General features: G+C 46.9%; 10 protein-coding genes and 1 long non-coding RNA gene across 18 annotated transcripts; 6 read left to right on the top strand and 5 right to left on the bottom strand.

Moving 5' to 3' along the window:
- Nucleotides 1–19,715: 19,715 nt before the first annotated feature.
- Nucleotides 19,716–27,019, top strand: LOC120703305 (acetyl-coenzyme A synthetase, chloroplastic/glyoxysomal-like). Its single transcript, XM_039987324.1, has 18 exons — nt 19,716–20,170; nt 20,528–20,674; nt 20,776–20,931; nt 21,073–21,195; nt 21,283–21,451; nt 22,976–23,058; nt 23,323–23,424; nt 23,494–23,582; nt 23,701–23,791; nt 24,103–24,216; nt 24,759–24,835; nt 24,918–24,996; nt 25,118–25,186; nt 25,277–25,452; nt 25,549–25,605; nt 25,709–25,799; nt 25,897–25,995; nt 26,624–27,019. The coding sequence occupies exons 1-18, from the start codon at nt 19,958–19,960 to the stop codon at nt 26,807–26,809; spliced, it is 2,121 nt and encodes a 706-aa protein (XP_039843258.1). The 5' UTR covers nt 19,716–19,957; the 3' UTR covers nt 26,810–27,019.
- Nucleotides 27,020–29,415: 2,396 nt separating this feature from the next.
- LOC120703323 (peptidyl-prolyl cis-trans isomerase-like) lies at nt 29,416–30,486 on the top strand. The gene has a single exon (XM_039987359.1). It carries the CDS (start codon nt 29,615–29,617, stop codon nt 30,131–30,133), a length of 519 nt encoding a protein of 172 aa, XP_039843293.1. The 5' UTR covers nt 29,416–29,614; the 3' UTR covers nt 30,134–30,486.
- Nucleotides 30,487–31,747: 1,261 nt separating this feature from the next.
- Nucleotides 31,748–40,108, bottom strand: LOC120703314 (heparan-alpha-glucosaminide N-acetyltransferase-like). 3 transcript variants are annotated; one of them, XM_039987352.1, is made up of 14 exons: nt 39,703–40,108; nt 39,296–39,558; nt 34,313–34,450; nt 34,132–34,213; nt 33,975–34,051; nt 33,760–33,866; nt 33,452–33,563; nt 33,241–33,357; nt 33,066–33,157; nt 32,897–32,963; nt 32,724–32,802; nt 32,536–32,627; nt 32,300–32,443; nt 31,748–32,142 (listed from the first exon to the last, which is right to left on the bottom strand). In XM_039987352.1, the coding sequence occupies exons 2-14, from the start codon at nt 39,461–39,463 to the stop codon at nt 32,116–32,118; spliced, it is 1,302 nt and encodes a 433-aa protein (XP_039843286.1). In that variant the 5' UTR covers nt 39,464–39,558; nt 39,703–40,108; the 3' UTR covers nt 31,748–32,115. The 3 variants fall into 3 exon arrangements, with proteins under 3 accessions (XP_039843286.1, XP_039843275.1, XP_039843266.1); XM_039987341.1 differs by having other exon boundaries at nt 39,296–39,561; XM_039987332.1 differs by lacking the exons at nt 39,296–39,558; nt 39,703–40,108 and adding an exon at nt 35,930–35,992.
- Nucleotides 40,109–48,746: 8,638 nt separating this feature from the next.
- Nucleotides 48,747–53,927, top strand: LOC120703332 (chaperone protein ClpD1, chloroplastic). Of its 2 annotated transcripts, none has more exons than XM_039987374.1 (12): nt 48,747–49,695; nt 50,230–50,399; nt 50,511–50,740; nt 50,831–50,939; nt 51,042–51,169; nt 51,277–51,378; nt 51,460–51,741; nt 51,832–51,923; nt 52,040–52,334; nt 52,436–52,669; nt 53,008–53,238; nt 53,399–53,927. In XM_039987374.1, exons 1-12 carry the CDS (start codon nt 49,088–49,090, stop codon nt 53,708–53,710), a joined length of 2,793 nt encoding a protein of 930 aa, XP_039843308.1. In that variant the 5' UTR covers nt 48,747–49,087; the 3' UTR covers nt 53,711–53,927. The 2 variants fall into 2 exon arrangements, with proteins under 2 accessions (XP_039843308.1, XP_039843302.1); XM_039987368.1 differs by having other exon boundaries at nt 49,088–49,695; nt 51,832–51,956.
- A 517-nt stretch (nt 53,928–54,444) lies between these two features.
- Nucleotides 54,445–57,694, bottom strand: LOC120703351 (chloroplastic import inner membrane translocase subunit HP30-2-like). Its single transcript, XM_039987396.1, has 6 exons — nt 57,284–57,694; nt 56,518–56,633; nt 56,077–56,203; nt 54,958–55,106; nt 54,804–54,866; nt 54,445–54,719 (listed from the first exon to the last, which is right to left on the bottom strand). The coding sequence occupies exons 1-6, from the start codon at nt 57,614–57,616 to the stop codon at nt 54,692–54,694; spliced, it is 816 nt and encodes a 271-aa protein (XP_039843330.1). The 5' UTR covers nt 57,617–57,694; the 3' UTR covers nt 54,445–54,691.
- Nucleotides 57,695–57,715: 21 nt separating this feature from the next.
- On the top strand, nt 57,716–59,355 carry LOC120703342 (protein WHAT'S THIS FACTOR 9, mitochondrial-like). Its single transcript, XM_039987386.1, has one exon. The coding sequence runs from the start codon at nt 57,832–57,834 to the stop codon at nt 59,023–59,025; it is 1,194 nt and encodes a 397-aa protein (XP_039843320.1). The 5' UTR covers nt 57,716–57,831; the 3' UTR covers nt 59,026–59,355.
- Nucleotides 59,356–63,484: 4,129 nt separating this feature from the next.
- Nucleotides 63,485–68,339, top strand: LOC120703358. The gene is made up of 5 exons (XR_005686914.1): nt 63,485–65,643; nt 65,879–66,100; nt 66,211–67,528; nt 67,639–67,806; nt 67,904–68,339. It is a non-coding gene; the product is annotated as an uncharacterized LOC120703358 (long non-coding RNA).
- A 4,901-nt stretch (nt 68,340–73,240) lies between these two features.
- On the bottom strand, nt 73,241–75,275 carry LOC120703366 (nucleoprotein TPR-like). The gene has a single exon (XM_039987413.1). It carries the CDS (start codon nt 74,890–74,892, stop codon nt 73,540–73,542), a length of 1,353 nt encoding a protein of 450 aa, XP_039843347.1. The 5' UTR covers nt 74,893–75,275; the 3' UTR covers nt 73,241–73,539.
- Nucleotides 75,276–86,110: 10,835 nt separating this feature from the next.
- On the top strand, nt 86,111–94,763 carry LOC120703375 (DNA repair protein RAD5A-like). 5 transcript variants are annotated; one of them, XM_039987431.1, is made up of 22 exons: nt 86,113–86,829; nt 86,916–87,049; nt 87,151–87,286; nt 87,685–87,738; nt 87,812–87,958; nt 88,045–88,196; nt 88,294–88,378; nt 88,483–88,740; nt 89,016–89,162; nt 89,631–89,786; nt 89,941–90,008; nt 91,551–91,673; nt 91,832–91,931; nt 92,027–92,139; nt 92,311–92,372; nt 92,416–92,629; nt 92,727–92,927; nt 93,156–93,249; nt 93,360–93,431; nt 94,057–94,155; nt 94,261–94,428; nt 94,508–94,763. In XM_039987431.1, the coding sequence occupies exons 1-21, from the start codon at nt 86,284–86,286 to the stop codon at nt 94,381–94,383; spliced, it is 3,084 nt and encodes a 1,027-aa protein (XP_039843365.1). In that variant the 5' UTR covers nt 86,113–86,283; the 3' UTR covers nt 94,384–94,428; nt 94,508–94,763. The 5 variants fall into 5 exon arrangements, with proteins under 5 accessions (XP_039843384.1, XP_039843374.1, XP_039843365.1 ...); XM_039987434.1 differs by having other exon boundaries at nt 94,261–94,423; XM_039987425.1 differs by having other exon boundaries at nt 94,261–94,747.
- On the bottom strand, nt 94,684–96,177 carry LOC120703395. Its single transcript, XM_039987461.1, has 3 exons — nt 95,343–96,177; nt 95,045–95,264; nt 94,684–94,935 (listed from the first exon to the last, which is right to left on the bottom strand). The coding sequence occupies exons 1-2, from the start codon at nt 95,845–95,847 to the stop codon at nt 95,071–95,073; spliced, it is 699 nt and encodes a 232-aa protein (XP_039843395.1). The 5' UTR covers nt 95,848–96,177; the 3' UTR covers nt 94,684–94,935; nt 95,045–95,070.
- A 26,631-nt stretch (nt 96,178–122,808) lies between these two features.
- On the bottom strand, nt 122,809–126,423 carry LOC120703403 (heat stress transcription factor A-3-like). The gene is made up of 2 exons (XM_039987474.1): nt 125,636–126,423; nt 122,809–124,274 (listed from the first exon to the last, which is right to left on the bottom strand). Exons 1-2 carry the CDS (start codon nt 126,197–126,199, stop codon nt 123,150–123,152), a joined length of 1,689 nt encoding a protein of 562 aa, XP_039843408.1. The 5' UTR covers nt 126,200–126,423; the 3' UTR covers nt 122,809–123,149.
- Nucleotides 126,424–129,578: the final 3,155 nt, after the last annotated feature.

The raw sequence follows: 129,578 nt of genomic DNA on the forward strand, positions 1-129,578 counted from the left end.
CGCATACCTCAACCACCGGTGTTAATAATTAATTTACAAACGGCGTAACCACTGAGGAATGTTGAGTACTCTATCCTGCTTGTGATGAGTGAAATGTCAACCGTGCGGTGTGATCGTGCGCTTGGTCTTTAGATTGCAGGTACAAGGGTGTCAAGCGTCGACGGAGAGCTGCCGAGGAGGTGCTGTGGCTGATGGACCGTGCGGTGGACGGCGGTGAAGGGCAACCGGGACCGGAGCTCGTGCCGGGCGGCAGCTGTGGCGTCCACTCCTGGATCGAGGGCGCAAGCGGCGACGGAAGGCGGGTTTCTTGGTTTGCGCCACAAAACCAAGGAGGAGGACGGCGGTTGAAGACGCCAAGTCGTGCAGGCACGGGCGTCGGTCTTGGGACTGACGGAGGCGACGGGCGTCGACGGCGTCTAGGGCCTCGCTGCCGGCGAGGAGGTGACGGGCGTCGGGCGGCGTCTAGGGCCGTCAGAAGGCCGAGGCAGAAACGGCGTCTAGGGCCACGGCGTGGAGGCCGGAATCTTCCCGCGCGTGGAGTTTTGGCGGTTTTCTCAAAACTGGCCACCTACCCGGGTTTCGCGGACCCCCCCAAAACCGCAAACCGGATCTTCATCGACATGATGGCATCGCGGAGAAGGTTTCGAGTCAAAGAAAGAAACTCCGCCGTCGGATGAGATCGTGTACATATTTCCGGTTTTGCCCCTACGGGCGTTTTAGTGTCTAGTTTGAGTCGAGGGTATTTTGGACCCCTGCGTGGGCACCTTAAATACCCCTCACCCTCTCTTCTCTTTCCTCGTGCCAGCCAAGACCAGCACGCAGCCCTCATCTCACCTGCCTGGCGCCTCCCTCTCTCTGGGTGTTCTCCTCTCCTCTCCTCTCTTCTTCTCTAGGATTAGAGGTATGGATAGTTGAGATTCTTGTACTGAGACTGATCGGGAAAGGATGTCCAATCCTCCTTGTGCCCTCCGGGGTTTTGGATTCATTTCAATCTCATACGTTTTGTTCTTTGGTTTGATTGAAATTTGATTTTCCTTTATCAATTCTCGAACTCAAGATGACGGGTTGTTTCTTGATGATTTTGTGACTCTTTGAGGTGTTCCTAATCCATCTTGACTAGCCCTAAAACCCTCGGATTCACGAGCTCCTTCGAATTGAAGTTTTAGCGTTCTTGAGAAAACCCCAATCTTGCTTAGAATTTCGTCGATTTCTCCCAAACCATAGAGTAATTCGTTGATTCCTTCCGTGGACGTGTTCACAAGTCCCTTGTGATCATGCCTGCAAAATTTGGTGAGATTTGGACTTGATTTGGCCACTCGATCATCGAGTTCTTGGAAGAACGCGGACTGAAAAACATTTCTGGACAGAGTTCTTCTGAGCACCGGTTAAACCGACGCTTGTGCTCATTGGCGTCGGTTCAACCGGTGAGTAGGTGTTTCTCACATTAGGGTTTTCTGCTTGTCGTCTGGTTGCACCGGTGTTTTTTCTCCCAAGTGCATCGGTTCAACCGGCGAGTGTCTTTTTCCTGCTGTTCTGCCCATTTGACCGACGTATAGGCTTTGGTGGACGTCGGTTCAACCGGTGGGTGTTCGGTTCAGTTTTGTTGCCTCTCTGGACAACTGCACTGGCGTTTAAATTTGATTTTGCCGGATCATCCGGTGTGTAACGTCGGTTGAACCGACGCAGTTCAAACCATTGCGTCGGATCAACCGGTGTTTGCTTCTCTCTGCTGCCGGCTCTGCTCATCGGTTGAACCGATGCTGTTCAAATCAGTGCGTCGGATCAACCGGTGAGTTATACCGTGCTGTTTTTTTTTCATCCTGGTGTTCGTGTTTGCTTCCACGATTGATCTCGTTTGTTCCTAGGGTTGTTTTGTGTTAGTGTAGTTCCTTCCTAGCTACTCTGCACTTCACCTAGGACTCTAGGGTTGGGTGTACTTGGGATCTTAAGCCGAGCTTCCATTTGCGAGAATTTTTTATCGGCTCCCATTCACCCCCCCTCTGGTCGCCAGTTTCGGTCCCTCAATTGGTATCAGAGCTTGGTTAAGGTTTTCAGTACCTTGACCGGTTCGAAAACCATTTGGCGACCATGGTGAGTCTTGGTAAGATCCCTGTGTTTGACGGCGAGGACTATGCTTATTGGAAGGTGCGTATGCGAGCCTTCTTGCAAAGCATAGGAGCCAAGGTTTGGGAGATCACCAAGAACCAGGCTTACGACGTGCTTGCCGTTCGGACCTCACTGTGGCAGCCCCGCCCAAATTAATCCGGCTTAAGCGCTCTAACCGTCATCAAAACGACAATCAGGGTTAACACGCACTTAAAACGGAGCCATCCGGCAGTGCTGTCGGGTAAAATCCCGATAAAACCACTTGAACCTGGATCGAACAAAGCAGCATAACTCACACGAAGGCGAGTCCAGAGATTACCACACCTCACAAAATATTACACCACAGAGTTTAACATAAAAACAGAATTACAAACCAAGTTCCAAATTTAACAAAGTACTTTTCAAACCCACGTAACAGAAGTTCATCAGAGTCCTTTATTTTAGCGGAAAGTAAACACGAGAACTAACGACGATACGGATGTCTCGAGAAAGCCCGATACAAGACATCACTCGTTCTTGTCATCATTGGCCGGGGACGCATCCCACTCCACGGACCAACCAGGCGGAAGAGTGCAAGGCCAGGTCAAACTGGCAAACATATCCTCAAAGGTTTCACCTGAAACAAAACATAGCCACAAGCAAGGCTGAGTATTCTAATACTCAGCAAGGCTTACCCGACTGAGGGTATACTTACCCCTTTACCTAGACATGCAAGGCTTTTGGCTTGAGGGGTTTGTTTTGCCGAAAAGCAATAAAAATGGATCCTTAATTGGGGGTTTTAACTTTCAGGTTCTAGTTCAATTAACCATTCTAGGTGAGCATCTATCCAATAGCATGCATAGTGATAACATTTATCTTTTATTATCCAATCAACCATATTCATCATTCTCATCTTTCACTTCTTACTCTATGTGGCAAAAGAGTTAAGCAGTCCCATTATCCGTGAGAGGCGGACGATTCGAATCGAATTTGTTAACCTTGCAAGGCAGACCTAAACACACGTCACGTGGTTACTCCCAGAGTCACACGTGCAACATTTCCCCTTTCTTTCCGGGTTGTGGATCAGGGTCACCGTCCTCGACTACAGAGTACGACGACTCTGCACCCGCATGTGCGCGCATGAGAAACGACGTTCAAAGAAGGTGAGGGAGAAGTCCACTCGCCGGGCCAATCAAGTACTTAAGCTTATCGATTACCATATTCTCGGCATGTGTTTAGTACGTTCAAACGCTTAACTACCACTACCACACACTGCGGCCTTATCACTTTTCACTAAACAGACGGGGCATCCAGAGTATCACAACCCCGCCCGTAGACCTTATAGTGGTAGCAAGTAGTAAACAACCAATTCCTATAATTTCTCGCGAGTGACCGGAAATCACTCGACTTCTACCGAAACATTAGCATAGCCAACTAGCGACCTATACATACTAGTGTTCAAACAGAGGTACCTAGGATCATGCAACTAAGGTTCCAATCAACTCCTGTAACTTAAATGCACAAGTATATAGGAACAATAATAAGTTGCATAAATTTAGAATAGTAGGACATGCTCCGGGGCTTGCCTTCCTGGGCGTAGCTGGATCGGGGCTCCTCCGAAATCGAGTTCGGATCTTGCGCAGCTTCAGTTAGATTAACTTGAGCTTCGCGCTGCTCACTCTCGGACTCGGGCACCAGCTCGTAAGTTCCGTCAGCGAGAGTAGAAGTATCTATATGAGATGCAATGCACATGGGTAAGTGGTTGTGATGGTAAGAATTTATGAATTATTTCACAAAAACGGTGTAACGCAAACAAAACCCGAAGTTAAAGAGTGAAACACTTTCATTCATATTTTACTGGGCAATCGTTTATAGAGTAGTAACTCAATATATCTAACTACACAAGACATCAAGATCAACAGCACAACAAAGCTGTACTAACTTCCTAAACAAGTGGGATTAGTTTCATCGAGCAATTAAATCATGGTTAGTCAATAAATCAGTAACTCAGCACACATACAGTAGTAAAATCCACAAAAATTACATCTAACAGAAGTTAAACAGAACTAGTTATCCTGCAAAATTCATCCTAAATCTTGTAGTCAAAAAAAAAACAAAGCAAATCATGTAATCAGACAACTTCTAGAACAAGATTGAATTATACATATTAGACTAAAGTATAAAACAATTTCAAACTTTAACAGCAGGTCTAAAAAGGGATTAATTAGCTACTGTGAATTTTTCAGGATTTATTATGTACATAAATAAATAGGAGAAAATAAACAAAACATACATCAGCTTAACAAGATTAATTTTTAGATCCTGTTCTAATTATGAACTGGGGCTCAAACTCCATGGACAAGCTATACTATGACAAAAAGAACACTCAGAAATATTTTCTTGATTTACTATCAACATAAACTATTTATCATAATTAAAGTCTACTAAACAAGCATTAAAACAAAGAAATAGCTACACAAGTCTATAATTAATGAAATTTGGACAGTAGTGTTTATCTAGTATTTTAAATACAAAGAAAAATTTTCATACATATATCTAAGTCAGAACATCCAGAAATAAAAAGCAAAGTGTTTTACTAGATCTAGCCAAGACTAGGGTTCCATCTAGTTACAAAGGTCAACTGGTGCTCAAACTTTTACACAACACTAAGCATGGTATGTAATACCTACCAGCCAAAAATAAACTATAGACTCTAAGTAGAACTCCTATAACAATTATAACCCCTTTAATCTAATCATTTTCTTAGATTAAAATACAGACAGAAAATAAACATATGCATGTAATGAAAGTTGTAGATCTTGTTGCAAGGATTCCAAAACATTTGGATTTGCATTTTTCTGATTTTTCTACGAATTTCTAGGAATTTTCAAAGTTTGCTGTTTTGGGAAACAAAAGAAAAAGAAAGAACTTTTTGCGCAGAGGCCCCTGGAAGACTTTTTCTTCTCGCGGATAGGCCCCTGGCCGGACTTCAGAGCAGGGGAGGCGACGGGCGGCGGGATTCCGGCGTGGGGGCTCACCGGGGGCGTGGTAAAATGGGGGAAAAGGTTCACGGCGCCGAGAGGAACCCAAGGGTGGGCTCGGTTGGGCGCGGGATGGCCGGGAGGGGCTCCTCCGCGGAGAGCAGCGGCCGGCGGCGGCGTTTGGCGGCGGCGGCGGCGGTCCGGTGGCCCGGGGCGGCGTCGAGCAGGTCGGGAAGTACCAGTGGAGGGCGAGGAAGGTGGCTGTGGGGGTTGTTGGGCACGAGGAAGGGCGGAGGAGGGGGCTCGGCGGCGAGCTAGGGGGCGGCGGCACTGATGGCGGCGGCGGCGGCCGTTCCAGGCGGGAAAAGGGCGCACGGAGCTGGCTCTCGTGCTCAGGTAGGAAGGAGAGAGGGGTGAGGGCGTTGTGGAGCTCGCGGGATGGTTCTAGGCGAGTCAAGGCGCGAGAATGGGCGTGGCGCGGTCGGCCGGGCCTTCACGGCGTCGCCGTGGCGCCTCGGCGGCAGACCTCGGCGTGCGCGCACGGGGTGGCGCCGCGTGGCGAGGCCGAGCGGGTTGCGGTGGCCGGTTTGGGCGAACCAGGTGGCGGGGAGGCTGCCTGGCCGGGCGGGCGACGCGCGGCGTGAGGCCGGCGGCCTCTGGTCGGCCGGGCACGAGACAGGGGAGGGGAGAGAGAGAGCAGAGAGGGTAGAGAGAAAGAGAGAAATTAAGTTTGATTCAAAATTTGAATTTTTCTCAAGAATTCCTTTTGAAACATGAAAAACTCTAAATACAAAAGTTGTAAAGAAATTTAAAACCTACAACTTTTACTTCAGGAGAAAGTTCAACCGAACAATGGTTTGAAATTTATTTTAAATTTTCCAAAACTACCTAACAAAACACTTATCATTTCATGTAATTTTTGTCACTTTTACCCCTAAGATTCAACTAGACATTGATTCATCTTTTCATGGTGAACATGTCTATTCATTATCATAAGCCTATTTGCATTGGTTTGAAAGTTATTTGAGGTTCCTGACCTAGGCACACATACACATATACACATGCAATTGTTTCGATGTTTCTTGGTTAAGGTACAAGATTTGGTACTAATGACTCTGGTTTAGCTAATGAAACACCCGGGGTGTTACAGCCTACCCCCCTTAAAAAGAATCTCGACCCGAGATTCGAGTAATTAGGCTAAGTGTGGAAGGTGTGTGTACCTTGGAGGGAAGCTAGAAAACCACGGTAATGTTCATTCAGATAGGTTTCGGTCTCCCAAGTGGCTTCTTCTTCAGTATGATGACTCCACTGGATTTTGTACATTTTAACTACTTTTCTTCTTGTTACCCTTTCTTTCTGATCCAGAACTTTGATAGGATATTCCACATAGGAAAGGTCCGGTTCAACCCGTATATCCTCTTGTTCGACAATCTCCGTGGGAACTCGGACACATTTCTTAAGCTGAGAAACATGGAAGATGTCGTGTATGGTGGATAGTTGTGGAGGAAGTTTCACTCTATAGGCCACGGGTCCACAAATTTCGATGATTTCATAGGGACCAACGTATCTGGGAGCCAGTTTTCCTTTCACTCCAAATCTTTGTACACCCCTGGTTGGAGAAACCCGAAGGTATACATGATTTCCAACTTCGAATTGCAAGGGATCTCTTCTTTTGTCAAAATAGCTCTTTTGCCTAGATTGTGCCGCTTTAATATTTGCTTGGATTACCTTCACTTTTTCTTCTGTCTCGGTTACAAGATCAGGTCCGAATACCACTCGTTCTCCAACTTGCGACCAGTTTAAAGGAGTACGACACCTTCGACCATACAAGGCCTCAAAAGGTGCCATTTTCAAACTTTCTTGATAGCTATTGTTGTATGAAAATTCTGCTAGAGATAAACACTTATCCCAACTCTTGTCAAAGTGAATGACACAAGCCCTCAACATGTCTTCTAGGATTTGGTTTACTCTTTCTGTTTGTCCATCGGTTTGAGGATGATAAGCTGAGCTTCGAATCAGTTTGGTACCAAGTGAAGCTTGCAATTGTTCCCAAAAGCGTGCTGTGAATTGAGTACCACGATCAGAAATGATCGTTTTGGGTACGCCATATAGGCAAACAATGCGATCGAGATAAATCTCGGCATATTTCTTGGCAGTATAGGTAGTGTGCACTGGAATAAAATGCGCCGTCTTCGTGAGCCTATCCACGATAACCCAAATAGAGTCATGCTTCTGGGATGTGTTTGGCAATCCTACAATGAAATCCATACTTATGTCTTCCCATTTCCATGATGGGATAGACAAAGGTTGAAGAGGGCCGGCTACTTTCAAGTGGCTGGCTTTCACTCGCCGACAGGTATCACATTCCGAAACATACTTAGCAATTTCCCTTTTCATCCTAGTCCACCAGAAGTTTTGTTTAAGATCTTGATACATCTTGTTACTGCCTGGATGAATGGAAAACTTGGAAAGGTGTGCCTCATCGAGGATTTGCTTTCGGAGCTCATGATTCTTTGGAACGACTATGCGGCTTTCGAACCATAGAATTCCATTGTGGTCTTGGCGGAAACATTTATATTTTTCTTCCTCTTGGGAGAGTTTCTGCTTGATGATGTTAATGCCTTCGTCATGTAGTTGCGCCATGATAATTTGATCGTGGAGGGTTGGTTCAATGGAAATGTGGTTTAAAGTGCCTTGGGGAATCATTTCCAAATTAAGTCTTCTCATTTCCGAGCATAGTGTCTGGTCATAAGATTCCATAGCTAGGCAATTACAATGAGTTTTGCGGCTTAGTGCATCCGCGACAACATTGGCCTTGCCCGGATGGTAGTGCACCTCGAGATCGTAGTCTTTGATTAATTCCAACCATCTTCTTTGTCTCATATTTAGATCGGCTTGGGTGAAGATATATTTGAGACTCTTATGGTCTGTGTAGATATTGCAATGAGTGCCCATAAGATAATGTCTCCAAATTTTCAGAGCATGGATGACGGCTGCTAACTCGAGGTCATGAGTGGGATAGTTCTGCTCATGAGGCCGAAGAGATCGTGAAGCATAGGCAATGACTCTATTGTCTTGCATGAGCACACAACCAAGACCCGTACCAGACGCGTCACAATACACGTCAAAGGGCTTGGCATTATCAGGTTGAGCTAAGACGGGGGCCTTAGTCAGCAACTCCCTTAAAGTGTGGAAAGCTTTCTCACATCTTTCATTCCAGACAAATTTGATTCCTTTCTTCAACAGTTCGGTCATAGGCTTAGCAATTTTTGAGAAGTCCGGAATGAATCGACGATAATATCCAGCTAGACCAAGAAAACTGCGAATCTGATGAACGGAAGCAGGAGATTTCCAGTCCATCACTTCTTGCACCTTACTAGGATCAACGGCTATGCCTTCACTGGATATAGTATGACCCAAAAATTTCACCCTGTCTAACCAAAATTCACATTTGGAAAACTTAGCATATAACTGATGATCTCTAAGACGTTGAAGAACGATGCGCAAATGTTTGGCATGGTCCTCCTCATTCTTGGAATAAACAAGGATGTCATCAATGAAGACCACGACAAACTTGTCAAGATCAGGCATGAACACCGAATTCATAAGGTACATGAAATAGGCAGGTGCATTTGTGAGGCCAAAGGACATGACTAAATATTCATATAGTCCATATCTTGTAGAGAAGGCTGTTTTAGGAATATCACAGGGTCGGATTTTAATCTGATGATATCCAGAACGAAGATCCAACTTTGAAAACACCCTAGCTCCAGCCAACTGATCAAATAAAACATCAATGCGGGGAAGGGGATATTTATTTTTGATTGTCACCGCATTGAGGGGCCAGTAGTCCACACACAATCTCAAACTATCATCCTTTTTCTTCACAAATAAGGCCGGACAACCCCAAGGTGATGCACTAGGGCGAATGAAACCTTTGTCAAGAAGTTCTTGCAGTTGAATTTTTAATTCGGCCAATTCCTTAGGTGGCATTCTATAGGACCTTTTGGAGATAGGTGCAGTGCCTGGCTGCAACTCAATGATAAACTCGATGCCCCTATCCGGTGGCATCCCTGGCAAATCATCCGGAAAAACATCGACAAACTCGCATACTACTGGGATTTCTTCTATTCTGGATTCGCTCGTGGCATATGCGCAAGAATTGGTGCACTCTTGGGAGGGCAAATAAAGAGTAGTGGCTCCATGGGTAGAGGAATTGATTTCCATAACTCGGGAAGGAATATCTAAGACTACTCCATGTCGCGTCATCCAATCCATCCCCAAAATAATATCTATGCCTTCAAGTGCCAAAAGGATCAGTTCAGTTCTGATAATTTTACTACCCAGCTTAAGGGGTACGTTTCTTATAATCTGATTGGAAGCAATTTTTCCACCCGGTGTTGATATCATATAAGACCCTTTTGTGTGACAGAAATCCAAACCCACTTTTGCACCAAATTTTGCATTAATGAAACTATGGGATGCACCGGAATCAAATAGTATAACTGCAGGCTTGTTGTGGATAGAAAAGGTACCCGTCATCACTAGTGCACCCTCAGGAAGTTCTGCAAGAGTGGCGAAGTTGACTCGCCCTTGCCTAACCTGAACAGTCTGCCTTCTTCCCTTGTTCTGGTTGTTCTGAGTAGAACCTTGACCCTGATTTTGTTTCTTAGGCTGAGGACACTCTCGAGCAAAATGAGATGAACTCCCACAGTTGAAGCAACGATTTTTATCGCCTGGACGGGCTGGTGTTGGGGTAAAAGGTCTGGGACCAGTTAACTGAGGAACAGGGGGTCGCATTCCACCCTGCTGCTGTGGCGGCCTAATCACCCAACGCCCTGGCTGAGGGGCCTTCTGAGGAATTGTAGGAGAAACATTCTGCACGAAACCCCGACTACTACCACCACCGCCACCGCGACGAGGGAGGCTCCAACAAGGAGCGTCGGCGCAACAAGTACCGCAGTCGTGACCGGAGAGGACACTTCGACAAGGAGTCGCTCAAGAAGCGCTTCCAGTACAAGGCCAAGAAGCGGGAGAAGGCCTTCCTGGCGCAGCTCAGTGACCACGACAAGAGCTCCGACACCGACCGCTCTTCTTCACCGACATCTGACGAAGACGACAAGAAGAAGAAGAAGCGGGACAAGGATGCCACCGGCTTCATCGGCCTTTGCTTGGTGGCCGGTCGGCGCAAGGGCTTCTGCACCATGGCGGGTGAAGCAACTGGTGCTCGTGCGTCTTCGGGTGAACATGCTACACCGACGCACGTCGACTCTTCTCCTGGATCCAAGAGTGATTCAGAGGTAAACTCTACCATCGACCTTCTTGATACTGAGGTTAGGGAGTTGTACGCCGCTCTCGACAACCAGAAGAGGTTGCTTAAGGAAGCAGCTAGAGAGCGTAGAAAGCTTAGTGCTGAGCTAGCTTGTGCTAGGGAGAAATCTAGTGAGGATGAGTGCGCTGGCTGCATATCTCACATGAATGATCTTGTTGCTCTCCGTGCCAAGCATGATGAGAATGTCGCGAACTTGGATGTTGCCAAGAACTCGCTTTCTGACGTGTCTCACGAGCTAGCCAAGGCCAAGCATGAGCTTGAACTGGTTAAGGACGCTCCCATTGTTAGTGATGTGCTTGAATGCGATGAGTGTCCTATCTTTAAGTCCGATCTAGCTTCTTTGCAGTCTAAGTTTGCCACTATTGTTTGTGAACTAGAGGAGCTTAGATCTAGGCCTGTTCTACTTGGTGCATGTAAGCTTTGTCCCACGCTTAGGTCGGAGCTAGATGAGAAGAACGCCTTGATTAAGTCTTTGGGGAAGACTAAGGTCGGGGAGTCTAGCCCACCTATTGATTGTCATGTTTGCCCTGGTTTGATCTCTGATTTGGATAATCTTGCGGTAGAGAAAGCCAACTTGGAGAATGAGAATACCTATCTTAGGGCGATTCTTAGTTGGGTTTCTGCTAGTGAGCCGCAGTTGGGCATGATGATCAAGCAGTTCAAGCGTGGTGATGGGTTTGGGGTCGGTTACACATACACGAAGTCAGACTTTGACAAGTTGTATGATAAGATCGGCAAGGCTGCTAGAGCTCCAAGTGCTCTGAACACTGCTAGCACGAGCACACAACCTTCACTTGTTGACCCAGTGGATAGTGTGCTTAAGGAACCATCAAAAGCACCTCCACAGAAGCAAGTTTGGGTTCCAAAGCCCAATGAGCTGAGGAATCCCCTCGATACGCTCCCTGCTGCCACAGCCCAGGTTACCCAAAAGAAGGGGGCTGTTCCTCCCCATCCGCAGGCTAGGCCTCCACCTCCCAAGAGAGAGGTGAGGTACCACTACGAGTACTGTGACAGAGAGGGTCACCTAGAGGAGTTTTGCTTCAGGAGGAAGCGAGCTGTGAGGTGTGAGTAGGAGAGACGCAACTTGGACATGTACTCTGCTCGGGTACATGGTCCTCCTCGGCGTGGTGGTAGGCAAGATGCTAGGGTACGCCATGTAGGTGGAGGACAGGGAGACGGTGGTGGTTACCGTGCTCCAGCGGGTGGTCACTTTGCCGGTCGTGCTCCTAGTCGTCCTCAGTATGGCTATGGACCACGGGACCGAGGCTTTGGAGGAGGTTACGATGTACCACGCTTTCCTCGCAGTGGTGGTCGTCAGCCTCGCGGTAGACGGGACGAGGGATACGCTTTTTCTGATTTCGCTAACCCTTCTGTAGAGCAAATGGCTCGACACTGGTTTGCTTCACACTTTGCTAACCCCAGTGTTGAGACATTTGCTCACCCTTTGTCTAACTACTGATGTGCAGGTTGGAGGCTTGGAGAACAGGTGGATCATGGACTCCGGTTGTTCGCGCCATATGACCGGGAATGACAAATGGTTCTCCAGCCTCACCCCAACGCGCCACAAAGAATACATCATATTTGGGGATAATGGTAAGGGCAAGGTATGTGGTGTTGGCGCTGTTAGAGTTTCTGATCGCTTCACCCTGAAAGAGGTTGCTTTGGTCTCGAATCTTGGCTTTAATTTGCTCTCTGTTTCGCAACTTCTTGATGAGGGGTTTGAAGTTCACTTCAAGGAGGGTTGTTCTCAAGTTTTGGATTCCAAAGGAGACCTGGTTTGCCGGATCGTTCCTCGTGGCCGAGTTTTCTTGGTTGATTTCTCTGGAACTCCTTTTGGCCCTTCTTGCTGCTTGTTGGCTGGTCCTTCTTCTGATCTGTGGAAGTGGCATAGGAGACTTGGACATTTGAGCTTTGACTTGTTGTCGAGACTTAGCTCACTTGGCCTAATCCGAGGACTGCCCAAATTGAAGTTTGAAAAGGACCTTGTTTGCCATCCGTGTCGCCACGGGAAGATGATTGCCGCTTCTCATCCGCTTGTTAATCAGGCGATGACCGCTCACCCTGGAGAGTTGTTACACATGGACACAGTAGGTCCTTCTCGGGTGATGTCAATTGGAGGAAAGTTGTACGTTCTTGTGATCGTGGACGACTTTTCTCGCTATTCTTGGGTCTTTTTCATGAGAACCAAGGATGAGGCTTTCGAGTTTGTTCGAGACTTGATCTTGAGGTTGAAAAACGAGCTACCCCAGGCCATGCGAGAGATTCGCAGTGATAATGGCACAGAATTAAAAAACGCTCATTTTAACACCTTTTGCAGTGATCAAGGACTTGAACACCAGTATTCTTCTCCCTACACTCCACAGCAGAATGAAGTTGTAGAATGGAAGAATTGGACGCTGGTTGAGATGGCGAGGACGATGCTCAACGAGCATAGGACTCCTCGAAATTACTAGGCTGAGGTGGTCAATACCGCTTGTTATGTGTCCAACCGCTTTTTCTTACGTGCTTTCATGCACAAGACTTCTTATGAGTTGCGATTTGGACGCTAGCCCCGTGTTGACCATCTCAGAGTTTTCGGTTGCCGGTGTTTTGTGCTGAAAGAAGGAAATCTTAATAAGTTTGAGTCTCGCTCGACTGACGGCATTTTTCTCGGTTATGCATCTCATTCCAGAGCATACCATGTGTTGCTTATTGATTCTAACATCGTCAAAGAGACTTGTGAAGTCACTTTCGACGAGACTGCACCGTGCAATACTTCTGTCTTTGAAGTTGCAGGAGATGATGAGCTCGGCATCTCTATCTTTGAAGATGAGGAGGAAGAAGTTGCGGAGGGTGATGCTGAGGCTACCACGCGTGCTGTGGACCAAGCAGCCTCCGCCACGAGCTCGGACGATGACGACGGCCCCGATCCGACTTCATCTACTTCACGGGGGCCGATCGAGCAGGTGACTTAGCCTTTTCCAGCTACACCTGTGGAGGCACCAGCTTTGGTTGAGGAGGAGGCGACTTCGACAAGGGAAGCACCGCGACACATTCAGCGTCGTCATCCACCTCAACAGATGCTAGGTGACCTCAACGAGCGAGTCACACGGTCCAAGGTAACAAATATCGCTGGCTTTGCTCATTCAGCGTTTGTTGCCTCTTTCGAGCCCAAAGATGTTGGACACGCACTTTCTGACTCCAATTGGGTCAATGCCATGCATGAGGAACTTGAAAATTTTGAAAGAAACCAAGTTTGGGTTCTAGTCGAGCCTCCACCTGCTTGTAATCCCATCGGAACGAAGTGGGTTTTCAAAAACAAGCAGGGTGAGGATGGGTTGGTTATTCGGAACAAAGCTCGTCTTGTTGCCCAGGGGTTTTGCCAAAAAGAAGGTATTGATTATGAGGAAACTTTTGCTCCAGTTGCTCGTTTGGAAGCTATTCGGATCTTTCTTGCATTTGCTGCTTCCAAGGGTTTTAAAGTTTTCAAATGGATGTGAAATCTGCCTTCTTAAATGGTTTTATTGAAGAAGAGGTTTATGTGAAGCAACCCCCTGTCTTTGAAAATCCCAAGTTTCCAAACCGTGTTTACAAACTTCAGAAAACTCTTTATGGTTTGAAACAGGCGACTAGAGCTTGGCACGATAAGCTTAAAACCTTCTTGCTTACTCAAGGTTTTAAAATGGGATGTGTTGACAAAACCTTGTTCCTCATGCGCTCTGGCTCTGACTTTCTATTGGTTCAGATTTACGTGGATGATATCATCTTTGGTGGCCTCGTCTCACGCTCTTGTCTCCAAGTTTTCTGAGCAGATGTCCAGGGAGTTCGAGATGAGCATGATGGGTGAGCTGCAGTTCTTCCTCGGGCTGCAGATCAAGCAAACTCCTCAGGGCACGTTCGTCCATCAAGCGAAGTACACCAAGGACTTGCTGCGGAAGTTCGACATGAGTGACTTATCTCCTCAGCCGACTCTGATCAGCACTTCAACGACGCTTGATGAGGACTTGGACGGCAAGACGGTGGACCAGACGGAGTACAGGAGCATGATCGGCTCCCTCCTGTACCTGACAGCGATGCGGCCAGACATTCAGTTCGGCGTCGGCCTCTGTGCGCAGTACCAGGCTTCGCCGCGCACCTCCCACAGGCAGGTGGTGAAACGCATCTTCAGCTATCTGAAATTCACCCCTGAATTTGGTATTTGGTACTCTGCGGATTCTTCTCTGGTTTAATGGGCTTTTCTGATGCCGACTTTGGTGGGTGTCGGTTGGATCGCAAGTCGACATCCGGCACTTGTCAATTTCTCGGTACATCTTTGGTGTCTTGGTCCTCTCGCAAGCAGGCTATCATAGCGCTTTCTTCCACAGAAGCTGAGTATGTTGCCGCCGCTAGCTGCTGCTCCCAGATCATTTGGATGAAACAAACCTTGCAGGATTATGGACTGAGTTACGACAGGGTTCCCATCTTTGTAGACAACATGTCCGCCATTAGCATTGCAAAGAACCCTGTCCTACACTCCAGAACCAAACATATAGATATTCGGTTCCACTTCCTGCGAGACAACCATGAGAGAGGCCAGATAGATTTGATCCATGTCCCTTCAGAGAGGCAAACCGCAGATATCCTCACCAAACCACTTGAGCAGGACACCTTTACTCGCTTGCGAGGGGAGCTTGGGGTTTGTTACCCCTTTTGATCGCTAACTTTTCATTGGTTAGCTTGGTAAGTCTTGTTTGTTTTTCTCTTTGTTTTCTAGGATTGATAGTTGCATTGTGCATATGCATTATATATTTATGCATTTTGATTGCCTCACTTGCACTAGCATTCCTGTATACATTGCTATGATCTCCTAGTGCTTGCTAGCGTGAGTTTATAAATGTGATCATGTATAGCTTGCTCCACTGTGTATATGACATCATCTGAGTTAAGCTATTTTGCTTTGAAAATTTGAAAACATGGTCACCCTGTCTTGGCTACTAGCATGTTAGGGCGTGATTGATATGCTTTGCTATCTCATTCATGCTAGTGTAGCCTTTCGTTTAGCAATTCATACTTGACATGATCTAAAATTGATAAAATTGCTTGAATTGTACTTGGAATGGAATGGAAAGATCCAGGTGGGATTGCTTGTCGCACTGATCGAGCTTTCGGGACGGCTCACTTTGCACTTGTGAGAACCCGGGCAAGGCTGTGCATGACTGAAACGAGTGCCTTAAGCTTATGATTGCCTTTGGCATAGGCTTGGTCTCGTTGCTAAGTAAAGCATGACAAACTTTCAACCCCTGGCATTAAATTGCTTGATATAATGAGATTGCAAAATCAATATTTACAACATGCTTTGGATGTTTTTGGCTCACCTGTATGAGTTTGATTAGCACTGTCTTTCATTCCCTACTTGCTAGTGCTAGATCAAGGGTGATGCTTTTATTTCTCCTAAACTGGAACTTACCTAGCTCTAGACTGATCTGATATACCATGTTGAGCTAGATGCAGGTCTTGTTTATGGATGCACACGTGCTTGTGACTAATTGTTGCTCATATCATTATATCCCTGAATGCTTTCACTTACACCTCCTGCATTGCATTCATTGCATAGCATATGTTCAGGGGGAGTCTCAGTTTCAGGGGGAGCTTTAGGTCTGTTTAGCCTTGATGTGTGCATGTGCTAACAAGGGGGAGAAGTTTAGTGATCGAACAAGGGGGAAAATTGTTTGATTTTTGAGAGAACCAAAAACTTGTTGAGCACAGGGTCTTTAGGGTGCATACATTTGGTGAGAGTTGCACTGGAAAGGGGGAAATGCATGGAGTTTCTGCGTTGTTTAGCTCCTGGTTTTCCTCTCGCTTCTAGCATGATTGTGTGGAGCCTTGCCTCTGTCTTTGAGGAGTCATGCTGGTGTTTGATCAATTGCGTCGAGCCGTTGCCCTTGTCTGGGGTTATCGATCTTTGCTTGGTCAAGTGATTTGTTCTTGCTTCTTTCGAGCTTTTGTCACTTGTTCAAGTTCTCTCTTGCTTCTTTGTTCTTCACTGTTTTTGTTTCAATCTTGGTTCGTTTGTGGTGTGTTGACAATGCACTCATCAAGGGGGAGATTGAGGAATGTTGAGTACTCTATCCTGCTTGTGATGAGTGAATTGTCAACCATGCGGTGTGATCATGCGCTTGGTCTTTGGATTGCAGGTACACGGGCGTCAAGCGTCGACGGAGAGCTACCGAGGAGGTGCTGTGGCTGATGGACCGTGCGGTGGACGCGGTGAAGGGCAGTCGGGACCGGAGCTCGTGCCGGGCGGCAGCTGTGGCGTCCACTCCTGGATCGAGGGCACAAGCGGCGACGAAAGGCGGGTTTCTTGGTTTACGCCACAAAACCAAGGAGGAGGACGGCGGTTGAAGACGCCAAGTTGTGGAGGCACGGGCGTCGGTCTTGGGACTGACGGAGGCGATGGGCGTCGACGGCGTCTAGGGCCTCGCTGCCGGCGAGGAGGTGACGGGCGTCGGGCGGTGTCTAGGGCCGTCAGAAGGCCGAGGCGGAAACGGCGTCTAGGGCCACGGCGTGGAGGCGGGAATCTTCCCGCGCGTGGAGTTTTGGCGGTTTTCTCAAAACCGGCCACCTACCCGGGTTTCGCGGACCCCCTAAAATCGTGAACCGGATCTTCATCGACATGGCGGCATCGCGGAGAAGGCTTCGAGTCGAAGAAAGAAACTCCGCCGTCGGATGAGATCGTGTATATTTTCCGGTTTTGCCCCTACGGGCGTTTTAGTGTCTAGTTTGAGTCGAGAGTATTTTGGACCCCTGCGTGGGCACCTTAAATACCCCTCACCCTCTCTTCTCTTCCCTCGCGCCAGCCAAGACCAGCACGCAGCCCTCATCTCACCTGCCTGGCGCCTCCCTCTCTCTGGGTGTTCTCCTCTCCTCTCCTCTTCTCTAGGATTAGAGGTATGGATAGTTGAGATTCTTGTATTGAGATTGATCGGGAAAGGAGGCCCAATCCTCCTTGTGCCCTCCGGGGTTTTGGATTCATTTCAATCTCATACGTTTTGTGCTTTTGTTTGATTGAAATTTGATTTTCCTTTGTCAATTCTCGAACTCAAGATGACGGGTTGTTTCTTGACGATTTTGTGACTCCTTGAGGTGTTCCTAATCCATCTTGCCTAGCCCTAAAACCCTCGGATTCACGAGCTCCTTCGAATTGAACTTTTGGCATTCTTGAGAAAACCCCAATCTTGCTTAGAATTTCGTCGATTTCTCCCAAACCATGGAGTAATTCGTCGATTCCTTCCGTGGACGTGTTCACAAGTCCCTTGTGATCATGCCTGCAAAATTTGGTGAGATTTGGACTTGATTTTGCCACTCGATCATCGAGTTCTTGGAAGAACGCGGACTGAAAAACATTTCTGGACAGAGTTCTTCTGAGCACCGGTTAAACCGACGCTTGTGCTCATTGGCGTCGGTTCAACCGGTGAGTAGGTGTTTCTCACATTAGGGTTTTCTGCTTGTCGTCTGGTTGCACCGGTGTTTTTTCTCCCAAGTGCATCGGTTCAACCGGCGAGTGTTTTTTTCCTGCTGTTCTGCCCGTTTGACCGACGTATAGGCTTTGGTGGACGTCGGTTCAACCGGTGGGTGTTCGGTTTAGTTTTGTTGCCTCTCTGGACAACTGCACTGGCATTTAAATTTGATTTTACCGGATCATCCGGTGTGTAACGTCGGTTGAACCGACGCAGTTCAAACAATTGCGTCGGATCAACCGGTGTTTGCTTCTCTCTGCTGCCGGCTCCGCTCATCGGTTGAACCGACGCTGTTCAAATCAGTGCGTCGGATCAACCGGTGAGTTATACCGTGCTGTTTTTTTTTCGTCCTGGTGTTCGTGTTTGCTTCCACGATTGATCTCGTTTGTTCCTAGGGTTGTTTTGTGTTAGTGTAGTTCCTTCCTAGTTACTCTGCACTTCACCTAGGACTTTAGGGTTGGATGTACTTGGGATCTTAACCCGAGCTTCCGTTTGCGAAAATTTTTGATCGGCTCTCATTCACCTTTTCTCCAGTCAGCCAGTTTCGGTCCATCAACTACTCCGTATACGTGGCTGGTAGATCTCGACCACGGTGGCTGAAAACCTACGTACTCCTATACTACTCACCTGAGCGAGTCACCGTCCTCGAAACGGACCCTCCTAACCCAAATAGGAGTAGGACATGTGTTGTTGCCGGGTCACGGTCGCACGGCGCTGCAACTGCAACAACCAACGCTGCAACCTTAGCTACGACCAAATTTAAATAGTCACCTGCAGGGCCCCACCGCGCGGCCGCCGCTTAGCCGGCGGCCAGCTGGGCGACTCCGCGAGGCCCGGCACGAGCGGCCAGCGATGACGCATCATGCTTCCGGCGGGCCGCTGCACCTACTCGTCATGTGGATGCTTTCACGCTGATCGGCTGATGGTGCCGGGGGCATCGAATTAAGGATAAAGAATCGTCGGGGGGGGGGGCGGGGGGGGGGGGGGGGGGCATCGCACATCTCGCCTCGCGATGCTCGTGCACGACCAGCAGGGGATGGAATAACGTAAGTAGATGTGGTGGCAATCTGATGAGCTTTTCGTTCCTTGGTTCCCACCAGACACCGTCAAGTTATGTGGATGATCAAGGCTGGAATTTCCCATAATCCAAATTATAAAAACACGGGCAGGCGGGAAGATAGATCCACCGGGAACGGAGTGACGCGGCGGGGTTTTTTGTTTGCCTGCAGGCCAATGGGAACCGGACAGTGCATCTCCGCTGGGGTCAACGGGTTTTTGCAGGGGACGGAGGATGGACTACGTGTAAACATGAGGTGAGGTGAGTTTTACAAGCTGTTTTATTTGATTCGTTCCGACGTTATCTTCGTGGAAACAAGTAAATCTGTGTAGGTTGGTAGCACCCGATGCCATTTCTATGAATTTTGCCAGACGTGAATACATTTGTATTTCTTTGCATGTATTTATTAATAAATTATTATGCATACACGATAGTTGACACTATTACAAAGCCATCAAAATCATGTCATGTTGGTTCGTAAATTATGTAGGATGTAACATTATTTATTATACGTAGCTGTTACATATCGTAACGAGATCGCAAAAATAAGATCGGCTCAATAAGCTCGAGCTGTAAATATTCTTACCAAATACATTCTAAACCGAGCGAAGGCGTTGAAAAAAAATAGAATAAATCTGGACATTTCCCTTAGCTCAGTTGGTCTTTGCCAATAAGGCAATAAGGCGAATTTCTATTCCTCTAGATCCTGTACACTCCAAATCAAAGAAATACCACTCAAATCTACTCACATTATTCAATTCGATTTCGCACCTTTCACCAGGAATTGAGAAAAATATCATCACGGAAAAACATAAGAAGCAAAGTCAACACGAGGACTCTCGGCCGGTAGCACTGGCAGTAAGTGGGAGATCGATCGATCGGTCACCACCGGCTATAAAGAGAGAGACTCCACCGGTAGCCATCGCTGACGCCGCCCGCCCCCGCCCGGATCTCGCTGCTGCCTCCCTCTCGCCCCAGCTCGCCGTCGCCGTCGCCGTCACCAGCCGCAACCGCCACCGCCACCGCCATGGGCACGGCCAACGGCGAGCAGCCGGCGGCGGGCGCGTCCTCCGACAAGCTCCGCCACGTGGAGTCCATGTCGCAGCTGCCCTCCGGCGCCGGCAAGATCTCCGGGATCAACGCCGTTGTGCTTGGCGAGTCGCTCGCCGCCGAGGAGAACGACCTCATCTTCCCCAGCCCCGAGTTCTCCGCCAACGCACTCGTCTCCTCCCCGAAACAGGTTGGTAGGGACCGAGACTCGGTGCTCGTCAGCTGCGCGCGTGCGCTTCTTGATTCTTGTTGCTGAAGCCAAAAATCAAGTCCTTTATCCAATCAATGGCTTGCTCTAGACTGAGGCGTTTGCTTTAGCACTTAGGTGCTTTTCGTTTTGGGCGTCGTACAACCTTGAAAGCACGAGTGATTAGTCATGATCAGGCTTGTGGGTAAAGTCCGACAGGGACATAAATAGTACATCCAAATTGGGAACTACTATGATTTTTATCTTTGCCTGTGCTTATTTTTCATTTCGTTTTTGATAATTGTGGTGTGGTGTGTGGTGAAGTTTTGATCTTGTTGTGATTTCCATGATCGGCATCAGTACCAGGAGATGTATGAGAGGTCCATCAAGGACCCGTCCGGGTTCTGGTCCGAGATCGCCGAGACCTTTTACTGGAAGGAGAAGTGGAACCCCAGTGAGGTGTGCTCGGAGAACCTTGATGTCACCAAGGGACCTGTCCAGATCAGCGTAAGTGCTATTTGATGGGTGTTATAGGTAAATTTAGCATCCTTTATAGTGGAATGGGCACAGTGGTTCTGAATCATCTTATGATTCTTGGTCCTGTGCAGTGGTTCAAGGGAGGGAAAACCAATATATGTTACAATGCTGTTGACCGCAACATCGAGTCTGGTAATGGGGACAAGATTGCAATGTACTGGGAGGGTAATGAGCCCGGTCAGGATGCGAAGCTCACATATTCTGAGCTCCTGGAGAAGGTTTGCCAGGTAAATGCATGCTCATGTCTGAAAAAATTGCCAGAAGAAAAACTGTGAATGACAAATGCAGTAGCACACATGTCAACACGTGTGCTTAGAGGTTGAAGGAAGATAACCAAACCTGAGGCATCTTTTGTTGTACTTTGGTAGCTTTCAAATTACTTGAAGAGCGTTGGCGTTGGCAAGGGTGATGCTGTGATTATCTACTTACCAATGTTGCTGGAGCTGCCCATTGCCATGCTTGCTTGTGCCCGCATTGGTGCTGTTCACTCGGTAAAGGCTAGAACTACAAGCTGTAAAGACTATCTTGCCAATCCTAGTTTTTTATTTTCTATGTTGTGATGCATCATGCTTGTTCAGGTTGTTTTTGCTGGCTTCTCAGCGGATTCACTAGCCCAAAGGATTGTTGATTGCAAGCCTAAGCTTGTCATCACTTGCAATGCTGTGAAGCGTGGTGCCAAGCCCATCCTTCTCAAAGATATAGTGGATGCAGCTTTGGTTGAAAGTGAGAAGAATGGAGTCTCTGTAGGTATGCACTGGGATCTGGTCTTAGTACACGTGTTGATAATTTTGAACTGTTATCAGGTGGCACTATTTTGTACTCGCTATTTTCTTTCCCATGGGTCATTAATGTTTTCTTGCGACATCATGCCAAAAACAAACCTCATACGAAGATAGATACATAGGGCTAAGGGTTAATTTTCATTAGGGTTCTCAATATATAAAAAAGCTTTTTCATAGTTCATTTATGGGAAGTCAAGCAAACGAAGACCGAAAGTGTAATGAACAACCACCACAGATGGTAATAATAACTGATTAAGCCTTGTTTCGGAAGTCATTCTAATTAAACATTGATGAGGCAATCAATGGTGACTAATTTTTGTGAAGATGCAAATTGGGTCTTGTATATCACAGATCACAAACATACTGGATTTAACACAACAAAGGAAAGCAGTATGACCCTGTTTGGAACGTCTGATCTTGTTTGTCCAAATGAAAAAAAAAAACACCGAGGGACATGCATTTTGGATATAGAAAGCAAGGGATGCCCTAGCCAAAGTCACCTCAAAATAAGGTAGTTTTCAGTTGGCCGATGCTGACTGTCAGATGATACTCGGACGATTCAAACATTGTCTTCCAGCTTCCGTGCCTCTTCCTGTCTCACGATCTTCTCTTTATTTATCCCTGCATGCAGCGTCGGACCATCAACAAGCTCCCCCCATGCTCATCTTCTTCATCTTCAGTAGCTATCCCTCTGCCTGATCTTGGGGTGGTTGCCATGACTCCACTCCCCTGCACCACCCAACTGGTGGTTCTCCGCCACACATGGAAAGCAACGTCCCCGCCATCTCAACCACTGTGCCATCCATCTGCCAAGGGAAACTCTAACACCAAGAACACACCCGAAGCCAAAAACTCTCTTCCAAATCCCGAATCTCGCCAGAATTACTTAATGGATATCGTCGCTGATTTCAGGTGAAATTTCAGTCACCTGCAATATAGTAGGTGCCAGAAAACAACCCAGTACTCTTAGGGTTACTGTAGGATATAGATGCTTCCAGACTAAAATCTTATTTGATTAGTATATAGTAAAATAAGGATAAATGAAATTCAAAGTACTCGTTCTAATCACATCTGATTTCCACAAAACTCAAAATAATAAGAGTAACATCAGATAAATGAAGGTTAACTTTAGGCAATACCCTACCCTAACCAAATGTAAATGAAAAAGACATTTATACTAAAACCAGCGCAAACATTTTATTTTGACAGAACTGAGATTCAAACAAGCACTCACCTTTTGAACTAGTATAAACTGTCGCACTTGAATGATATTTATCCATTAATGCAATGATCTGCTTTGACTGGAGTGTACTATGTTGCTGCATTTGGCTCATAGTGTATTCAACCTCAAGTATATTCTTCAAATCTTGATAGCCAAAGCAACTTGTCCTTTTGGAATTTGGTTTATTCAATGAATACATGTGAGAACCAATGAATACAGCCTGATTTGTAGTGTACTGATGTGGGCTTTCATTGTGCTGACTACTAGGTCTCTGTTTGACATATGAAAATCAGTCGGCCATGAAGAGGGAAGACACAAAATGGCAAGCAGAAAGGGATGTTTGGTGGCAGGTGTGTGTTTCTCTCCTAAATGGAAACTTATTATATACTTTACTCATCCTATATTTCAAGGCATGTGCATAGCTCCTTTTCTGTTTCTCTAGGGTGGGTTGCAGACCCTTCATATCTGTAACACTCTGGGGATCTTTTCCCATTTTTCTTCTTAATATATTGATGTGCAGTTCTCCTGCGTGTTTGAGAAAAAAAAAGACATGTGCATAGCTACTGAGGATAACATTGCTTTTTTTATATAAATTTTTGCGCAATATCTTTCAGGATGTTGTGACAAAATTTTCAACCAAGTGTGATGTGGAATGGGTGGATGCAGAGGATCCGTTGTTCCTTTTGTACACAAGTGGCAGCACAGGGAAGCCAAAGGTACTTCTAACTGAGCTGGATTTAGCTGTTATTGCATTAGCCAAAATATTAATCTCTTAGCTTATGTAGGGTGTGTTGCATACTTCTGGGGGCTACATGCTGTACACTGCAACAACCTTTAAGTATGCATTTGATTATAAGCCGACAGACATATACTGGTAAGTGGTGGCACATAAACTTTTATGTTTTTTTAGTTGTCTACCGTCATTTCTGTGTTGGCAATTATTCATAGAAGCTGCTATTTCCTTATAAATCCCACTATTTTGTTTGAACCAGGTGCACTGCAGATTGTGGCTGGATTACTGGACATAGTTATGTAACATATGGTCCTCTCCTGAATGGCGCTACAGTTCTCATATTTGAAGGGGTATGTTTCTACTTTTTTGTCAGTATGTAAATTAAATTGTGGTATTTGATGACAACAACAAATTCCCTAGTTTGATGGTTTTCTTCTGATTTCCTTTGTTAAACTTGTCTCCTTGTCTGAGAAATTATAGAAGTTCAATCTTCACTGCACCAAAAATCTAGTCTTACTATTTGAACAATGTTTGGCTACTGCGTTATGTTTGATGTATTCATTGGATGCTTTCTACTTCTTAAATTTCAATATGCTAGTAAGTTGGGTTTTTGTTTTTAATTTCCTTATTCCTGAAGTATTCTTTTGAATCATTCATGTAGACTCCAAACTACCCCGATTCCGGTCGATGCTGGGACATTGTGGACAAGTACAATGTGTCAATATTTTATACTGCCCCAACTCTTGTTCGTTCACTCATGCGTGATGGCACTGAGGTATGCATAGCTCCTTTTCCTAATTCATAATTTAGTTTCGTAACATTACACGGTTATCTGAACGAGGCATCATGTGATGATGGGTATCAAATTATCCCCCAGTACTTATCAACCTGATTGTCTTAAAATGATTGCCAGGCAGCAATTGCTGTTTAATTTGTTCTGTTCTGTTTGCTACGTGTCATTCTTTCCATACTAGCTAGTAACACTGAATACAGATAAAACTGTTTTTGGAAGTGCATGATGGAGCTTGTATGCATTGTTACTGCTACATGTCTATTCCACAGCTCATCGGACCTAATGTAACTCTCCAAATGATCTATCAGTACCTACTTTATTTGCTGAGAAGCTCTTATGACTAATCCACTGGGAGGGGATATCTGACTGTTGCTACTTTTCAAATGCTAATAAACAAACTTTTCTAATGCAAGGCAGAAAATTCTTATGAGATGACATTGTAATACTTTTAGATAATGTAATACTCTGTATTTGTATGCTGGCTTTGAGTACGCCTTCTCTAATTTTCTGCTATGCTTTTGAAGTATGTTACATGTTACTCTCGAAAATCTCTCCGAGTCCTGGGAAGTGTTGGTGAGCCAATCAATCCTAGTGCATGGAGGTGTGTGGACCTTTTCTGAACTGTTAACAATTTGAGCTGAAAAAAACTATAAAAGGTCATATCTCTGTTTACTTCATTTCAGATGGTTCTACAACATTGTGGGGGACTCTCGGTGCCCCATATCAGACACTTGGTGGCAAACTGAAACTGGTGGTTTCATGGTAAGATCTTTCCAGTTTACACCTCTTGTGAAATTTGAAATTTGGAATTCTCTTTGTGCGTGCACAAAATGATTGTGGTTGTCATTGCTTTAATTTGGACTGCTGGGCGTGTTTTCTTTAGATCACCCCTTTGCCTGGCGCGTGGCCTCAGAAACCGGGTTCTGCAACCTTTCCTTTCTTTGGTGTTCAGGTAAACCCAATTTATCTGTGAGATGTAAAGGTATATGATCCCTTTTATTTTTCTTTTATAATTCTAAACTGTTCCTTGTTTAATTTACAGCCGGTCATTGTTGATGAGAAAGGGCAAGAGATTGAAGGGGAATGCAGTGGATATCTTTGCATAAAGAAATCATGGCCCGGGGCTTTCCGGACTCTCTATGGAGATCATGAGAGATATGAGACCACATACTTCAAACCTTTCGCTGGGTACTATTTCACTGGTGATGGTTGCAGCAGGTAAGTTACCTCTCCCCTAATATTATACGGGATCAAAGTTTATTGAAAGCATTTTTACTTTTCCAAATAGTTTAGCTAATAGTCTTTTATTTCCAGGGACAAAGACGGCTACCACTGGCTGACCGGTAGAGTAGATGATGTTATCAATGTCAGGTAGGCTTGTTTGGTTCTTGTCATTACTCATTAGAATTTAGTACATGTATGGCATCGCCGACTTTCAAGTGATAACTATCTTACCCTTCGTGTGAATATGTAGTGGACACCGAATTGGCACAGCTGAGGTTGAGTCGGCTTTGGTGTCACATCCACAATGTGCAGAGGCTGCTGTTGTTGGTGTTGAGCATGAGGTATAGGCTGCAACTATATTTCTCTACTTTTGCATCCTCTCATTGTCTCTGGTATCCTGCTGTATGAGACTCTTAATTAATAAATTACCTTCTTCAGGTCAAAGGTCAAGGAATTTATGCATTTGTAACTTTGGTGGATGGTGTTCCGTATAGTGCGGAACTACGAAAAAGCCTCATAATGACCGTGCGCAACCAGGTATTTGATTTATTTTTGGATGTTATGACTGAAGAGGTCCACATTTTGTGTAGACAAATGGGCTGTACCTAATAGCAGATTATTCTTTTCTTGGTAGTTGGTTGGAATATGATGATGCTCTTAGATTTTGCATAATTGTTGCATCCTAAAGCAGAGTTAAAACTATGAATTTTCTGGCAGTGCCTGGAAATTTGTCAGGTCGAAGTCGAGACTAAAATGTTGTCACAATGCTTGCATGAACCATGGAGGTAGCCACATATAAGGCCAGTCCTATAAAGTAGTCAAGAATATTTAATGGAAACGCTTTGCATGGTTCAGGCAAATATTGTGAACTCTGTGTTAACTATATAAATGAAAGACAGCAAAGAAAACATGTTCAGACAAAAGATGTAGGAATCAGTTAATCTTGGACCTGTTTGGGCATACCATACCATTTCTCATATTGGCTCCTGCAATTAGGGATTCCAGCGGATCAGTCAATGCCTAGTTGGGTTAACCATTCTAGTTCATTTGGTCTCTGAATCCAAGGAAAAGTATTGACCTAGCAATTAGGTTTGAAGTCAGATTTGAGTGTTAATCAGTAAGCTTAATCTTCACATGGATTGGCATGCCTTCTGTTTTGTGGTAGATTGGGGCATTCGCAGCCCCTGACAAGATTCATTGGGCGCCCGGACTCCCTAAAACTCGGAGTGGCAAGATCATGCGAAGGATTTTGAGAAAAATTGCTGCACGGCAGCTGGACGAACTTGGGGACACAAGCACCCTAGCTGATCCTGGTGTCGTTGAGCAGCTAATTGCGCTCAGTGATTGCTAGGTTGTAGTGAATTGGGTGGTGGATGCATCCTTTGTATACATGTTCCATTTCTCTTTCTGTATGATTGTGCATTTCAGTGTTGAGAACTAAAGTGTGATGTGATCATATGTTGTTCTGATGTTGTATCGCATATCGAGATAGGTCCATCAAAATGTATCATTGATTAACATAATAAAATATGAATAAATCGTTAAATTTTAGTTTGGCTTCTTTAGTAAAAATTGTATCCTTGTTTTGGGGATTTGATTTGATTCAAAAAAATTTCTCAAACACGCAGTGGAGCTGCGTATCATTATATCAAGAAATCAAGAAGAAGAAAAAGGGGTAAGAACCCTTAAAGCACCCACACACACCCCACTAAGTCAACAAACTTTGATAAAGTACTTACTTCTTTGACTTCCTTTTGCATTATTAGCGATGTTCAGGTTTTATGATTTCTGAAAAAAAAAGGGGAACACTTGAATCTTTGGTGAAAGTTTTAACCACGTTTTGGAGTTCAGGGAGAGATTTTGTTCCAGCACAAGCTTATTTTAGGAACTTATAACTTCATTAAACCTTCTATGCCTGTCTCAAATTTGAGACAATCAATTTTTTTTCTGATACTTTCTGAAACAGAATTGGTTTCATACAAGACAAAGGCATGCTTCTAGAATGAAGCACAACTACTTTAATAAATGAACTTGGATTAATTTGTACAGTAACAATAACAGTTGAGGTTTCCCTTGAGAACTTGTGCCATATTTCATCCAGAGGTTTCCCTTGAGAACTTGTCGGTATCTGTGCCATATTTCATCGAGATCCCAGGGGGTGTTTAGAAACAGGGACTTCAAAAAAGTCCTAGGGACTTTTTAGTATTTAGAAGTATTAAATAAATATTAATTATAAAACTAACTGCAGAACCCTGGGGCTAAACTGCGAGACGAATCTAATGAGGTATCTTAATCTATGATTAGCGAATGGTTACTGTAGCATCGCTGTAGCAAATTATGAATTAATTAGGCTCATTAGATTCGTCTCGCGAAAAAGCACTCAGCTGTCAAAAAACATTTATAAACAGATTTTATTTAATACTATAAAATAATAAGATTCCTTTTGATGTGATAGGGACTTCTGAAAAAAGTTCTGGAGCCAAACAAGGCCCCAGTCTGTAGTCAATTTCATAATCAAATTATCAAAGTGCTCAGGAGTGCTGATGGACTAGGCAGAGTCATGAGCTAAACGGCATCATTTTCTGACCGCACGCCAGACCTCCGCCTGGCCACCTACTTCTGCATCCGCGGTCGAATTGAGGAGATAAGGAAGTCTATGTTTTTCAAGAAAGGAAAAAAAATCTAAATTACTCTCCTAAATTATAGCCAAAATCTACATGACCTCTGAACTATAACTTGATTTAATCTGCCCCCTAAATTATAATCAAGTTCCGGTGGCTGCCTGCTTCTGTTACTGCTACATACAATAGAGACAGTGTGAGAACAACAACGTTCTCTGTTCACCGTTTTCTCCTCAAGTCTAGCCTAGTTCAGAAAAGGCTATCCTCCGGTTCGTGTTCACGCGTATCATGCTCATGCGGCATCGCTGCTCTTGGTTTCGTCAAGGGAGAAAGAGAAAGGCATTCAATTCAGCGCGTCTAGGGGTGGTAATGGGTCATGGCCCTAGTGGTCTCTTCACAGCCCAATAAAATTATTAAATTATTTAGTTCAAAATTGTATAAGATTAAAACCCGACCCTTAGATTTTTCTAGTTTAAAATCTTGAACCCTTTACCACCCCAGAGCGCGTCTATCCATCACTTTCAGCGATTTTCGCCATCCTCATTGCAGAAGCATGTCTCCCCACTTTCCCTCGCCTTCCCGGCTCCGACGCCTCCGCTGCCGCCCTCCACCGCCACCAACGCTAACCATGCACGCCGTCGCGCTACCCGTCCACGACCGCCATCTTCTCCCTCGCCCTCGCCCCCACTGCCGCCTATAGCCCACAGGATGTCGGGCCGCGCCGCCTCGCCCTCCGCCGACCATGGAAGCCCCGGCAATCTCGGAACCGTTAAGGCGCCACCTACCCCCCTCCCCAGCTCACCGAATGCCCCCCATCGACTCGAGGTAGAAGATGAACAGAAGCTGTTGCGACGTGCGTGCGATAGATAAATTTGACGGTCAGTTTGTCTAATAGGAGGCCCAAAGAGGGCTATTCCTATGTGCAACTGGGATTAGCTCCAGAAGCGGCTTCCTCTACCTCCATCTTCTTTCTTCTCTCTCCCACCCCGCCTTCATGTCAGTTGACTCGTTAGACTACCAAACTGAGTAGGTATAGAGTCGAGCGAGCTAACCAGCTACCAACTTTATAGACAACGGTGTAGGGATTGGCAAACCAAATCCTCCATCTCGTTCGAGAATCAAGACGACTAGACGAGGATCAGATCGGAGGGACCAAGGGCACTGGTGGTTACGCCGTGATGCTGCTGGCCCACCGGTCAGCCTCAGTGCCCAAGTGCCTCACGGCCTCGACGTTAGGGACTCGACGTGGACGGGATCCGCACCCACCGGACGGCGTGGTCAGACTTTTCTTCCGCCTCTAGTAGTTGGCTTTGTCGTGTAGCCTTTGAACGAACGGCCAGGGCTTGGGCCTGGGCCGGCCCACCCCCGCCTCCGGTCCGGCCCCCCACCACGCCGAGCCGGCCGGCCGGCTATTTAAACCGCACCGGGTCAGGTCTCCCCTTCCCAGATCCACCCATCCTTCCGGAGGCGAGCAGAAAAATCTCCCCAACCAAAAAAATCCCCAAAACCCTAGGCCTCGGATCTCCCGATCTGCGATGGCGAACCCCCGCGTGTTCTTCGACATGACCGTCGGCGGCGCCCCGGCCGGCCGCATCGTCATGGAGCTCTACGCCAACGAGGTCCCCCGCACCGCCGAGAACTTCCGCGCCCTCTGCACGGGCGAGAAGGGCGTGGGCAAGAGGGGCAAGCCGCTCCACTACAAGGGCTCCACCTTCCACCGCGTCATCCCCGACTTCATGTGCCAGGGCGGCGACTTCACCAACGGCAACGGCACCGGCGGCGAGTCCATCTACGGCGAGAAGTTCGCCGACGAGAAGTTCGTCCGCAAGCACACGGGCCCTGGGGTGCTCTCCATGGCGAACGCCGGGCCCAACACCAACGGCTCCCAGTTCTTCATCTGCACCGTGCCCACCCCGTGGCTCGACGGCAAGCACGTCGTCTTCGGCCAGGTCGTCGAGGGCCTGGACGTCGTCAAGGCCATCGAGAAGGTGGGCTCCCGCAGCGGCGCCACCGCCAAGGTGGTCCAGATCGCAGACTGCGGGCAGCTCGCCTAGATCCCCGGTCGGATCTGTCTGCCCGGCCTGCCGCCCTCCGTCGTCGTCGGTTCCGCCTTCGTCCGTCCCTTCCATTCGCTCTATTACCTCTGAATAAGACGATGGTGATCTGAGAGGTGGTCTGAGTTGAGTCGCGTCGTGTCGTGTCGTGTCGAATCGTTTATCGTGGTTTAATTAGGGGTTTGGGTGCTGGATCTGCGAATCAGCATGTGGTGGATGGTGTCTCTGCCTAATCCGTGTTTCTGCTGTTATGGTATGGTCTCCGAGGATGAGAACTGGAACTTCCCTTTAGTGTTTCGGAATTGTTCTACTTGTGTGATGCGCCTTTGTGAAATTTTAATTTATTTTGATCACCCCTTTGCCTGGCGATGGCCTCCGAAATCAGGTTCTGCAACCTTCCCCCACTTTGGGTGTTCACTTTAATCGAACTTATGTGTGAAATGTGAAGATATATGATGTTCAGTTTAATCTAACTTGTTTTGAGGGATATATGAATGAATCGTAGAAGGAGCCAGATGGTCTGCTGTTCCTGTGAAGTAGTCCCCAATCTTTAGATGGCACACTTCAGTTTTGAGGGATCAAGCAAATGGTGGGAACTTTCAGTGTTGACTAAACCTGAAAGACAGCGAAGAAAACACGGGCTGACAAAAATTGTAGGAATCAATTATTCTTGAAACCATTTCTCATATCGGCTCTTGCGAGGTGAAAGGTGGTCTCAACCAAGTAAAAGGATGAACTAGCAATTTGGCGAAGGTGGGTTTTAGCCTTTTAGGTTGACCCAAATTAAAATGAAACTTGCTTCTATAATGCTGATTGTACCACTAGCTCCATGTGCTTTTGCATCTTTTATTATGCCTTTTTTTAAATCAGATTGGGCTATTTGCAGCTCCAGACAAATCGCACCTGGACTTCCTAAAATCCTCAGCGGCAAACGGCAAAGATCATGCAAAGAATTTTGTGTATAATTGCAGCACAGCAGCTGGATGAATTTGGGGGCATAAGCAGTTAAGCACCCATGCTGATCCTGGCGTAATTGGCCAGCTAGTTGCGCTCAGTGATTGCTATGTTTAATAGAATTGGATGGTAGATGCATTGTCACCTTTATATGCATGTTCCGTTATCTTTCTATATGATCAGTAGAATGTACATTCAGTGTCGAGAACCATAAGTGAGATGTTATGATGTGTTGTTTTTTGGCCTTTGGGGTTCTTCTTTTGTGGACTTTTGTATCACACATCAGGATAGGTAAGGAGAACTTATTGATTGACAGTTGAGACAACAGCATTATCAATAATTTGTTTAATATTCATCGGTTTCATTTGGAAGAACTGGATTTTGGGATTAGATTTGGTATAACAGCATTATCAATAATTTGTTTAATATTGCATCGTTAGTGATATTCAGGCGTTACGGCTTTCGGCCAAGAAATGGAAATTTTGATGTGAATTTTGACCATTTTCAAAGTTACGTGTAGAAGTATTTTATTCCAGAATTAAGCTTATTTTAGAATCTTATAAGTTCGTTAAACCTGCTATTCCTACTGCAAAGTCAAGGGAATGGCTTTCTTCTGACAGTTATTTACTGTAGTTGGTTTCAGACGAAAGCAAGCACATCTGCACGTGCTTCCAAGATGAAGCACAACAAACAACATCGAAACTGAATCTTAGACTACAGCTTCCAACAACAAAGGTCCAAGTTTTCCTTCAGAACTCGTCGGCATCTAAAGTATACTTCATCTGAATCCCAGTGTAGGTTATCAGTTATCATATACAAGAACTGCTCCGCCATATACAAAGAGCTCAGGGATATGGGGGCAACAGCCAGCCTGGCAGTGCTGATGGAATAGGCACTAGGCAGCTCATGACTGATGAGCTGATGACCATCGTGTTACATCTGTATTCTCTCACTGTCATTTAGGCCTAATATCTACATACCAATGTATGTGGCCCTAGCACGTTTGAGACCAACGTGTAAGGTGTACTTCACGCCCCAACACCGATGAACTTCAGCTATTTTTCCAAGAGAGAGAAAAAAAGGTTCAGTACTGGATGCAACAAAGCACATTAACTTCACAAGGAAAAATAAGTTCAGTTCTAGATGCAACGAAGCACACAAATCTGTAGCTAAGACTAAGAGAAAATGCAATGCTAATAATGTGAGACTTACAAGGCTGTTGTTGGGGTCCCTCCAGTAGAATCCACGGATGAACATGGGCAGGATGTTGCATGCCACCAACACATATATCATCAGGGCATGCTTCCCCATCCACTCCATCGCAATGGTTGGTTTTCTAAACCCGTACACGTCCACCTGAAAGATTCAAGATAGTTACCATGAGATTCAGAGATGGTGGATGGTGCTTTCATATATATTGTTTGTGTTCTTGGGTTCAAGGGACTGACAAGAGTGTAAATTCCAGCAAAAAGGAGCCCCGCAGCACCAGCAGTAGCCAAAGTATAGCTTATTGTGTATAGCGGTTTATTCATTCGCATTCCTGGAAGAAATCATGAAAGTTGTTTTGGGTTCATCTCAACTATGAAGTTCTCACTTCTCAGGAATAAGAATTGATCAGTGTTTAGTGAACACTTACCAACAAAATCCATTAAGAAGGCTACCGCTAACATGCTGAAGGAAGGGATCAGCCAATTGGTGATTCTTCCCCAGTGTTTCTGCAGGTCAATTTATCCCAGAGGAAAAGAATGAGAATACTTCTCACAGCACCAGAATAAACTATTAATATGATATCATAGCCAAAATTAATACCTCAAAATGGATAATTATATGCCCAAATTGCAGACCAATCAAGCAAGTGACAATTGCCATGACAGAGCTGAATGGCAAAGAAAGAACAGTTAGAACTAATAGGCAATTGGAGGATCACTCATTGCATGACAAGCTTATGGGCAATGATGAGACTTAGTGAGACACTGACCTGAGGAGGCCTTCAGGATCAAATGGCGCCTGGCACCATGATGGAGCATCAGGTGGAAGCGGTCCATTCTCTGGATAATTTATACTGCATTCCTGCACGGAAGTCAAAAACGTTGACTGAACTTTGTGACAAGGGAGCAGAGAGAATTACTCAGATATTGCAGTGCATATCAAACCTTTGTACGCGCATAAACAGGCCGTCTGTAGAGATGATCGATCCCTAAAATTGTACGGTCAACCATTCCAACTGCATTGCAAGGTGGTCCAGTATCTCCTCTGACTCCACATTTCACCTGACGAATTAAAATGCAGCCTGGATATCAGCACTTAAGTGTTGTATGCTGAACCTATAGCATTACACAGATGATGTAGCAACACTGCACTCACAGAGAATAACTTCTCTCTGGAACCAGGACCTGAAATCTGATATTCCCAGTCTGGAACATATATTCCGTATAAAAGAACAGTATACGTGAAAGAGAGGACCAATCCTACAAATCTAGCAGCACAAAAACAAAACATATGTTAGGAATATGAGAAATTTAAACCTGCCATTTATCCTGAACAGAATATGCAGAAGAAAGGGAGGAATTTGGAAATGGTTTGCAAATGTTACTCAGAATTCAGCGTGGCTACTCATCATTTGTGAAGGTAAACAAATCCTATGAATGAGGATACTTTTGGTCTGAACTCACAATTGGTAGCGGTATCTTCTGAGCAAATCAAGTCCAGAATCTACATCATCATCCCTCTTGAGCCAGATCTCACATATTGCAGCCAGAAGGTAGGCTATCGCAATCCTCTGCAACAATAAATCCGTCATATAACGTTCAAATTGACTAGTCACCTTTTGCAATAGCCAACGCGTCAATATATTCTGAATGACATGTTTTGACAAAATGGTTGGTACCTGAAGTATGCCCATCAATCGTATTTTTGCCAGATCAACACCGAAAGTGAGACTGTGAACACCATGAAAAAATCCACCTGCAGAAAAGAAACAGCATTTGGAACAAATTTTGTTTTAATCCATGTTTTTTAACACTAGTTGTGAATAACCAAAATACCTTGGAGAAAAAGACCAAGGCAGAATAACTTGAGGGCTCTAAGTACCGCCTTCTTAGTTGCCTCCAATTTGTCTGGCACACGCTGCATGCACATAGTGGCATGATAAATCATTCAGCATTCTGATGAGTTAGCATTTACTCTGAAAGGAAAGCTAGTGCTTGCGATCTCAGTGTCCAATACCTTGTACGCTAGTGTTAGTGAGACTCCAACTATGAAAAGAAAGAAAGGCATGACGAAATCAGCTATTGTTACACCATCCCAAGGAGAGTGATTCAGTGCTGGAATGAAGCCTCCCGCATCATCAACAATGATCATAAGCTGCAAAAAAAAAGCAAAGCATTTACAAAATGTGTTTTTGGTAGCTAGAAAATATAGTACGGTTTAAATATATGACATTTAGAACAAGCTAATTAATTCATTCGAACATCATTATTTGAAAACAGGAGTAGCTTTTCTCAACATTTCATGGCGTTTTCCTGCCCTTATTTCCCTTACACAGCAACAAGATTCTAGTCTTTTCCCAAAAAAAAAGAGAATAGTACAGAATGTTGCATCTGTTCTTCCTTAAGAGAAATGATGAGAGCATGAGCACCATAACTCAGCAAGTCAATGGTTTCGTGTTTCTAGTGCTTAAAGGAATCCGAATGCTCATAATGGATTGGAAATATATGATAATAATCCCGCACTTCTCATAGCTAGGCCGTAGATTCATGCAGGCTAACAACAGATGGAGGACGTGTAAGTTACTTAACACCAACAGCAGCAGATCCGATGCCAAGCCTTGATTAGTGATCTATCTGTATTATATTAGTGCATTATCAGATCTCGTAAGCTGTAACCTGAGCAGCACTACTAACCATCATACTGACCCAACGCCATTCCAGTGGCAGCAGCCACACATCCAGTTGTGTTAGGAAGGCATTGGATTCTGAAGCCAACTAAGCCCCAGTTTCACTGCCTTTACCTCTACAAAATGGATGGACTAGTCCGCGCCAACATTAGCCGTTCCTGGATTCCCGTTCTGGAGCAAAGCCAATGGAACTAAAACCGATCCTGTTTAGTTCGTGAAAATATTTGGATTTTAACACTGTAGCATTTTCGTTGTTATTTGACAAATAATGTCCAATCATGAATTAATTGGGCTTAAAAGATTCATCTCATGCTAATCAGTTAGACTGTATAATTATTTATTTTTTTCAACTGTATTTAATGCTCCATGCATGTGTCTGAATATTCGATGTGATGGATACTATAGAAAAGTTTTTGGGAACTAAACAGGGCCAAAGAATTCTGAGGGTGTGTTTAGATCCCACCCCGTAAACGCAAAAAAGCCGTAAACGCATTAAAGTGAAAAGGAATCTTGCTAATTTGAAATACTAAATGAAGTCTATTTACAAAACTTTTTGCATGGTTGGGCTGTAAATCGCGAGACGCAATCTAATGAGCCTACTTAATCCATGATTTGCAACATTGATGCTACAGTAATCATCCGCTAATTATTGATTAATCATGAATTAATTAGCATCATTAGATTCGTCTCGCGATTTACAACCCATCTGTATAAAAAGTTTTGTAAATAGACTTCATTTAGTACTTCAAATTGGGAAGATTCCCACGCAAATTTTTTTTGCGTTTACACGCCACCTGATCTAAACACGGCCTGAGATCAAGATGCAACCGGCAGAAAAAATCAGTATGGTGGGCGGTGGCATTCGCATAAGAATTCCTTTGCTTTGGGCAAATAAGTCGCTAGTGTTTGTTTCGCTGGACGGATATTTGTGAGTGAACTTCTGTCACCTCGGCCAGCACAGATGGGTAGCAGCTGCGATGCTCCTCCATCACCATCAGTGCACCACGGCACGGCCAATCTGATCTTGACCTTTGGTCCTGCAGCAGCGAAGTTTTAGCGCGTGAAATTAATCTCGGTCCAGCGACGCCAGAGATGGACGGACGCATCGGATCAGCCGAGCCCAGCTGCCACATGGATGGGAAGGACATGTGTAAATGGAGCACAGGCCTGTGCTCTGTCCTTGGAACGGCCATCAATTTCCCTGCTCTGCTGCAGGGTCTCGATGCCTCCCCCACACGGCATGATCTGCCGCTCGCGATCATGTCCACGTCTTCTCTGCCCCTCCGTTTGCAGCACCAAGTTTTTACTGCGTGAGATCCGGGGTGCTACCGTGCTAGGGCGTTCTCTACTCTCATTTCTGATCATGAGATCTACACATACGAACAATGCGTCTTCTCCAAATGGACGCCGTATAATAGTCATCTCTCTTTTTTTTCTAAGAGGTGTACCTTGACACAAATTTAACTTAAATTCGGTGGATCTTGACTCCACTCGGGTGGGTGGGTACTGTCAATGCGGTGAGTCGTCAGGGGAGAAGATCACCTTGAGGTGGGGAGCGAGATGGCAGACGAGACGTGGATTGTGGGGTGGCTCTAGCTTTCGATCGTGTCAAGCTGCAGTTAGTGAGGTACGAGACCTAGGCTCCCTGGTGCTTGACACGGCGAAAAATAAAAGGATTAAAGGACACTAGTGCTCGAAAAGAAGCAGGCGGCCACCATAGCCAAAGGCGAAGGGGGTGGGTGATCTGATCTCGACGGCGTCACCTCTCTCAATAAGGTGGCAGTCTTTCTGTTAAAGCCTGCCGTGGTAAAGTCTTTGGCTACGCGTCGCTCGTGCGCGCGTACGCATGCACTTTGGCTTGGAGCCACAGGCTCGCAAAAGCTACGAGCGGTCGCTTTATCCACAGAAAAGTCTGCAACCAAACGAGAAGTATAGTAGATCTGCACAAGAAAGAAAGGGTATGTCTATCTTCCAAAAATGAAAGGATTCCGATTCACTAAAGCTAGCGAATTTTTACTAAAGTCTCGGATAGGACCGGAGAAAAAAAAATGACCGGAAGTAAAAACATGGTCATCCATGTCCGAGATTTTACTTACTAGCATTTTAATGCAAGTATTTTAGGAATATAGACGACGTTACTCTTTACGTCACGTATATGGTGACTTCGCCGAGCCAAGATTTGTATACTCCGTCTCTGTTAGATACTCATACTACATATATAAGTTTCAAGGAATGTTTAGTTCATGTGACTCCAAACTCCCTCTAGAATCAACCGGCAAGCTCGCGTGCATATCTTCTTGTAGCACCACGCGAGAACTCGCTGTCAGCCAGCCGCCTCACTCCTCTCGACATTTTAAGTGCACTTTCAATCTTCTTTTGTTCATATATTTGTACTACTTCTTCAAAATAAGATTCTATTTTAAAAAAATATAGTACAAATATTTAAACTAAAAAAATTGGAGATGCACGCTCACCAATTTGCACCCCTACAGACATACACCAATCTCATGAAGCGCTGCTTCCTTTCTTCTCCCTATCTAGGTTTTCATGATCTTCCAGCCCATATCTTTTTCCCTCGATCAGAATGCATCGCCAGAATAATTTGGTTGGCACGTCGTGACGCTCCAACAATGCGAAAGGGGCCAACGCGGGCTCGTGGAGTAACTAAAAAGACACGACGACGTACACCAACTAGACTAGTAGAGAGCCGGCCTTCCCCAGGTCGCAAACGATACTCCATATAGTGTATTGTACCGTGTGGTGCTTGCATTTGCATATGATCCCAAGTTCCCAACTCGAATCCACTTGTACGTGCACGCAACGCTCAACGCTGTGCGTCATACGGTGCATCTAGGAGTAGCTAGCTAGCACCCTGTCTGACACGACGAGGTCGGTGGATCGGTGCGTATGCATAGGCCAGCGCACACAAGTCCAAACAAAATAATTAAAGAAAGGCTTATCCGTGGAATCATCGATGTATTTAGTACATTTCCCTAGCTAAAAAAGCCTCTAATAAATAAAAGAAATAAGGTTACCCGTGGACTCATCGACGTGTTTAGTATAGGAGCACTTCCCTAAAGAATCATTTATTTTTAGGATACAAATATAGTACTCCTTCCGTTCCAAAATGTAAGTCGTTTCGATATTTTCAGATTTATATATTTTACTATGTATCTAAATATATGTTATATCTAGATGCTTAGCAAATACTATGAATCCAGAAAAATCAAAACGACCTACATTTTGGAACGGAAGGAAGGAGTATACAGTTAACGCAATTGGGCTAATAATAGCAGCCCTTTCCATGCTGGTACAGGGAAACAAAACACGTACTGTGTTGCTATGTGCTGTGCAGTGCAAGCCTTGCACTGGCTGCTCGACTAAAGTGGCAACACCTACAGGAGCAGATATTTTTTTCCCTCTGTTTTCTTTCTTCTTTCCTCTTCTTTTTCTGAATTCTTGTGTCCCCGGATGAAGTGAGCCCACTCATGGCCCGACCGCCTGGTGGTGGTTGCTCCGGGACAACCAGCGTGGAAGCATGATGCCATGATCTCTCGGTGGATACTACTAGTAGTAGTACATGTGCCGGCCGGGACACTTCTGATGCATTTACCTTGATGAATGTAGTAAGTTTTTTTTAAGTAAAACTTTTGATGATTGTGCTGGAATCTGCATATCTGATCGCCATGTGACACGTAGTACTGTGTTATTCAAAGTGAAGTGTTCGTCGCCACAGCCAGAAAACAGGCGTCCGTACGGGTGCCTGGAGCTGGCGAATAGCCAGCCATTGATACGGTTCCTGTGGCCATGATGATGGCTTGGTTCAAGCAGCAGCTCTGTTTCTGTGTGTTTGGCCCAATTGACCCTGATTCTCTCTCTCTCTGCTGGTTTCTTAATGGCGTGTATCTACAGACACATGACTAGACTAGGTGATGATCATTGATCAAGGCGCCCATAACTAATGAGTGAAACAAAAGGATTTTTCTTTCTTTCGCAAAAGTTCATGCACACTTGTACGCGAAAGCAAGCGAAAGATGGGGGGGAAGCAGACAAGGGAGAAAGCCAAGCACATCAACGCCGGGTGGGATCATGGGGCACGCGACAGGTGGTGGTTCTCCATCGCTGCTTGGTGTGGCTCTCCATCGCGACTAGGCACGATGGATGGGCTCGGTTCGGTTGGCGGATGCGAGCGAAAAGGAGGGCGCAGCGGCCGAAGGCTACGTTTGAAGTTCGAACCGAGAAGAAGGGAGAATCATCGATCCGTTGGAGGAATTCAGCACTCAGCAGGGGGTTCAGCCAGGATGTGTGCGTACCAGGACGGTGATCCCGCGGAAGACGTCGAGGGAGACAAGCCGCGGCGGCCGCGCGGCGGGCGACGGGGGCGCGGCCTTGCTGTTGGCGGCGCCGGCGCCGGACTCGAGATCGGGGCCCGGGGCAGCGCCCGCCGCGTCGTCGCTCCTGACGAGCTCGTACCCGCCCATGGCCGCCGCCGCCCTCCTCTGCCGGCAGCACAGCGCCGACGGTGCGCCGCCGCCGCGCAATGCCCCTCCTGCTCCTCCTCCTCCTCCTCCTGCTGCTGCTGCATTCCCATCCGCCGCCATCGCCGCCACCAGGACACACAAACTCAGATGCGCAGCGCAGAGAGATAGATAGAGATAGAGATACTAGAGAAGAGAACCGCCAAACCGATCGATAAAAGCGCCCCCCGCCTCCGCCTTACCTGGGCAGCAGTTGCGTCGCCCGCCCGCTCGCTCGCCGCCGCCCTCGGCGTTCTGGCCCGGGACTCTCTCCCGACCCGATCCGGGCCGCCTCCCTGCTGCTTTTCTTCTCTCTTCTTTTCAAGCGCAACAAACTTGCGTGGTCTCGTCTCCGCCCCTCCGCCGCGCCGCGCAGCGCCTGAAAAAACTCCTCACCAAGTCGGCTCCGCTCCCCGACGCCTTTCGCCTCCTCCCCAACCTGCCACCCCCTGATCGAGCTGGTGGCGGCGGTGCGAGTGGTGGATCGGCCACTGGCGTCGTGTGTGTGTGTGTGTGGTGGGGGTGGGGGGCATGCACCGGCCTCTCTTTGTTTTTTGCTGCCTGCTCGCTCCTCTCGGGGCCTGGCACTTGGGTGACACGGGTGATGGGTGGATGGCCTCTGGGATTATTTATAGCGGCGGGGCACACAGCTCGCGCGCGCGCGACGTGCCCCGGCCGCCATCACTCGCCGCCGTTCGCCAATCGGGGCGGCCACGTTCGCCGTCCGGCCGGCCGGCCTTTTCCCGTTCCGTGATGCTCCTCCTCGTCGGGATCGCCGCGCTGGTCCTCTGGACGGGGTTGCGCTGGACTAGCCGTGCGCCGCGCTGTGGCGCCGACGGTTTGACGGGTGTTGGTGCGTCACCAAGAGTTGGGACGGGCGGACGGCACGAGAGCCGGTGGCGGCCGGGAGTCGGACACTTGTGCGCCGCTGCCGATAAGCGATGTGGGGCGAATGAATCCGATGCGCCTTCCTTTTTTCCTCTGCGCTAAAGGGGGGGGGGGGGGGGGGGGGGGGGAGCGCGGCGCACCTTATCGTCGTCGGCGCCGTCGGCGGCGGCGTGGCCGCGGGAGGAGGGGCCAGAGCCCGGAGAGGGTGTGGCTCGCGTGCGTGCGCGACAGTTGGTGCGGGGTGTTGGTGACTTGGTCCCTCACGGAAAGAGCGTCGGCGACGGCGTCCAAGATCGATGTGCGAGGAGCCAGGATCTATCTCTCTCCCGCTCCGATATTCGTTGGTTGATGCTCGCAGGGAGGATGCATGGTATGGTATCGTTCCAAGTATTCCCGGAGCTGAACGCCGCCGTTACGCCGCAGGCCGCCCACGTCGACGCTTTGCTTGGGGTGGGTGGCTGCTGGTTGTTGCTGTTGCTCTCTAAACTGCCCACTCGCTCCTACTCCTGTTAATGGGGCGGGGTTTGATGGGTTTTTTGGGTGGGTTTTAATACGGGTACTATTGGATGGGTGGAAACGGATGACACTATGAAATGGGTTGGGGCGGGTTGGGTTGACGACATAGACGGGTTGGGACGGGTTGGGGCGCTATGGTAGTAGATCGGCACGTAATTCGCATATCATCTTCCATCGTGACTTCGGGTTGGGGCGGGTTGGGGCATTGGGCCGACGGGGTGGGTCGGGGCGGGTGGTAGTTAGGGCTCTTGAAATATGGGTAGGGGCGGATTTGGGATGGGTTCAACTCCATTAGCAGGCATACTCGCTCCCTAGATTGCTTACTGTCAACTCCTTATTTCAGTCGGTTTTTCACCAAACCCCATGGTGCCACGTGTGCAAAGCAGAGCAGCAGCACTGTTAAAAAAAGACTGGTAAAGCTACGAGAAGTCATCAATCGTAAAAAGGTAAAAGAAGAATCAGAGTACCATTACTTCAAAAAAAAAAGAAGTCTGATTGCAGTAGTCAGACAGGTTTTCGCTTGATTTACTCGATCCGGTTTTTTTTTTTGATCATTTACTCGATCCGTTCTTCCGCCAGGTTTGTGCAAACAATGCCGGGGTTCGAAATATCCACGGAAGAGAGGTCGATGTCGGGGCATGCAGCGGCGACGTGATCGGCGAGGGCGATGATGAGGCAGGCCAGTAGGCCACGGCCCACGGGAGGATTTCGGAGACTAGCGAGCGCGCTTGCCTAAATAAATGACGCGTCGGCTAATTTTGAGATGGGCCTGATGGAAGTTGACGGGGGTATCGCTAATTTACTTGACTGTAAGTGAGGGGCTCCTTACGGTCGATCTCCTGACCGTTTGTTTTTTTTTTCATTTTTAGTAATTTTTTTGTCGTTTTACGATTTTGGAAAAAAATTCGTAAGAGAAATTTTGGAGAGAGAAATTTTTTTGACGAAAAATTTTGGAGACCAAAAAAATTCAAGAAAAAAAATTGGAGAGCAGAAAAAATTCAAGAATTTTTTTTTGTATCATTAAAAAAATATTCATCCGAAAAAATCAAAGGAATTCAAAAAAAATTGTTGAAAAATTTTTGCAAAAAAAAAACTGAATCTGGCGCGGCGGCGGGCGGCGGCGCCTCCTCCCCACCCCGCCGCCTCCCCTCCACGCCGCTGGCCCGGCGCCACGCCTCCCGTCCCTGCCGCCGCCACGCCACGCCACGCCACCCCTCACCTCCTTGCCGCCGGACCGCCGCGCCTCCCCTCCCCGCCGCCGGCCATGGAGCAGAGGGGCCCCGCCCGCCTCTCCTCCCCCGCTGCCGGCCATGGAGCAGAGAAAAAAGGGAGGGGGAGGAGGACGGCTGGCCATGGAGCAGAGGAAGGGAGGGAGAGAGAGGAAGGGGGAGGCAGAGGGAAGGGATGGGGAGGAGGACTGCCGGCCATGGAAGAGAGGAAAGGGATGGGGAGGAGGACGGACAGCCAGCGCGGGGCGGCTCGCCTGGATCCAGATCCAGAATGAGAAAGAGAAAAAATGGATAGAGGAAGGGAGCAGGTGGGGAGAGGGAATCACGTGGTGGGCCATGTCGACCGTAACTTTCCTTGCGCGCGGTCATCCGGAAACTCAGCATTGCGGTTGACGGGGGCGCTTTTTTCATTTTTATATTTAAAAAAAATAAATTTTCAAAGGGAAATTTTCAAAAATGGGTGTCTGTCGCCCCTTTAATGGGCGACAGGGTGCCTGTCGCCCATCCAGTGGGCGACAGGACCTAAATATAAAAAAATTTACATTTAGGTTCTGGCGCCCAGGGCGCATTAAACAGTAAACTTGTAAAATCGATATAAAATCGTAGAAAAATGAAAAAAATACAAACTCAACTGTTATGGATTCTATAAAACAAGATCTACAACTTTTGTTACATAAAATTTTTCATTTGATAAATGTATCTTGCTCTATTTTAAATACCAATTTAATGCACTTTTATTTAAATCTCAAGATCCATCCTTTGGATGCATATCATCTTTGGCCAGAGTGTTGCATATGGTGAGCATAGGCTTGTACAAAATTGGTAGGCCCAGAAAACATTTCTAGAATAAGTTTTTAAATTAGATCTTGCAATATGTCTAGTTTAAATGGGTTATTTATCCATGCTGCTATACTGAGTATTAGAAGCCATAACTTTTAAAGTACCATTATTTTATTTCCTAAGAGCTATAAAAAAAGTTTGGTAAATTTTAGATAAGCACAACTAGACCAAATGAATTATTTCAGATTTTTCTAGGTACAAAAACTATTTTTCTTGATTTAGATATATTGATCAAATGAAAAACTTTATGTAACAAAAGTTGTAGATATTATTTCATAGAATCCAGAACAGTTAAGTTTGTATTTTTCTTATTTTCTACGATTTTATATCGATTTTACAAGTTCACTATTTAATGCGCCCTGAGCGCGAGGACCTAAATGTAATTTTTTTTACATTTAGATCCTGTCGCCCACTGGATGGGCGACAGGCACCCTGTCGCCCATTAGGGAGGCGACAGGCACCCATCTTTAAAAATTTCTCTATTCGACATATATTTTTGAAATTTTATTTTTTTTAAATATAAAAATGAAAAAGATCCTTGACGGGTGTAACCATGTGAGCCCATCATATATGGGCCAAGAATTGGGACCACGTAGCAAGGCCAAATTTATGTTGTGCAAAAGCCCCGACGGATACATATCACAGTTTCCTTTGTTTTTTTTTTGGCATATATATGTTTTTTTCGTTGAAAAGAGTTAAATGTACCATCACTACACAAACTTAGCAGAATAGCAGATGGATGTGCTTTAGATGCATCACCACTCCAATTGCTTATCTAGGTGCAGCAAGTTGACGATGCTCATAAACATGGCAACTTTTACATGGTGGCCACCGAGATCTATAGTGCGGCGCGCTAGGGTACGGAGAAAATGTTGCAGGTAGCCCCTTTGATTTCCTTGTTATTCGGCGTGCTGATCTGAGACGATCCATCAAACCCAAAGTGGGTGAAAGAAAGAATGCCTCTCCCGCTAGCCACTGCCGTTTTGAATGTGGATGAAGGGGGTAACTGAAATTTTCTTTGTTCTGTTGGCTGTGGTTGATGGCTGGTGCTGATTTAATGTGAGAAAAAATACCGCTGGCTAGCTGGTGGCTGGTGCTGATTTGGTATGAGAAAAAAATAGTGTAGCTATTTGTCAGCAGAACAGAATGATTAAAGCTCGCTGAATTGGTTTTGTATCGAATATTTCGACAACTGCAAAAGGGTACAAATAAAAAGGTTAGTATGTACCAGGTAGATCCAGCGCGCTGCCAGGAAGCTTCGCGAAATGGCCGTTCGAAAAATATCTTTGGGAAAAGTATCGTCAACTGCCGCCAGTAGGAAGCAATGAACAGACCATCACTGAAACGGAACTTTGTTCTCAGCCTGCCTGGGGGAGGGAACTGATGTGCTTTTGGTCTACTGCTGCTGGAGTGGGATGAAAAGCATCGAGCCGTGTGGGGAAAGGCTTCCCCTTCTCTTTCGCCCTCCTCCGCACGCAAGTGCACGCCCCGTGTTGCGTTCCGTGCGCAAACGCCCCTGCCGTCGCGGTCTGGTCGACGACGGACGATTGGACGAAAGATCCACTCCGGTCAGTCGACTGGCCAGCGAAATTAAGCTCGGGCATCGCAGTGGATTAGGAGCACTAACCATGCATGGCAAGAGTTAATTAATTAGTCTTCTCCTCCGCGGCGAAGTCGTCCTCTACTAATCATTGCATCATTTGATTAAAAGTAGTAGAATGATAAAGACAAGCAAGTTCACTAATTCTTCATGACTAGTTTATTGTAGATTTCCATTGGCAACCACATGCTTTATTAAGAGTAGTAGAATGACTTCATGCATGCTTCCGTAAGCCTGAAAGGCCAAAGGCACCCCGTTATCGGCGGGCACACGTGTCCGTTCCTATCTTTGTTCGTGCTCACGGACTGGTCGTGCACGCACAGGCGCACAGCGCTGGTGCTTGTCTTTTTGCAACTTTGACAATTAATTAGAAATATTAAATAAAGTCTAATTACAAAAACGCCTCCACAGCCATGGGCACTATAGCAATACTGTAGCGAATGAGATCTTTGACCGCATGATTGAAGGATGAGTAGGAAATGGTACCGTAGCATTACTGTAGCAAATCATTGATTAATTAGGCTTATTAGATTCGTCACGCAAAGTTGTATCTACCAGTGAAAAGATTTTACAAATAGACTTCACTTAGTGCTATAGTGCTCTGTGCATGTATGGTGAATTTTTTTGCAAAATAAACCAAACACGATAAAAGTTTCTCCCCTTCCAAGCAAAAACGATCTAGCCCAAAAGGGCTAGAGGCCAGCAGGTGGAGGACTAGAAGATGCAGAGCAATGTGTCGCCAGTTGTGACCTTGCGGCTCAGATCAGTCTCAGATCAAGGGAGAGCCACAGCACAGCACGTACCCTACGGGACCTCCCGGCTTGTTCTGCTCTGCACGAAAGGGATGCCGGAATCGTGCACCCTGTCCTCCAAGGAATCGGGGGGATCGCGCGCACGACGTTCTCGAAACAAAGGCGCGCCGCGCGCCTGCCAAGCGGCGCCAGGAAATGAGGTGGTTGCTGTAACTCGCAAGCACCACCACACGCGGGGCGCATGGCCACCAGCCCATCAGCAGGCCGCTGACGAGTCCGAACGGGGAACGAAACCAGCGCTGTTCCGGCACGTGCACGTAGGGCGCGGAGCTAGGTGTCACTGTTGATGCCAGCTCGACGACTTGTGGCAAAAGTAATAGCAAATTACTATTTCATACTGTTCATCTAAGCAGCTGACACCAGTACATAGTAAAGCTGACACCGATGGCCGTGGCGGCTGGCTTCGCCCTCGGTGCACGTCCCCGCCCGGCCACTGCCAATCTACCGGTGCGGTGCGGTGCGGTGCGGCCCCGTTCCGTTCCGCTCGTTGGCACGGCACGGGCAATCTCCCCCGCTGTCAATAGTCCTTTAGTCTTTTTTTTTGTTACTTGCTTGCCTTGCATTAATCAGCTGGCCGAAGCCTCGGAAACAATCAGGTGTCATACACGCACGCATGCCACGTCTCCGAACCATGCGAGGCCGAAACCTACACTTACCTAGAAAATTAGCTACCTTATTACAATTTCTGCAAACAGAAGAGAATGAAAATTCCTGAAAGGCAAAGCTCTGAGAGATCACGGATCTCTCGAAGAACGGGGTCGATGGTCGAGTGCTGGGTCTCCAACTTATTCCAGAGTTGCGAGCTGCACCACGTGTAGGCAATCGGTCTCAACCACCACTCGCTGGAAACCCAGTCGCAGGGCGAGTTTGAGACTCTCTGCACGTCGTAGCCTCCATAAAGCATTAAGCATGCATCAAAGCACTTGTCGTATAAGATGGCCTATGCTGCCTGAAAAACACCTTCACGGTCCCTGATAACACTAGAGGTGGCCCCTCGCTTGCTGTCATCAGAAAATACTGTCTCCATTCAGTTTTGATAGATATATTCAAAAACTCAAATGTTCAAAATTGATAGCTATATTTGTTATTAGCATGAGCTGTGACAATAAATAGCACTATTAACGAGAAATTCTTAGTTAAAACATTGGAGGACCAACAAAAAATCTATATTGCATTATTGATTAGATTGGTAGACACACTTTATGCCCTGGTCATTGTGTCATATGAAAATATATCTATCAAAACTGGATGGATGGAGGATTGCATCTATTTTCACCTTGAAATACCCCCGCATCGGTTTCTTCCAACTCAGATGGTCTAGCACGTGCTGATCGAGTTGATGTTCCGGTTGACACAAATCATGAGCCGTGTTTCTAGCCATACCTATAGATGACACGACACGACTAGCAACCTCACACTACTCAACCAATTCTCTCTTTGGCCGTGTTTGGTTGTGGCGTGAAAACTTTTTGATGAGAGAGAAACGATACTTTGACCACTAATTAAGGGTATAAAATAAAGTCTAATTACAAAATTACCTCCACAACTATGGTACTGTAGCAATTATTTTAGCTAATGAGGTCTTTGACCGCACGATTGAAGGATGATTGGGTGCGGTTACTGTAGCATCAGTGTAGCCAATCATGATGAAACTTGGCTCATTAGATTCGTCTCGAAAATTTACACCCATTTCTAAAAAGGTTTTGCAAATAAACTTCATTTAGTACTGCATGCGGGCATTCGTCTTTTTGTGAAATTTTGATTTGACCCCTAGCCAAACATGGCCTTTGTTGGCCTCCTCTCTCCTAGTCTCCTCCCCCTCCCTTATATGCTCTCCCCGCTGCGGCCCCTTCCCTTACCCCGCGGATGGAGAACGGCACGGTAGGGGGTTGGCGTGCGTGGGGCAAGCACCGGCAGCTAGCTCGCGAGGCGACGATGATGGCCAGATGGATGACGGTGGCCGGGACGCGCGGTAGAGGCCGCCGGTCGGCGCAGGAGCATGCGGGGATAAAATGGTGTTGGCGCGACAAAGATCGATGACCGTCATGCGAGCAGGCGGGTACGGCTGGCTGACATGCGCTCCTCCTCCCGCACCTCTCGCCGCCGCTGCCCCCAAGCTCCGAGCTCGAGTCGGCACGAGCACGCCAGGCCAACTGTGCCTATCGTGCCGTGCCGTGCCGTGCCGTGCGGCCCATTTAGCTATCTCATACCACATCTTGTCGAATCGTCATTGTTAATTCGCCATGTCGGCTTTTATTCCGTCGCATCCACAAAGCCCACATGATAATTGCTTGATCATGGCAAGGGCATAAATCCGACATCAGATCAGACCTTGTTTGGTTATGTAGTACAAGTAGTACTATAAAAAAGAATCTTTCATGCATGGAGGTCTAAATAAAGTTTGTTTGTAAAATCTTTTCACAGATAGGTGTAATTTTACGCGACGAATCTAATGATGATAATTAATCCGTGATTGGCTACAATAATGCTATAGTAACCATCCTCTAATCGTACGGTCAAAAGCCTCATTAGATTCGTCTCGCGGAGTAGCGCAGGACTGTGAAGTTAGTTTTGCAAACTGTCTTCATTTAATACCAGTAATTAATGATCAAAGTTCCCTAGTACAACTAGTACCGGAGAACCAAGGGCCTTAGTTGGCAGTTGCCCAAGTCGGCCTCATTCAGCGGTGCGCCCCGTTCCGTTCCGTTCGCTGGCACGGCACGGGCAAATGAGCAATCTCCCAACGCTGTCAATAGTCACACGGTGAAATCTTCACACACGTGTACAGAAAAAAGCAGAAGCTTCCGGCCTGTTCACACGCGAGCGACCCGCTTGGCCCGAGCCCAGGCGGCCACGTCGCCGGCTGAGGCGGATGACATGTGTGCCGACGCGTACGACCCCCCCTGGCCCTGGCCTTCCTTTCCGACGCGACGCGTCGCGCCGGCCGGGTTCGCTGCACCGGCCCCAGCGACCGGCCGCTGACCTCCGGGCCCGTGTGCGCGGCGGGTGTGGTGGGCTACGTCCCCGCCGTACTGGGTGGCCGCGCGCACCACGGCACCCGGAACAGCCCGCCGGGAAACGGCCGAAACAGTGGCCAAATGCCCAGGATCAAATCGACCCGACTCGACGGCCGCGATCCATGTCGCCGGGCGCCGCCGCCCGTCGGACGGTCGGCAGCCTTGCCGCCGCGCCCCTCGTTTGACTGCGCGGGCGCCGGGGTGGGTGGTGGCGTGCGGGCGCGGAAGCCGCCGCCCCGGGCGGGCCGGCCGGCGCGCGGTAGAAACGCAGGCCCCCCTCCCCTCCGCCCCGGCGGCAGTTGAAAGCAAAACCACCACCGTTCGCTATCGCCCCACGCGCCGAACTGCCTGCCATTCCCGACTCCCTCGCGCTCCTCCCTCCTTCCTTGCGTGCTTCCTTCCCCCTCCTCCTCCCGCCCCCGCCTGCGCCGCGCGGGTATTTTTATACCACCCCGCCTCCGCCTCCTCGCCTACTCAACACCATTCGCTCGCCGGGCCACGCCTCCTCCGAGCGCGAGTAGAGATACAGGGACCTCGCGGCGAGCCAAGTAGGAGGAGCGCGCGCCCGCGCGACACGTAGCGGAAGCATTTCGTTCGTTGGCGGAGCGAGCAGGAGGAGGGTCAACGGCCGAGGTATTAAGCGGCTAAACATAGTTGCTCGGATTCTTATCCGCGGGTAGCCAGCGATGGAGGTGTGCTGCTGCTCCACCTCGTCGTCGGTGCTCGCGGCGGGGGCGGCCCGCGGGGGCGCCCGGAGGCTCGCCGCCGCGCCGGCGCGGTGGGGCGCGGCGGGGTTCGGGACGAGGGCGGTGGTACTGGTGCACCCGCTCCCGCGCCCCGCGGCGGCGGCGGGGCCGGCGCCGCGGCGGGCGCGGAGGGGCGGCGTCGTCAGGGCGGTGTTCGAGCGGTTCACGGAGCGGGCCGTCAAGGCGGTCGTGCTGTCGCAGCGGGAGGCCCGGGGGCTCGGGGAGCCCGCGGTGGCGCCGCGCCACCTGTTCCTCGGCCTCGTCGCCGAGGACCGCTCCCCCGGCGGCTACCTTTCGTCGGGGATCAACATCGAGCGCGCCAGGGAGGAGTGCCGCGGCATCGGGTCCAGGGACGCCGGCGCGCCGGCGGCGCCAAAGGCCGGATCGGGGCTCGACACCGACGTGCCCTTCTCCGCGACCGCCAAGCAGGTCTTTGAGGTCGCCGTCGTGCTCTCCAAGAACATGGGATCCAGCTTCATCTCGCCGGAGCACCTCGCCATCGCGCTCTTCACCCTCGACGATCCAACCACCAACAACCTCCTCAGGAGGTAGGTACCTATTGTATCCTCCTCATCCATTCTGTCCGTCAGAAGCGTGTTATTTGTTTCTCAGTTACAATTCACCGCCAGATCCACTGTGATGGATGCCATCTACTTACTCATCAAATAATGACCTATAGCATAGCAGAGCCATATGCTTAGCATCTTAGACCATGTCGTCTGGTGCTTGTCCTCTTTTACAAGCATAACGATCACTCATTTTCTGTCTGACTGTAGCTCAGAGGAAGACTAATAAACCATCATTTGACATCTAGTACACTAGCCTTGCAGTTTTACATAGCCATTTGCTCCCCCAGAAAATGACATTGTCTAATTCATGAGGGTTGTTCCATTTCTACCCTACGAGGTTATCTTGTCCAGAAACTATTAACCATGGTACAAACTGAACATACCAATGGATGATACCATGACAAGATGTTGACAAGAAATTGGTCCTCACTGAAAACGGACAGAACAAAATAAGCTATCTTCTAGCCCTTTCATCATTTGTGCCGTCATTGATAAATATGTTGGTTGCTGTAGTTTGGGAGCTGATCCAAGTCAGCTAGCATCAGTTGCGGTTGACCGTCTTCAAGCAGAGCTTGCGAAAGATGGAAGAGACCCTGCCGGAGCACCATCTTTCAAAGTCCCAGAGAAGGCTCCTGCTGCAGCTGGAAGATCTGCTTTCTCCCAATCCTTGACTAAAAAGAAAGGTCCGGAGCCAGCAGTTTCATCAGAGCTTACACTCATGTTTGTTTGTTCTACTCTAGGCTTAGTTAGTAATAGTAATCTCATCACACACTTGCATTGCTTATCTTTTTCAGAGAAGGGTGCACTAGACCAGTTTTGTTTGGATTTGACCACACAAGCTAGTGGAGGTTTCATCGATCCTATTATTGGTCGTGAAGAGGAGATTGAGAGAGTGGTTCAGATAATATGCCGACGGACGAAGAACAATCCTATTCTTTTGGGTGAGGCAGGAGTTGGGAAAACTGCAATTGCTGAGGGACTTGCTCTTCGAATTGCAAATGGTGATGTCCCCATTTATCTTGTGGTAAGCTTGACTTGCCATTGATCTGTATAAAGTTATGCATTTGCAAACCATCTTTCAGCTAAGTAATATTCATCTTTAAATTGTTTGCAGGCAAAACGTATATTGTCACTGGATGTTGGTCTACTTATTGCTGGCGCTAAAGAGAGAGGTGAATTGGAGTCTAGGGTTACTAGTATAATTCGGGAAGTCCGGGAAGCAGGTTAGTTAGTAATGCAATTTGAAAGGTTATCGGATAATGTTTCTAGATGTTAAGCTTCTGCATGTGGTCATGAAATTAAAAATCATAAAAAAAATTATGCAGGCGATGTTATTCTTTTTATTGATGAGGTTCACAATCTTATTGGAACTGGAACTGTTGGAAAGGGTAAGGGTTCTGGCCTTGACATTGGCAACTTGCTGAAGCCCGCGCTTGCTAGAGGTGAACTGCAGGTATTAGATTCATCTGATTTCTTACTTAGTTGCTACTATTATATATGTAGAAAAGATGGTACTTATTACATTTCCTATCTCATGCACGATATTGTTTGTATTTCTAGTGCATTGCAGCAACAACTCTAGATGAACACCGGATGCATTTTGAGAAGGATAAGGCTTTGGCCCGCCGCTTCCAGCCAGTATTAGTAGCTGAGCCTAGTCAGGTATCATGGTTATTTCTTATGAAAGTCAGGTAGTTTTATAGGTAAACTTGTCTCTTAACCATCTTTCTAAACATATCGCAGGAAGTTGCTGTGAAGATATTGCTTGGTCTTCGTGAGAAATACGAAACTTACCATAAATGCAAATTCACATTAGAAGCCATCAATGCAGCAGTTTATCTGTCAGCAAGATATATCCCTGACAGACAGCTTCCTGATAAGGCTATTGATCTAATTGATGAGGCTGGAAGTAGAGCTCGGATGGAGTCATTTAACAGGAAGAAGGAAGGGCAGTCTTCAATTCTCTTGAAGTCACCAGATGAATACTGGCAAGAGATAAGATCTGCACAGGCCATGCATGAAGTGGTAACGAAACATTTTACTGCTTATGTGATATAACTTTTTGGTCCATCTAGCGAGAAAAATACTAATATTTTATTGCCCTTCATTACTCAGGTGTTATCTAACAAGGCAAAATATTCTCCAAATGTGAATAAGCAAGAGAGTGGAAGTTCTGACGTTGAAGTACCATATGAAGACAATAGCAGGTCAACATCGACCTCATCACTCTCAGCTGATGAGTAAGTTTTGTCCGTCAACATGTCATAAAGGGTATTCTCTGTTTCCTACATATCTGCTAACTGAGGAACATTTGGAAATGCAGACCAATTGTAGTTGGGACAGAGGAAATTGCAAGAGTTGCCTCATTATGGTCAGGGATACCAGTGCAGCAGTTGACGGCCGATGATAAAAAGCTTCTAGTAGGACTAGACGATGAGCTCAGGAAACGGGTCATTGGCCAAGATGATGCAGTTGTGGCCATATCTCGTGCAGTGAAGAGATCGCGTGTTGGCCTTAATGACCCTGATAGACCTATCGCTACACTGCTTTTCTGTGGTCCAACAGGAGTCGGTAAAACAGAGCTTACCAAGGCTCTAGCAGCAAGTTATTTTGGATCGGTAAGTCAATCATATTCTGATCATCATGTTATTATTTCCACAATGTTTTGTCTGATTGATAGAATGTGGCCTGACAGGATGTTTGCTTTGTTTTTCAATAGGAATCTGCTATGCTTAGATTAGACATGAGCGAGTATATGGAGAGGCACACTGTGAGCAAGCTCATAGGCTCTCCTCCAGGGTACATTGGCTATGGTGAAACTGGTACTTTGACAGAAGCAGTCAGGAGGAAACCCTTTACTGTGGTATTGCTGGATGAGATAGAGAAAGCTCACCCTGATATTTTCAACATCCTTCTCCAAATCTTTGAGGATGGACATTTGACAGACTCACAGGTAATACATCAGCGGATCCTGTTACATGCAACAATTGATTCTGAACAGTACAATTACTGAACCAAATGAGATTAAGCCTGTTCCCTTAACCTGATAATAAAATGGCCAGAATTTTGTACTTCTGTCACAGTTTATTTAAATTAGAAGCCCTTCAAGGTCTCATTTGAAATATGCTTGTTGAAATTGAATATCAAAGCAATTTATAAACCAAGGTGCTAGACTCGCTGTCACATGTGTTTAGGAAGGAACTTAAATAGTCCTACGCCTCTCCATGTAATAAGATATCAAGACAGCACACTAATCTAGATGCTAAATTACATTGATTGTGTGGACTGCAGGGCCGCAGGGTTTCCTTCAAGAATACATTGATTGTGATGACTTCAAATGTTGGTTCTACATCAATTTCAAAGGGAAGGCGGAGCATAGGTTTCTTGAAGGAAGATACCGAGTCAAGCTCGTATGTTGCAATGAAATCCCTAGTAATGGAAGAGCTGAAGGCATTTTTCCGACCAGAGTTGCTCAACAGAATTGATGAGATGGTTGTGTTCCGTCCTCTGGAGAAGACTCAGGTCTGTTTCTTTTACGTTTTGCTCTGAGGAAGTTTGAATTTGTAAACCTTCTTTCCTTGATACCAGCCACTTATAGATTAGATTAATTTCGTAGTTGATGCTTGTAACATACAACACATGAGAAGCTAGTGGTAATCCTCTCCTTGACATATATTTGCAGATGCTGGCCATTCTTGATATCATCCTGAAGGAAGTGAAGGGCAGGCTTTTGTCCCTTGGGATAGGCTTGGAGGTGTCTGATGCAATGAAGGATCTGATTTGCCAAGAAGGGTACGACAAGAGCTACGGGGCACGGCCGCTGCGGAGGGCTGTCACTCACATGATTGAGGATGTCATCAGCGAAGCGATTCTGTTCGGCGAGTTCAAGCCTGGCGACACGATTCTGATGGACATCGATGCCGAGGGGAAGCCATGCATGAGCCATCTGGACCAACAGATCGTCCAGGTCACTGACCCAACACGGGCACTGTGAAGCTCCGCGCCGGAGGTCCTGAAGTTATGTCCCAGATTTCCAGTATAGTAGGGTAGAGGTCTAATTTTTTATTCTTTCAAGCGTCAAGAGATTGATAATTCTTTGATACGTAAATAGAGTATTCCAAGATGTATCAACAAGATAGGGCAGCTATTAATGTTCCAAGATTTTATCCAACTGTATATTGCTGAAAGAGTCCCGTTCAATTTATCAAATATATATCATTCTGAAATTATCTATGTTGCCCCCAAGTTTGTTCATGACTGTTATTTCCGCTCCTGGCTACTGAGCTTTGACATCGGAATTGCAAGGTGACTCTAGCTCCCCAAACTAGCAAATATTGCGGTAGCTCAACTCCGAACAGCACAGTTGGCATCGACCTCACCTCTGACAGGAATACCAGTACTTCTACCTCGGTTTCCTCCCCCAAAACCGCACTACAAAGTCACCAACGATTCTTGTTCAACTCCAATATTGTGATGTTCACTGTGTCCACCTCTCTTGTTGACACATTGACACATGTACAGCACTCAGCTGCTGTTCATCTGATCTACCGCCTCGCTGTTCATTTCACAAGCACGCCCCATAGACAGCGTCTCAGCCTCTAAAAAGGCAATATTGATTTCCTCTTCGCTTCCCTCCAACATACACAAACATAGACAGCAACAACAATAAAATTAACCGAACTGATGCGCAACCCCGAGTTGCAGGTTTCATCGAGCACACGGCACACCTTGTTTTCCCCAAGGTTTGATCACTGTACGCAACACCAGTTTAAATTTCAATAGGATGCCATGTAAATATATGTTATTAAAATTCAATAGGATTGGCGTAAACCGATTGGCAAAACAAATAACTACAAAAACATAGCTAAATTCTTGCTTACTAAATACGCACGCCTAGACAGCTTATTATGAAAACAGAGATGGCATCACTTTCAAACCCTATGCAACTCAGAACCAGTAGTTGACAATTGCAACTTCACTTCGCACGTACCAGCTCAGGGTCCCTAACAAATTCACACATAAAAGAGATCAGGTCAAAGAAAAATAAGAGATGGAAACCGTGAAGTGCTAGTGCAGTAATCACAAACCTTTTAATTTGATCGATAATGAGTAATCTGGGGCCAGGGGGAATCTTCACATCTCGTAGAGCACTAAAGCAACACAGGAGAGTATCAATATGTAAACTACAAATGTTTCAAATCCTTAATGTTCCACAAGACTACAATCAGAAGAACTATGTACCTGTCAGTGAGGAGAGGTAATGTTTGATCAGTGAGGAGTCCCTTCTTGAAATTCTTCTCATACTTTTCAAGGCCCAGTTGTTGCAGCATGCTTCTTGTCCGAGAGTAGTATGTATCTTCACTCGGTGGCTTGGAGAATTTCTGCCCAATCTATATCCAATGCAGCCAAATGGAGAATTACTATATAACATAACAATATGAATTAACGAATGGTTGGTGCCCTTTGCAACATCATTAGACTAGTAATTTCACCAAAATCAAAATATAACACTATCAAAAACATATATTAGGTTTTAAAATTTTGTTCACATAAATTATGCAAGAAAAGAAAACTCAGCAGAAAAGACCACTAGTATTCAACTAAATCATAACCGATTCATCATTTGCCGAGTGAAGACACAAGAGACGAGCAAATGATCAATCATTTCCTCAGCTTGGTCACAGCAACCTACAGAAGGTCAGCCTGCAGGACTTTCTCCACATCCTGAGGACAATTCCTTTGATGATTGGTGGGTGGGAGCATCAGATAGAGTGGATGGTCAGGTACAATAAGGTCTCAACTCTATTATCATTTTGGGTGCTTGGTCAGTTTTGAATCATTGTAGTCGTGCGTTTGATGGGATTCTGCCTAAAATGAGCAGAGTTCTGTTATTCATAGGAGAGGAATTGTTTCCAATTTGTTTTCTAGGAATTCAAGGGCTAGTTTGCACATGTGACTAGTCGCCTCGTATGTTCCATGTAGTAGACATATTTCATGGCAAAGATTGAAGAAGCAACACGAGACAGTAATGTGCAAGCCCCTTGTTACCAGATAAGCTTCGCACTTTCATGCAAGACATACTAACAAAACATATTAGAACACAAAGTAAAATTCATTGAGGTAAATTTTCTAATTAACTAGAAAGTACTGTAAGCAAGGAAAAACTTGAATTGGCTGATGTCCTCAGTATAAAAAAAAACATATTTACAAGCTCAATATCCACAGACCACAGTAGTCCTGTCTCAACCTTAGTCTCTTAAAGCAGACTTGGCAAGAAAATTGGCAACACATTATACATAAAATCTAGTGAGGCCAAGGGTTGCAAGTAAAGCAGCTCCCAATCATATTAATTGTACTTACCATGAAAAAGCCACCTTGAAATACTGCAAAAGCAGCTCCAGTTGTAATTGCATTTGCAACTGGATTAGGAGTTCCCATTCCGCTCACTATGGAGAAAAGAGCGCCCGAACCAAAAGCAGCTGCCATGCTATACAAACAAGATATTGTCAAATACAAAGGAGCGAGAATTTAATTCTTAACTAGATTTTTTTTCCACCAAAGCAACTTATTAACTAGGTTTGCAACGAGATATCAATTTTGCACCCAACGACAATAGGCGAAAGAAATGTCAAAATTACCAGCTTTCATTCAAATATGAAGGTGTTAAACTGCAAACCACATTTGTGGCCAAAATGATTGTTTTCGCATCTTAAAATCAGTGAGATTAAATCAAACATTTCATTGAATACTAAAATTAACATTTCTTGAAGTGTATAGAAAATAAAATGAAATTATGATCACCTTCCCTGGATGTCCTCTTGCCCTCGTATCCTTCTCATCACACAAGATATGCCTGCATTTGCGCCAGTCATGACTGCAAAATTTCGGGCTTGCACCAAAGGTCCACCAGCTAAAGCCTATAAATCAGTACCATGTTAATCTTGATGCAAATAATTTGATGAAAATTATCAGAAGAAATAAACATGGGCTTCATTCGCAGCCAACAGTTATTCCCATGTAATGAGCTAGAAAACACTTGAGTAAACTCGCTTGATGATCATATAAGGCATAAAAGTGAGCATTTCCTCTATTTTGATTTGGTAGAAGTTAACCACTCTGTTCGCTGTGCTGTGGCTGGTGGCTGGTGCTGATTTATTGTTGAACACAGACAATGGATGACTCATAAAGTATCAGGAACTTCCCTGCAGCTCGTATTCAATTGTATTTTTTTCATAACTATTTCACTCCATTCAAATACAACTAATAAGCCTCCCAGAGACCCAGACTCACCAATCATTACCCACTACCCCTAACCATATATTTGAAACATAGTAAATTGCAGATATAGACTCAAACTCTATATGAGTCACTGTACTCGGCATTCATGCTACGATTATGTCAAAACACGGAACAGGTAGGCGAAACTAATGGTAAATTGGTTCCTTCTGCGCACAAACGCTCTATATGGAGTAGATTAATATGTCTGCAAGTGCAATTTCAGGATCAAACGGTCCAATTCTACATAAATAAAATTACGTAAATCACCAAGACGAGATTGGCTGACAACCTGGGCCTGCTTCAACGACGCCATGGCCTCCGGATTGGCGTTGGGCGGCGGCTGCGGCGTGGGGAACGGCGACCCTCCGTCTGCCGTGAGCGAGCCCATGAGCATGCCCAGCGCCCCGCCCTGCACCGCCCCCACGGCCGTGGTCGCCGCGGCCTCGATGTGGATAGGCTGCTTCGCCATCCACCCGCGGAACCTGGCCTCAATAGCCTTCACGCGCGCGCTCCACTCCTCCAGAGGGTTGCTACCGCCGCGCAGCCCCCGCGCCATCGCCGCCGCCGACGGTGAGGCCTTCAACGCCACGGCCGAACTCGCCCCCTGCTTCCCGTCCGCCATATCCTCGCGACGACGACTCTCTCGGCGGCGTCTGCGAAAACGGCCACGCTTTATCCCTTCGGAATCTTAGCTTAACCCCCCTCCTCCCTAGCAGCAAATCTCCAGGCGGACCTCCTCTTACGGCCGCGGCCCATCTCTTCATTTCGTTAGGCGGCCCAATTAAACGAGCACTTGGGCGGCGAGAGAATCAGCGAGGCAAAACCACCATCACCACAATGGCGTGGCGCTGCCTGCGGCTGCGGGCGGCGACGGGGAGCAGGGGGTGGTGGTGGGACGCGTCGCCGTGGGGGACGCCGCTGTTCGCGGCGGAGCAGCGCGCGACGCTGGTGAACGTGAAGCTGAAGTGGGTCAAGGACCGGGCGCTCGACGCCGCGGTGTCGCGGGAGCGCAACCTCCGCACTGCCCACCACCTGCTCGACCTCGTGTTCAGCCGGCCCGGCCACCGCGTCTCGCGCTCGGACCTCCTCGCCGAGAGGTCCGTTCAGAGGCTCTGTGGCTCCGCGTGCTCCGCGCTCGAGTTCCTCGGCAGGTACCACACCCTGTTCGCGCTGTCGCGCGGCGGCGTGTCGCTGACGCGCGCGGCGCTCGACCTGCGGCGGCGAGAGGTGGACTGCCTCCGCGCCATCGAGCACGACCTCGTCGCCCGCCTCCGGCGCCTCCTCATGCTCACCCTTCCCCGCTCGCTCCCGCTCCACACCATCGACCTCCTCCGCTGGGACCTCGGCCTGCCCAGCGATTACCGGGCCTCCATCCTCCGCCGCTGCCCCGAGCACTTCGCCCTTGAGCAGCTGGAGGGCGACGAGCGCGTCTGGCTACGCCTCCTCTCCTGGGACGATCTTCTCGCCGTCTCCGAGCTGGAGAAGAGTGCTGACGGCGGCGACACCACGTGCCTCCCCTTCCCGGTGAGCTTCACAAGGGGGTTTGGCCTGAGAAGCAAGTGCTTGGAGTGGCTGCGGGAGTGGCAGGCGCTGCCGTACACCAGCCCGTATGCCAATGCGTCGGGCCTCGATCGCCGCACAGACGTGTCCGAGAAGAGGAATGTGGGAGTGTTCCATGAGCTGCTGCACCTCACTGTGGCGAAGAGGACAGAGCGCCAGAATGTGAGCAACATGAGGAAGCTGCTCGGCATGCCGCAGAAGTTCACTAAGGTGTTTGAGCGCCACCCTGGCATTTTTTACCTCTCCAGGGTGCTTGGGACACAGACGGTTGTTCTCAGGGAAGCTTACGGTGGTGGAGGCCAGCTGCTTGAGAAGCACGCGCATCCGCTTGTTGCTATCAGGGAAGAGTACTCCATCTTATTGAGGGCAGCGTTGCCGCCAAGGACGAGGAGAAGAAAAAGACATGAAACTTTTGGCAAGCAGGATGAGGGATGTGTGGTGGGAGGTGATGAATTTGAACTTTCTGAGTGAATGTGCTGTGACTGCACTCGATCTCGAGTGCATTTAGATGAAGAAGAGAGTGAAACAACAGATGATTCAGCAGGTATATGCCCTGATTGCATCAACCTGGACTTGCAATATCATACTGTTTGCACCTGTTCGCCCTTATGAGTTCTCACAGCAAAACAAAAATGTGATGTATTTATCCTCTAGAATGCTAGCTTGTTTATCATTTCTGCCTTTTGTAGAATTGCAGTTTGACTTAGCTTAGTTGTTGTACAACTGCACTCCATTGTTGTTATGGACTAAGAAAATTAGAATTGTGATTCATTTGATTCAATATAGCTTGTTCAACTGACATATTCTTCATGTGCCACAAATTAGACTTCTGATTTTGTTCTTTATGCTCCAATGTACCTATGTTGCATCAATATTATATGTATGCATAATTTATGTGTTCAAATAACAGCATTTCAACTAACAGAAATTCCTCGATAAATTTCACCATTTTCCTTTCAAGCTTCTATGTATTGTTCTTCGGAGGACCTATCTCACATTGTACTGCTAATTGTTTGTCCTGTGTTATTCCCCTTTTATGGTTCCTTATTATTCAAAGGAAATTTAGTTGAATGGACACTCAATGGTTCTTTGTTCCAAACTTTCCCTTTTTAGCAATAATTTAGCCCAAAGTCAGGGGTTCTTTGCTTAGAACTCCTAGTGACCATACCAAATTTGTTAACACCAAAGACACTTAGCCACCAGATTGTTGTCGAATGCCTGTAGAATTTTAAAATGTCTAACAAAAAGACCGTCAAATTCTTAATGGAATGACATGCATGTAGGAAGGATAGGATTGGTGTAATTGATGGATTGTATTAGCCTGAGCCTTGGGGCTGAATATATAGGGGTACATGACTTGGAGGGCAAGAAGCCTCTCCTACAGATCTGGTAGGATACGGATACAATCCTAATCTACCTAATATAGAGATATCCCTAATATACTCTAACATCCCCCCGCAGTCACAGCGGGAGCGTCGCAGACGGTGAGACTGGAGAGAAGTCGATAAACTGACATCCCCCCGCAGTCACAACGGTCAGTGCGCCGCAGATGCTGTGGCTGGAGTGGAAAACCACAAGGTTGCTCAAGCAGATGATAGCCCTTTGTGTCGATGTCGAGGTAGCCGAGGTGAGGACGAGTAGCCATGGTCGATGATGCCGTACGTAGAGTAGCCGTGGTCGACGTAGCTATGTCGAGGTTGCCGAAGACAAGGTAGCCGCACATGAAGCCACGGGCGCACGAGGAGGCGCCATGGTGGTGGCGTAATGGAGAAGACGCCGGAGACGAAGATGGCGACGCGTCGAGGCAGTCGTAGAGGGAGCGATGCCGAAGTCGTAGCAGTCAGGCCATCGGGCGACACATGCCCGAGCTTGCCAGGCTCGGGAACGCATCGGGGACGATGGGCACGCACCGGTGTTGCCAATACCGAACGTGCAAGGAAGGATGCACAACCAGATGCCGTCACCGAGGGGGACCAGCAGAGAAGGCCTCCATGGCGGTCGCAGGTGCAGAAGAAGGCGAGGTAGATGATGCCAACGCCTGCTGTTGTTGGAGTAGACGAAGTAGTCGGGGACGAGATGGTGACGCTGGCGACGTGGTTGTGCTAGACGAATCGAGGAGGGGAACCCAGATTTTCCAGCACAAGGCCGAATGATCCGGTTGACGCGACGGCGGCGCTCGAAAGATACGGCGAAGAACTCGTACAGCTTGACGAAGACCATGCGCGAAGCGCGTAGCGACGAGTCGACGATGAGGTCGGGGACATGGTCGGCGGCGGTGAGGAAGCAACGGCGGAGAAGACCACGGGGTGACGCCACTGCTGCCTGAAGAGGCGAAGCAGCGACAGTCCTCCATGCTCGGTGAAGGGCGCGCTCGATGAGGACGGACGTCACGGGAGCCAGGTGGATCATGCACATCGGCTGATCAGACCGAGTAGCGTGAGGCAAGACGACGGTGGGCGAAGTCGGTGAAGGCGACGACGAGCTGGCGAAGGTCGACGTGCGGACGAGGCGGCGATGTAGGCGGCGGCGCAAACAAGCGCCCCCTAGGGTGCCGGCCATCTCGCCATGCCGCAGGGTCGGAGAGGAAGAAGAGGCCGGTGAAGTCGACGCCAACGTTGAAGTAGAGGCGCGAGGTCGACGGGCGGTGGGCGACTCAATCTCGATCAGTGATCAAGTAAAAATCAGAGAAACTAACCAAAAATAAATCAGCAGCAGCAAATCTTCGCGTAGAGCCTCTGGGTGCGCATAGCACAGGCCTCCTCCCCACTCTTATCCTCTCCCCTTCTCATCATGGTCAATGACGGACCATAGCCACGGGGCGAGAGATAGAAACAGAGGGTGAGAAAGAGGTGGCCAGGCGACGGCGATGAGGGCGGGTGGCGCGCATCCCTCCCGGTGACGGCAGGTAGCCGGAGGCGGTGGAGGATCCCCGCCAGGGACGGCAGCCGAGGATCCGGAGTGCGGCGCACGTCCTGGCCGGCAACGACGGAACCCCCCGGGATGCGGAGGAAGCCACTAGGGTAGAGGCGCGACCGGCGGGATAGAGCCGCACGGGCGCTGCAGAGGAGGCCGCCGGGTGGACGGTGCAGCCGACGCGGGATCCAGACGGGAAGCCTAGCGTGAAAGGCGACAGGTCGGAGCGGAGGTGCTGCACGAAATTCGTCAACGACGAGTTGAAGGCGCCACGCGGAGCCCCTGCTGCCACCACGGCAGCACAATGTGGGTCACGGGCGCCGCAGGGAGACTGCGACCGCCACCACGGCAGCGTGGATCGGGTCGTCGGCGGATTCCATGCGGGTGACGAGGTACGCCGATCTGCTACTGCTTGACACTCTAAGGGCGGCGGATTAACTCGATCCGCCGTGATGGAGGGTGCTGCCCCCGGCGGAGGTCATGGGCGACCTCCCCGGGGGCGCGCTAGAAGGCCGGCGAGGGGGCGCCTTGGAGGGGCGCCGTGGGAAACAGGGGGAAGGCGGCGGCGCGAGAGGAGGGGCGCCGGCGGCGCTAGGGTTAAGGCAGCGGAAGATAGCCTAGGATCTCAAACCCTAATCTCGTGATACCATGTAGGAAGGATAGGATTGGTGTAATTGATGGATTGTATTAACCTGAGCCTTGAGGCTGAATATATAGGGGTACATGACTTGGAGGGCAAGAAGCCTCTCCTACAGATCTGGTAGGATACGGATACAATCCTAATCTACCTAATATAGAGATATCCCTAATATACTCTAACAATGCAGCTCTTCTGCATGTTTGAAAAAATAAAGGAAAAAGTCTACATAACCCCCTCACCTATCGATAGTTGATTACTTAACACCCCAACCTATAAAACTAGATATTCTACACCCCAAACTTTCCAAAACCGGATAAATAACCCCCTCAAGTGGTTTTGGATGGTGGTTTTGTTTTTTTTCTTTATTTTGAATGAATCATAGAAAAATTATAGTAAATCATAAAAAAATTATAAAATGGAAAATCAAATTTTGTTGGACTCCACATACTACGCAGTGAACATATAATATGATATTTTTTAATACAATTTTTTGTTTTAGATTTTTTTTCTATTCTTTTCTATAATTAATTGAAATAATCCATAACTGCAGTTTCTATAGTTCGATTGTGGTGAAATTTTTATGATGACCTAATTTTTATATGTTTGAACTGTAGTAAAAATTTCATATTCATTGGATCATGTATTACATAGTTATATACTCCCTCCTTCCTCGTTTATAAGGCACGGTGGAACATGACACGGTCTTCCAAATGATACTTTGACTATTTATTTGTCATATATTATATCACTTATGATTATAAATTTATAATCATTGTAAACTATATTTGATCACGAATCCAATCATATAAAATTTACATTATAAAAATTAAAAATTAATAGTTAAATTATTGGTCAAAGATATAAATGTTTGAATCTTGATATGCGTGTGTGCCTTATAAACGAGGAAGGAGGGAGTAACTATGTAATACATGATCCAATGAGTATAAAATTTTTATTACAGTTCAAGCATACAATAATTAAGTCTCCATAAAAATTTCACCACAATGGAACAATAGAACTGTAGTTATGAATTATTCCAATTAATTATAGAAAAGAACAGATAAAAAATCTAAAACAAAAAAATCATATTAAAAAATACAATATTATATGTTCACTATGTACTTCTGCTAATGTGGAGTCCAACAAATTTGGATTTTCTATTTTATAATTTTTCTATGATTTATAATAATTTTTTGATGATTCATTCGAAATAAATAAAAAAGACAAAAAGACAAAACCACCATCCAAAATCGATTGAGGGGGTTATTTGTCCGGTTTTGGAAAGGTTGGGGTGTAGAATATCTGGTTTTATAGGTTGGGGTGTTAAGTAGTCAACTGCCGATAGGTGAGGGCGTTATTTAGACTTTTTCCAAAAAATAAACAATAAAGAAAGACTGTTGAATCTTGGGCAATTTGTGGGTTGTTGAATGGTTCTGCCAAAATTTGGTGGGAAAAACAATCATCTACTTTGTTTTGCAAAGATTTTGCCTTGTCTGTATTTTATAATCTTGGAAAGGCTTTTTAACAAGGGAGACCATGCAAACACCCATGAGTTATATTGACATTTTTTAAGGTTTTAAAGTTATCTGTTGGATTGTTTGCATATTAACTCCCATCACTTGTATTATAGAATTCTGCTACTGTTTGCATATTAATCCCCATCACTAGAATTCTGCTACGGATAGGTGGTTAAGGAAATGAACACCTTTTCAGTTAAAATGAAAAATGACATTCTCCGCGGAGCAATCTACCAGCAAACAAATGTCCTTTTCAGCTTTTTATGAATACTATCTGGTTTCAGTCTAATACTTCATATAGGGGCAGTGGCGGAGCTAGAAATGAGCCGTAGGGGGGGGGGGCATTTTGCTTAACTTATAAACATATATACTAGCAAGCTGTTGTAAAAAAAAATCGTCTTTCATCGTATTGGTATTGCGCAGTCCTATTTTGATGATCTTCAAGGTAGAAAAAGCACACTCAATGCTTCCTGTTGAAACTGGTAGAGTGAGAAGCAACCGAAGCAATCTATCATTCAAGTGTGCCAAAATCTTGTACTGCGAAGACATCAAAACCACTTATTCTCTTTATATTCTTACTGGAAATGAAGCAAAGAAGACAATATGCTCGGTGATTGCTCTCTGAATACTCTAACCAAGAAGGAAAATCACTGAACCAATTAAACTTGAAATGATGCTATGTGATTTCATTTGTGCCAAGGGGGGGCCACAGCCCATGTTTGCCGACATGTAGCTCCGCCGGTGTATAGGGGCATGGTGGCAATTGTCCCAATGCTTTAACAAATCGTACAGTTATGCTTAATTGAAAGAACTTACTAAACCTAGTGTTTGATTTCATGATCCAACAAAAAGTAAGAATTCTTATGGGAAAAGATTGGAGAGGATTGAAAGGGAAACATCAGGTTGCTAAAATGAATTATTTCTTCCCTGCAGGCTACATGAGTTAAAAAAGGATCTCATGGCCACGTTGGCACTTTAATAGCCTCGGCCAGTGAAGAATTTTTTGTCCTTGGTTATTAATAATAATGAGCATCTCTTATGATTACATTGAAAGCAGTTGGCGACTGCTTTGGATGATGATTGATGCTTGTTTTATTCAGTCCATCCTCATGAGTTGATTATTATCACCCAATCAGCCACTTTCAGAATCAGAAGCATGTAGTTGTGAGCTATAGGGCTTTGGCAGCATCAATGCAAGCACTATTTACTGTGCATTTTATATCGGTTGCTCCTAATCTCACTATCTCCTCAAAGATGTTCTGCTAATGACTCAGTGGCTGGACATGAACTACGCCTGAAGGATAGGAATCTTTTGTTTTTATTCAGTGGTTGGTACTAATAGGTGACCTCAGTGTTTGCACTTGCTGAATGTCTTATCAGAAAACGAATAGAATAGAAGTTTCACCAACTAAGCATGGAATTTTGGCAACCTTTGTTCATGGAACAGTAGCTTGGCATATCTGGATGCAGAGAAAATGTATCATTTTTTTTCAGAATTAGAGACCAAGTTTTGTAGCTTCAAGAAAAGGTTTCACTGATGAAGTCTATATGCAGCTCAATAGAATCAAAGGAGAAGCAAGACCTGTTATAGCTTGGCTAGTTTCATACTCCTGATCATTGTCGAGGGGCTCTCTTGTGCTCTTAGTTTTTGCCCCTCATTTGTATGTACAAAAGTAGGGATTTCCACTGTATTTTCCTCAAAAAAAAATTGTGGCAACCAGACACTTGACTGGCTTTTTATTGTGAGAGATTATGTAGCATAAGAATCAGAAGAATTTCTTTACAGTACTGCAATTTTTATGGAATTTCCACATGGTAAGAATGGAAAACAAATTGTTGATATCTCTATGAGGACGCACAAAGTTATTTATGAGCATCTATCAGGGTCTTTGATTATCCCATATTAACTTTGCGTGTTACTTCAGATGATTATCAGGTTTACTTAAACACTTCAGTGATCTCCATGATTAATACATGTTGTGAATTCATGGTCCATCTTCCAGCCTAATTAAAAACCAAGTATGTTTTCATTTTTCTCATTTCCTGTGTTTCATCTTTCTTTCAAACTGCTGTGGAAACGTGGTCGCCCTATGTGAGATCTAAATGGACTTATCGAAAGAGTTTTGTATAAATGTTCAACCATGTAAAGTGAATTTCAGTCATTTTCATCTGCCTTAGTCTGTCACACACCAAGTATTGCTGCATTTGGTATAACTGGAAACAGATGTAATTCACTACTTTTCATGTTTTGCAGGTTAGATTATTTGTCAGTTTCATATTAACAAAACGTCGTAAGCCTCTATTGGTTTGATAATTGACATATGAGCAGGCCAACTCAACATTTTGAAGGTGAGATTCATTTTTACCGTACTCAAAATACTCCTTTTCACTGCTTGCAGGATGATAAATCATAAGAGAATTAAGATAATATTGTCAGTAACAGTAACACATCCAACATAGAGCCTGAATGGTACAGGTAATGCCGCAAGTACTGCCTAAGTGTATAGTCATTACTTTTATTTTTATCTGAATCAGGGAGAATCAGCATGCGTGTGATGCTTATTCTTTTTCCATTTTCCATTTCAGTATGTATCAAGCTTGCTACAGGCATGAGTGTGAACTGCGTGAATCAACTCATCAAATATCTCCTTCACGTCACACTTGCATCATATTTTAAGACATTCAACAGAAAACATAATTGATTCCCATCATATAAATACGTTCAACAGGCTGTGCCATTCTCTTTTTTAAAAAAAAAAAATAAAGCAAACAGGCTGTGCGCCTGTGCCATTCTCTTTCTTGATTTGTGATAGAATTGCTAGTCTGAATCTCACCTGTTGGTATTTGAACAACAGCTCCCTGAACTTGTTTGCATGGTTCATCTCTTTAAATTTGAAGTAACTTAATCTAATAGAAATCATATCGACCGAGGAATACATTCTTGTAAGATTGCTACACTCAAGTTTGAAAACACCAACACTGTCTGCTCGTTGCTTCTGTTTTTCCTTGACCTTAGCACAAGTTTGAGTCTTAGCTTTAATCTGCGCAGGAGTTGGTAGCAAGAATAGCGATCATGGACAGGTTTTGCATTTGTCTTGTGTGTTTGCCTACTAAGCAAGCAATTAGTAGCATGGCACTCTGAAAATGCACAAATCATAATTTTGGGGAGGAAAACTGTGGAAAAAGATAATAGATCCACAGCCTCTTAGATGCACGCCAAGTGTTTGTTTTTGCTTTTATTTTTTTCTTACTAGGACTGTAGGACGGATCAATATCACTCACTACGTACGGGGTGCCATATTTGTTAAACCTGGCCATGTCAAGGGCTCAAGGCCTGACAAAGGGTATGCGGAAAACCATACTAAAGTATTTGAAACCGGCTTAAATAGGCCAAGGTGAAAGATAGGCAGTTTAAAAGTTTGAGTCTGAAACTAATGAATTATAGAGTAGTATGTTTTTCATATTATGGAGCAATACTTTCAAGCCCCTGCAATTTGGTAAACATTGCAGCAGCTGATGTAGGTGCTGTGCTTGATTTGCTAGCAGCAAACTAATTTCCATTCAACTCGTGACTTTGTAGTGATGAGATTTACTATCTACTCTGCTGTTGGAGATGTCGGTTTGTGGCCAGGTCATGCCAAGAAGGCGCTGTTGAAGCACAGAACTGGAAGAAAAGGGAATAAAACGCATTATTAGCACCCCGCTGTATAAAGTGTGCAACACAATGTTGAGCTTTCTTCTGAGCATCTGCTGGTAAGCAAAGTTTGGTCCTGTGCTTGCTGTTGAAACTTTTCGGCGAGAAGAAAGTGTGCGGAGACATCAGACATGGGCGGCTGTGCCGCGGCTTCGCTGCCAGCTGGGATGGTGAGATTTGCAGCCAAAGCATCAACATCAATGCTACCAGGTACCCACACACAGACACCTGTAAATACTAACCTGCATGGCTACGCCAGCAGCTACAGCCTGCACCCATCTTGATCTGCTCCACCCCATTGCAATGGAACAGTGACACAGGCTGCGCCGGTGCCGGAGGGACGGAGTGGCGGGGACCATTCCTTGGTCAATACACTCGCGCCAATAAATACGGCCGTTGCATGTGAGCCCACTGGCCGGGGGAATCCTTGGGCGCCTGTGCTTGTCTTATGGTAAAGACCCGGCGGGGGTGAACATTTAACAAGGCCGGTAAGCTGATGGCCGCTCGTGCCGTCCATGTTCTCCTGCGACGGTGCCTTGATTAGCGTTTGATCTGCCTGGCTAACCGAATCCGTAATGCGTCCAGGTGAGGCTTCCCCTGCCGCGCTCCAGCTCCGCTCGAGGCGGCGGTCGCTGCTGTCCGTGCAGCCTCTGGGTTTGCCGGTTTGACGTACCAGCGGGTACATCCACGGAGCACTGCTCGCGTGCGTGGCGAACGGAACCAGGAGCGTACGTACACTGTGCTGTGCCCTGGCCGGGCCGTCTCTCGTCCTTCCGGTTCCGGGCAGGGGGCTCCAGGATGAAAACAACCGTCTTCTTTTGTCTGTCCTTGTCGTCAGTGGCGGAGCGCTGTGGAGGCGAAATTGGGCCTTGGCCCCCTCTTGGCCCAGGAAAAACAATGAGCCGTCCGGCATGAACTTCTAGCGCGCATCTTTCGGCAGCTTGCCTTTTTTCTTCTTCCTCGAGAGCTCCTTCCAGAGGCTGTTCAGGTAGCCGCTGTACTTGTTCAAGAGGCAGTTCTTCAGCTCTTGTCTTCCGTGCTCGGCCACTGTAGCATTACCCCTTAGATTCAATGCTAGCTCCGCCACTGCTTGTCGTCTCTATTGCACGTCGTTGCTCTCTTCACCAGAAGATGAAGACGGATAAACTGCACGCGGATCGCGGAGCCAAGACAAACTCTTGTGTACAAATGGTCGTGCAGGGGCAAGTGGACGGACGGACGGGCAGGGGTGAGTGGGCGGCGTGCCGATTGATGGTCGCGCCCGCGACCAGCTGCCGCCCCCGTCGCCGGCACCGAGACATGCCGCGTGCGTGCGTGCGCCCGCCCAAGCTATATTCTACTAGTACAACCAGCGGTGGCGGCGGCCGTGGGCTGGATGAGCGGAGGACGATGGTGGCATGGCCGCATGGGAACGGATGCTGAACCCGGCGAATGATTGGTCCCGTGCGTGATCTTCTTCTGAAGCGGCTCGGAATGATTGGTGTGCCCGTGCCGGACGTCCTGAAGATGTTTGCTGCCGCGCTGCCTGCTGGTGTACCGGAGTCTGGAGGGTGGCCGCGCTGGAGGTCCCGTCTGATCGTGCGTGCCGAGTGGTGGCTGGTGGGTGGGCGGCAGGACGAGACGGGGTGATGGTTGACGACGGACGGGGGGCGCACTGTTGGCGAGTCAAAGATCCGGGCTTGTCCAGTCCAGTCCGCGGCCTTGTGCTGCCGCTATGTGACAAGCGTAGTCCAGCCTTGGTCGCCTGGAAAACTCGGAATTCCGGGACGGTGATGAGCGGTGAGTTCGCTTCCCCATTTCCAAGCCGCGCCGCCGCCTTGTCCTGCTGCTGTCGACCTTGTCCGCCGGACGGGAATCTCGCCAGGAGGATTCGCCCGTTCTGGGGCTCCGGCTCCAGCGGCGGCTCGCCGTACCTGCGCTGCGCATCGGCACCAGCCGCGCGGGCTGAAGGGGCTTTTTTTTCGGCTGGTCCAGGTCGTTGCTTCCTCCACCTGGAACCGAACCATGCATGCGCGCGCGCAGCTCGCTTGGACTCGTTGGACCTCGCCTGGTTCCGGCGATGCCCGGCGATCAATTGCGAGCTCGCGCATCTCTCGTAAGACTGTATCCAATGGTACCCTCTAAAATTCACCCCCTAAAAGAAATATTTTCCTCCCTCTAAACAGATTCCGCACTCTATATCAAAATCCTCTCCAATAATACACTCCATACCACACCCCCTATACCCCACCATCCAATATTTTATATTTTCTTCTCCAACTAACTCCAACTACCTATTTCCTTCTAATTACCTCTCCCCTCAAAACTAAAATAACTTGTTATTAATCAAAATCTGGACTCTATCTCTCCTCCACTCGACGGTCCCACACACGGGTAGAGGCCGGCCGTACGCCCCCTACCTGTGGCGGACCTCTCTCCTCCCTCCAAAATGGAGGCCTGTGTAGGGGGCTCCATTGGAGCACATACAGGCGTCCCCGTCCTCCATCTCGGGGTAGGGGGCGGGATGGAGGGCGCCGCTGGAGACAGTCTAACTGATCATGTGCCCGCTGCCAAGCCGCAAGTTAGCAGCATTCATAGCGCCCCGCGGGGCATAACTGCCCTGTCCGCGTCGCGTTGCTCCACCCAGGCAACCACGCGATGACACGATCGTTTCTCGGATCCCGTCTGCAGTCGCGATTGCTCGCAGCGCGGCCGGTCACCGGCGGCGCGCTGCAGGCCAGCCAAAACACGACGCAGTGGCGGCGGCCGACGGCACGAGCTCCCATTCCATTCCAACGGGAAAAGGAAAAGAATAGAAGGGGCGGACGGTAGCGCCCCGCCCGCCGCATGTGCGTTTCCGGTGGGGGAGCCTCGGCCGCCGCTGGGGCCGGGCGCGGCGCCGTAGCCGCCGCTGCGTCACGTGGCCCACGCCGCCAACCGCTTCGCACGCGGCCGTGCCTGTACCGGGGACAAGGGACGGCCGGGGCCGCTGAATGAATTGCACCGGCAACGCCACAGGCCACCGGCGACGCGTCGCGATCCCGATCCTGCCTTGCGCAGCGCAGGGGCGTCCGGGGAATCGGAGAGAGTCGCCGGGCTGGCGGGTGGCGAGACGGGACAAGATCCGGGTGGTCGGGGTCTAGGGGCCCCGGCGCCTTTTTCTCCTGAAATGACCAGTCATGCATGCCACGCACGCACCACGACGAAGGCCCTCACGCTTTCACGCACAGGCTGCGACCAATTTGACCCTGCACGTACCGCACGGGTAACGGATCCGACCCCTGGGTCGGAGTCGGACCGGACGGAGTCGACAGGACAGGAGGAGACCGCGCCAAGAGGAAGCCGATGCGGCCTCGTCATAAAAGGGGCCCGGCCGGCCATCTCTCGAGACCGCCCTCCTCTCCTGTGCCCCAAAGCTCGGGCTGGCAAAAAAAACCCGAGAACCGAGAACCGAACCGAAGTTACCGAGAACTAATACCGAAGGAACCGGAACCGAAGAAGTTCGGTTCCTGTTCGGTTCCATGATCTAAGGAACCGAAGTTCCTCGGGATATTTGGTACTTGGGCTCGGTTCTCCCGAAGAACCGAAATTCAGCCCATTAGGCCCAATGTAAATTCGGCCCAAGTAAAAACCCTAATATCATCCGTTCCCCAGTTCCCAACCCTAACATCACGCACGCGACTCATCCCAGGCTCCCAGCTCCTCCCAGGCGCAGCGCAGGCAGCCAGGCGTACACCCACAGCGGCGGCGCCCCACCTGACCTCCCCCCTCGCCCCCAACCCCCGTCCAGCGTCCGCGGTCGGCCACGGGCCACCCACCGCGACGGGCCGGACTGAGACCCTGCGCACTAGGCGACCGAGCGAGCGCCCGCCGACGCCAGGCCCCGCAAGACCGCCAGCGCGGCAGCGCCCGCCCCAGTGCCCCGGCGACTCCGCAGTCCCGCGCGCCGCCGCACGGGAGGACAGATCGGCGCTCCGCAGGTGCGTCTCCTTCCACGGCGTGCGGATCTGACTGGCTACTTTATCCTGCACTCAGTGGTGATTTTAGGGTAGTAATTTTGGGTACTTTGTGTAAGTGGTCGTGGGGTGGAGAAACCTTTACCAGTTTAGTTCATTAACTTCCGTTTGTTCCTTCTCCAGCAGACTATGTGCCTGTAATACAGAAGAGTTGGCCAAACTAGAAGAAGGTAGCTCTATTTTACCATTTGTTTTCTGTTTTCAATTTTCAACAATTATTCAAGAATTTTTCAACAAGAAGGTATCCTTTGTTTGTTGTTTTCTATTTGTAGAAATTATTGAAGAATTCAAGGACAAGGCCATTGTTGATGCACATGCTGCGCCGTCACAAATCCAAGGCAGCAAAAAAAAAGATAGTTACATCCACCAACATCAGCTCACAGCCAAGCAAAAGCTCCAAGAACAAGAGCTTATCTAAAGATAAATTACCATGTGAGTTAAATAAATGTATATCATTTCTTCGATTCATATACTCATCATCAATTCTATTTTTTCTTACTCGTTTCAGTTTGCAAATAATATTTCAGCTTGTGATTGTGAAGGACTGAACTACTAAAGTCTAAAAGTGCTGGTGCTTGGTGCTTGCTGTTGCCTGTTGGTCTTTCCGTCTTGGTGCTGACTGCTGAGCTACTGAGTTGGAGACTTGAATTCTATGTAATGCTTGATTGCTTGCTACTGAGTTGGTCATTTGATTTTGAGACAACAAAAACATCTATGTGTTGTACTGTAATGTTTGCTGCTACTATAATGTTACCGTTGCTTTTGCTTGTTTGAATTGATGTAATGCTGCAACTATAATGCTACTGTTGCTTGTTTGAATTGATGTTTGGATTGGTGCTAAAATTAGAGAAGGTGCTGTCAAAATTTGCTATTGAATGAGCTGTTTTTATGCATCTTAAAACTTCGGTTCCTTTGGTAAGTACCGGAACCGAACCGAACTACTCGAAACCGAAATTGCTCGGTTTCTGCTTCTAAAAAAACGATCGGTACCTACTATCTAGAAACCGAAGTTCTGATCGGTTCCTCCCGAATGCCCAGCCCGACCCAAAGCTGCTCGCCTCTCGGCGCCACCGCTGATCGCACTCCCAGCACGCTCTCTCCCCCGCGCCTCGGAACAGTTGTCCCTCCCCCATGTCGTCGTCGCGTCGCTGTCGCGTTGCTGCAGGGGAGCACCGGCCGGCACAGTGCCAGTGCGGCCGGCCGGCCGCGCCGCTGCCACTGCGGCCGGCCGCGCCGCTGCTCAGCTCTCTCTGCTCGCCCGATGGGTGGGACACGAGCCCCGACCACGAGTCCACGACGCGTAGCTTTCGCGCCGCACCGGGCTTCTCCCTCCACCCCCACACGCGAAAGGGGCCTCCATTGCTTCGCGAGTGCCTTTGTGTTACGGCGACTGCTGACCTCTCAGTCACCGGGCCGCTGACGGAGGTGTTGCGATCGCAATGCAATTCAAAAGAAAAAAAAAATGGCCGATGACATGGCGTGGTTCGTTCGGCGCAGCGGCAGAGATACACGGTGCGTGCTATAACGGAGACGGCGGACTCGTGCTAGTGGTCACGGGCAGCGCTGCGCCGCAGCAGCCAGCCAAGAGTGTTTTATTGCGAGGGCTGGCTGGACGGCTAGTGGAGCGAGCGTGGTCAAACTGTGCTTGTACTTGCAGGTGGTAGGGATGTGGCTGCCCGCCTACTGCCTGGCTGGCTCCTGCCCTGCCAACCTACTCAACTGACAAAATGGTGGTCACTCTGGCAGTAACAATCCTTGTCACCTTCTCCTCCGCCCTCCACAGCTCAACGCATCCCCCAACTACCCGAATGCGTCGTCGTTATGGCGACGAACGTCACTGTGTTCCGGATCCGGATGCATTGCATCAAATGAGCGGAACTAGAATGTGACAGTTTTTGTTCAGCAGATGATGGAGTTTTGGATCGGATTAAACGGAAGGACCGTTGAAACGAACGGTGGTTCCACAGATCACAAGTTCTGGTGCTCCATTGTTAGTCTGAGCACGACCCACATGAACAGACAGGGCGTCAGGACTAGGAGCACGATCAAACCCAAAATCCACAGCACATTTTTTCAACTTATGAGCGGTTTGTTGTTCAAATTACACACGCACACACAGGGGAGCGGCAGCGAGGATGGGATGTATACGCGGCGATCCAAGATGAGCCGGCGGCGGCGGTTCGAGAAAGGAAGGGTGGAGATTAACCGACCATGCAGCTTCGAAATTCAATTCGCGGCCGTCTCCGTCGCCATCGGAGCTGCTGCTGCTGGTGCTGGTGCCTCCGAGGACGGTGGCGTCGGGGACGATATGGACAATGCCGACGCCGAGGTGGCGCCGTTGCTGGTCACGTGGCTGGGCGGCACGACGGTGATGGTCTTGGTGGAGGTGGCGCTCGTCGTCGGCCGCAGCGCCCTCATGGGGCTCGCCAGCGCCCACGCCCAGCTCCGGTGGCTCCGGCCGCCGGGCTTCCTCGCGCCGCTGCCGGCGCCGCCGGTCGCGCCCTCGGCCGCGGAGAGCCAGTAGGAGGACGACGCGGGGCCCAGGCCGCCGAAGAACCCCGCGCACTTGATCCGGTGCTGGTGCGCGTACACGTCGTCGTCTTCGTCGTCGTCGTCGTCCGCGCCGGCGCCGCCGAGGTGGCCGAGCGCTCCGCCGCCGCCGCGCATCTTGTGGGACTTTGGCTCGCGGTGCGACTCGACGCGCCGGAGCGTGCAGTCGCCGAAGCCGTTGGAGAGGCGCTCCAGGAAGTCGCCGGAGAAGCTGCGGCTGCCGCAGCCCACGGAGCGCGAGCGCGCCACCTTCCGGCCGAAGGACGAGGACGACGACACCTGGCTCTGGCTGGGGCTCTCCGGCTCGCCGATGGCCTCCAGCGTCCGCCCCAGGGTGGCGGACGCCGCCGCCCCGCCGCGCGGCTGCTGGTCCTGCGCGCCCGCGTTCGCCCTGGACGCCCACGCCGCCGACGCCACGGACACCGACTTGCGCCTCTCGGCGGCGCCGGCGGCGTACGGCGCGGCGGCCTGGTGCGCGTACGCGGAGGAGGACGAGAGGTAGAGGAAGGACCAGAAGCTCTTCTTGCGCGGGCTCTCGGCCGCCAGCGACGACGCCGACGAGTAGGGGAACTGCTCCTCGGGCCTGGGCGCCACGGACTTGCTCCGCTTGAGCCCGCCTCCTCCCGCGGACAGCGCCGCGGATGCCGAGGAGGAGGACGAGGAGGAGGAGGGCGTCTTCTTCCGGTGGAAAGCCATGAACTTGCGCGAGGCGGCGGCGGGCGGGCGGAGCGGCGGCGGGGGCTCGGGCGCGCGGCGGAAGGAGGGCGGCGACGACGGGGAGCCCGAGGGCGGCGGGTGGCCGCCGAGCGGGAAGAAGGGGCTGGACTTGGAGGAGGAGACGAGGCGGCCCAGCTTCTCCTGCAGGCAGAAGGCGCATATCCCCCCGCCGGCGACGGCCGCCGCCGCCGCGGCGCTGCCGGGGCGGTAGGGGTGCTCGCTGCAGTACTGGACGCCGTCCAGCGCCGCCGCCCCGGCCTGGCCGTCGTCCTGGTCCGCCGCCGCCGCGTCCGCCGCGTGCTTCTCCCCCATCCTTGCTCTGCTGCTGCTTCCGTGGACGCAGGAGGATGTTGTTCCTCTGGCGCGCGGCCGCTTCCGTGGACGCAGGAGGATCTAGCCTCCGGCTACAGCGCGGCCATGCGCGGCACAGAGAAGCTAGCCGGTGGCGGCGAGCTGGACGAGACGAGACGATTGATGATCCCCCGGCATTAACCGGTGGATCTTCCCTGGCGCTGGATGTGACTGATTTGCCTCCACCACCGGGCGCGCACCCCTGATTCCCTACGCTGCTTGTACTCGAGACCACAGAGAGAGAGAGGAAGAGCAGCTGTTACCAGACCCTCACTGCAGCCTGCAGGATAGAGAGTCAGAGAGAGAGAGGGGGGAGGACGAGAGGAGGTTGTGGCGTGGTGCGGTGTGGGTCTCGCTTCCGAGGGCTTTCTCCAACGGTCCCCGTCCAACCCACCCTAAACATACTTTCTACTATATTTTACTATTTTTCTTCAAAAAATTTCCCCCCTATAAATCCTCCTCTCCAACCATCCCCCAATCCATTCCCCATATACACTATACCCCATTCATTAACCATTTATTTATCATTTTTAAATTAAAAAAATCATACCGTATTTATACTACCATAATACATATTATTATTATGTTACGGAACACAAATAAATTTTTTATCATAAACAAATAGAATGGTTAGAGTATAGGGGGAGATGTGATCTCCCTCCGTATACAGAGGAGATTCATCTCTCCCTTTACGTAGGGAGAGGTGTGGGGGAGCCGTTGGAGCGCTCGCTCCCCAAAGCCCGAGGGGGGGGGCGGTTTACCATGCCCCTTGGAGCCAGGGTTTTAAAATCCGACCACTAACCGGTAACCGCCGGCCTCCGGTTCCGGTATACCGGTCCGGTTTGGTCGGTTACCGGTCGGAACCGGACAAATTCAAATTTAAATTCAAACTTCACAGTTCAACCGGTTCGTACCGGTATACCGACCGGTCAGACCGGTTTACCGGCCGGTTTGAACGGTTTGCATTCAAATCTAAATTTAAAATCGCATGTGTAACCGGTATACCGGCCGGTTTGACCGGTTTACCAAGTGGGCCTTAATGTGCCGTCTCATTTTTTCTTTTTCTTTTCTTTTTAACTTTAAATGCCCGAAAAGTATGTTAAACGAACGAATTTTTGAGAAAAATTGACACCATTAGATTCGTCGCAACTTGAAGTATTTTTAGGAATTTTTTGGTAATTTTTCATTTTTTTAAATTCAAATTCAAATTTTGAATTCGGACCGATTTCATACCGGACCAAACCAGAACCGAGCCGGACCGGTTTGACCGGTTACCGACGGTTTGGTTAACCCTGCTTGGAGCAAGCCCTCCTTTTGTGTTTGTCCGGGTCCGCGCCGTGCATAGCCCTGCTTCGCCTCCGGAGGGCGCGCGGACCCTCCGGTTTTGAGGAGTCGGGCGGGAGCGGGACGACGGGGCGCCATTCTCCATCCCGTTCGGGTTTCGCGGGAACCGGGGGTTGGGTTTGTTTAATGCGGGCCGGGAATACGAGGCCAGGCCCGGGTGAGGAGAGGGTGCGGTGCCCGAGCAGGAGGGCCACGTGGGGAAGGGGCGCGCCTCTCCTCCTTTTCATGCGCCTCTCGTACGTACAGTTGTACAGAGGAGCACAGGCCGCGTACGGTTCTCGCCCATGCGCAGCGCATAGCCGCATACGGGCTCAGAGCAGGCTTTTCTCCTCTGCTCTCTGGTCCACCTGCGCCCGCCCCTCTCCCGGTCACAGTCACCGCCACCATGCTCCCGTGGCTGGCTGGTGGTGGGCTGCGACACCGGCCGCATGCATGTGCCACGACCACGGCGGCGACGCGCGCCTAGCCAGCCAAACCTGAGCCTGCCCGAGGTGTGGCCGGTGGCCCCGTGGGTGTCGTAGACAGACCCGCTCCCCCGGCAAACCCGTTCCCCTACTACTAGTCCGCTGTACAAAATCTGCGGATCGGAAATTCTACTCCGTCCAAGCGTGATCCTCCCGGAGGAAGCGAGCGACGTCCGGCTGCTCCTGTAGCTTCGTAGCGTTCTCGTACATGTATGTACATCTAGTCGGGCGGGCGTGCTTAGAAGGTTCGTGTTAGAATCGAGCGTGCAGCAGGCGCCTAGTACTAGTAGGCAAGTACTACTACTACTATATACTACTGTACTCCGGTAGTTTTGTGTGCGATTGATGGATGATGTCCTGCGATGATGAAGGGTTAGCACATAGCGCTGGCGTTCTATGTGCAGCGAGCGATCGAGCACCCTAATTTCTGGCTGATGCTGCTGCTACGAGCCATGCCGACAGGACAGCTGCGCTGAGAGCCGAGTCCATGTTCCGGTAAATAAACAAACAGTCCACATGAAAAACAGCTAGCTGGATCCTTTCACTATTCTTTTTTTTATCGGGGTATCCTTGGGCGCCGAGGGTCACGCGGTGATCTACTCACTGTAGATTTTATTTTATATTGTTAGGTCTAAACTGATCCGATAAACTGACTCATAGTTAAATTTATTTTATTCCGGAACAATTTTTAATTATTCTAGCAATACAAACAATTTGTTTGGGAAAAAATTGTTCCAGAACAAAAATTAATTATTAAATTTTGTGCGATGATTTGATTACCAGCAGCCCGATCAACTCCTAATATTTGCTGGTATCCTTTGACTTCTGATTACCAACCTTTGGCCCGCCAGACATGCGTAGATGGAGGGATATGGGTCCGAGGAGAAAACTGAAAAGGTGAACCATCATCATCCCCACGGCGATTTTTTCTATTTTCTATTTAAAAAAAATCAAAATTTCAAAAATATACTCCGGTCGCCCTATGGGGAGCGACAGGCCCTAAATGTAATTTTTTTTCTTCGAATTTGCAATGAGGTCCCTGACCGGGGACGCGCGGGTGCAAGGGGGGCCTGTCGCCCCCGGGAGACAGGAGGGGCCTGTCGCCCCCCCCCCTCTCGGGCGACCGGGGGGCCCCACCCACAGGCACGACAGGGGGGCCTGTCCCCCCCCCCCCCCCTCGGGCAACCGGGCCTTCCCCTCCTATATAACCATTCTACCCCCATTCCCTCCTCATTTGAGCCCAAAAATTTCACTAAAAAATCAGAAAAAAAGAGAGGGGTGAGGAGAAGGGAAGCGGCGAAGCCCTGCCGGATTGCGCACTTGTGATCTACATGTTAGTACATTTAGCTTATGTATTTTTCCATTGGTATTGTAGAGTAATTTAATTTAATTAGTGCTATAGTAGAACCATTTAAGTAGGAGTTTAAAGATACTTTAGTTACGCAGTAGTAAATTAGTTTAGAAAATTAGTACTACGCGTTTATTATTACAATTGCAGTACTATTAGAGACGTGTTTATAAATTAATTACGATTTAGAATAGAATTTCGCATATGCAGTATAGAATTTGAGTGTCATCAGGTAGTTATGAATACTTATATGTTGTAGTTGAAATTCATACTTAGTTTTTACTGATTATTGAATAAGGTAGTGAAGTAAAGAGTATAACTCGATAAGTATTCTGTGATATACAGATATGTAGAGCAAGATGCAGTTTCAAGTATTTTTTGGTGACTACAATATTTTGTATGGGCCAAATGGAGTAGACATTTCTGCCTTTAAGTGCACATCTAGCGTCATAGATAAACCTCTGGAGAAGAGTTTTGGTTCCATATGTAAGTGGCTGCAGCGTGGGTTCCGTGTTGATCCGGAGACACATGTGATGACCGTCCAGTCTCTTATTAATTGGGAGTTAGAAAGTGATTTATGGGAATTGATGATGATACACAGCACTGATGACTGGGAGAAGTACATGCAAGCAGCTCTAGAGCGTGGGTGGCCTCTGGCCATTCTTGTTCAAATCCGGGAGAAGACACAAAATAAAATCAAACATGGTGCAGATCAAGCAACTCCGAGTATTCGAAGAGAGACCAACTATGTTGAGCAAGATGAATCAGAAGAGATAGAGAACCAAAACATCGGACCATAGGGCCTTGCTGATGAGGGAGAGAGGATACATAGCATTTTGGACGAGATGGAGACAGAAGACCAAACCACAATAGCGATGGAAGAATATGAGGGCTCATCTGATGACGAGCAGTACTCATTGCCAAAAGAGTGGAAGGAGCATGGTTTTGGCAATCATATCGTAGAAGACGTACGAAATCAGGAGTGGGAGTACAGAGGGAATAAAGTAGTGCAAGGTGCAACATATCCAAACATTGAAGCCGTAAAAGATGCTGTGAGACTATGGGTAATATCATTGAAACGAGAATTTAGAGTCGTAAAGTCTGACAGTAAAGAATATGAGGTGAAGTGTGTGAATGATGGATGTCCATGGCGAGTACATGCATTCAAGGGAAAATGGGAGTCGATCTGGAAATGTTCCATTGTGACAGAGCACACTTGTTTGCTGTCAGAAGTTCTTCCCTCGCATCGCAATATATCATGCGACTTTGTTGCAAAGCAAATATATGGGTTGATTATGGACAACCTAAATTATGAGCTAAAAATGATTGTTCGACACATTGAGCAGACTTACCAGTACACCATTAGTTATTTGAAGGCATGGCGGGCTAAACAAAGGGTGTTCGAGATGCGATTCGGCACATACGAGGCATCATATGATAACCTACCTCGTATGTTATCCCAGATTGCTGCTAGAAAGTATTCTGCAACGAGCTTTCTTTTGCCTAGGTGCCTGTGTTAGGGCATTTCAGTGTTGTCTTCCGGTGATCTGCATTGATGGCACATTTCTGACTGGAAGGTATAAAGGTCAGATACTCACCGCAATCGGGGTAGATTGCAACAACCAAATAGTTCCGCTCGCATTTGCATTTGTTGAGAATGAGAACTTAGACAGTTGGTATTGGTTCCTTGAACGAGTGAAGGTTCATGTTGTTGTTGCACGTCCAGATGTGTGCAATGGAGCATAGATTTGAGGTTCTATGCAAGGATAGAACTGGTCGTGGTATCCATAGAGATAGGGTGGTACAGGAGAGTTTGATTACAGTAGATGGCAAAGCCTTTTGCTCCTGCATGAAGCCTAAGTTATTGCATTTGCCATGCTCGCATCTCATTGCGGCATGTGCAGAGTCTGGGTTGCAGCTAGGAGTATTTGTTTCACCTTACTTCAGCAAGGAAGCAGTTGTATCCACCTGGAGACATGAGATATACGGGATTGGAATAGTGGGACCTTTCATTCAGGATAATGAGGATAAGATGTGTTATTCCTGATCTAGCCACTAAGAAAGGCAAAGGCCGCCGTCAGACACGTCGTATTCGGAATGGTATGGACGAGTCCGAAGCAAGCAAGGCAAAAAAGCGTTGCAGCCAATGTGGAGCATTAGGTCACAACTACAAGAAGTGTCCTCAGAATGCACTTCACGATGTTGCTGACGTCGGTCCTTCCGGAAATTCCAGAGATGGAGCACCTCCTACGTTCAGACGACCATCGGCGAGAATTGCTCGTGGAAGGCACTCGGTGTCATGATGCACCAGTGTGCAGTTTGTACCTATATACTAATCGTGCGTGAAGTTTGTATCGAACATATCTGTAATATGTAGTAATCGTGCGTCCAGTTTGTATGGAACATATCTGTAATGTATAAATATCGTGCGTAGAGTTTGTATCGAATCTATCTGTAATATGTAGTAATCGTGCGTGGAGTTTGTATCGAACCTATCTGTAATGTATAAATATCGTGCGTGGAGTTTGTATGGAACATATATGTACCTATGTGTTCTAATATATTTTTTAATGCAGGTATGGAGATGGACTCCTTGCTAGACCCAGTTATCGACTCGAGCCACAGGTCTTTCTTTGCATCAGTTGAGCACCGAGCCCTAGAGGTGTTATGTCCTCGTCCACCTAGAGAGGCGATCTCCATACACCACGATTGGGTTGACAGGTATGTAATGAAATATTATTGTTTATCACTTATGTATTCGTCGGTATTCTTTTGTTTCGACAATTTTGTTTATTGCAGGTTATGTGAGTCCGGTCTACTGACTCTGTGCCGTCTTATCGAGGGTGGGTCTATTCAGCTCGACTGATCCCTCCTGACGGCGCTTGTTAACAGATAGAGGCCGGAGACACACACGTTCCACCTCCCGTGTGGGGAGATGACTCCTACGCTACAGGACGTGGCCTACCTCCTCGGCCTCCCTATCGTCGGGGAGGCTGTAGGTCCGCGTGTGGTGGCGGCCTCGTGGAAGGATGACCTCAAGTTCCGTTTTGCCCTGGTTGACCGCGTGGAAGAAGCTGGTCCGATCAACCCGCACCCACGAGCAGCATGTTCTTCGAAGACCTGGTTCCTACAGTTTACAGTACGTATTCATTGCATATTTAAGTTTAATTGTTACAATTCACATGTTACATTGTCAGTTCAAACCATTAATCTTAATTGTTTATGCAGCCTACCCTGTTGGCTGCGGATGCCGACGAATACAGTGTGACCAGATCGCTGGAGGCGTACCTACTTTGGTTGTTTGGTTACATCATGTTCAACAACACTCATGGCAATTCGGTGGATAGGATTCTCCTTCCGTATGCACGGGAGATTGCGGATGGGGACGAGGACGTACCGCCCTACAGCTGGGGTGAGGCGGTACTTGCAGTTAGTTACCGTGGACTCTGCGACGGCTGCATGAAGACAAATGGAAACGTTATCCTGGCGGGGTGCCCACTACTACTACAATTCTGTTCTTGTGGAGGCCAAGTACTATCACCCGAAGATCTTCTCCACCTCCTTCGCCTAGTTTACGGTATAAGTCCACCGAAGATACATACGAATTTACAAAAATTTGGTATCGATTTGTTAATCAACTGTGTCCAAGGGGTAATCCTAGCATATAATTAAACAACAATGTTACTGTTTCAAATATATGGATTCCAAATGATGGACGAGATTAGAACTGAATGAGAGTTACCTTAATGTGCATCTCATACACCTCTGACCGCATCCATATCTTACAAGAACTTTGTAAGAATCTAATGATATTAGGATGATTCGCTAGTTCACATACTCTCATGTATATCTTCTGACGTTCTAGCAGGTGTCCCTTTACATCTTGCATTGTAATACCTCGAAATAATGTCAAATCTTTAAACTCTACTACTTTGGAAAACACCATCTCTATCGTACCATCCGCTAACGGATCCAACTTCTTATTGATAACAAGATGGGTCATGATATCAAGTATTATACTAGATTTTTCTTCGGTCCATGAAATCCTCTACAATTGGAGGCAGCCATTGCCTTATGCTACAATATCAATAAGGTACTGTCATAATTCTATTCTAATTCATAATTAATTTAAAAACAAGTCTGTAATAGTACTGAAATTGTAATACTAAACGAGTGTTCTAAAGCACCAAATCTAATTCAGCTAATCCGCTAATTAAATAAAATTGTTATACAATATCAACGGATTCATACGGAAGTTACCGGTAGATAACAAATGCGGAATTCGACAGAGTTTCACCGTTTTTCTTTTCTTCACCCCTCTCTTTTTTTCTGAATTTTTGGTGCAATTTTTTGGCTCAAATGAGAACGGAATGGAGGCCAAAACTTATATAGGGTGGGAGACCCCTGTCGCCCGGGGGGGGCGACAAGCCCCCTCCCCCGGCCAGGGACCTATTTGTAAATTTTAAAAAAAATTATATTAAGGTCCTGTCGCTCGTTGCTTGGGCGACAGGCCTGTCGCCCTTGGGCCGGGCGACCGGAGGTATTTTCGAAAATTTTCAAAACGGACATATATTTTTGAAATTTTTATTTTTTTAATATAAAAAAGAAAAAGGCGCATCCCACGAGAGGAGCTCAGTCGGCCCACCGGTCCACGCATAAGCTAGGCTACGGCCCATTTTTTCCCCTAGCGTGCGCTGTGGGGCGCGATCCAGAAACAATACACGAGGCCCACGAGGGGACTAAACAGCAGATCATCAAGATCCGACACGACCCTTCCTTAAAAAAAAACTCTTTACCTCCCTCAGCTATCACAAAAATCTATTTTTCTCTCTCAACTATAAAATCGAATATAATTGCTCTCACATCTCTTTAGAACTAGACATGTGACCTCCCACTATTTTTCTTTTATGTTTACTTCGGTTGAAACTTTGAAAAATTATAGTAAATTATAAAATATAAAATTCAATTTTATTGGACTCTACATAAGTAGATCTATGCAGTGAACATATGTTATGGTATACTTTAGTATAAAATTTTTTCTGTAGCTTCAGATATATAATTTTCTACAATTAATTTATAACTACAGTTTTGTGGTTCGTTTATGGTGAAACGCTTGAGCTTTAGTAAAAATTTCATGCTCATTACATCATGTATGATCCAATGAGTATGATATTTTTAATACAACTAAAGCATATAATGATTATTCCACTATAAATATTTCACCATAGTTGGACCACGGAACTGTAACTATGAATTAATTATCAAAAAGTATATATGTCTAAAGCTATAGCAAAAATTTTGTACTAATGTATACCATATCATAGATTTTTCATTCTATGTTTTTTATGATTTAGTAATTGTTCAAAGATTAAGGCGAAAATAAACATAAAAAATTAAAACCCCACAAAAAAAACCAGTAACTATAACTCATGCATGCATAGAAAACCCACCGAGAAAACTACAGATTTTACTATAGCTCAAGCGTGTAATGACTAGCCACCATAAAAAATTTACCATAATTAGTATCTGTAGCAATGAAAAAATCGCGGGCTATTAAAAATAGCGTTTGACCTTTTCTGGCCGCTATTGACGACCGCGCTATAGCGGCAACTAAGCGGAGTAGCGTTAGCTGATTGCTGCCGCTATAGCGCGCTATTTGTTTACAAGTGACAAAAAAAATCTATGATAAGTTGATAACATAATAATAACCAACATAATCCATAAATTTTCAACATAATCCATGAGTTTCCAATATAATAACAGCCAATATAATCGATGATAAGTTGATACTTGATAACATAATTTTTTTATGAAGTAACGGGCTGAGCAAGCTATTTTAGGCCTGGTAGCAATAGCGGGAAAATAGCGGCGCTATGGCGCTATTAGCGTTTAGCAGCGCAATAGCGCGAAATAGCGCGAATAGTGTGAAAATTAGCAATATCGTCGCGACACTTGCTTCGTCCCCCTATAGCGGCACTATAGTGCCAAAATAGTGCGCTATTTTTTTCCATGATCTGTAGCTATGAATTAATTAATAAAAAGTATGTATTTTAAGCTACAACAAAAATTTGTACTAAAGTGTACTATATCATATGTTTACTATATAGATCTACTCATGTGGAGTCCAACAAAAATAGTTTTTCATTTTATATTATTTTTGTGATTTTCTATGATTTTTAAAAAATCAATCAAAATAAACATAAAAGAAAATTAGAAAAACTATTGAGGAAAGCAACGATGGAGGTTATGTGTCCGGTTTTAAAGAGTTGCGAGAGCAATTATGTCCGATTTTGTAGTATAGGGAGAAAAATAGGCTTTTGCGATAGTTGGAAAAGGTAAAGAGGACTTTTTTCAAAGAAAAAACTACACGACCTTCCATGACCTGCTCAAGTAAAATGTTCAAATGCACTGAAGCAATTCCCGCTCCGAAGGAGGACCCATGTGTCATAAGTGTCACTATTAGACCAATCTCAATACATATATAGAAGTGCTATGAGCATTAAATATCATGTCATATTAGTAAATTTGCTGACATGATAGAGTAACTTATGAGGCAAGAGGACATGAAGTTTTATAGGATTAGAGAGGAATTTTATCATCGTAACATCCTCTAGCACATATTAAGTTCCTGTACAATGACAATTTTCATTGAGACTTGCTTTAACACCTTATATGTGTCCACCCATGATGCAAAAGTGTCCATGCCACGATAAGGAGGACAGTCCTCATCCGCCGTCCTCATCTGGTGGAGTCACACGCTCACACCTAGTACAACGATGGACCCTCATAGTTCTTAAGGAATTCAACTAGAAACATTGTTTATTACACCAATTGGGCTATGTGATTTCACTTCCCGTACAATGTTTTGGTTCATATATCCTTCTTCAATTCTCGATCCAAATGGCAATTCACAAATTTACCGTATCTAGTAGGGTTTCGCCTTTAGCGTATGTTCTCTATAATAAGCTATAATCATGATGCAGTTAAATATCATCTCCGTGTTCAATTGATAGGCGTACATTTTGAATTCACAGCGCATACATAGCGCTACCATACTTGATGCTAATAAGCTATTGACTATGTCTCATCAAATTTTTAAAACTTTAATTGTCAAAAAAATTTATTGAAAACATAAGAACCATACTCTACTATATTTTGTAAATTATTCTAATACAAAAGGAAGTCAAATGGAGACCAAACAATAGAAGGTCAACTGTATCAAATATATTATAAAGGTCTATTTTATGGAAGACAGTATGTACGCTTAACAAAACTGATGTAAGTGTTGCTATCAAAATTACAAGAACTCATCAAAACATGCAAATTTATTACTTTTACTTTGTTGTTAGTGTTAATTGACAAGGAAATGCCAAGTTTGTTAGAATTCATACTCTAGTGAACAAACTTATTAACAATCTTCCACATTGAGAAAAGACAGTTGTTTTACAAAAAATGATCAGATATGTAAGTTGGGCATGATTCGAGTTTTGTTGAAAGTGTGAATTTCAAAAATGATGAAAAATAAGGTGAAGACTATTGAATTAGTTCGACTTTTCTGCTTTCAGTTTATTTCCTCTCACAAAATACTAGTGAGTCAGACGAAATCAGTCGGCTTTTTACCAGCCGAACAGAGTAAATGGTTCATTCAAAAAAAAAATTACTTATGCAAAGAAACTAGGTGTTCCAAGGAGAGAAATCAAGCATTGCAGTAAAACCTATGATTTTTTTTTATTCCGAAGCTTTTTCTTTCTGCCATTAGAACAAGGAGAAAGAGGGGAGTACCATTGCCTATCAACATCCTATCTTTTTGAAAGATAAATGTCAGCATTCCAATGGGCCACCTCATACCAAGAATCTTCATTTTTGGCCGGTTCCAAACATTAGCCGACCACTTCAAGGCAAGAGCTATGGGGAGGACGAAGTTCCCGTGCCCGCTGACGTGTGGGCCCATGTTCCGTGGGGCCCACGTGTCAATGGCAGTCACTTCACGGGCGGGAAACTGGCGCGGGGAGGACTGGGGTGCCCCAACCCCACCGAGCAGCGAGGGCAAGTCGGTCCAGCCCTTCAGGTTCCCGCGAAATCTATAGGCGGCGGCGCGAAGCGAGACTGGAGTTTGGGGGGAAAATTTCGCGGGCCGGGCGCTAGCAGGAGCCGGAGCTGTAGCCGCCGCCGCCGCCTCGAGAGGGGAGAGGGGAGATGGGGAAGGAGCGGGAGCGGGAGCGGGAGCGGGAGGAGCAGGTGGCCATGGTGCGCGCCGTGCTCGGCGACGGCATGCCGGAGATGGACATCATTCGTGCGCTTCACATGGCCGGCGACGACCCCACCAAGGCCATCAACATCCTCCTCGACTTCGACCACAAGCCGCCCCCGCCGCCTCTCCGGACGACGCCCTCGCCCTCGCCTCCGCCGGGGAAACCCGCCAAAACCCTCGCCGAGTCAACCCCACCAAGCAAAGCCCCTGCCCGGCCCAAGCCCACGGCAGAGAAACCTAAGGCCGCACCTGCGCCCGCGACAACCAACGTCGCCGGCGCCGGCGAGCACTGGTGGCTGGTTGGGAGCGCCGAGATGGCGGGGCTGTCCACCTGCAAGGGCAGGCGGATTGCCCCCGGGGATGCGGTCACCTTCTCCTTCCCCAACGCCGCGGCCGCCGCCGTCGCCGCGGGGAAGAGCCGTCCTGGCCGCTCCTCCCTCGCTTCCTGCTCCTCCGAGATCATGCGCTTCTCCACCCCGAACCACGGGGAGGTACATTCATCACTGCTGCCCACCCTAATTCTCTTGACACTGCATCGTGCCACTATGGTGTAGTGTAACGACGCGTTGCCGTTTAGGTTGGTCGCATTCCCAACGAGTGGGCGCGTTGCCTGCTTCCCCTGCTCAAGGAGAACAAGATAAAAGTCCAGGGAACCTGCAAATCAGCTCCCGAGGCGCTTAGCATTATGGACACTGTCCTTTTGTCAGTGAGGTATATGAATTGCAGCTGGAGCTAACTCCAATTTATATGCTGTTGAGCGTTTCTGTTGTTCGATGACCAACTCCATCTTGAGTCTGGTTTGTACTTTGCAGTGTATATATCAACAGCTCAATGTTTCATGATCAAAAGCAATCAACACCCAAGGCAGCTCGGGTTGCTTCTGAGGAATCCACATTTTATCCACTACCTGCACTTTTCAAATTGATTGGACTTGCCCCTTATAAAAAGGTGAGCTGTTTGCTCTTATTGTCTCCTGTTCATTTTATCACTAGTGCAAATGCACTGCAGAAATCATCAATTCAAAGCTCTTTGTATAGGTGAATCATCATGGATAAATATGCACTGCTAATGTTTGTACTTAGGAGCTCTTTGGACCCTGAAATCATCCTTAATAAATAATTTTGAAACAGAGTCGTTGATACATACTGAAAGCAAGGAACTAAAAAGCATGAAAACCGTTTATATCTTTACCCAACCTTGTACATCAAATGATTTTAGATTGTGAACAGCGGTATAAAGAGACCGTAAAAGAAATGAGTCCACGCAAATTATATATATTGCTCTTTTGCCTGAATTAGCATGTTAGTATCGTCTGATTTATTTGGTTCAACATAAATTCAAATCAGGCTGCATTTACTCCAGAAGATCTTTATTCCAGGAAGCGGCCAATGGAGACAAAGGTAAAAGTTTAGTACTTTGTACATTACACTGCTATCAACATAATAAATACTGGCCATTCATCTGCCTGAACAGAGCAGTATTGGAGCACCTGCCATAAAGTTGAGATCCGAGAATATGAGATTCGTTTCTGGTGGAAATGAAGATGATCAAGGTGAAGCAACTGTTTCAGATTCAGATTTGGATGTTATAATTGGGGTCTCAGATAGCTCTGCGCTGGAGGTAGTTCAACAAGAAATTGTTGTTTCAAGTTTCAGCAACCAGTTGCTTGTCTTGACTTCGGTAGTGCTTTGAATTTATATTTGTAGGAAAGGGATCCCCCTGATTCTCTGCTATGTGATCTACGCCCTTATCAAAAGCAGGCCCTTCATTGGATGCTGCAGCTTGAGAAAGGTAGTTCTTCCCAGAATGCAGCTACAACCCTTCACCCTTGTTGGGAAGCATACAAACTCGAGGACAAGTATGTATATGCTGTATACTTGTATTAACTGTTTATTTATGATCATGGTAGCAATAGTTGAACATTAAAATTTGTCATTTTCCTGCATTTGTCTTAGGAGGGAGCTAGTTTTGTACTTGAATGTATTCTCAGGCGATGCTACAACTGAATTTCCTAGTACACTACAACTTTCAAGAGGAGGGGTAAGGATATATTTCACATATTTATCTTTACCATTTTTGTTGATAGTTATAGGTTCTGGTTGAAATTGGATTCATTTTAATTGGCTGACTGAGTACATTTTAAGATTCTGGCAGATGCAATGGGACTGGGGAAGACTATTATGACAATAGCTCTTCTTCTTTCTGATTCTAGCAAAGGATGCATCACAACTCAGAATACTACTCACATCTTTGGAGAAGCCAGTGGGTTGGGTGAATCGCAAGATGCTGTGAAGAAGCTTGCTAGCCCTTTCTCTTTTAGCAGGCACAAGACAGTCAAGGCCCCACTTATTGAAGGTGGCAATCTAATTATCTGCCCGATGACACTAATAAGTCAGTGGAAGGTATAGTCTAATAGTGTCACCGCCACACCATTGCATATGATATGCTATATGTATGTTCATTTGCTACTTGCAGAGAAGTAAAAGACAAGAGGCCGTCAACATAATTTGACTTGCTTTACCAATTTCATTTATAAATGTAATCCTAGAACTATTTTTTTGAACACTATAATTGATATTGTGAATATCAGGAAGAGATTGAAGCTCGTACTAAGCCAGGTGCTGTCAATATATAAATTAATTTTTTTGAACATTATAATTGATATTGTGAATAACAGGCAGAGATTGAAGCTCATACTAAGCCAGGTGCTGTGAATATATACGTTCACTATGGACAAAACAGGCCAAAGGATGCAAGCTTTATAGGTCAGAGTAATATTGTCCTGACTACATATGGTGTTGTGTCATCAGAATTTTCAATGGATGTAAGCTCTGAGATCTCATAGGATGTCCCTGTCTTTCAATTTTTTCTTAATATGGCCAAGCTTTTATAAATATTTTCATTGGCTGAATAACATAGATAGACTGGTCATTTGCATACTTTTACCACTGTAGCCCCTTGATTTGGCATCTTTTACATTTTGCTTGTGTCCTCTTTTTAAAAATAAATAGTTCAAAGTAATACAGATACTGCATTACCTTTTTGTTCGATTTTTGTCCTTCGCGCCATGAGTGTACATTTGATTCTTCATGCTATATTTATGCAATCTCGTTGGTAATGAAAGTGGCTTGCTTAAATTTGGTTCATGCATGAGGGGAAGTATAAAGAAAATAACAACATTGACCAAAGTGGGGATGCAATGATGGGGAACTTTGCTGAGGCTATCGCCATTAATCTTTAGTTTGATTGTGCAAACTGATTATTAACTGAACTTTTGATATCTGCTGGGTAGGGCTCAACGGAACATGGGGCTTTGTACTCGGTACATTGGTTCAGAGTTGTGCTTGATGAAGCACACATGATAAAATCTTCTAAAAGTTTGATATCCTTAGCAGCGGCAGCTCTGACTGCTGATCGGCGCTGGTGTCTCACTGGTACACCAATTCAGGTGAGGATATGCAGCATCTTTGTTAGAATTCACTGAAGAGATCATATTTATCCCCCTAATGTAGGATGATTGAGCAGACAAATTATACTTATTATTTTCATGCATGTATTTGCATTTTAGTTGCTTATGCGTTTTTTTATTACTTTGCTGGCAGAACAACTTGGAGGATTTATATAGCCTTTTCCGGTTTCTGAGAGTTGAACCATGGAGGAACTGGGCTTTGTAAGTGATATTCATTTGTTTTCATTAACGGGTCTTGTTAAGTCTGGCAACTTAAATTAATTGGATTGTTGAAAATTTGCAATTTTTATTTGCAGTATTTATCATTCTCTGTTTATTTACACATAACAATAGCCTTTTTAGGTTGTGTATATTGAGTTGCATGCACCGACCAGTTCAACCCAAAAGCTTAAGCTGATGGGAAGAGGTGGGCAATTCACTTATATTCCAACAGTGTAGATGTAGATGATTTATGTGTTTAATAACAGTGGCAGAGAACTTGGAAAATTATATTAATCCAGATAGGAAGAGATAAATCATAAATTGGAGCGAATTAGATAACATGCAAATAACACAGTGGTAGGTCCTTGGTCGTCCAGTTGTGAGGTTACCAACCTGGCTCCACAATTCGAGGATCTTCGCTTTGATGATTGGTGGGAACCGGGAACGAGTTGCTTCTGGAGCTGGAGAAAAATTACGGAAAGGCCTCAATTCCCTGATCATTTTGGGAGCATGGACACTATGGAACCATCGGAATAATTGTGTGTTTGATGGGGCTTCTCCGAACCTAGCTAGAGCCTTTTACTCGCTGGGGAAGAGGTACAGTCCTGGGGTTTGGCTGGGGCTAGAGGTATCTCTTATCTCTGCCGTGGTGCCAGAGTAAGGGTTTGTTGGTCGCAGTCATCTTGTTGCCGCGTCTATTTGTTTTGTTGAGTGTGTGTGTGTGTGTGTGTTGTAAGGTTTCTTACCCCTGGGTTCTTACCCCTTTATTTTCTTCTTAATATAATGATACACAGCTCTCTGTATTCAAGAAAAAAAAAGGCTACCAATCTGGGTTCAAATTCTGTCTCGCATAAAAAAGGCCCCTCGCTGTGCGTCCTTCGCAGTCTGGCACTAGGGGGCTTTTCTCTACCCTTCAGATGGAAGAAAACTTCTTACTGCAATGCCTCGGGCTAGGTCTTTCCCTTAGGGGTTGAGTTTTTGTAGATTTCAGTGTCGTAACAGGAATGTTCCAAACATGGGGGGAGCCAAGACCGCTGCCACTGGCCCCCTCCCTCCAGCACTGTTAAGTTGTGTCTGCATCCAAATTTTCTGTTTGATGAGACTTAACAAACTTATCTCTTAATTGTAAGAATTGCTGCAGGATGTAAACTACATTGTTGTTTTTTCTTAAAACAACTAAACAAGAACTGTCCACTTGGTTATACAATCCACATTATTCTGTAAATCCTATTCTATTTTGTTCACATCAAGTATGTTCTTTTTTAGAGAATACACAGGAAGGCTGTCTGTCTTTGTACTACCTCCATTCTCAATGTCATATTTTTGGGAACATGCGGAGTATTAGGTATAAAATAGAATTTTGTTACAATTCGTCAGCTGTAGCACAAGCTTGGATCTAGGATCCGTCAACACTTGCTAATGTACTATACTTAAACAAGGTTCACATCAACTATGTTAATTCTGCGTCTGGCTATATTCTTCATACAGTAACAGATTTTTAATATTAAATTCTATAACTTCTATTGCTTGCCTTATGTTTAGGTGGAATAAACTTGTACAAAAACCATACGAAGAAGGTGATGAAAGAGGCTTAAAGCTAGTGCAGTCCATTTTGAAGCCAATTATGTTGAGAAGGACTAAAAATAGTACAGACAATGAGGGCAGGTACGTTCAACTTTGGTTATGATGCATTTTATCTTTCTCCCACCTTTGTAGGATGGAGGAGCTTTATAAATTACTGAGAAGAAGGGATGCAAACCACTTTCAACATTGCTTCTGAACAATCTTTTTGGCACATGACTTACATGCATGCTTTTGTACAGACCAATTCTTAATTTACCCCCTGCAAATATTGAAGTAAAATATTGTGATTTGTCAGAAGCTGAGAAGGATTTCTATGAAGCTCTATTTAGAAGATCTAAGGTAACGCGCTTCAACTGATAAGCATTTTCATTCGAGAAAAACTGATAAGCATTTTCATTCGGAGAGATAAATTAATTGCCTTATGTTGCTTGTAGGTAAAATTTGATCAATTTGTGGAGCAAGGAAAGGTTCTGCACAACTATGCTTCAATCCTGGAGTTACTTTTGCGCCTTCGTCAATGCTGTGACCACCCATTCCTTGTTATGAGGTTTGTTTACATGCAATGCTATGCTGAATAACAGGTTGCTATTGGTACCTGAAATTTGGGTTCGTATGTTCTTACATGAAGAGCAATAGCTTTTAAACATTGACCACCAATATTTGAAGTTTTTTTTTGGCCATTGATTGCCTCTTGTTGATGGAGCTTTTTTGTTGCCAGTCGTGGTGATACACAGGAGTTTGCAGACCTAAACAAGCTTGCAAAGCGATTCCTGCGTAGTGGTAATGGACCTAAACAAGCTTGCAAAGCGATTCCTGCGTAGTGGTAATGGTCCTGTTAATGGGGATTCTTCTTGCCTTCCCTCTAGAGCTTACATTGAAGAGGTTGTTCAAGAACTGCAAAAAGGTGAAGGGGAGTGTCCTATTTGCCTGGAAGCCTTTGAGGATGCCGTATTAACTCCTTGTGCACACTGTTTATGCCGAGAGTGTCTATTATCTAGTTGGCGGAGTGCAACAACAGGTCTTTGCCCTGTCTGTAGGTATTTAATGTTTCACTCTACTTGTCTCTGATACATTTTGCTTTCCTAAGCATATTTCCATTCTGTCATGTCCTTCAATTTGATTGTACTATTGCAGAAAATCGATGAGCAAGCAAGATCTTATAACTGCTCCAACTGATAGCCGCTTTCAAATTGATGTTGATAAAAACTGGGTTGAATCTTCCAAGATATCTGCTCTCCTGCAGGAGTTGGAAGTTCTTCGCAGTTCTGGTGCCAAGAGTATCGTATTTAGCCAGTGGACTGCATTTTTAGATCTGTTGCAAATTCCACTTTCAAGGTAAGTGGTGTTAAGTTTTTATGAGTCAATGTTAACTTCGTATAGGCCATTATCTGCACATTATGTTTTTTATACATGCTTCCACCTGTAAGATCTATAATAACTATCTCTTTCTGCCTAGAACCTCCTGTCCCCACAGTATTAGACTTAATATTTTGACAGGTCTTTTTTCACGACTGTTGTGATGAAGCTGATCACATACCAACTAATTGAGTTTTTGCATGGCAGGAATAACTTCTCATTTGCTAGGCTGGATGGGACGCTGAATCTTCAGCAAAGAGAGAAAGTAATCAAGGAGTTCTCTGAGGACAGAGGCATTTTGGTATTCCTTCTGTTGCTTGAATCCACTCCTTTCTAGATTAGTGTCATTTTAAATTGAAAGATCCGATGTGTTAAAAATGTTAGGACCTTCAGTTCATTTGATCTATGCAGGTTCTGCTTATGTCTCTGAAGGCTGGTGGTGTTGGTATCAACCTTACTGCTGCATCTAGTGCGTTTGTCATGGTAAATTTTTATTCAACCTTTTTTTTTCAAAATTTACAAACAATATCATTTTTGAACTAGAAGGCATACTTTTGGTTAGTGGTTTGTTAACATCATTCATATCTGAGTTCCATATTTTGGCTGATTGAGCCTCCATATCTTCACTGTTTATATTAGACAATCATTACCAAAATAAACCATAAAAAGGGAAACAATTTCATTGTAATGTTTGGTTCATCAATGCTGAACTGATCATATGGCAATATGCTAGGCTGGTGGCAGTGTCATGCATATATTGCATCATGACTGGCCTTTGCTAAACCGCACACCAGCAAATGCTATAAAAAATTTTCGATTGTAATATATATTAAGGTAGTCAGTATGTGCCCTTTTTCTATCAAATTGGTCAAAGGTGATCAAAACCCAATACTAGACAGAAGCAAGCAAAGATAATCTTGCCACATTTTATCAGTTCATTAACAAATGGGACCTGGCATACAGAAAATGATTAGTAATATAGCCTGTCTAAACAATAATATTGTGCTGGAATATCTACTTTTTTATGCTGGAGTGATACCGTGATTTTTCAGCTGTGTTTGCATGTTCTATGAGCGTTCGTGAGTTTTATTAATGGTGTTTGCTTCAGGACCCTTGGTGGAATCCTGCTGTTGAGGAACAAGCTGTCATGCGCATCCATCGAATTGGTCAGACAAAGACTGTTTCTATCAAAAGATTCATTGTGAAGGTACCTAACTTTTTGTTCAAATCTCATCGTAATCCAGATTTGACATTATAATATGGTCTCCTGTTATCATTCTGTGTTTATTATGCTATGACATAACCGACTCAGGGCACTGTCGAGGAACGAATGGAAGCCGTGCAGGCGCGTAAGCAACGGATGATTTCTGGAGCCTTAACAGATCAAGAAGTCCGCACGGCACGTATAGAAGAACTGAAGATGCTTTTCTCTTGAGATGGCAAAAGGGCTGGTATGGTCGGCAATGCGTCCATGGGTAAGGTCGGCATCCTTTTTCCCCCTAGGAATCGAAATGGAAGGGCAAAAACGAGGGTACTGAGTTCGGATTGCTGCTGCCCAGATATCTTCCATCTTCCGGCGTTTGTACACATGATTTTGTGTATCATGAACAAAACTTGAGAGTCGGCAGAAGAAAAGGTGTACCTGCGCATTCTTTTCGGAACAGGTATATATAATGAGGCCAAGAGTCCAAGACGCTTCCCCGAGTGGGACAGCAACTGAAAGAAACATGGAAGATGACGTGCTCCTACCAAGATAATCTATCTATATTAACTTCATTTACCCCCCACTTGGATTTAAATGCCAAATTGCCAATACACCACATGTGCAAGGGGCTATTCTAATACCAGAAGGACAAGGAGAATGGCCTTACTTGAAACGATGAAACTGAAGTACTCCTAGATTGCTAAGAAAATCGAAGAAATTTTCAGACGTTTAGGTTGCTGACCAAAGCAGAATGATCCGCTGACTTTTGCGTCCAGGCAACCACTGAAAATCCATTGGCAGGAGCGAAGTCAGTGGATGTGCTCCATCCTTAGCTGACTAAGCACCAAACGTATACAATCCACGAATCTAGGGAGGGAGTAGAACAATTTACAGGTGGTCTGCCGATCTGAGGCCACGCTACAACAGCGGCCCGAAGTGCACGAAGCCCAGCCATGGCGGTAGCATGTTGCTTGGCCTGTCGGCAGGGGCGGCCGTGCCCTCTCTGGCTTCGGTTGGACAGGTAGAGGAGGAAGCCGCAGCCGCAGCCGCCTTGGGGCAGAGGAAGAAGCTCCTGCTCCCCAGCTCCACGACCTTCTCGTCCGGGTCCAAGCCTGTTTGTTCGCAGGACAGCCATCATGTCAATGGACGAGAGGGCTAACGAGGATTGCGGGGGAGGCGGCGCCACGTACTCTGCAGGCTGAACTGGGAGTAGTGGAGCCCGAACGCCGCCGGGTCGGCGGACGGCAGCAGCGGGCGGCGGCGCTCCCCGACGTAGAGCCCCACGGCGGCGGCGACCAGGTCCGCGACGCGCCACTCGGCGCGCGCCATCACGTGCAGCGGCCACATGCTCCGCTGCACGGCCACGGTCACCAGCACCTTGCTCGGCGCCGCCCTCCCGCCGGCCCCCGCCCACGGGGCACGGGCATGAGCAGCCGCCGCGTCGCCGCCGCGGCCCGTGCCGGCTCGCCGGAAGCCCCGGTCGCTGATGCCGGCGAGCAGGTCCGGGTGCGTCCGGGGCCTCTGCCTCAGCAGCAGGCCGTCGCGCTGCTGCTCGGCCGCGCCCCCGCGCCCGTGGAACGACGCCGACCGCTGCGCCAGCGACTCGCGCGGCGGCGCCGCCAGTGTCGCCGCGTGCCGCGGCTGCCTCGGCCCCGGCCTGGCCTTCTGGTCCGCCGGCGGCGCGACAGGAGGCATCGCCGCGACCGGAGCGGCGTGGAACCGGAACTCAGGAAGCGATGGACCCGAACACTGAAGCTGCGCCTCGCCCGGAACTCAGGTCGCTTGCTTGCCACCGAGAGCTCTGCTCTGCAGCCACGCGGGGACAAGAGGTTAAAGGTGGACCGTGGCCGGAGCTTATATATACATGGACACAAGTACGATCCGATTCCGATCGTCGGGCCTCGATCAATGAGGTGATTGGTTTAGATTCTGGGGGAGGGGCGGGAGGAAGCTTCAACTCGTGCGGCGCCACTTGTGAGGCGCGGCGCGGCACCGGCGTCTCGGGTTCAAGTAGACACGCACGGGGAGAGCTGAGAGGCTGCCATCGCACGCCGCTTCGATGGCTTCACGCTCAGAGCTCAGTCCGGCACGGCGAACGAGTCCTGGTGCAGCAAACACTGCTTGGCCGCTTGCTGCCCCGCTCGACACGTGTAAGCTAGGTCGCAGTCACCTGGTCGGGCTATATCGGAGCCCCAACAAAAATTCCATCTCTCTCTCTCTCGCTGCCAAACAATATTCATGTTTCATGGAAAAATAAAATATAGCACAGAAACGTCTAAAATTGCGGCTTCCTGGTGTCTGGATGGAGTTCACTGGATGTGGCTGATCATAGGGAGGTTTGAAGTTGGCGGGAACTCGTGCCTTGTCTCGTGCTCGGCTGGGGCTAAGAGCAACTCCAACATATTGATCTTTTTCTTTTCTCTTTCTCACATATAGGGAAATCTTTTTTCTTAATTTCAACATATATGGAAGAAGTGCTCCAGCAGATTGATTTCCCCCCTTTCTATATGGAAAGGGAGATGTGATGTCTCCTCTTTCTACTGGTGTCGGTGCTCCAGGACTGGGGTACCCCCTCTTGCTGTGTCTAGACAAGAGTCTCGTAGTTATCCTTAACTACGCCCTGACGGCCGAGCAGCCGGGCCCCTGTGGTCCGGAGCCCTACTCTCCCGGCAAACGGCCCCGGACCCGCTCCCCGCTTGGGGAGGGTCCGGTGACGCCACATGTCCCGGAGGAGGAAACCCTTAGCCAAAACAGCTGGGGGCCCCGGACCTCCCAGGGAGTACTGGACCCCTGCCGGGTCCCGGACCCCCATATAATATCCGGACCCCACAGCAGGGAGGAACCGACACCCCGCCTGGGGCTGGTCCGGAGCCGCCACGTGTCTGTAGGTGCAGGCACGCACGTGGGACCGCGTGGCTTTCACTGGAAGACTCGTCTACCTACCGCATTCAATGCGGTAGGCGAAAGTGCGCTCTGCCACAGCAGAGCCCGAGGCGGCTTTTGCCAGATTGCACCGTTGGTCGCGAGTTACCAAGGCGCACAGTACAGTCACTGGCGCCGCCCACGCCGCGTATGTGTAACACCTCCGGTGTTTAGCACTATATTAAACAAGCAATTAACATGCAATGACACGGTTAACCCTAGTCGGTTAATTACTTAAAAGCCGGGTTCCTTTTAAATACACCAAAAAGCCAACTCTCGCATCCTTGATCAAACGAACTTTTGCCCAACACGAAAGTTGTAGAGCTTGACAAGATAAACAACTTTTGTGTTCAAAGTTTTTCAAGTTCTAACATGAAAATTTGAGAAAAACCCCGAAAAACAAGCGGGATCATTAAACTTGAATTCAAAATTCAAACTTCCAAACCAACGCTCAAATGAATTTTTGCCTAAAAGGAAAGTTGTAGGAAATTTAATTTTGAACGACTTTCGTGTTCAAAATTTTTCGAGTTTCAATTGAAAATCTTAAGTTTGAACCAAGTCAAACTGCTGACTTTTTCTTTCATCTCTCCACTCTCTTTCTCTCTCCTCTCTCTCTCTCCCCCGCTGACTCCCCTCTCTGCTCTGCGCGCGCGCGTAGGCAATCGAGCGCGCCGCGTGTGCCTCGCTGCGCCGCTGCCGCGCTCGCTGCCCTGCTGCTGCCCCGCACTGCCTCGCCGCGCTGCTGACCCCCGCCCCACTCGAGTGCGCACGCTCCCGGACGCCGCTCGCTGCCGCGCCCTGCCCGTTGACGCGCGCGCCGCGCCAAGCGCTCGGCGACGCGCCGCCCTCGCCGCCAGGGCGCCCAAACGGGCCGGCCGTGCGCTACCTGAGCCGCTGACCGCGGCCGGCCATCAATGCCGCGCGCGCACACGCCACCGCTCGCCTCAGCGACCGCCCCGCGCTGCTGCCACGGTCCTGCTCGCGCACGCCACGCGGCCGTCCGCCTCTGCCGTTGCCGCACGACCACGCGCACGGTCGTCGGCGTCTCTTCTCCCTACGCCCGCCCCTGCTGCTCTCCCCATCCCATTTCACAGGCGCACTCATCCCTGCCCCCTCCCCTTCCTCCCACGCTGCACCAAGCCGTGCCCAGAGCCGAGCGCTCCCCTGCGCCCTGCCCAGGAACCGGCCGCGGCCGCCCTTGCCGCCGCAAACACCTCACCGTGGAGCCCCTGCTCCCGGCCCTCCTCCACCCGCGCACACGCTCTAGCTAGCTTCCACACCTTCCCCGACAGCTCAACGAACCCCCCATTGCTGCCCGGCGCCCCTCCTCGGCACAGAACGCGGCCGTCGCCGCTCGACGCGCCATGGCCGCCGCCCCTCCGCGGAGGCCTATGCTCCGGCCGCTCCCTCCCCAATAGAAAGGCTCCAACCGCGTCCACATGTCCCAGTGAACCTCCCCGGCCGGACCTCGCCGCCCCTCCCTCGCCGGAGCGCCGCCGCCGCCACAGCCGCCCGCCGCCTGCCCCTGCTCACCGTGGCCGGTGCGCCACGGCCCGCCCCAGCGCACACCGAGACCACCTACGTGTTCATCTTGAACCCCTGATTCTATTCCCCCACTTCCCCTTCGCCGCCGGCGAGTGACCTCGCCGGATTTCAGCCCCCAAGGTCCGCCCCTCCCCTGTTAACTCCGGCAGGGACCTATTTGCAATTCCCCAAAACCTCCCAGGGGCATATATGTGAGAGTCGGTTTTGGTATTCTTTTGTTTTCAAAACAGCGAACTTGCAAAATCTATATAAATTCGTAGAAAAATCGGAAAAATGTAAAATCAACTATTCTGAGTTCCTTGTGGCTAGATCTACAACTTTTGTTACATGCACTTTTTCATTTGCTCAATAGTTTTTATTTCATTTAAAATAAAAAGAAAATGTACTTTATATTAGATCTCAAGTTACAAGCATGAGTTGTTAGCCATTTTTGGTCAGTGGGTTACATGTTAGATGTATAAGCTTGTGTAAAAATTTCGTGGACAGTTTACATGCCTAGCTATCATTGTTTTTAACTCTTGTTATATGCCTAGGAGGGATAGTTTTATTTATCCAAGTTGTTATGTTATGTTTCATGGGTTCAAACTTTTAAAGTACTTGTATTTTGGTTCCAAGAGTCTACAGAAAAAGTTTGAGAATTTTTAGTTAAGTCAATCTGGACCAAATGATTTTTGGTGAGGATAGCTACATTAAATCATTAAAAATAGTTTATGTGCATGAAAAATTCTAATAATTCTTATAGGAGTTAACCTTGAGTATATAGCAGTGCTGGTAAAAGATTAGGCTCTGTAACTTGCTATAATAGTCTGTAGAAATTAGTTTTGATCCATGCAGCTATACTTTGCTCTATTTTTCATGCCCTGTACAATGCTGGTTTAATTGTGAAAAATTTATGGAAGGCTCATCTTTAGGTAGAAAAACCTCAGTTAAAATTTCATTACCAGTACTTTCATAGTTTGAACTGTAAAATTCATTTTTGTTTCTAGAAGTAGCTGTTTGATTTATTTTTCATGGTTAATAGGCTGCATGAAATGGGCTGAAAATTTCACAATAGGCCAGTTATTTAGATATGTATCATACATAAAAATTTCAAACCCAGAATATCTGTGTAACTTTATTTATGATAAGGACATGCTTGACCTAGCAGGAAATAAGAAAAATCTTTCTTTTGCTGCATAGGGATAAAAGAGAAAACACATCCTAGTTACTTTGTGAAGTCAGTATAATAATTATTACTCTATAAATGGTTGCCCAAATAATGTAACAGAATATTTTTATAAATCATCTTGAGTTGCGTTGAATTACGACTCTTTAGTGAAGAATTGATTAAATCGTATCACTAAAATAACTCACGCTTATGCATTTCATATAGATTCGACTACTCTCCCTGACGGTACGTACGAGTTGGTGCCGGAGTCCGAGAGTGAGCAGCGTGAAGCTCAAGTGAATCTAACTGAAGCTACTGAAGACCCGAACCCAGTTTCGGAAGAGCCCACAGCTAGTTACGCTCAGGAAGGCAAGCCCCGGAGCATGTCCTACCTATTTTTAATTTTTGCAACTAGTGTATTCCTGTTTATTTGTGCATTTAAGTTGCAGGAATTATTTGGAACCTTAGTTGCATGATCCTAGGTACCTATGCTTGAACACTAGTATGTGTAGGTCGCTAGTTGGCTATGCTAATGGTTCGGTAGAAGTCGAGTGATTGCCTGTCACTCGCGAGCTCATAGGAGTTGAATGCTTACTACACACTGCAATATAAGGATTACAGGCGGGGTTGTTGTACTTGTGATACCCCGTCTGTTTAGTGAAAATGGATAAGGCCGCGATGTGTGGTAGTGGTGGTTAAGCGTTTGAACGTACTAACCACATGCCGAGAATATGGTAATCGGTAAGCTTAAGTACCTGATGGAACCGGCCGTGGAACATACTCCCCACTGTCTGGTCTATGGTCACGCACGGGTGCAGGGCACCCTAGGACGGTGGGCCTGTTTCATGCCCGGGGAAAAAGGGGAAAAGTCGCGTGGGTGATTGCATTCCCCATGCGTGTGTTTAGGTCTGCCTGGCCAGGTTAACAAATTCGATTCGAATCGTCCGTCTCTCACGGATATTGAGACTGCTTAACCCTTTTGCCACATAGAGTAAGAAGTGGAACAATGATGATGAGAAATATGGTTGAATGATGAGAAATAATTGCTTTCCACCATGTATGCTTTAGGATAGATGCTAATGTAGAATGGTTAAGCCTAATAGAACTTGAAAGCTAAAATCGGAAAATAAGGACTTACTGCTTTTCGGCAAAGACAAACCCCTCAAGCCAAAAGCCTTGCATGTCTAGTTAGAGGGTTAGTTATATCCTAGTCGGGTAAGCCTTGCGGAGTATTAGTATACTCAGCCTTGCTTGTGGCTAAATTTTTATTTCAGGTAATACCTTTGAGGACATGATTGCTAGCTTGACTTGGCCGTGTACCTTACCCCCTGGTTGGTCGGTGGAGTGGGATACGACTCTGGCCAACGATGGCAATGCCGAGTGATGTCATGTACGGGCTTCATCATGACATCATGTATCGTCGTTTAGAACTCGTTTTATTTCCGCTGCAGTGAACTCTGAACTACTTTCATTTCGAATTTCAAGTACCTTTCAAAGATTTCGAACTTGGTTTGTAATAATTAAGTTAAGACTCTGTAATGTAATATATTTGTGAAATGTTGTACTCTCTGGACTCACCTTCGTGTGGGTTACATGTAAGCTTTGGGTTCGATCGACGCTTAGGTGGATTCTTCGGGACTTTACCCGACAGTACTGCCGAATTACTCCGTTTGAAGTGCGTGTTAGCCGGGATTGTCTTTAAGATGATGGTTAGCGCACTTGAGCCGGATTAATTAGGGAGTCTGACCTTCCTGTCGGTGATGCGAACCGAACGCTGTGCTCAAGCAGTGGCCTACTTGAGCTGCTGCCAATATACCGACCATCGGTCGATTATATTGGGAGTAAAAGAAACCATGAATACGTCACCTCGGTAGCGTATGAGCGCTGTCCATGCAGTGTTGGACGCATGGATGCCGCTTCTATAGTGAGCGGTAATGTATGGGGACACTTTCATGTGTGCTGGCATGAAAGGTTCAATGAATATATATCTATCATTTTTCTGCAGGTACACTAACCGCAATTACGTAAGTTAAGAACGGTTAGAACTCGGCTAGCAATATATATATATATAGGGAGAGACGTAAATTGTGCCATGCCACCGGTGCTAACCCCATAAGTCCAAAACTATTTGGCAATTGCTTTCCTTGTGAGGACGAATAGGTCGTGCATGCATCATGCTCATAAAATTGAAAGCCAATGAAAATAGATGTGGGTTAGTCGGGAATGTTAAGGTTGCACATGAGCACGGTTCCTCTCCTCTCACTTAAGGTCTATCTAGAAATCTGTCGTTTTCTGCTATATCCTGGAAGATGAATTTATTTGACATGGTAGATGACTTTATCTTTAGAAGAGCCAGTGGATAATTTTGCTCCAAAACTTGTCTACTAGCTTCTGTTTAAATTTGAGAATTTTTCGACTTGTATACGGTAGGGTACACTAGGAACTTCGACACCCTGTTTTTCTGTCAGCTTTGAGCACCTGTGTTGCACGAATTTTTAGGCCTTACTAGAAATGTTTTATGCAGATGTGTTCAACACAAAACTTGTGCCCCATTTACTCACCAAGCTTCTGTAAAAATTTGGTGATTTTAGGCTTAGTGGTTTGACCTCAGCACTCAGTTTACTAGCTCTCTGGTCACTGAAAATTCTGGGCTGACAGCAAAGCAAACTATAAGGATAAGACCTTCTTAGGCTCTCATTTAGCTCTTGAGTTGACTAGCAAAGTTGTTTCTAACAACCTAAGGAATGTTCCTGTAAATTTTTAGAATTTTTAGAGCTCTGTGCTTTCAGTTGTACTCGTTTTCGTGCACTACCCAAAATCTGTTTCAACCATCACTCACTTGTGTACATCTTTTGTACATCTTTTGTACAGATGGCTGCCCCTGCTCTCCTGGTGTTTGATGAGGATGGGCGTGCACACTCTGAGTGCACACACTGGCAGGGTTTTCCCTCCATTCTTTGGGAAGTGATGCGTGATGCCGGATATCCCAGTCCCCCGCGCTATGTGGGCGAGGAGTTCCATGAGATGGGAGTTGCGCGCTGTCGCGTGCGCATGACTCATGCTCCCCACCCCTTTCCAGATCACTGGGCTTCCTTGGAGCTGGAGGTAGTTGGACACCGTCTGGTTGACACTTGGGAAGTTGCAGCCATGACAACACTCAACAAGTTTTGTGAGAAGAATTATGCAGCTGTCACACTAGCTCCTATTGGCCTCTTCCCCGCAGAGCAGCCCAATGACCCTAACTGGCTTAGTCGGGTCGGACACACTGGGTACCTTCAGCAGAACAGAGCTGCAGAGACTATCTCCATGACAGTGAAGTGCATGAATGCACTCTACCGCTTGCAGACTTTACAGGCCAAGGCCATGGCCCAGATCATTGCTTCTGCACGGACCAGCCATGAGATAGTGATTGCTAAGAATGAGCAGATCAGGGATCTTGATGCCCATGTTGGCCAATTGGAGGGTCTAATTGAGGAGCGTGATGTTCTCTTGGACAACAGGGATGCTGACTTTGCACTTCTTGAGCAGCAGTTCACCGCCCAGCAGGTTCAGTTAAATGCTGCCTTTGATCACATTGAGATGTTGGAGGCTCAGCAGGCCCAGCCTGAGGCCATGGAGGAGGAGCCCCAGGAGGTTCAGGGTATCTCAGGACTTGACACTGTGTCTGGAGTGCCCCTGCCACCACTTCCGGGAGCTCACTCTCCAGTTAGGAGCGAGTCTTCCGTCAACAACCTGGACGACTTTTAGATGATGTCTTAAGTAGTCGTTCGCGCATACTCCTCTGTAGGGTAGCCTAACTTTGGATGGTGATGTAATAGGCTAACTAAGAGTTGAGTACCTCGCTTTTGTCAAAGAGTACCACTCCTATGTAAAAGTATCTTAATCGTTTAGGCTGTAGCTAAGAACTTGATGAATGGTTGTAATGGTTTAATTGCAGTGGAGTCTATCGCTGCAGAAACTTGTTTGAATTTTTATCCATGTTTCCTTGCATTTCTGGGCTGTGTGTTGAATACCAAAGTGGTTGGGAATTTCATGATCTAAGTGCTCACCAAATTTCAGCATTTTTAGACCTGTGTGTCAAAATTTATGGCCCGAACATTACACCTCGGCCTGCTGAAAAACAGACTGCACAGAGCAGTAGAAATTGAATTTTTCGCCCACCTTAACTGTCGATTCAGCTTTGGAGTTGAATACCAAAGTTGTAGTATGATAAATTATCTATCTTCTGTAAAAATTTGGGCGCATTTCGATGAACAGAGTGCAAGTTATGAATTTTCTTGTAACAAACAGCGTTGCTGTCCCTATTGTTACGTGCTCCTTTCAGTTCTACTTTTCCGCGCTTACCCTTCTGTTCTTGGGGTTTGTCATATGTCATCCTACTAATGAGTGAAATTGCCATTCCAGATGGTGGGAGCGACACGTGGCAACCCTGAGGGTTTCGGGGACGCGAATGGTAGCAGTTCGCAGCGACCGCCACCACCGCCACCCAACTTTGCGGAATATCTGGCCGCCCAAACCGAGTTACTCCGTCAACTCGTCCAGGGACAGCAACAACAGCAACAGCAACGGGGTGGACCCAATGTTCATCAACCTCAAGCTACTGGTTACCCGGAATTCTTGGCAACTCAGCCTCCTCTGTTCAATAAGACAGAAGAGCCACTGGATGCGGATGCTTGGATTCGCACAATTGAGTCCAAGTTTTCACTACTTCTGGCACCATGCTCAGAGCAAAACAAGGCTCGCTTTGCCGCGCAACAGCTTCGCGGTTCGGCACGTCTTTGGTGGGATAACTACCTTGGCATGCTCCCAGCTGATCAAGTTGTCACTTGGGATGAATTCAAGGCTGCATTCAGGGGTCACCATATTCCAGAAGGACTCATGGACAGGAAGTTGAATGAGTTCCTGGCTCTTACTCAAGGGACACGTACAGTTCTCCAATATGCCCAAGCTTTCAACAATCTCTGTCAGTACGCGGGCTATCATGCTGACACAGATGTTAAGAAGCGTGATCGTTTCCGTAGAGGCTTAAACACCAAGCTCAAGGAACGACTAAACCCCATTAGGGTCGACACATACAATGAGCTGGTTAATCTCGCACTCACTCAAGAAGACTGTATCATGACTCACCGTGCTGAGAAAAAGAGGAAAGCGCCAGCTGGACCCTCTAGTGCGTAGCCACAGAGGTATCGCATAGTACAGAATGTTGCACCCCAGATTCCTCAGAAAGCCCCTCAGCCAGGGCGTTGGGTTATCAGGCCTCCACTGCAGCAAAGCGTGGCACGTTTCCCTATTCCTCAGTTAACTGGCCCAAGGCCAACTGCTCCACCGCCAGCCCGTCCAAGTGAGGGAAATCGTTGTTTCAATTGTGGGAGCTCAACTCATTTCGCCCGTGAGTGCCCGCAACCCAGGCGACAAAACCAGGGCCAAGGCTTTAATCAAAACAACAAGAACAAGGGCAGAAGACAAATTGTTCAGGTCAAGCAAGGGCGTATTAATTTCACCACTCTTGCAGAACTCCCTGAGGGCGCACCAGTGATGACGGGTACCTTTTCTATCCACAACAAACCTGCAGTTATATTATTTGATTCTGGTGCATCGCATAGTTTCATTGGTGCAAAATTTGGTGCAAAAGTGGGTTTGGATTTTATTCACACGAAAGGGTCATACATGATATCAACCCCAGGGGGTAAAATTGCTTCAAACCAAATAACACGACTTGTGCCAATCAAGTTGGGTAGCCTAATCGTCAACACCGACCTTATACTCCTACCACTTGAGGGTATAGATATCATCTTGGGGATGAATTGGATGACTCAGCATGGGGTTATAATAGATATTCCCGCCAGGGCGGTGGAATTAAATTCGCCAAAATATGGAGCCACTACTCTCTATTTACCCTTCCGAGAGTGTGTCAATTCTTGTGCATTTGCCCTGAGCACATCCAACCTATAAGAAATTCCTGTGGTATGCGAGTACACCGATGTGTTCCCGGATGACTTGCCAGGAATGCCACCAGATAGAGAGATTGAGTTTATTATTGAACTACAGCCAGGCACTGCCCCTATCTCAAAGAGGCCATATAGAATGCCACCCAAGGAGTTGGCCGAGTTAAAAATTCAACTTCAAGAGCTGCTGGATAAAGGTTTCATTCGCCCCAGTGCATCACCTTGGGGTTGTCCAGCCCTCTTTGTAAAGAAAAAGGATGATAGTTTGAGGTTGTGTGTGGACTACCGACCTCTCAATGCGGTGACAATCAAAAACAAATATCCCCTTCCCCGCATTGATGTTCTCTTCGATCAACTGGCTGGAGCTAGGATTTTCTCAAAGATTGATCTTCGCTCCGGCTATCATCAGATTAAAATTCGTCCATGTGATATTCCTAAAACCGCATTCTCCACACGGTATGGACTCTATGAGTATTTAGTCATGTCTTTTGGTCTCACAAATGCACCTGCCTATTTCATGTATCTCATGAACTCGGTATTCATGCCGGAGCTCGACAAGTTCGTCGTGGTTTTCATTGATGACATCCTTATTTATTCCAAGAATGAGGAAGATCATGCTAAGCATCTGCGCATTGTTCTCCAACGTCTTCGGGACCATCAGCTTTATGCTAAATTTTCCAAGTGTGAATTCTGGTTAGATAGTGTGAAATTCTTGGGCCACACTATTTCCAGCGAAGGCATAGCTGTGGATCCTAGCAAGGTGCAAGAAGTGATGGACTGGAAACCTCCTACCTCCGTTCATCAGATTCGCAGTTTTCTTGGTTTAGCCGGATATTATCGCCGACTCATTCCGGATTTCTCCAGAATTGCTAAGCCAATGACTGAACTATTGAAGAAAGGAGTAAAGTTTGTGTGGGATGAAAAATGTGAAAAGGCTTTCCACACCCTAAGGGAGCAATTGACTACAGCACCTGTCTTAGCTCAACCTGATAACACCAAGTCCTTTGACGTGTATTGTGACGCGTCAGGTACTGGTCTTGGTTGTGTGCTCATGCAAGACAATAGAGTTATTGCTTATGCGTCACGAGCTCTGCGACCCCATGAGCAGAATTATCCTACTCACGACCTCGAATTAGCAGCTGTCATTCATGCTCTAAAGATATGGAGGCATTATCTTATGGGTACGCATTGCAATATCTACACCGATCACAAAAGTCTCAAATATATCTTCACTCAAGCTGACCTAAATATGAGACAAAGACGGTGGTTAGAATTAATCAAGGACTATGATCTTGAGGTGCACTATCACCCAGGCAAGGCTAATGTTGTAGCAGATGCACTCAGTCGCAAAGCTCATTGCCATTGCCTATCCGTGGAATCCTATTCGGAAACCCTCTGTTATGAGATGAGGAAGCTCCAGTTGGAAATGATTCCCCAAGGTACCTTAAATCACATTTCAGTTGAACCAACCCTTCATGATCAGATCATTATGGCCCAATTACATGATAAGGGTGTTGGGATCATTAAACGGAAACTCTCTCAAGGAGAAAGGAAGTATAAGTGTTTTCGTCAGGACCATAAGGGAGTCCTATGGTTCGAAAGTCGTTTAGTTGTTCCTAAAAATCATGATCTTCGGAAGCAAATTCTCGACGAGGCACATCTTTCCAAATTTTCTATTCACCCGGGCAGTACCAAGATGTATCAAGATCTTAAGCAGAATTTCTGGTGGACTAGGATGAAAAGGGAAATTGCTAAATATGTCTCGGAATGTGACACCTGTCAGAGAGTAAAAGCCAGCCACTTGAGAGTAGCCGGTTTGCTTCAACCTCTACCTATCCCGTCATGGAAATGGGAAGACATAAGTATGGACTTCATTGTTGGATTACCTAACACATCCCAGAGACATGATTCCATTTGGGTTATCGTGGATAGACTCACCAAGACGGCACATTTTATTCCAGTACATACTACTTACACTGCCAAGAAGTATGCCGAGATCTATCTCGATCGTATTGTTTGCTTGCATGGGGTACCCAAGACAATCATTTCTGATCGTGGGACACAGTTCGTTGCATGCTTTTGGGAACAGTTGCAAGCATCTCTTGGGACAAAATTAATTCGAAGCTCAGCTTATCACCCCCAAACTGATGGGCAAACTGAGAGGGTGAACCAAATCCTAGAAGACATGTTGAGAGCTTGCGTCATTCATTATGACAAGAGTTGGGACAAATGTCTAGCTCTAGCGGAGTTCTCATATAACAATAGTTATCAAGAGAGTTTGAAAATGGCACCATTTGAGGCCTTATATGGTCGACGGTGTCGTACCCCTTTGAGCTGGTCGCAAGTCGGAGAACGAGTGGTATTCGAACCCGATCTTGTAACCGAGGCAGAAGAAAAAGTAAGGGTAATACAAGAGAATTTAAAGGCCGTCCAGTCTAGGCAAAAGAGTTATTTTGATAAAAGGAGAGACCCTTTGCAATTCGAAGCGGGTAATCATGTCTATCTTCGAGTCTCGCCAACCAAGGGTGTACAGAGATTCGGCGTGAAGGGCAAATTAGCTCCCCGATATATTGGCCCTTATGAAATCACTGAGGTTTGTGGACCAGTAGCCTATAGACTACGACTTCCTCCTCGACTGGCAGCAGTACATGATGTTTTCCATGTCTCCCAACTCAAGAAATGTGTTCGAGTTCCCACAGAGATCATTGAACAAACAGAAATATTGGTAGAACCAGATCTCTCTTATGTCGAATACCCTATCAAGGTTCTTGATCAAAAGGAAAGGGTTACTCGAAGAAAAGCCGTTAGAATGTACAAGATTCAATGGAGTCACCATACCGAAGAGGAAGCTACCTGGGAAACTGAAAGCTACCTAAATCAGAATTTCCCCGGTTTTCTGAATTCAACGGGAGGTACACCTCTTTCCTGCACTTAGTTTGCTTATCTGAATCTCGGGACGAGATTCTTTTAAGGGGGGTAGGCTGTAACACCTCCGGTGTTTAGCACTATATTAAACAAGCAATTAACATGCAATGACACGGTTAACCCTAGTCGGTTAATTACTTAAAAGCCGGGTTCCTTTTAAATACACCAAAAAGCCAACTCTCGCATCCTTGATCAAACGAACTTTTGCCCAACACGAAAGTTGTAGAGCTTGACAAGATAAACAACTTTTGTGTTCAAAGTTTTACAAGTTCTAACATGAAAATTTGAGAAAAACCCCGAAAAACAAGCGGGATCATTAAACTTGAATTCAAAATTCAAACTTCCAAACCAACGCTCAAATGAATTTTTGCCTAAAAGGAAAGTTGTAGGAAATTTAATTTTGAACGACTTTCGTGTTCAAAATTTTTCGAGTTTCAATTGAAAATCTTAAGTTTGAACCAAGTCAAACTGCTGACTTTTTCTTTCATCTCTCCACTCTCTTTCTCTCTCCTCTCTCTCTCTCCCCCGCTGACTCCCCTCTCTGCTCTGCGCGCGCGCGTAGGCAATCGAGCGCGCCGCGTGTGCCTCGCTGCGCCGCTGCCGCGCTCGCTGCCCTGCTGCTGCCCCGCACTGCCTCGCCGCGCCGCTGACCCCCGCCCCCCTCGAGTGCGCACGCTCCCGGACGCCGCTCGCTGCCGCGCCCTGCCCGTTGACGCGCGCGCCGCGCCAAGCGCTCGGCGACGCGCCGCCCTCGCCGCCAGGGCGCCCAAACGGGCCGGCCGTGCGCTACCTGAGCCGCTGACCGTGGCCGGCCATCAATGCCGCGCGCGCACACGCCACCGCTCGCCTCAGCGACCGCCCCGCGCTGCTGCCACGGTCCTGCTCGCGCATGCCACGCGGCCGTCCGCCTCTGCCGTTGCCGCACGACCACGCGCACGGTCGTCGGCGTCTCTTCTCCCTGCGCCCGCCCCTGCTGCTCTCCCCATCCCATTTCACAGGCGCACCCATCCCTGCCCCCTCCCCTTCCTCCCACGCTGCCCCAAGCCGTGCCCAGAGCCGAGCGCTCCCCTGCGCCCTGCCCAGGAACCGGCCGCGGCCGCCCTTGCCGCCGCAAACACCTCACCGTGGAGCCCCTGCTCCCGGCCCTCCTCCACCCGCGCACACGCTCTAGCTAGCTTCCACACCTTCCCCGGCAGCTCAACGAACCCCCCATTGCTGCCCGGCGCCCCTCCTCGGCACAGAACGCGGCCGTCGCCGCTCGACGCGCCATGGCCGCCGCCCCTCCGCGGAGGCCTATGCTCCGGCCGCTCCCTCCCCAATAGAAAGGCTCCAACCGCGTCCACATGTCCCAGTGAACCTCCCCGGGCGGACCTCGCCGTCCCTCCCTCGCCGGAGCGCCGCCGCCGCCACAGCCGCCCGCCGCCTGCCCCTGCTCACCGTGGCCGGTGCGCCACAGCCCGCCCCAGCGCGCACCGAGACCACCTACGTGTTCATCTTGAACCCCTGATTCTATTCCCCCACTTCCCCTTCGCCGCCGGCGAGTGACCTCGCCGGATTTCAGCCCCCAAGGTCCGCCCCTCCCCTGTTAACTCCGACAGGGACCTATTTGCAATTCCCCAAAACCTCCCAGGGGCATATATGCGAGAGTCGGTTTTGGTTTTCTTTTGTTTTCAAAACAGCGAACTTGCAAAATCTATATAAATTCGTAGAAAAATCGGAAAAATGTAAACTCAACTATTCTGAGTTCCTTGTGGCTATATCTACAGATTTTGTTACATGCACTTTTTCATTTGCTCAATAGTTTTTATTTCATTTAAAATACAAAGAAAATGTACTTTATATTAGATCTCAAGTTACAAGCATGAGTTGTTAGCCATTTTTGGTCGGTGGGTTACATGTTAGATGTATAAGCTTGTGTAAAAATTTCGTGGACAGTTTACATGCCTAGCTATCATTTTTTTTAACTCTTGTTATATGCCTAGGAGGGATAGTTTTATTTATCCAAGTTGTTATGTTATATTTCATGGGTTCAAACTTTTATAGTACTTGTATTTTAGTTCCAAGAGTCTACAGAAAAAGTTTGAGAATTTTTAGTTAAGTCAATATGGACCAAATGATTTTTGGTGAGGATAGCTACATTAAATCATTAAAAATAGTTTATGTGCATGAAAAATTCTAATAATTCTTCTAGGAGTTAACCTTGAGTATATAGCAGTGCTGGTAAAAGATTAGGCTCTGTAACTTGCTATAATAGTCTGTAGAAATTAGTTTTGATCCATGCAGCTATACTTTGCTCTATTTTTCATGCCCTGTACATTGCTGGTTTAATTGTGAAATATTTATGGAAGGCTCAACTTTAGGTAGAAAAGCCTCAGTTAAAATTTCATTACCAGTACTTGCATAGTTTGAACTGTAAAATTCATTTTTGTTTCTAGCAGTAGCTGTTTGATTTATTTTTCATGGTTAATAGGCTGCATGAAATGGGCTGAAAATTTCACAGTAGGCCAGTTATTTAGATATGTATCATACATAAAAAATTTCAAACCCAGAATCTCTGTGTAACTTTATTTATGATAAGGACATGCTTGACCTAGCAAGAAATAAGAAAAATCTTTCTTTTGCTGCATAGGGATAAAAGAGAAAACACATCCTAGTTACTTTGTGAAGTCAGTATAATAATTATTACTCTATAAATGGTTGCCCAAATAATGTAACAGAATATTTTTATAAATCATCTTGAGTTGCGTTGAATTACGACTCTTTAGTGAAGAATTGATTAAATCGTATCACTAAAATAACTCACGCTTATGCATTTCATATAGATTCGACTACTCTCCCTGACGGTACGTACGAGTTGGTGCCGGAGTCCGAGAGTGAGCAGCGTGAAGCTCAAGTGAATCTAACTGAAGCTACTGAAGACCCGAACCCAGTTTCGGAAGAGCCCACAGCTAGTTACGCTCAGGAAGGCAAGCCCCGGAGCATGTCCTACCTATTTTTAATTTTTGCAACTAGTGTATTCCTGTTTATTTGTGCATTTAAGTTGCAGGAATTGTTTGGAACCTTAGTTTCATGATCCTAGGTACCTATGCTTGAACACTAGTATGTGTAGGTCGCTAGTTGGCTATGCTAATGGTTCGGTAGAAGTCGAGTGATTGCCTGTCACTCGTGAGCTCATAGGAGTTGAATGCTTACTACACACTGCAATATAAGGATTACGGGTGGGGTTGTTGTACTTGTGATACCCCGTCTGTTTAGTGAAAATGGATAAGGCCGCGATGTGTGGTAGTGGTGGTTAAGCGTTTGAACGTACTAACCACATGCCGAGAATATGGTAATCGGTAAGCTTAAGTACCTGATGGAACCGGCCGTGGAACATACTCCCCACTGTCTGGTCTATGGTCACGCACGGGTGCAGGGCACCCTAGGACGGTGGGCCTGTTTCATGCCCGGGGAAAAAGGGGAAAAGTCGCGTGGGTGATTGCATTCCCCATGCGTGTGTTTAGGTCTGCCTGGCCAGGTTAACAAATTCGATTCGAATCGTCCGTCTCTCACGGATATTGAGACTGCTTAACCCTTTTGCCACATAGAGTAAGAAGTGGAACAATGATGATGAGAAATATGGTTGAATGATGAGAAATAATTGCTTTCCACCATGTATGCTTTAGGATAGATGCTAATGTAGAATGGTTAAGCCTAATAGAACTTGAAAGCTAAAATTGGAAAATAAGGACTTACTGCTTTTCGGCAAAGACAAACCCCTCAAGCCAAAAGCCTTGCATGTCTAGTTAGAGGGTTAGTTATATCCTAGTCGGGTAAGCCTTGCGGAGTATTAGTATACTCAGCCTTGCTTGTGGCTAAATTTTTATTTCAGGTAATACCTTTGAGGACATGATTGCTAGCTTGACTTGGCCGTGTACCTTACCCCCTGGTTGGTCGGTGGAGTGGGATACGACTCTGGCCAACGATGGCAATGCCGAGTGATGTCATGTACGGGCTTCATCATGACATCATGTATCGTCGTTTAGAACTCGTTTTATTTCCGCTGCAGTGAACTCTGAACTACTTTCATTTCGAATTTCAAGTACCTTTCAAAGATTTCGAACTTGGTTTGTAATAATTAAGTTAAGACTCTGTAATGTAATATATTTGTGAAATGTTGTACTCTCTGGACTCACCTTCGTGTGGGTTACATGTAAGCTTTGGGTTCGATCGACGCTTAGGTGGATTCTTCGGGACTTTACCCGACAGCACTGCCGAATTACTCCGTTTGAAGTGCGTGTTAGCCGGGATTGTCTTTATGGTGATGGTTAGCGCACTTGAGCCGGATTAATTAGGGCGGTACTGCCACAGTATGTCAGTCTACTATGCCAGTTGGACACGACGGCTCGGTTTCGTCCATTATGACGCCTGCACGGTAGCCTCGACAGACTACGCCACAAGCTACATTGCCCCACGGCGGGCGCCTCGCCGATGGGACAAATAAAGACCCCCCTCGGTCAGAGAGTCTATAAGGCAATGAAGCGTATCCGAGAAGAGATTCTCAACCGCTATAGCTCCATTGAAGCTTTTTGCGCAGTATATTATACCTCCACGTTAGACCCACGGGGTCTGAGCGCCTGTGTACGCGTCTCCTTGGTCTATAAAAGGGAGACGCTCGTTAGAGGAAGGAGATTCAAGCCCGGCTGGGCAGAGGATAGACTCATTCATACTAAGAGCAATACATCTCACAGTGGATGTAGGGTATTACGCTCCGGCGGCCCGAAGCACTCTAAACCCGAGTGTTCTTGCGTTCTTGCCCCCAAGCTAGATCGGCCTAATCGCTTAGCACTTTCCCGAGTACTCCCCCTCTGGGATTAGGCGGGTGCGTTCCGCCACCCGGCTGTGGGTACCCCCAAAAGCCCACGACATTTGGCGCCGTCCGTGGGGATGGTGCAGGCGTTGGCTAGATCCCCAGGCTTCTGAGGCTGAGCTCATCCTCTGCAACGGCGACGAGATGATGAAGAGAGGCATGGCGTCACCCATGCCGCATGCCACAACACCAAGACGACGATGCCCTAGATGCGGCGGCGCACGACAGCGGTGCCTGCGGTGCGTCGCCACTGCGACACCTCAGAGCCGGCGCGGCGGCGCGCAGCGGAGACACCCGCTGTGCGTCACCCTACAATACCTCTGCGTCAGCTCAAGGTTTTCTCTCAAGCAACCACCAGGGTTCCCCTGCGGCGGCATGGCGTCGGCTCAAGGCTTTCTCTGAATATGAAGCCTGGAGCCGACCGCTGTGGCCCGGGGGAAGTTGACTGTCGTCTCCTCCCTCGCCAGGACCGAGTCTCTCTCGGTGCTGCTGCAAACAGGACCCCGCCACCAGGTGCGGGGGCCCAACGCCAGCACCAAGGTCAAGCCGGTGAACGACCGCCCTTCTCCACGCTCCATGCTCATCCAAACGAGCACCCAGCTCGTGATGAGCGGTCATCGGGCTGACTTCTGACGGCAGACGGCGACGGCTAGGCCACTCCCATTCAAAGCCAAAGAATTCATCTCCATGCTACCTAGGCATATGACAGTTCTTAGGCAGGGAAGGGCCCCCCGAGCTCCCGAGGTGATGCTGGATGATGCAGTTCAGGCACGTCCAGGATGCCTTCGCCTCCGACGACTGTGGAGAACTCAAAAGTGGCAGTGCCGCTCCGGCTAGGAATGTGCAGGCCTTACAGAAAACGGCCGTAGGTTACCCCTAGATAGGACTAAGAGAGTACATCCTTGTAATAACATGGCGCCTACGTGTGGTCCGGAGCGGTAAAGGTCCGCCCTTGTAAACCCGATCTCTGGCTTCATCGCACAAACAGGCAACGCCAGCAAGTGGTCCAGAGCGGTAGAGGTCCGGCCTCGTAATCCCGAACTCTGATGTACACCACGATAACCACAATAAAGGAAAATTGCTTTCTCAGTCTTATCTGAACCTTACCTTGATTACACTTATCCGTTTTGGTTTAACTGTGTCTTTCTCCCAAACGGAGTCTTTTCTTTAGTTACTAATGATCCAAGTTGAGTTGCTGGCTTGTGGTCAGGTGGGGACACCCCTTCTAGCTGGAAGGCAGTTCAGACCCCTAGGGACCTGCTCAGGAGAAGTGGTGCCCGTATCCTGGGATAGAGAAGCTCCGCGTAGCTTAGCCTGGTAATGTACCCTAAGCCTACGTACTTCACTGCCCTGTTACGAGTCCCCTAGTATCCGAGACTGCTGTCCCTAGAGGTCCCGGGCTCCTTTCTAGTATAAGGCCTAGTTTCCTATACCTTGTTGCAAGGTCCGGTGGCGTAATTCATGGGATCGTCAGCAACGACTAAAGTCCACTCCGGTGGCCCGCTCCGACGGAGACCGCTCGCCACGGTCGACTAAAGTCCACTCCGGTGGCTCGCTCCGGTGGAGACCGCTCGCCACGGTCGCCCAAAGTCCACTCCGGTGGCCCGCTCCGGTGGAGACCGCTCGCCACGGTCGCCCAAAGTCCACTCAGGTGGCCCGCTCCGGCGGAGACAGCTGGCCACGGTCGACTAAAGTCCACTCCGGTGGCCCGCTCCGGCGGAGACCGCTCACAGCGGTTGCCAGGAGCCAGGTCCGGGGAAGTGATTCTCGCTCCCTGAGCGGTCCGAGGTCCGTGTAGCCGCTTGGCTTGGTTCCATACCCCAAACCTACACCTTCGCCGCTCTATGGAAAGTGCTATAGTACCCGAACCTGGCAACAGGTGTTCCGGCCTCCAAGGGGTCCGGAGCACCCGCTCTCGACATGAGCGCCACCGACACAGTCAAGTTGCGTGGAAACACATCACGATAGTGGCCCCACCCGCGGGTTAGTACCTCTCCCGAGGTGGGCCCGGGGGCCACTGTCGGTACCCCAGGACTGGGGTACCCCCTCTTGCTGTGTCTAGGCAAGAGTCTCGTAGTTATCCTTAACTACGCCCTGACGGCCGAGCAGCCGGGCTCCTGTGGTCCGAAGCCCTACTCTCCCGGCAAACGGCCCCGGACCCGCTCCCCGCTTGGGGAGGGTCCGGTGACGCCACATGTCCCGGAGGAGGAAGCCCTCAGCCAAAACAGCTGGGGGCCCCGGACCTCCCAGGGAGTAACGGACCCCTGCCGGGTCCCGGACCCCCATATACTATCCGGAACCCACAGCAGGGAGGAACCGACACCCCGCCTGGGGCTGGTCCGGAGCCGCCACGTGTCCGTAGGTGCGGGCACGCGCGTGGGACCGTGTGGCTTCCACTGGAAGACTCGCCTACCTACCGTATTCAATGCGGTAGGCGGAAGTGCGCTCTGCCACAGCAGAGCCCGAGGCGGCTTTTGCTAGGTTGCATTGTTGGTCGCGAGTTACCAAAGCGCACAGTACAGTCGCTAGCGCTGCCCACACCGCGTATGTCAGTCTACTATGCCAGTTGGACACGACAGCTCGGTTTCGTCCATTATGACGCCTGCATGGTAGTCTCGACAGACTACGCCGCAAGCTACATTGCCCCACGGCGGGCGCCTCACCGATGGGACAAATAAAGACCCCCCCTCGGTCAGAGAGTCTACAAGGCAATGAAGCGTATCTGAGAAGGGATTCTCAACCCCTGTAGCTCCATTAAAGCTTTCTGCGCAGTATATTATACATCCACGTTAGACCCACCTATCGGGGTCTGAGCGCCTGTGTACGCGTCCCCTTGGTCTATAAAAAGTAGACACTCGCTAGAGGAAGGGGATTCAAGCCCGGCTGGGAAGAGGATAGACTCATTCATACTAAGAGCAATACATATCACAGTGGATGTAGGGTATTATGCTCCGGCGGCCCGAAGCACTCTAAACCCGAGTGTTCTTGCGTTCTTGCCCCTAAGCTAGATCGGCCTAATCGCTTAGCTCTTTTCCGAGTATTCCCCCTCTGGGATTAGGCGGGTGCGTTCCGCCACCCGGCTGTGGGTACCCCAAAAGCCCACGACAACTGGGAATTGGAGAGAAATTATTGGGGATTAAGAAAAAATAAAGGGGAAAGAGAGATGAAAAATTAATCTGATGGAGTAGGTTTTTTCAATATTAATCTGTTGGAGTTTAACCGAAGCTTTGGGTGGGTCCATGGACCTGCCCTCCTGCCCTCCTTGTCTCGGATTGTATCTGATCTCATTTTTGGGGAAGTCAAATAATTTTAGATTTGAATAAATTTATAGAAATTGTATTATATTTATTTATGTTATAAAATAAATATCATTAGAGTAATTGTGTATTATATTTTTATATTAAATTTATTTAAAGATATAAATATTAGTAATTTTTTTTAAAAATAATTTAATTTAAAATTATTTGTCTTGACAAGTCAGATTGGAAAAAAATTTCTACACTCGTTTGTAGCTATTCCCATGTGTGTATCTCATGATACATGACGTATATGATCCACCGAAGAGTTTGTATGTGGAGTATGTGTCCATACTAGAATATCTATGATGATATATGTGTTGGATATGTGACCATACATAGGATATATAGACATATTTATTTTATATACTAATACTAAAGTATAATTATAATATAATTAAAAAATATGATTGCTTTTAAAAAATTTCATGTATATATCTTTAAAGTATCTTAGAATAAGTATATGAACATACTCAAAGTAATAAATAAGTATATGAACATACACACGATGATATACTAATGATGAGAGTAGCTACACTGGCGAGTGTGGAAAAAAGTCAGTCCAGTCAGATTATATATATTTTTTGTGGACGGAGGGAGTGAAGAAAACGCAGGATGACGGCATGACTTCTAGCCGATTCGAATTCGAGACGACCGCCCCATGACGCGAGTTAGGCGCCGTCCGTCCGTTGATGGGATTGGGATTGGCGCTGCCCATTGGGGCGGTTGGTTCAAGGCGTTTTGTCACGCACGCAGCACAGGGAGATTGACGGGTGTGGTGGGGGTGTGCAGTGTGGGGAGGCATCTGGGGGAGGCATCTCCTGCTGAGCGTGACGACGATGGTGGCTAACCCGGGGCTGGTCGCACCTGGCACGATCTGGACCCATTTGCTTTTTTTTAGATTAATCTGGACCCATTTGCTTGGCTCTTCGAACGCACGGCCCAAACTTTTTTGTGGGAGCGGGTATTTTTCTAAGGAATCAAATGGGCCAAAAAAAATCTAACTAAACATTTGTATATTTCATGACATTAAGGTTATACAATATCAACAGACTGGTCTATTTTTCAAAGATATACTCCCTCTATACTCGAAAATAAATTTGTTTTGAACAGCGACATGGTCTCCAAAATATAACTTTAACTTTTTATTTTTATAAAAATATTTATCACAAAGTGATATATTTATATTTTTATGAAAGTATTTTTCAAGACAAATCTATTCATATGGTTTTCGTATTTTTAAACTCAACAACATAAAAGTTATTCATGATTCATATATTCAATGTTTGACCTAAACCTTGTCCAAAATAACTTTTTTTTTAGTATGGAGGGAGTACAAATTAACATAATATAAGATCACAACCATGCACACATATTCAAACATAAGAAAACACAATAAAACCCAATAGGATACCACACTCCACTAACCAGGCCCGCATATGAACCGACTTCCTTAAAAGACCTTTGGTGGGCAACCCGTGAAACTCTAGCAAAGCTCCATCCTTCTATTAAAATATTATTTTTTTTCAAGAAAACAAATGAATCTTATTCATGGTAGTGTTGTAATTTGTTGCTACTTTCTCTCACAATCTGAAATACTTTCAATATATTTTTTATTTGTTCTCTACTATAACACTGAAATACTTACAAGATATTTTTATTTATTCTCTACTACCCCATATGATTCCAAATAAGTGATATATGTATTATAGTAAATTCTGACTTATAATACACTTTCCATGCCAACCATTAAGATCTTTGCATAGGATTAAATGGTGTAAACTTATTACATCCCACATTTGGCAACATTTTGAGGCAATATATGATCATGGGATTCCAGTATAAGCTCAATGCACTCATTGCAATCAACTATTCAAAGCAACCAAAGATGTTTGGTACAAAATAAATGTGGTAGGCATTTGAAGGCTCAAAAATTTAGATTAGAAAAATGAGTTTTAATGTGTACTTTGATGAAGTCTCTTCGAAAGAACTAGTCGACTTGATAGTAATACTTAAATTGCATTTTAGCCTATTCAATTATCAAAAGGTTAGCTTCACTATATTTGTAGTTGGCTTAAATGTGTGGTTCAAACAATCTTCTTGAACCATTAGATCCGACTATAGTAGCAAATGGAAAGGAAAATGGCTCTTTGATTGTTGATCGGTGAGCCCGATAATGAAACTTAAGCAATTTGTTCATTTCACCTCATGGTAGCTATACAAATATTGTGCTGATTAATCATCAGGATTGAAATGTATAAATCAAGTTATTTGCAATCACTTTGGAAAATGCATGAGTACATTATAATTTTGTTAATTTTTTGTTGAGATGCCCACATGGTTATTTATATATATTGTTGAAGATAAGTTCAATGTTATTTCTAGTGCTACCAAAATATCAGAGGAAGTGTAAAATAAATTAAAACCACACAATCTAATAAGAAAATATTTGAGACAATGAGTGAACATGTGAGAAAACAACATATGTGTTGAGGAACACTCCTCTTATGTTGTATGTTCTTCAATAATGGAGTTCGAACTATGAAGATATTGTTCGTAAGTATATGCTATTGCAATCATTCAAAAAAAAAAGTGTTTGCTATTGCAGCGTTGCAGTTGCAGCTAAGCAGCCCAACAAGCATTTGTCTTTATTTTGATGGTAGTAGAATCAGAGGGTGTTTTTATGAGGTTGAGAGGGAAAAAGTGAATAGGCTATGTAGAATATAAGAACCCCCTTTATGATGCCATATAGTCTCTGTTAAAGTATATACCAAAATTTTCTACTTTGATATGGTTTGAGATATGGAGAAAGAGTTGAAAAATAATCTTCAAATCCTGATTTGTTCATTGCAACTATGTTACATGAGATAAATGTATAATAATTAAAGAAGTATTGTACTTTGACATACTTTGAAAATACACAATGACATATTTTCCTGAATTTAAGTTAAATGAAAGGTTTGGGTTGTACAACGGGGAAGACATTGGGGAAATTGTTTACTAATATTTCTTGAAAATCGATGTCTCAAAACTTAAGGAGGCACGCATGTCTCGATCTTCAATAATATTACTCAATCAGTACCACTGCTCAACTTTTTGGTTAGTGAGCTACCAGGCAAGTGTGACAAACGCGCTGTTTATGGCAAGCTAGCGCATATGACCAACTTTTAGTCTTGTGCAAGCCAACTTGTCAGCCCACAAATGCTACTACAGCTAGTGTGGATGTTTGGTAGACTGTCCACTAACACCCCACATGCATCTTAAAGCACATGTAAACATAACTTCTCTTAGATAACACCAGTTGTAGCCATGTAATTGGTTATCGTGATAGTACCACTATGTCATTTTGCACCCCGAGTACAGCCACCTCTACTACAACACATATCAAACAACAATGCAAATTAATTCATCGACAAATTAGTGGTAAAAATAAGAACTCGTGTTTGGAAGTTTGAGTATGATATCGCTTGTATATCTCCTTTTGTAAGAATCTAATTATCTACTACAATGGTCATTCTCATTTATTTGCTTGTGTTATGTGTACTTTTTAATTTTTGCATTTACTTTTAAGTAATTTGTAATTATTAAAAAATTACTCTAATTTATCTCCCATGGCCATCCTAGATCTAGGGTGCATTTATTATCGCTAATTTGGGGTTATGCTTAAGGTATTTATATGCTCGTACTCAATGTATACAACCTCTAAACTTCATCCCCAGAACAAGCTCTGGCATTACCAACTTCTAAGCGTCGAACCATATTGCTTGTATAAGTATAACCACACTAGGAGGAATACTTTGACATGTACAAACCATTGAGCCCTCGACCATTCAACACACGCAACTAAACTGAGACTTCTCGATTTCAGTTCTCTCTTTGTTACGTCTTTTGTATCTTTTCTCTTACTTCATCCCTAAGTTAACTTGCACATACTTATCAAACATATTAGTCCCATATGACCATATTGTTATCAAAGTTTCCATATTTCATATAGACTCAGTGTATCCATATAATTGTTTGTTTACAGTACAAAAGGTTTTAGGTTTGTCGCTTTTACCAACTGTGGACAACATATCAAGAAGCTGGAGTTGGTGGAACGCGAGACTATAGGAAAATCTCTATCGTAGCACTCTTGTGTATCACCACCCGCCCCCCTTCCAGATGGTAGATGTGTGATGCTTGAACCCGAGTGGGCTAAGCCCTCCACAGTGTTGGCCTGAAGTGCAGCTCCAAATGGAGAGAGAGTATCTAGGCTTCACTTCCCACACAGCGGTTAGGCCTTCCATGGTGTGGAAGTCAAGCCTAGAAAACAGCGAGCCCCACTAAAAAACAGGCATCGATACACATATGCTGCAATGTTCAGGCATTACTAGAGGGTCCACGTCTGGATGACTAGATCTTGCGCCATTAAGTTGGGTGAGTTGTTTGCATAGAAGAATAATTTTTTATTCAGTCTGCACCGAAGCATATATACATTCATCGATCCCAAAATTTCTAGTACTAGCTTCACTAGCTGTAGGGTGTGCACCGGTGCCCAAAGATGCGCTCTCCATTTGAAGCATCACTTAATAAGGGTTAAGGCTACCCGCAATGTATCGCTTGGGTGATGCTCCAATTGAAAAGAGAGTATTTGGGCTTCACTCTCAACACTGCAACCAGCGATGCCCAAATCAAGAAAATTGGGAGCGATAAATCTACAAGCGACTATGCCCATGGAATAAACAAAAAAAAAAACTGAAGTTTTGCTGTCTCTTGCTCTTACTATGCTTCATTGTTTTATTTATTCTACTATTGGTTGGGACCCACAAGCAATGCTTGCCACTGCAGCCCAACAAGAGCGGTGCCTGTTTCGTACAGTGGTGCTCTTTTTATTTCTGGCACCGCTCGCACGCCGCGGGAGGCCTTATTGATGCTAGACCGATGCCACAACTAAGAAAATGGAAGCGATACATGTATAGGCATCGATGTGAAAATGAAGATTCTCCATCCTCTACTCTCTGCAAGTGTCACATTGCTTCATTGTTTATTTGCTTTTACTTGTTCCGTGAAATCAAGAAGTGATACTTGCCACTGCAGCCGAACAAGAGCAATGCCCATTTCATACAGTAAAGCTCTTTTGATTTTGGGCACCGCCGCACTGGCACCACACTGTGGAAGGCCTAGACGTGTGTATTCTCCTCTAACCACTAGGCACCGTACCGTGTGTGAGTTAAACATGTGACAGTTGAGTTTTAAGCAATCATTCCTGGAGGAGGCATTTGGTTCTGTTCCGGCCTTAGTAGTCGGCACACGTGCCATGTGCGGAGACACCGCTGGTTTGTCCTATGCTAATTCTTGCATACCATTTTATCCCAAGAAAGATTTATATACAAATTGTGAGCAATCATTTACATGAGCAGATTCTTTCATACTTCCATGAGTTGAAGTCAGACTAAGATGGTGGAAGAAAATCATGGAAATCATCACGCCATTCATGAAGAACCCGGTCCAGTTGCTCCGTTGACTTGTCGAACTAGGGTTCTTCCACCTTTGTCGAAGAGCAGGGCCAGAGCGTACCTACGTGGTGAAATCTCCTCCTAGTATGTTGCCAACTCGGCTACTCGTGTCGGCACGTCAAGGCCAAGCGAATTGGCAACGAGAGTTTCAGTACCAAAGCGTGAGCTAAAACTGAAATTTGTTTGGCCGACAGATTGTGACCATCTGCTTCTATAGCCTACTGTCACCGGGACTTTGCCAGAGGTTGGTCACCACTGCAAGTCTGCAGCATGATGGGTTAAAAAGAGAATCCGTAGACAAGCCTGTATTGTGCTTACTTGTTCACTTATCAAGACAAATCTAGAAAGAAGTCATCGCAAGTTACGTTTCGCCAGTATAATTGTAGGAGGATAATAGCGCGCGCGCCCACACACACACAGGCGCAAAGCAGACAGTCACAGAGCTCGTATATTTCCTTTTGACTGGAATATTCAGCCATCTGATGAAGAGGAAAATGTAGACAAGATAAAAGAATGCATCGGCGCTAGGCAGTACCCTTACAATTTGCTTGAGTCTCAGATGGAAAAAAGGGTTCAGATCCCATGGCTCATCAAGACATCAGCAAGGAAGAAAAATCCAATAATAATTGGGAACAAAAAGAATCGGCCAAGCAGTCATCACCTGCTCCGAACAAATCGTAGGCTAGGAGTTTCCAATTCAAAAACACTAGGTGAAAGAATGGGAAACAAAAACACAAGATTACTACTACCAAGTCCAAGTGCCACAGTAGGCATATCTAGGAGTTCAGTAGCCTCCTAAATATCAAAATAACTACAGCAAGTCCATAGCTGATTTTACTACTTAGGTCGATAAAGTATCACATGGAAATAGATCTAGGGATCCTTCATGTTTCGTTGTTGCTGCTGCTGAAGAGTAGGGTCATCAATAGCACACTTGTCCAGCTGCAGATCACCTTGTTCGAGTGTCTGAAAATCAAGGTCCCAGAATTTGTCAGGCTTGTTGGCAATGTCCATCAGATAGGGATCACTGGCAAGACTACTGAAGGTTTGCTGACTAGAGCCGCTGCAAGTGCTTTGCAGAGGCGCTGAAGCATCCACGCCCCACATTTGCTCCTCGTCAGCGTCCATCATTGTGCTTGCTGTCCCTAGCATGGTACCTGAAAGCGCCCCCATAGTGTCCGATATTGATCCGAGATAGCTGGCTTCAGAAGAGGTAGCGTCCAATCCTGGACACAGCACACTCTTACCCTTGGACCTGCCGATGGTGGGATCCTGACCAAGAGGACCAGAAGCAGGAGGCATCTCCAGTAGTTGAGCTCCACTGCCGAGCTCAAGTTCTTCTTGTGTATCAAAGCTCTGAACCAGTACCCCGATGTCATCCGGTTGCTCGACTCTGTCAAGACCAATGTTGTCTGGATCCATACCAAAGTTGAGGTCATCGTCTTCCAAGAGAAAATTCTGAAGTTCTGCAATGTCATCGTGAGCACTTGTATCCATGGGAGAACTCGCAGGAAATTGTGAACCACTATCTCCGCCGTGCTGTGAGCTGGACTCACCTGACTCTATACTGCTATGTGGTACATGCTTCAGAAACTTCCTTTTCACCCTGATGGAGTCAATCTCCTTCTGCTCCCTATGCAGCTTCAGTTGCCTCACGAAGCTTGGATTCTGAAGGAGCTTGGCCAGGAAAGAGACCATCTGCTTCTGCCTGTCCTCCGCCGACTCCAGCCTGTGATTCAGTGTGCTCATTTGCTCAATTGTCTGACGATGCTCCTGTTTAAGCCTGGCTACCTCTTCAAGCAGTGCGTTCTTCTCTCTCCTCAGTGTGTGGAGCTCAGGGTCCAAGCTGGATTCTCCAGAAGATAAGCCAGGCTGAATACTGCTTTGTTGTGTTGGGGAGGACCTGCGCCTGACAATTCTCTTCAACAGATGCTTGCTATCTCGCAGGAAATCTTCATGAGCAAACTCCCATCTGTCAGCATGAACCTTGCGGAAACCCTGAGAACATTATGGTAAACAGTGTTACAGTTACCAGAAAAAATAGAAGAAATTCGCTACAACATAAGGAAAAAGATCCACCATGATTATTCAGAGGAGTGTAATAGTTAACTGAATTCCATTTGATGCAGCCATATGCAAAACCTCATTTATGCAGTCGTCTACACCAAGAAGCTAGCTTCCACTTATCACTAATTAAGTACTAAACTTCTATTTTCTAAAGAAAGGCTGTTACAAAATACCAATGGAAAAAGGCTAAGTGCATGCTATGATGCATATGCCGTAACTTCTCCAGAAAGGAACTAAACTACTATGAAGTAAGAATAACCATTAAGTGCCCCTAAAATAAAGAAATATAAATGGCTATAATCTCCCCTCCTGGAAATTAACCCCCCCAAATAGATATTGCATTTCCTCTCCAGTGGGAGTATTATAGGAGCTCAGCCTCATGCTCTAGGTTTTTATGCCTATCAATCAAGACGATAGGAGTGTGGAACCAAATTGATCCATGCTTTTTTATTGTATTATCTTATACGAGACCTACTAATATACAGGAATTAAACTTCTCTAAACCAATGACTGCACCAAATGTCATACAAAATTAGAAGACATCTGAAGCGCTAAATTATCTCAGTAATATGGCAACATTGATAAACGGGAAAGCAAGTAAAAATAGACCTGCACTGCAACAAACCTGTTAGCTGTGAAGACGGGGCAGAGTATTTATTATAGGAGAAAAGGCATATAGATACACAAGGCAGCAAACAACCAACAAAAACGATCTGCAGCACATGACACAGGGGAAATGGAAAACAAATGTGCAATCTAAGCCTATTGCTGTACAGTCCTTATAAGGAATCGAATTGCAACAGGTATTCGTATGCATCATGTGGATCGTGAAGCTTACCTTACACAGCGTCGCATTCCATGAATCGGATTAAGCTTGCCCATCACAGGATCTACTCCTCAGGATTGTTTCCAGTTTATATTATCACTCGGGCAGGTTTGTATTACATATATCTTGCGATTCCGCTCAGAAAAGAAAGGTAGTAAAGTATACACACTCCATTTACAGGCCAGATTTTACAAAGGTCCACACGATACAACACCAATAACCAAGAGAATCGCACAGGAAAAAAAGAACAAGTCGGCAGCAGGGTCTTCATCATCGGCAATCTACACGGCAGGGGGGAATCTTAGGCACCCAAGATCATAAATACCAGAAACAAGGGACCATGATTTTTTCGTCCCAAGCAGAGCATGTCGCGAGCAGAGTGATAGAGCATTTCAAGAACAGAGCGACGGATCGTGACTCGTGAGGGGGGAGAAAGGAAGGAAGGAAGGAAGGATTGTGTACGCACATAGGTGTTGAGCTGCCTGACGAAGCTGGAGAAGTTGTTGTGCTTGAAGTTGTGCGGCAGCACGTCGCGCGCGAAGGTGGAGGGGTCCCACACGACGAAGCTGTTCCCCGCGGCGCCCCAGGAGATGATCACGTCCAGCGCCGGCTCGCTCACCAGGTCGTAGGTCTTGGAGAGGAACGGCGGCAGCTGCGGGCCCTGCAGCAGCGCCTCGAGCGGGCGCGGCGGTTCGGCCGCCGGCGGCATCAGCTGGTCCAGGGGCACGAAGGGGCCCGGCGACGCCAGCTGCCGCAGCGGCAGCTCCTCGTCCTCGAGCTTGGGCTCCAGCAGCAGCGCGGCCGCCGCGGAGTAGGGCGCGTCGGGGTCGCTAATGCTACTGCTGCCGCCAGCGTCGGCGCGGTCCATGGCGGCATGCGACGGGGGGCGGCGGGCTCGCGGGCGTGGAGGGTGGACGGGGGAGAGCAGGTGGGGGAGGAGGAGGAGGAGGAAATGGGCGGCGAGGGGCGGGGCGGCGAGGAATTTATAGGCTTCGGGTGGGAGCGGAACCGACATACCGTGGCCGGCCATCGGGCGCCGGCGGGGGGCTCCGCGTGGCGTCCGCAGGCCGGAGCGGCGGGGGGTTTTGGCCGGGCGAGAGGCGATCGCGGCGGGGCCCGCGCCGGATTCGGGCCAGCTGGCGGCGGGGCCGGCGGCTGCGAGCGAGGCCGCGGGGCGAGGCGGTGCGCGCGCTACAGGGGAGGGAGCGGCCGGAAATATCAGGGGAGGGAAAGCGCAAGCGGGCGGCGGGGGTTTGCTTGGGGGCGAAGAGAGAGGCCGCTGATAAGATATTTTCAGGTGCCACCGGCCCTGCCTGGTGGCAGTGGTAGGCCTGGCAGCGGCCAGCAGGGCGAGGTCGGGGGCGGAGACGTGGGGTCCGCACGTCAGTGGCCCGGCGAAGGGGTGGCGGCTGGCGGTGTATGGAAAGAGGTCGGCAGCCACGGCGGGTGCGTGCGACGACTCAACACGGCCGCCCGCTCCCAAACGAGCGCAACAGGAACGGCCACGTACGATCGATTCTTAATAAACCTGGTGCACGAATTTGTTAGGAGGCTTTTCAAAAAGAATTTGCGCGAAAAAGGACGTCTCAAATAAACAAGCCTAGTTGATGGATGAAAGCCACCCGGTTGACTTCTGGAATTTACCCGACTGGTGTTGTTAGGATCAAACCAATCTTGAATGCAAAGTAGGTTAATTTTATTTCATCCCTCCAAATACGTGTGGATTGGAGAAAATTGTTTTGTTTGGATATGAGGCCTCACTCTGTATGCTTATTTGTGGCTGTAGGTTGCAATCTTTCTTGAAGAAATGTACGAGATGAGAATAAGCCAAGTGTCTAGAAAACCATCAATGCAAACATTACATCCATTGTAAAAATACTCGTTAATAGGTGACACTAAATTAGAAGCTATGCAAACACCCAGGTTCTATTTTGACCCCATTCAGGTTTGACTTCGATTCCATCAGTGAAAAAAGAAATGAGAAAAAATTGAAGCATATCCCACTCCATAGATCATTGTTAAAAGGACGAAATCATCCATTTCAAAGGAAAAAATATATGTTCAACCTATTCTTGAGACAATCACATGTTTCATTGTGCTCTGTTTTAATCTTCAGCTTTGGCTACATTTTATCAAATGTAAATCAATATAAGCATAACTAAATTTATTATAAAAGGTATTTAAAATTAGTATTTATAGAAAATAGTGCTAATTTTGGCACATCCACTAGCATCGAATCATACATGGCCGTGAAGCGAGCAAATGGAATTGTAATTTGCAAATAAGATACTACCTCCGTTTTTTTTAGCATATAACGTGTGCAACAAACTAGTTAAGTTATTTTGAACTAATTATATTATCAGAACATCATATACTTTGAAAAAGAATGGAGTACACACCGCAGCTGCACTTCACTTCACTTCACTTTGTGATGAAACTTGGTTAATATCGTGTGAACTAGTGAGCAGTGCTTTTGACTATCCGTCAGGCCATGTTTGGTTTGCCTAGAATTCTAGAAAATACAACTTTGACTGTTAATTATGAGTATTAAATAAAGACAGTTTATAAAATCAACTTCAGAACCCCTACGCCAGGAACCTTGACGAATCTAATGATGTATTTGACCGTATGATTAGAGGATGATTACTGTAGCATCACGGTAGCCAATCATCGATTAATTAATGTCATTAGATTCGTCATGAAAAATTACACACATCCGTGAAAATGTTTTACAAATAGACTTCATTTTCTACTTCATGCATGCAAGATTTTCTTCTAGAACTGGATTTTCTAGAAGAAACCAAACGGGGCCATAACTGCAAGCAAACAAGTATCTTAAAAGTATAGTAGCATCAAGGCAAAGAATCACGGTGAAAGCGACAAGAAAGTCATGATGCCGAATAATAGACTCATCCTGAACCCTGGAGAAGTTGGTGGTATATTACAAGTGATGGGACTGGGGGTGGGGAAGTGTCCAATGGATACGCAGAAACACAACTTAAAATCTTTCGAAAAAAAAAGAAACACAACACAAAAAGGTGGGGCAACCAATCTTGATGACGCAAGGACTGACCTAGAGAGGAAACTACGCCTGCACCAACACTTTTAGATGAGTGGCAGCCAGCACTAGTTTTCAGTAAGTTTTCCCTTTACCTTTTGGAATAATGAAATATCATGAATAAAATATAAGTATATGTAGAAAACAGTTAATGGATTATTGGTTACTTTTACCTTCCTAGCATAGTCATTGTTAATGGCAGACAACACTAGTTTTTAGTAAATTTCAGTTAGCCATATAAGATATTACAGAGGTGAACTTTTGTTCTTCTTATGTAAATACTTTTTTAAAAAAAGATGTGAGCAAATAAATAAATATTCATGGATCACCTTTGCACCCTCTCTTGCTCAATTGACAGGTTTACGCACCTCATCTTATATCACTGATATTGTATAAATGAATAGTACAATGATTGGGCAATTTAGGGCAAATCTAACTTTCTTTTGCATCTCAGTGATCCATATAATAATGACATGTATAGAAATACCTCGTGGGATAGAGTTGGTACTATTTAGTTCCAAGTTACCACTACCATCAGCGCCGCCCTACCTATGTCTCAGGAGATTGAGATTGCTCATAGAGATTTTCTAAAACAATTTACCTCGCGCTAGAGGAGTATTCAAAAAAAATCTCTTATACTGTGTTGTGTCTATGCTTTGGCGATCTCCCTCGACAAATCGAGGTTGTTCTAAAGGTATTGTGCTGCTTGCCTTGTTCTTGGCATACTCCAGATAGTCTCTCTTGGTGATTCGCGGTTGTTCTAAAGGTTTTTTTATGACTTGCCTAGTTTTTATGTACATTAGAAAAAGTCAACAAGAGCCACAAGCGTTTCAATTTATGTGATAGTCTCCGAGGATCTACTTGTCCTTGCCCATCAAAGCAGCCATAGATTGTTCAACTCCTATCAACCCATTGTGAGAAGAAGTATAGTTTTGTAATTTTCTCAACAGGGTTTGATGGTAGTTCCCTAGCCCATCTGTTCTAAACAAACCCAAAATGCTCTAGAGGTGACACAATCTGCAAGTTGCAAACATAATGCCCAGCTGGCGCCATAGCACCTTGAACCCTACCCCTTGCTTTTTATTTTGTTTTATTTTATCCTCGAAATGAACCCCTATCAGTTGCTGTGAGGCCATTGTTCTGGCAAAAAGGAAAATAAAAGCAGGTGAGACATTTTGGAGCCGTTTGGGTCGCATCTGCATTTTAATCTCGGCCTCGGGCCCCCATACCGATCGCCGCCTCCATTTGTCTTACTCACATCTCGTAGCCCAAATTGTGCCACGGATGCAGATGTCCCCCCTATCCAACGGGAGCCCTACCTGATCCAGTGGAGATTTGCAAATAGCCCACG

Source organism: Panicum virgatum, chromosome 1K, assembly GCF_016808335.1.
Source record: "Panicum virgatum strain AP13 chromosome 1K, P.virgatum_v5, whole genome shotgun sequence".
Classification (NCBI taxonomy): domain Eukaryota; kingdom Viridiplantae; phylum Streptophyta; class Magnoliopsida; order Poales; family Poaceae; genus Panicum; species Panicum virgatum.

Bases quoted from the DNA above. Each gene is read 5' to 3' on its own strand.
- LOC120703314 (XM_039987352.1), bottom strand. From the start codon at position 39,463: ATGGGCGGGTACGAGCTCGTCAGGAGCGACGACGCGGCGGGCGCTGCC. The intron at 34,214-34,312 runs GTATTGGACACT...ATGTGCATGCAG, and splicing joins CACTAACACTAGCGTACAAG to CGTGTGCCAGACAAATTGGA. The intron at 33,564-33,759 runs GTGAGTTCAGAC...TTGTGCTGCTAG, and splicing joins AGAAGATACCGCTACCAATT to ATTTGTAGGATTGGTCCTCT.
- LOC120703366 (XM_039987413.1), bottom strand. From the start codon at position 74,892: ATGGGGGAGAAGCACGCGGCGGACGCGGCGGCGGCGGACCAGGACGAC.
- LOC120703351 (XM_039987396.1), bottom strand. From the start codon at position 57,616: ATGGCGGACGGGAAGCAGGGGGCGAGTTCGGCCGTGGCGTTGAAGGCC. The intron at 56,634-57,283 runs GTTGTCAGCCAA...ACTGATTTATAG, and splicing joins CGTCGTTGAAGCAGGCCCAG to GCTTTAGCTGGTGGACCTTT. The intron at 55,107-56,076 runs GTAAGTACAATT...CATTGGATATAG, and splicing joins TTCAAGGTGGCTTTTTCATG to ATTGGGCAGAAATTCTCCAA.
- LOC120703395 (XM_039987461.1), bottom strand. From the start codon at position 95,847: ATGCCTCCTGTCGCGCCGCCGGCGGACCAGAAGGCCAGGCCGGGGCCG. The intron at 95,265-95,342 runs GTACGTGGCGCC...GCGAACAAACAG, and splicing joins CTCCCAGTTCAGCCTGCAGA to GCTTGGACCCGGACGAGAAG.
- LOC120703403 (XM_039987474.1), bottom strand. From the start codon at position 126,199: ATGGCCGGCCACGGTATGTCGGTTCCGCTCCCACCCGAAGCCTATAAA. The intron at 124,275-125,635 runs GTGCGTACACAA...TAATGTTCTCAG, and splicing joins TCAGGCAGCTCAACACCTAT to GGTTTCCGCAAGGTTCATGC.
- LOC120703323 (XM_039987359.1), top strand. From the start codon at position 29,615: ATGGCGAACCCCCGCGTGTTCTTCGACATGACCGTCGGCGGCGCCCCG.
- LOC120703342 (XM_039987386.1), top strand. From the start codon at position 57,832: ATGGCGTGGCGCTGCCTGCGGCTGCGGGCGGCGACGGGGAGCAGGGGG.
- LOC120703332 (XM_039987368.1), top strand. From the start codon at position 49,088: ATGGAGGTGTGCTGCTGCTCCACCTCGTCGTCGGTGCTCGCGGCGGGG. The intron at 52,335-52,435 runs GTAAGTCAATCA...GTTTTTCAATAG, and splicing joins CAGCAAGTTATTTTGGATCG to GAATCTGCTATGCTTAGATT. The intron at 53,239-53,398 runs GTCTGTTTCTTT...ATATATTTGCAG, and splicing joins GTCCTCTGGAGAAGACTCAG to ATGCTGGCCATTCTTGATAT.
- LOC120703375 (XM_039987431.1), top strand. From the start codon at position 86,284: ATGGGGAAGGAGCGGGAGCGGGAGCGGGAGCGGGAGGAGCAGGTGGCC. The intron at 87,050-87,150 runs GTATATGAATTG...TGTACTTTGCAG, and splicing joins ACTGTCCTTTTGTCAGTGAG to TGTATATATCAACAGCTCAA. The intron at 88,379-88,482 runs GTAAGGATATAT...GTACATTTTAAG, and splicing joins TACAACTTTCAAGAGGAGGG to ATTCTGGCAGATGCAATGGG.
- LOC120703305 (XM_039987324.1), top strand. From the start codon at position 19,958: ATGGGCACGGCCAACGGCGAGCAGCCGGCGGCGGGCGCGTCCTCCGAC. The intron at 21,452-22,975 runs GTATGCACTGGG...GCTGACTACTAG, and splicing joins GAAGAATGGAGTCTCTGTAG to GTCTCTGTTTGACATATGAA. The intron at 24,836-24,917 runs GTGTGTGGACCT...ACTTCATTTCAG, and splicing joins ATCAATCCTAGTGCATGGAG to ATGGTTCTACAACATTGTGG.